This window comes from Aquarana catesbeiana, linkage group LG04 (assembly GCF_042186555.1).
Source record: "Aquarana catesbeiana isolate 2022-GZ linkage group LG04, ASM4218655v1, whole genome shotgun sequence".
Lineage (NCBI taxonomy): Eukaryota > Metazoa > Chordata > Amphibia > Anura > Ranidae > Aquarana > Aquarana catesbeiana.
In genome coordinates this window covers 621,823,269-621,967,447 of record NC_133327.1, presented here as the reverse complement: position 1 = coordinate 621,967,447, position 144,179 = coordinate 621,823,269, and the positions used below count along the sequence as shown (strand labels likewise).

The window sequence follows — 144,179 nt, the reverse complement described above, 5'->3', positions numbered from 1 at the left end:
CTATGTGCACTCCCTGTACATATTGCTACTTCAGTCTCCTCCAGCACTTTCCTTGCTTGCAGGCTAATCCTCCTCCAGCACTTCACTTGCTGCAGACTGTTCCTCCTTCAGCACTTCACTTGCTGCAGACTGTTAGGCCCCTTTCACACTGGGGCGGTTTGCAGGCGTTATTGCGCTAAAAATACCGCCTGCAAACCGCCCCAAAACAGCCTCTGCTGTTTGTTCAGTGTGAAAGCCCGAGGGCTGGCAGGAGAAGAAAAAATCTCCCGTCAGCCGCATCTTTGGAGTGGTGAAGGAGCCGTGTATTCACCGCTCCTAAACCACTCCTGCCCATTGAAATCAATGGGACAGCGCGGCTATACCGCGGCTATAGCCACGCTATACGAGTGGTTTTAACCCTTTTTCGGCCGCCAGCGGGGGGTTAAAACCGCACCGCTAGCGGCCGAATGCCGCGGTAAAACAGCACTAAAAATAGCGCTGTTTTACCGCCGACGCCCCCTACCGCCCCAGTGTGAAAGGGGCCTAAGTCCTCCAGGCTAGCTAGCACCGCATGGGTAGGCCTGACACTGCTTCAGCCAGGCCTCAATGAACTGCATACATTTCAAGTCTCTGCGGTGGCTCCCGCACACCCGCAAGTGCCTCGGGAACTCCCGGGAATGATCGGTGCGGCGGGGAACAGCTGTGAACACCGCTCTCCTTTGTATCGATTTTTAGCTGACAGCCACTTCTCCTAAAAAAACCTTCTGTGTGCAGCAGACCCCCAGCCCCCCTAATACTTACCCATCTCAATCCAGCAATGTCAACAGTCAACTACAGCCAGTGAGCCAATGAGGAGAGAGTGGGGGCAAGGCTGAGCCATGCTCTGTGTAAAAATTGGCACACAGGGCAGCAGCTTAGGAGTGAGCCTGCTCAGGTGCCCCCATAGCTGAAGGAGGGGCCAAGAGCGCTGGCGGGAGACCAGAGAAGAGGAGGATCAGGGCTGCTCTGTGCAAAACCACTGCACAAAGCAGGTTCATATGAAATGTTTGTCATTTTAAAAAATCTGCCTTTAATATCACTTTAAACTATAAGAGCATAGGAATACTTGCTAAATAGTCTCTGCTTCTGATCTGGGTGAAACTACAGCAGCAATAGCAGCTCAGTTGTCTATTTCTCTCTTCACTTCCTCCTTCTGGAAAGGAAGTGTTAATACATAATGATAAATAACACTGTAAAATTAGAAGCTAACAGTAGATGGTAGCAGATCCCTACACTGGTTCATAAGATTTAATTGTATAACGTATTATGTTTATTTATTCATCACACCAATGTATTACATAACACTTTACAGAGTGCATAGAACCATGTACAGCCATGGCCAAATGTTTTGAGAAAGACAAAGTCTGCTGCTTTAGTGTTTTTAGAACTTTTGTCAGATGTTACTATGGTATACTGAACTATAACTACAAGCATTTCATAAGTGTCAAAGGCTTTTATTGAGAATGATATTACGTTTATGCAAAGAGTCAATATTTGCAGTGTTAACCCTTCTTTGTCAAGACCTCTGCAATTTGCCCTGACATGCTGTCAATCAACTTCACGGCCACATCCTGATTGATGGTAGCCCATTCTTGCATAATCAATGCAAGGTGCACCATCATGCTGGAAAAGACATTGTTTGTCACCAAATTGTTCTTAGATTGGCTTTGATAGTACTCCTATTAAAGCCCCGAAAAGACCCACTTACCTGTGAATCTTATCGTCCAATTTCTCTCATAAATGTGGACGTTAAGATTCTGGCCAAAATATTAGCAAATCGACTAAATACTGTGGTCACATCCTTGGTTAATAGTGACCAGGGTGGTTTTATCGCTGGTAGGTCTACTAGAATGAACATTCGCAGATTGTTTCACAACCTGCAATATCCACATGACTGCCCTCCTACACGCGCCATTGTGTCCTTAGACACCTGTAAAGCATTTGACAGTGTGGAATGGCCGTACCTTTTTCAGGTGTTACAGAAATATGGCTTTGGCCCCCGTGTGGTAGCATGGATAAAACTTCTGTACACTTCCCCAACAGCTCGGATACGGGTCAACTCATCTATCACTGATCCCTTCCCGATCACCAGGGGCACTCGACAGGGGTGCCCATTGTCCCCCTGTTGTTTGCCCTGGCAATGGAGCCGCTTGCAGTTCGCATTCGCTCCTCCCCCACAATTAAAGGTCTCCCAATTGCAAATATAGAGGAGCGCATTTCCCTTTACGCAGATGACACACTGGTGTACCTGGCAGATGAAAATGAGTCTCTGCAGGCTTTGCTGGAGGAGATCACTACCTTTGGGGACTACTCTGGATTCCGGGTTAATTGGGACAAATCCAGCCTTTTCCCCTTAGATGTGAATAACCCTCCTCAGATACACCCGGCCTCCAAGCTCCAGGTGGTGTCCTCCTTTAGATACCTTGGAGTATTGGTTCAGGCTCCCTTATCTCTATATGCCACTAATAATCTAGATCCTTTGCTGGCCCGCCTCCAGGAACAAACTAAACAGTGGATGGATTTACCTTTAGACCTCATGGGGAGGGACAGTATTCTTAAAATTATTTATTTACCTAGATTGCTTTATATCCTTACTAATTCCCCATGTAAAATACCAAAAGCTACCTTCAAACGCATAGATATGATATGTACTACTTTCCTGTGGAAGGGTGGATCCCCCAAAGTGGCACTTGAGACACTGAGACTGCCAGCTCATCTGGCGGGTCTAGCGTTCCCTAACTTCTTCCTTTACTATATGGCATCCCAACTGGTGCACATACATGACTGGATGAATCCAGATCCAGCCAATGCCTGTACAACCATGGAGGGGGCTATCTCATCTTACCTTGAAACTCTGCTTAAAGCGGGGTTCCACTCAAATTTTTAACTTAATCTTACCCCCTTCAGTTAATTGCATAGATGTTCAAATGCCGCACGAAAATTTTTTTTATTGCTGTAATTAACGAACAAATTAATGGGGTGGGCGACTACATGGCAAATGAGGTTCAATGTAGAAAAATGTAAAATAATGCATTTGGGTGTCAAAAATATGAATGCAATCTATACACTGGGGGGAGAACCTCTGGGGGAATCTAGGATGGAAAAGGACTTGGGGGTCCTAGTGGATGATAGGCTCAGCAACGGCATGCAATGCCAAGCTGCTGCTAATAAAGCAAACAGAATATTGGCATGCATTAAAAGGGGGATCAACTGCAGAGATAAAACGATAATTCTCCCGCTCTACAAGACTCTGGTCCGCCCGCACCTGGAGTATGCTGTCCAGTTCTGGGCACCAGTCCTCAGGAGGGACGTACTGGAAATGGAGCGAGTACAAAGAAGGGCAACAAAGCTAATAAAGGGTCTGGAGGATCTTAGTTATGAGGAAAGGTTGCGAGCACTGAACTTATTCTCTCTGGAGAAGAGACGCTTGAGAGGGGATATGATTTCAATTTACAAATACTGTACTGGTGACCCCACAATAGGGATAAAACTTTTTCGCAGAAGAGAGTTTAATAAGACTCGTGGCCACTCATTGCAATTAGAGGAAAAGAGGTTTAACCTTAAACTACGTAGAGGGTTCTTTACTGTAAGAGCGGCAAGGATGTGGAATTCCCTTCCACAGGCGGTGGTCTCAGCGGGGAGCATTGATAGCTTCAAGAAACTATTAGATAATCACCTGAATGACCGCAATATACAGGGATATGTAATGTAATACTGACACATAATCACACACATAGGTTGGACTTGATGGACTTGTGTCTTTTTTCAACCTCACCTACTATGTAACTATGTAACTATATAATTACCTTTATATTGTACTTTATTGTGGCACTTCCTGTCTCTCCTCACATGGGAGTAAGCGTGTTTATTGCCTTTCCCCGGCGCCGCACTGTCTCCTGGGAGCTTAGTGTCAGGCTTCCCAAGATTCAGTGCGGGAACAATGATCATGCCTGTGAACAAGCTGTGAATGAACAGCATTCACCGCATCCAGGAAATCAATGCTTGTGGGCTTCACATGCAAGATGGAAACAGCCAGCATCACATTTTTAAAGTTATTCTTCAGTACGAAAACAGACAGAGGCGTAAATATTACACCCAAACTGTAAGTATTATTTTGGGATTAGCAAAGTGCCTCAATGACCTAAAAAAAAAATTAAAAAAAAAGATTGGTCGCCGGACTCCCACTTTAACATAATATATAAAGGCCGGGTCCCTGACCGCCCTGGAACCTCTCTACTCTCCGCCTCCCTTTCATTGTTTAAATATATTACCATGAAAATATCAAAACATTCTTGGCTGAAATCCCCTAACAACCCCTTGTGGTTTAATCCCAATCTGCAAGAATTGTACTCTCTTCCAGATGCCAACCGATGGTATTCCAAGGGGGTTAAATATCTATGTCATTTATATACTACACAGGGCTTTAAAACTTTCTCTCAGTTACGCAGGGACTTTGACTTACCAAGATCACACTTATTTTATTATTATCAGCTCAGACATGCCATACATGCCCAATTTGGTACCTTAGATGATATCACTGATCTGCCCCCGCTGGAAAGACTACTCAGGCAACCAGAACCCTCTGAATTAGTATCCACTTACTATGCAGCCTTAATGACTGACTTTAACCTGAGGTTTCACAAAGCGCAAGAGAAGTTGGATTCAATGGATATCTCCATGGTAAATGAGGATTGGTCAGAATTTAGTGACACATATAAAACTTCTGTCATTTCCTCCCGAGACCGCATCATACAAGTCAAAATCTTTCATCAGACCCACCTGACCCCAGCCAGACTGCATAAAATGGGTCTTTTACCATCGGCTGTCTGTTTCTGAGGCTGCGGCCAAGAGGCAGACTTCTTACATTGCTTTTGGTCATGCCCGATAGTTAGTGACTTCTGGGAGGAAGTGGGTGCCTTTATATCGACTGTGCTGGGCCTTCCTAACATAATTCACCCTAAGAATTGCCTGTTGGGAGTATTTGGTGACTTACACATATCATCACATGCCAAGAGACTGCTCCGTATACTTTATTTTTATGTTAAAAAATTTATTCTACTGTCCTGGAAAGGTGCACAGACCTTTTTGAAATCCCTCTATTCCATTATATAAATTAACCTTTGAAATTCGAAAAAGGAATAAAACCTTTCACAAAATTTGGGGTAAATGGTTGGCTAGTCCGTTAACTCTCTCTTAACATTGATCATTGATGGGCCGTGCCACAGAGACCTTCAATACAAGGTCCTTTAATATGGTTATGTCATACAAATGTGCCTATATCTGATATTCTTATTATTACCAATATCTCAGACCTTTTGCAATGATTTTTGTCTACAATGACTTGTGTGATCTAATTGCATGTTGGATACTACTTCTGTATGATTAGTGGATCAGATACTCTTGTGTGTTTTTTTTTTTCTTTTTTCTCTTTATTTGTGATTGTTTTGTGTTTGTTGGTTTGTGCTGAACCTAAAACCAATAAAAATATCTTAAAAAAAAAATTGTTCTTAGATTGTTGGGAGAAGTTGCTCTCAGAGGATGTTTTTGTAGCATTTTTTATTCATGGCTGTGTTCTGAGGCAAACCCACACATGAATGGTCTCAGGATGCTTTACTGTTGGCATGACACAGGACTGGCAGTAGCACTCACCTTTTTCTTTTCTGGACAAGGTTTTTTCAGATGCCCCAAACAATTGGAAAGGGGATTCATCAGAGAAAATGACTTTACCCCAGTCCTCAGCAGTCCAATCCCTGTACATTTTGCAGAATATCAGTCTCTCTGATATTTTTCCTGGAGAGAATTGGCTTCTTTGCTTGCCCTTGTTAACACCAGGCCATCCTCTAAAAGTCTTTGCCTAACTGTGCATGTAGATGCACTCACACCTGCCTGCTGGCATTCCTGAGCAAGCTTTGCATTGGTGGTGCCACCGATCTCGCAGCTGAATCAATTGTAGGAGATGGTCCTAGGGCCTGCTGGACTTTCTTTATCGCCTTGAAGCCTTCTTCATAAATGCAGTGTAAATGTTTTTATGGGATTAAGTTAATTTTCATGGCAAAGGGGGACTTTGCAATTCATCTGATCATTCTTCATAACATTCTGGAGTGCCATCATAAAAACTGAAGCAGCAGACTTTGTGAAAATCAATATTTGTGTCATTCTCAAAACTTTTGACAACAGTTGTACATCAGTCCTGCCCCTGCGGAGCTTTTAAGCTCTGCATTTGCTGTTTGTATTTCATCCAGTTCTTGATGAACCAGAAGCAATTTTCTTAGTGGGTGGCCTTGTCAACCCCATCCCACCTCCTCCTGCCTGACAATCTTTGATTTAAAAAGGAAAGGAGCAGGGCAAAAATTAATTGTCCAAACAGCAGCTGCATTATATCAGATGCAATTGTTTAGGTATTTTAACATCATTTAACATCTGCTGGCTGATTGAAAAAAGTCTATTAGTGTATGGACAGCTTTACAATCCAAAGGTGGCCATGCACTTTACAATCTGATTTAAACTTTCTGTACAATCTCCATTAGATTTACCAAAATTATGTAATATGAGGACAAACCTAAACAATTCTAGATATAAGAACATCAAATATTTGTATGACATATGACATATTTTATATTTCCCTGGAAAGAAGTATTTTTTAATATTTTTGAATTCTTGACATGAATAAATAAAGAAAAAAAGTACAAAAACCAACATACATTCCTTTTAAATACACGTTAAACACAGCTGGCATAAGCACCCGACTCTGTACTTTTATCATCTTTCTGTAATCACCTGCACAGCAGGACACAGAGAAGGAAGGGAAGCTTCTCTGCTTTTAACCTAATACTAAAAGTTTGCTGACAATAGGATATTATAAAGTGCACAGAGTGATGAGATTATCAGTGTGATGCTGCTCCTACACTGTCCAATCAGCAGGCTAGAAAGGGGGCAGCTTGGTGACCAAGCTGTATAGTTCCACTTCCCTAAGTATAAGTGAGGCCATCCACCTGACTGTGCTGTCTGGCAGGCTAAAAGAACCACAAAATTCAATCAACATATTTACAAATCTTTTGGAAGGTAACAGACCTCCATGTCTTTCAGCTGTTAGTTATATACAGTGAGGAGAAAAACGTATTTGATCCCCTGCTGATTTTGTACGTTTGCCCACTGACAAAGAAGTGATCAATCTATAATTTTTAATGGTAGGTTTATTTTAACAGTTAGAGACAGAATAAGAACAACAAAAATCCAGAAAAACGCATTTCAAAGAAGTTAGAAATTGATTTGCATTTTAATGAGTGAAATAAGTATTTGATCCCTTTGCAAAACATGACTCAGTACATACATGATGGCAAAACCCTTGTTGGCAATCACAGAGGTTAGACATTTCTTGAAGTTGGCCACCAGGTTTGCACACATCTCAAGAGGAATTTTGTCTGACCCCTCTTTGCAGATCCTCTCCAAGTCATTAAGGTTTTGAGGCTGATATTTGGTAACTCGAACCTTCAGCTCTCTCCACATACTTTCTATGGGATTAAGGTCTGGAGACCAGCTAGGCCACTCCAGGACTTTTAATGTGCTTCTTCTTGAGCCATTCCTTTGTTGCCCTGGCCATGTATTTTGGGTTATTGTCATGCTTGAATACCCATCCACGACCTAATTTCAATGCCCTGGCTGAGGGAAGGAGATTCTCACCCACGATTTGACGGTACATGGCCCCGTCCATCCTCTCTTTGATGCGGTAAGTTGTTCTGTCCCCTTAGCAGAAAAACACCCCCAAAGCATAATGTTTCCACCTCCATGTTTGGTGGTGGGGATGGTGTTCTTGAGGTCATAGGCAGCATTCCTCCTCCTCCAAACAGTGAGTTGAGTTGATGCCAAAGAGCTTGAATTTGGTCTCATCTGACCACAACACTTTCACCCAGTTCTCCTCTGAATCATTTAGATGTTTATTAGTATAAAAACAAGATTTAATTCCTTCACCGCGTAGTATCTTACCAATTGTTTTCTTGGTGGCTATGGTCTTAGCTGACTTGAGATCATTGACAAGATTCCCCCGTGTAGTTCTGGGCTGATTCCTCACCATTCTCATGATCATTGAGATCATGCATGGAGCCCCAGACTGAGGGAGATTGAGAGTTATTTTGTGTTTCTTCCATTTGCGAATAATCGCAGCAACTGTTGTCACCCTCTCATCAAGCTGCTTGGCGATGGTCTTGTAGCTCATTCCAGCCTTTTGTAGGTCTACAATCTTGTCCCTGACATCCATGGACAGCTCTTTGGTCTTGGCCATGGTGGAGAGATTGGAATTTGATTGATTGCTTCTGTGGACAGGTGTCTTTTATACAGGTAACGAGCTGAAATTAGGAGCACCCCCTTTAAGAGAGTGCTCCTAATCTCAGCTCATTACCTGTATATAGACACCTGGGAGCCAGAAATCTTGCTGACTGATAGGGTATCGAATATTTATTTCACTCATTAAAATGTAAATACATTTAAACCTTTTTTGAAATGCGTTTTTCTGGATTTTTTTGTTGTTATTCTGTCTGTCGCTGTAAAAATAAACCTACCATTAAAATTATAGACTGATCATTTCTTTGTCAGTGGGCAAACCTACAAAATCAGCAGGGCATCAAATACTTTTTCTCACTGTATTTGCTTGACGTTCAGCTTTAAATAGAGTGCAAATTACTTTTAGTATTATAAGGCAGCTACTGTATAGCTGTGTTCAATAAAGCAAATTTAAGAGAAACCCCAGAAATGCATTGACTGGAAAAAAAACACAAAAAAAAATCTTTTAAGTTGTGAAACATTCCCTCGGCAGCCAGCGTTAGCCTCCAATTAGCAACAATTAATCCAGAGAGATTCATTGACTTTACTTTACACAGACTTCAACGTGGGAGGTGATGTTTTCCCTGCAACATGAAAACATTAAATCATTATTTTCCAAGAGAGGTGCCCAAACATTTAGCTAACATGTTTTTCCTCACGCCTGTTCCTGACTCCTAACAGCTCTCAGACATTAAACAAAGCACTTTAATCCAGAGCAGCCAATGTCAACAGATACTGCAGTGGTGTTTGAAATAAGGTTTAGAAAAAAACTGAAGAAGGCTCTCTGGATAAAATATTTTACATAAAAGCCCCAAGCAATTCTGATCTTACTGGTAATAACCTATAATCTTTCTTGATGTTCTATTGACTCTTGTGTGATGACAGTGAGGTCTGAAAAAATCTCAAACTGTGTGGAAAGAATTGCACCATGCCACCCTAAATTTCCCCAAAATTTGCAAGTCACTAAGTAAAAACTCAATCCAATTGAACAAAAAAAAGGGAAAAATAATTGGTGGGACTTTATATGAAGCACATAACTAAGTCAGACAAGCCAATCCATATAAATATAAAACATAATAATTTATTGCAAAAGGTATACATACACATAAAGGATAATAAAAGATATACAATCATATAATATAATATTGAATCTCATTGAATAAATGACATTACTAGATAATTCATGATAAAACAAATGTCTCAACATAATGTGCATGGTAATATAGTATTAGGTCTCAATATAAAAAACCCGAACAGTACATAATATAAGGCACTTGTCTCGACATCTTAATACATGATAATAAACTTATGGTATGTAAACTGCAATTGTAATGGTAGCATGTAGGTATAGTAGCAAAGAAGAATTGGTTCGTACTAATAGACTTCAATATAGTAGAAATGGGGCCTAAAAACTGTGACGTAGCATCGTAAAAAAGCTCTACGCGTTTCGTGGCTACATTACCACTCGTCAGGAGCAGATGCATGATGTTAGAGGTATCTATAATAAAAAATGCCAAAGGAAAAATATAAGAGATAATAATAAAAAATAGGGCAAAAAAGAAAGAAAGAGGGGGAACAAAAATGTCCCAAACACTCTCACCTATCTTTAACATATGGGTACGACTGGTGATGATATTAATGGTAGATGGCACTGCACAATCATATTATATGATTGTATATCTTTTATTATCCTTTATGTGTATGTATACCTTTTGCAATAAATTATTATGTTTTATATTTATATGGATTGGCTCGTCTGACTTAGTTATGTGCTTCATATAAAGTCCCACCAATTATTTTTCCCTTTTTTTGTTCAAATGTATTGGGGATGGAGGTAAATGTTAGTATTGCCTCATTTAAAGTCCCACTCAGGCCTTAGGTCTTATCTTTCTTAAAAGTTCCGGGGATGGAAGCACATAACTAAACCATTAACTATCTTTCTTATTATTTGTGACTTGTACATGCCAAGACGTTTCTTTTTCTCTCATTGGGAACAGCTCTGTTAGATGGGGTTGGGCTTTGCATTGTTGTTCCCGGGAGCTGCGACTCGCACCGGGGCTCCCTCTCCACCCCCCATTAGGGGGCGGGGTGATGCGCTCGCTGCGAGTCGACACCACGCCCACATGTTCAGCGGGTGACGTCATTCGTGACGCTGCGCTGCTGACATGCGTCTCCATCTGCGTGTTCCACGAGGGAATTTTTGGCGCCAAACGCCGGGCCGGTTCATAAGCTCGGGTGTTGGCGCTACCCCTCCCTCTTCACGCTGCGTGACGTTGCCGGTTCTCATTGGTCTGCGGCTGACATTTAGTACCTTACACGCCCTCTGTTACACTCCAGTCTGCACCATCAGCTAACACATTTTTGCACCTCTGGACTTTCTATGTTGGTTTCCCAAAATCTTCCAAGGTAAATAGGTACTCTTTTTTTCACTAACTAGTCTATTTTATACACAACTTCATTCTCACGACATATCTTTGGTCACTTGAAACCTCTCTTTTTTTTTTTTTTTTTCCCATTTATTCTTTTTCTTTCTCACACCTATGGACTTTTCCCTTACATACACACACTAGGTCGCATTTTATCCAATACATTAGCTGTGGTCTCAGTCCACCTTACCCTAATAATCTATTTTTACAGATAAGCTTTGGCAAGCACTCACATTGTGAACCGGTCACACTATCAACCATTTATACCCCGATTGAATCCTGGTATCTTTTCTATTTTGGTGGTTAGTTTCAAAGCCGTGTTTCCAGTGGTACCGTCTCAGCTCCCGGGAACAGCATCTCCTGCAGTGCCATCTACCATTAATATCATCACCAGTCGTACCCATATGTTAAAGATAGGTGAGAGTGTTTGGGACATTTTTGTTCCCCCTCTTTCTTTCTTTTTTGCCCTATTTTTTATTATTATCTCTTATATTTTTCCTTTGGCATTTTTTATTATAGATACCTCTAACATCATGCATCTGCTCCTGACGAGTGGTAATGTAGCCACGAAACGCGTAGAGCTTTTTTACGATGCTACGTCACAGTTTTTAGGCCCCATTTCTACTATATTGAAGTCTATTAGTACGAACCAATTCTTCTTTGCTACTATACCTACATGCTACCATTACAATTGCAGTTTACATACCATAAGTTTATTATCATGTATTAAGATGTCGAGACAAGTGCCTTATATTATGTACTGTTCGGGTTTTTTATATTGAGACCTAATACTATATTACCATGCACATTATGTTGAGACATTTGTTTTATCATGAATTATCTAGTAATGTCATTTATTCAATGAGATTCAATATTATATTATATGATTGTATATCTTTTATTATCCTTTATGTGTATGTATACCTTTTGCAATAAATTATTATGTTTTATATTTATATGGATTGGCTCGTCTGACTTAGTTATGTGCTTCATATAAAGTCCCACCAATTATTTTTCCCTTTTTTTGTTCAAATGTATTGAGGATGGAGGTAAATGTTAGTATTGCCTCATTTAAAGTCCCACTCAGGCCTTAGGTCTTATCTTTCTTAAAAGTTCCGGGGATGGAAGCACATAACTAAACCATTAACTATCTTTCTTATTATTTGTGACTTGTACATGCCAAGACGTTTCTTTTTCTCTCATTGGGAACAGCTCTGTTAGATGGGGTTGGGCTTTGCATTGTTGTTCCCGGGAGCTGCGACTCGCACCGGGGCTCCCTCTCCACCCCCCATTAGGGGGCGGGGTGATGCGCTCGCTGCGAGTCGACGCCACGCCCACATGTTCAGCGGGTGACGTCATTCGTGACGCTGCGCCGCTGACATGCGTCTCCATCTGCGTGTTCCACGAGGGAATTTTTGGCGCCAAACGCCGGGCCGGTTCATAAGCTCGGGTGTTGGCGCTACCCCTCCCTCTTCACGCTGCGTGACGTTGCCGGTTCTCATTGGTCTGCGGCTGACATTTAGTACCTTACACGCCCTCTGTTACACTCCAGTCTGCACCATCAGCTAACACATTTTTGCACCTCTGGACTTTCTATGTTGGTTTCCCAAAATCTTCCAAGGTAAATAGGTACTCTTTTTTTCACTAACTAGTCTATTTTATACACAACTTCATTCTCACGACATATCTTTGGTCACTTGAAACCTCTCTTTTTTTTTTTTTTTTTCCCATTTATTCTTTTTCTTTCTCACACCTATGGACTTTTCCCTTACATACACACACTAGGTCGCATTTTATCCAATACATTAGCTGTGGTCTCAGTCCACCTTACCCTAATAATCTATTTTTACAGATAAGCTTTGGCAAGCACTCACATTGTGAACCGGTCACACTATCAACCATTTATACCCCGATTGAATTCTGGTATCTTTTCTATTTTGGTGGTTAGTTTCAAAGCCGTATTTCCAGTGGTACCGTCTCAGCTCCCGGGAACAGCATCTCCTGCAGTGCCATCTACCATTAATATCATCACCAGTCGTACCCATATGTTAAAGATAGGTGAGAGTGTTTGGGACATTTTTGTTCCCCCTCTTTCTTTCTTTTTTGCCCTATTTTTTATTATTATCTCTTATATTTTTCCTTTGGCATTTTTTATTATAGATACCTCTAACATCATGCATCTGCTCCTGACGAGTGGTAATGTAGCCACGAAACGCGTAGAGCTTTTTTACGATGCTACGCCACAGTTTTTAGGCCCCATTTCTACTATATTGAAGTCTATTAGTACGAACCAATTCTTCTTTGCTACTATACCTACATGCTACCATTACAATTGCAGTTTACATACCATAAGTTTATTATCATGTATTAAGATGTCGAGACAAGTGCCTTATATTATGTACTGTTCGGGTTTTTTATATTGAGACCTAATACTATATTACCATGCACATTATGTTGAGACATTTGTTTTATCATGAATTATCTAGTAATGTCATTTATTCAATGAGATTCAATATTATATTATATGATTGTATATCTTTTATTATCCTTTATGTGTATGTATACCTTTTGCAATAAATTATTATGTTTTATATTTATATGGATTGGCTCGTCTGACTTAGTTATGTGCTTCATATAAAGTCCCACCAATTATTTTTCCCTTTTTTTGTTCAAATGTATTGGGGATGGAGGTAAATGTTAGTATTGCCTCATTTAAAGTCCCACTCAGGCCTTAGGTCTTATCTTTCTTAAAAACTCAATCCAAGTTTAAGCAGCCACTGCTTAACCACTTCATCTCCGGAAGATTTTACCCCCTTCATGACCAGGCAAGATTTTGCTATTTAGCACTGCATTATTTTAACTGGTAATTGCGATGTCATGCAGCGTTGTACCCAAAAGAAATTTATATCTTTTTTTTTTCACACAAATAGCGATTTGTTTTAGTGGTATTTGATCACCACTGGGATTTTTAATATATATGTTTTAATATAGAAACAAAAAAAGACCAAAAATTTTTAAAAGAAAAAAATATTTTAATTTTAATTTTTTATACTTTCTGCTATAAAACATATCCGAAAAAGCCCTTTGGTTTTTTTTTTTTTTTTTCATTATTACTTCCCCCAGTAAATCATATCTGTGTATAACTGAGATGTGAAGGGGAAAAATATACATGAACAGTAGAATGGATATATTATAGAGAGGGGGAAACACCCCTTTTTCCGAGTTTTTTTTTCACCTTTATTTCCTTGTTTAAATAACAGTCATATATATATTCGTTGAAAACAGAATCAATTTGTGTTAATATACATTCGCTGATACCCATGCAACTAAATTTGTTTTGTTTATATGTAAAAAAATTGTTGAAATAAAACATAGAATTAAAAAAAAAACATATCCAATAAAAAAATTAAAATTTCTTCATATATTTAGGCCAAAATGTATTGTGCTACATGTCTATGTAAGTGTATATATAGATTGATTTGTGTGAAAGTTATAGCATCTACAAACTATGGTATATATACAGGATTTTGTTTTTTATACTAGTAATGGTGGTGATCAGATACTTATAGTGGGATTGCAGTGGGTAATCTGACACTAACTGACACTGGGTGGGAGGTAGACAAACTGGCTGACACTGACATCACCAGTGACACTAATACAGGGGTTAACATCTCAGGGTAATCAAGTGGTTAAGTCTGTGCCTAACAAGTGTTAATGTGTGTAGTATGTGCTGCTTTTTACTAAAAATCTCTTTGTTCCCTCTGTACAGAGCCCTGGCTGGGACCTGCTGACAAAATCAGCGTGGGGGGGTGGGGGGTTGCGCAAGCGCCCTGTATCCAGAGGAGGCCAGTACCATGTGGGCAGGCGTTCCTAAGGAGATTAAACCAGTTTAAGTCACAGTTAACAGAAAGCAGATAAGTTAGATGGACTTAAACACCAAAACAGCCCTTTTCCCAGGGTCTTCGAAATGCTTCTAATGAGGCCCTGAAATAAATGTCCAAGTCTGGAGAATAGTTTACTGAACACACATCTGTCAGGCTGGTATAGTGATCTATTTTGACCTAAAACTGAATTCCCAGAGCCATGCCTTTTTCACATTCCATAATGCCTATGGTGATGAAGTTACTGCTGCGTTTGATATAAAATATGATTTTTATTTTATTATAACACTGGAAAGCATTCAGAGACAGAACTTCTCAAACAAATGCTGTTGGATACAATGGGAACGTAGATACCATTGTTGTATAGGCTATTGTCTCTATAGCTACAGTAAACAGGTAAGAGAGGGTCTCTCAAACTGAAAGAATGACATAGGTGTTTTTTCTGTTAGTCGGTTGTTAAGGTAAATGAGTTTGTAACCATTGTCAACAAACTGGGAGATATAAAAGGGATTGTCAGGTATAAGCTGGAGGCCACTCAACACGGATTAACACCAAAAGACTCTCATCTGTAATAAGCGAACAAGAGGGTGCCCGATCTCCATAAGCTTCATTGTCGATGGAGATCACGAACACAGTAACTGTGTATAATGTGAAAGTGTATTTCTACTGTTACAGACAATAGGCTATTTATTTGCTAGGCATTTTGCTTGTTATAGATATCTGTCAGTCTTGTGCTGTATTCCTAATATTGTAATAGTTTTGTATGTACAGCATTGTACTGAACAACTGAAGCAGACCTGTTTTTTCTGTGGTGTGTTGTGTAGCTTGTGCTAGGTAAAAATGCTGCATAAGCTGTTTAGGAAAAGCAAGGCTGCAGAGGGTTCTGGTGTCCAGAAGGAAGTGTGCAGCTTACCTATCTGGTCCAGAAGCAATGAGTGGGAGCCTCTTGCTAAAGAATTTGTAAAGTATGCTTCTCCCTTGAATATGACTTGGGGTGATAAAATCTCAGAACATTTTGTAGATTTTAACTTTAAGGGGTTGGATTTAAGTAAAAAAGAGAAGAGGACAGTGTCCACAGTGAGTTGGTACTTCCTTCATGCTATTTATACTGAGTCACATAGAAGGGAGAAAGCAGAGGGAGAAGTTAAGGTATCAACCACTTAACAACCGGCCCATAGCCAAATGACGGCTACAGGGCAGTTGTTTAACTCTGGGAGGACGTCCAGGGACGTCCTCCCAGAATTCTGCTCTCGCGCGCCCCCTAGGGCGCGCACTCGAGAGCATCCGTGACCGCCGGGTCCAGAGGACCCAGCGCATCACAGATCCCGGTAAATGGCCGCTGATCGCGGCCGTTTACCATGTGATCGCGCCGTCAAATGACGGCGCGATCACTTGTAAACAAACCGGCGTCATCTGATGACGCCGGTTCCTGTCCTCCCCTCTGTGTACCGATCGGTACGCTGTGAGCGGAGAGGGGGATGGATGGATGGCTGCAGCATTGTGGGCTGCATGTGTAGTGCCCACAGCGCTGCACAGAGACATCCAGCCATCCATCCATCCATGCTCAGCCATCCCCACTACTCTGCATGCCCTGCAATGCTCTGCAATGCCCTCTGCAATGCCCCACAGTACTCTGGTATGCCCCACAATACCCCTGCAATACTCTGCCATACCCTGCAATACCCCTGCAATACTCTGCCATACCCTGCAATACCCCTGCAATACTCTGCCATACCCTGCAATACCCCGCAATACTCTGCCATACCCTGCAATACCCCGCAATACTCTGCCATACCCTGCAATACCCCGCCATACTCCGCCATACTCCGCAATACTCTGCCATACCCTGCAATACCCCTGCAATACTCTGCCATACCCTGCAATACCCCGCAATACTCTGCCATACCCTGCAATACTCTGCCATACCCTGCAATACTCTGCCATACCCTGCAATACCCCGCAATACTCTGCCATACCCTGCAATACCCCGCCATACTCCGCAATACCCCGCCATACCCCGCAATACTCTGCCATACCCTGCAATACCCTGCTGGGTATCACTGAGTATTGCAGAGTATGGCTGGGTATCACTGAGTATTGCAGAGTATGGCTGGGTATCACCCTGGAATACCCCGCAATACTCTGCCATACCCTGGAATACCCCGCAATACTCTGCCATACTCTGCCATACTCTGCCATACCCTGGAATACCCCGCAATACTCTGCCATACCCTGGAATAACCCGCAATACTCTGCCATACCCCGCAATACCCCGCAATACTCTGCCATACCCTTGCAATACCCTGAAATACCCCGCAATACTCTGCCATACTCCGCAATACCCAGCCATACTCAGTGATACCCAGCCATACTCTGCAATACTCAGTGATACCCAGCCATACTCTGCAATACTCAGTGATACCCAGCCATACTCTGCAATACTCAGTGATACCCAGCCATACTCTGCCATACTCTGCCATACCCTGCCATACCCAGCCATGCTCTGCAATACCCCACAAAAATCTGCAATACTCTGCCACAACCCGCAATACTCTGCAATACCCCGCAATACCCAGCCATACTCTGCAATACTCGGTGATACCCAGTCATACTCTTCCATACCCAGTCATACTCGGCGATACCCAGTCATACTCTGCCATACCCAGTCATACTCGGCGATACCCAGTCATACTCGGCGATACTCTGAAATACCCAGCCATGCTCAGCCATACTCGGCCATGCTCAGCCATACCCGGCCATGCTCAGCCATACCCAGCCTCTGTATGTGGCCAGGCTGTGGAAGTCTCACACATGTGGTATCGCCGTACTCAGGAGGAGTAGGAGAATCTATTTTGGGGTGTCATTTTTGATATGTACATGCTATGTGTTAGAAATATTGTATAAATGAACAACTTTGTGTTAAAAAAAAAAAAAAAAGCGTTTTAACCACTTCTGGCCTTCCGTCATACGACGTCCTTGACTTTGTGCGGGGATATCTGAATGATGGGTGCAGCTACAGGCATCATTCAGATATCATCTTTTTCAGCCGGCGATTCCCTACACCATAAGAACGATCATAGCGGCTGTTACACTGAGAAGAGGACAGTGTCCACAGTGAGTTGGTACTTCCTTCATGCTATTTATACTGAGTCACATAGAAGGGAGAAAGCAGAGGGAGAAGTTAAGGTATTAACCACTTAACAACCGGCCCATAGCCAAATGACGGCTACAGGGCGGTTGTTTAACTCTGGGAGGACGTCCAGGGACGTCCTCCCAGAATTCTGCTCTCGCGCGCCCCCTAGGGCGCGCACTCGAGAGCATCCGTGACCGCCGGGTCCAGAGGACCCAGTGCATCACAGATCCCGGTAAATGGCCGCTGATCGCGGCCGTTTACCATGTGATCGCCCCGTCAAATGACGGCGCGATCACTTGTAAACAAACCGGCGTCATCTGATGACGCCGGTTCCTGTCCTCCCCTCTGTGTACCGATCGGTACGCTGTGAGCGGAGAGGGGGATGGATGGATGGCTGCAGCATTGTGGGCTGCATGTGTAGTGCCCACAGCGCTGCACAGAGACATCCAGCCATCCATCCATCCATGCTCAGCCATCCCCACTACTCTGCATGCCCTGCAATGCTCTGCAATGCCCTCTGCAATGCCCCACAGTACTCTGGTATGCCCCACAATACCCCTGCAATACTCTGCCATACCCTGCAATACCCCTGCAATACTCTGCCATACCCTGCAATACCCCTGCAATACTCTGCCATACCCTGGAATACCCCGCAATACTCTGCCATACCCTGGAATACCCCGCAATACTCTGCCATACCCCGCAATACCCCGCAATACTCTGCCATACCCTTGCAATACCCTGAAATACCCCGCAATACTCTGCCATACTCCGCAATACCCAGCCATACTCAGTGATACCCAGCCATACTCTGCAATACTCAGTGATACCCAGCCATACTCTGCAATACTCAGTGATACCCAGCCATACTCTGCAATACTCAGTGATACCCAGCCATACTCTGCCATACTCTGCCATACCCTGCCATACCCAGCCATGCTCTGCAATACCCCACAAAAATCTGCAATACTCTGCCACAACCCGCAATACTCTGCAATACCCCGCAATACCCAGCCATACTCTGCAATACTCGGTGATACCCAGTCATACTCTTCCATACCCAGTCATACTCGGCGATACCCAGTCATACTCTGCCATACCCAGTCATACTCGGCGATACCCAGTCATACTCGGCGATACTCTGAAATACCCAGCCATGCTCAGCCATACTCGGCCATGCTCAGCCATACCCGGCCATGCTCAGCCATACCCAGCCTCTGTATGTGGCCAGGCTGTGGAAGTCTCACACATGTGGTATCGCCGTACTCAGGAGGAGTAGGAGAATCTATTTTGGGGTGTCATTTTTGATATGTACATGCTATGTGTTAGAAATATTGTATAAATGAACAACTTTGTGTTAAAAAAAAAAAAAAAAGCGTTTTAACCACTTCCGGCCTTCCGTCATACGACGTCCTTGACTTTGTGCGGGGATATCTGAATGATGGGTGCAGCTACAGGCATCATTCAGATATCATCTTTTTCAGCCGGCGATTCCCTACACCATAAGAATGATCATAGCGGCTGTTACACTGCTTGATCGTTCTTACGGGAGGCGAGAGGGGACATCCCCCCTCCCGCCGCCCTCCGGTGCTTCTACCGACTCACCGCTACGATCGAAGCCAGGATCTTTTTTTTTTTTTTTTTTTTTAATTTCAGGCACAGCCTAGAGGTGAGATTTGTCTTATTGACCCCATATCTCACTGTAAAGAGGACCTGTCATGCCATATTCCTATTACAAGGGATGTTTACATTCCTTGTAATAGGAATAAAAGTGATCAAAAAATTTTTTTTTTTGGAAAAAAGTGTCAAACTAAAATAAATAAAGTAAAATGAACAATAAAAAAAAATAAAAATTTTTTTAAAACGCCCCTGTCCGTGTGCTCGCATGCAGAAGCGAACGCATACGTAAGTCCCGCCCACATATGAAAACGGTGTTCAAACCACACATGTGAGGTATCGCTGCGATCGGTAGAGCGAGAGAAATAATTTTGGCCCTAGACCTCCTCTGTAACTCAAAATTTGTAACCAGTAAAAAATTTTAAAGCGTCGCCTATGGGGATTTTTAAGTGGCGAAGTTTGGCGCCATTCCACAAGCGTGTGCAATTTTGAAAGGTGACATGTTAGGTATCTATTTACTCGGCGTAACTTCATCTTTCATATTATGCAAAAACATTGGGCTAACCTTACTGTTTTGTTGTTTTTTAAAGCAAAAAACATTTTTTTTTCCAAAAAAAACACGTTCGAAAAATTGCTGCGCAAATATCGTGCGAGATAAAAAGTTGCAATGACCGCTATTGTATTCTCTAGGGTCTTTGCTAAAAAAAACATATATATAATGTTTTGGGGTTCTATGTAATTTTCTAGCAAATAAATGATGATTTTTACATGTAGGAGAGAAATGTCAGAATTGGCATGGGTGCTCCAGAATGCCTGAAGGTGCTCCCCTGCATGTTGGACCTCTGTATGTGGCCACGCTGTGTAAAAGTCTCACACATGTGGTATCGCCATACTCAGGAGTAATAGCAGAATGTGTTTTGGGGTGTAATTTGTGGTATGCATATGCTGTGTGTGAGAAATAACCTGCTAATATGACAATTTTGTGAAAAAAAAAAAGAAAAAAAAAAACTTGATTTTGCAAAGAATTGTGGGAAAAAATGACAACTTCAAAAAACTCACCATGCGTCTTTCTAAATACATTGGAATGTCTTCTTTCCAAAAAGGGGTCATTTGGGGGGTATTTGTACTTTTCTGGCATGTTAGGATCTCAAGAAATGAGATCGGCCGTCAGTACTTCAGGTGTGATCAATTTTCAGATATTGGCACCATAGCTTGTGGACGCTATAACTTTCACAAAGACCAAATAATATACATTAATTTGGGTTATTTTTACCAAAGATATGTAGCGGTATAAAATTTGGCCAAAATATATGAAGAAAAATTACTAATTTTCAAAATTTTATAACAGAAACGAAGAAAAATTTATTTTTTTACAGATTTTTCGGTCTTTTTTCTTTTATAGCGCAAAAAATAAAGAACCCAGCGGTGATTAAATACCACCAAAAGAAAGCTCTATTTGTGTGAAAAAAAGGACAAAAAATTCATATAGATACAGTGTTGCATGACTGAGTAATTGTCATTCAAAATGTGAGAGCACCAAAAGCTGAAAATTGGTCTGGTTATTAAGGGGGTTTAAGTGCCCAGTGGTCAAGTGGTTAAAAGACCAGCTAGCAGTTGCTTCAGAGTGTGTCAAAGCTGTCAAAACAATACAAACAAGGGTCAGGGGAGCCCCTATTGAGTTGGCTGCTACGTTTGTGGGATGCAGGGGTGGATAGTGTTGTTTTGTCAGGTAAGGAAGCAGTGGCTATGGGAGTGTTAACCCATTATCCACAATTGCATCAGGCAATGCGAAAAGCCCGAGAGTTTAGAGTGAATTGTTCACTGTTAGACCTCGTGAGAGATGTAATATTCTGAGTATATGCTAGTCCTACAGACCTGGAAAATACCTACTTCTGGAGATCAATAGTAGAGAGTATTTCCAGGTTATGAGAGATGGGTTGTATAACCGGATTAAATACGTTTCCAGAATGGATGGGTCCAGATATGGAACCCTTTACGTCTGCTCTGCGCTCTAAGCTGATGAAGTCTGCTCCATTTAATCTCAGGGCTCCTTTATTGTCCTTGCTGGGAGGCCTGGGATTAAACAGCAAGATTCATGAAGCCATTACCCTCTTAAGCCAGTTGGGGGAGCTAGAGGAGACCAAAACAAAACCTGTCAGGGCAGTAGATAAGGTCAACGCCAGACAGGAAAAATACAAGCAGAAAAGAACAGAGAAGAAAGGGAATAGGGTAGAGAGGACAGGCGGTGAAGAGAAAAACAGGCTAGTTATTTCTAGGAAAGAAATGTGGGTGGACCTATTAAAGGCAGGAGTACCTAAAGAAGAGATAGATGGGATTTCAACTGCAGAAATGTTGAAGAGGTGGAAACATTTAGTGGGGAGAACTGTCAGGGTTATAAACACTACTCCGAGTGAAGATAACATCAGCCTAGATTTAGAGAAAACAGAACAGACCCCTCCTGTTAGCCCCAAACCAATTCCCAACACTGCACATGAACCCAAACCCAAGTCCCTTTATCCTGGGGAGGAGTTAGAGAGACTCAGAAAAGGAGATTGGGAGGTTCCTTGTCCTTTATGAAGGGAAGGTGTAATAGCAGTGGGGGCAGTGACAGCAGGAGACCGATGCCCGTATGCACCTGTCACTGTATGGTGGGGGTAGTCATCTTCTCCTACATATGTAATGGCTTTAATCGATACTGGAGCTGATTGATTTATGTAGAAGGGTTTGGGAGGGCAGACCATACCATCAGTTAGGATACGGATGAAATTGGCTTTTGACAAGGGATCAGGATTTATGACAAATATTTTGGTATCAGAGTTACCGCAAATATTCTTGGGATGGGTGTACTTCAAGCTCAGTCATTTCAGACTGAAAGAGGTACATTCACGTATCCTGATAAAGCGTATCTGGTTAGGGCAGTGAAGGCTGTGGTCAGAGGTCATGCAAAATGAACCCCTGTCTACATTCCTCCACCAGAGAAGCCAATCTGTCTCAAGCAATACAGACTTCCTGGAGGCCACAAAGAAATTGGGGAGACTATTCAAGTACTTTTGAGTAGGGATCCTTAGACCTGCTGTAAGTCCTTTCTTGTCTCCGGTGTTCCCAGTAAAGAAACCTGATGGGACATCTAGAATGACTGTGGACTACAGAGGTCTAAACAAAGTGGCACCTCCATTGAAGAGGCAGGAAAATATCATGCTGTGATACACCTGGCTAATGCTTTCTTTTCAATTTTGATAGACCCAGAGTGTCAAGACCAGTCTGCTATGGTGTGGGACGGCCGCCAGTACACATTCACTGTCCTTCTGCAAGGCTATCTTCATTCTCCAACAATTTGTCATGGACTGATTGCCCGAGATTTAAGTACCCTAAATTTGAAAGTCACTGTGTTTCACTACATTGATGACATCATGATCTCTGGAATGAAAGAAGATGTAACTGAAGCACTGCACCTGCTGATACAGCACATGGAGAAAAGGGGGTGGGCTATCAACAGAGACAAAGTCCAAGGACCTGCCACAGAGGTGAAATTCCTAGGAATGATGTGGACCGGGCAAACTATGTGCAAACTATCCAGCCACTGTCACCCCCTACTACCAAAAAGGAGGCACAGAAGTTCATTGGATTTGTGGGATTCTGGAGATCGTTCATCCCACATCTTGGATGGATTCTGAGGCCTATATACAATGTCACAAGGAAAAAGACTGAATTCTATTGGGGTTCAGTGCAGCGGGCCGCATTGCTGGCTACTAAAGAAGCTATTTTTCAGGATTAGGACCCGTGAGACAAGGAGTACCATTTCAGCTGGATGTAATGGAGCAGGATGGTACCAAATCTTGGAGTCTGTGGCAGCCAGATGAAAAGAAAGGACTGAGAGCAATAGATTTTGGTCCAAGCAATTTACAGGGGCACAGAAGAGATACACGCCCCTAAAGAAGTACCTGTTTGGAGCCTACACAGCACTTCAACATGTAGAGACCATTACAGGAAAGGACACAGTCACCATCCATACTGCATTGCCAATAGCAGGATGGGTGAGAGATAATGGACTGACCACTAGGGTAGCTGTAGCCCAGAACCAGACACTGATGAAATGGAAGTGGTATCTTCAAGAAATCAGAAATATTGCAGCTGGGGATGTCAGAGACATTTCAAAACAGTTAGCAGGGCTTGTTACTTTTCCCAGCACCCAGCCAGAAGAAGAAATTCCTGTGCTGCAGTTATCCCCGTTCAAGAGGCTCCACCCTTTGAGTCTCTGTCGGAAGACATGAAAGAGTCAGCGTGGTTCACTGATGGTTCCGCCATAGTTACCTCGTCTGGGCGCCAATGGACAGCAGCATCCTAAAACCCAAGTACAGACAGAGTTTTGCAGGTGACCGGAATTGGAGGGTCCAGTCAGTATGCGGAGTTGAAAGCTGTAGTGATGACTCTTCAGGAGGATCCTTCTTCCCATGTTACTTTTTACACTGACAACTGGACGGTCTTTAAAGGACTGACAACTTGGATGCCCATGTGGAAGTCCAATGAGTGGTAGATTCATGGAAAGGTGGTGTGGGAAGGTAAGGAAGTCTGGGATTACATCTGGAAGGAAGCTCACTCCTGCACCATAAAAGTGAAGCATGTGGACGCACCTATGCTCCTGGTCCCCAGACTTTGAGAACTATAACAGAGTGGCAGATGAAATTCCCAAAGTGAAAGCAGTTGTGCCAATTGATCCTGTCTTGATGAACTTGGCCAACTGGCCTCGCAAGCAATCTGGGCATTTGGGGCAGAAAGCGACATATGATTGGGCACAGCAAAGAGGATTGCCTATATCCATGGACTTGGTAAAGACTGTAATAGGGAACTGTACAGTGTGTGGAGAAGTGCGACAATGGCCATTGCAAAAGTACTCCACTGGGTCGATTAAGAGGGGAGAGTGGCCTGCAGAGATCTGGCAGATTGACTTCATTGGTCCCCTGCCCCGGGGAAACAATGGACTGAGATATTGTTGTACTACAGTGGACACCTATTCAGAACTTTTGCTTGTTCATCCTTGCAAATGTGCAGATACAGCCGCAATGCTTCAACTGCTCCAGAAACTTGTCGTTGCTTATGGTTGTCCCAAACAAGTCCAAAGTAATAACGGCTCACACTTCACCGGATCAACAGTACAGCAGTGGGCCAAAGATTCTGGAGTGTACTGGTTGTGCCACATCCCATACCATCCACAGGCAGCTGGTTTGATTGAAAGATATAATGGGCTATTGAAGGACAAGGGTGTGGGATCGGGTCCTCACACAGGCAGTCACGTTGTTAAATTCTAGGCCAAGAGTCAAGAGCACACCATATGAAAGGATGGTTGGGGCTGAGGTGCAGATTCCACAGCTAGAGTGCAGAGTTCATTATTTATGTAAGGTTCCTGAAAGAACAGGGCTTAACAGAGGCCATGTTGCTGCTTCCCATGACATAGAAACCAAGAGTGATATATTTGAAGCTGAAGCCTATCTAGGAATGAGAGGGAATCTAGCAGGAAGGTTTGAAGTTGTATTTGCATTGGCAGATGAGCTTCAGGATAGTGGCTGGGACTCTGATTGGTTAGTGGATACCTCTCAGCAAGAGTGGAAAGTGAGGCTGTATAACATCAAACTTTCCAAAATAAACAACAATGATCTTCTGGGAAATATCAGTATATTTCCTCTCCTCCCTGTTGATGTTCTTTGGGAGGGTCAGAAGTGTATATAGGCAGGTGGCAAAGTCTCCAATTTGATCCACAGGAAGACCAGAGAAAAGTGGTTACATGATGGAAAGAATGATGGAAGACTGCAAGAGCTGTGGAGAGCAAGGCCTTTGATGTATTGTAAGCCTGGACTTGTTTCTAAAGAACTTAACAATGGACTTTCTAATGAACTTTTAGCCAAAGACTGAAACACCTTCTCAATGACAGAAATATGGGAGGAGTTACATTCAAGGAAAATTAATGTTTAGAATTTTTGTTTAGAATTTTTAGAGTTTTTCTAGCAAAGTAAAGTGATTTTCTGTATGGAATCTGAAAAAAAAAATCAAGGGCGGAATGTGTTGTGTTTGATATAAAATATGATTTTTATTTTATTATAACACTTGAACAGCATTCAGACACAGAACTTCTTAAACAAATGCTGTTGGATACAATGGGAACGTAGATACCATTGTTGTATTAATTTGACAGTTTGAATAGGCTATTGCCTCTATAGCTACAGTTCTGTGAGTCGGTAAGTAAATGAGTTTGTAACTATTGTCAACAAACTGGGACATATAAAAGGGATTGTCAGGTATAAGCTGGAGGCCACTCAACATGGATTAACACCAAAAGACTCTCATCTGTAATAAGCAAACAAGAAGGTGCCTGATCTCCAGAAGGAATGTAAACCAAGCAAGTCTTTAACAGGAACACAGGAGAGCGTCTCTAGAGATGTGACCAAGGCGAAGGCAGAGATCATCTGGGCTGGATGGTTTAAGCAGGCAGAACTGACGAACAGGTTATCATCAACAGGTGAGTCACTGTGGAGAGATAGGATCTGGCATTTAGCCGACAGCTGAGCGGCCAGCTCGGAGAAGGCAGGGCTGAGCCCAGCCCTGACAATCTATCAGTCTTGTACTGTATTCCTAATATTGTAATAGTTTTGTATGTACAGCATTTTGTATAGTATAAGCACATTTACACACTGCAGAGGACTGAGTTTCCTTGCTTATACCGCAAAGTAACCTTGCTAGATAGACGCAAGCAAAACCCCTTCCCTAAAAAGTTGTTACACTAATGTATAGGAAGATACCAATCAGTTAGAAACCATACACACTTATATTACAAGGTCCGGAAGGCTAATAATACTTGTTGGAACTGTTAAGAGAAATATACATAAAATCTACATCACATTTGGTAATTAGCAAATCGTAATTTCATTCTGCTATGTTAGACTTTGGATTTTGAAACCTTACATATGGGAATATAGACGGACCAAGGAAAGATAAAGCGTTCTCTAATTGGACAAGGTGAAGGGGCATGGTGGTGAGGTTATGCTCTCTACCTCGTCCAATCAGAGAACGCTTTGCATTTGTTCAGAAGTTGCAAAGGATGGCTCCCGTGCTGAGCATCTGGTCTCCTGTGTTCACAATGCATTAGGCTGGCCACTCAGCATGGGACCCAGAAGCAAGTGGAGATCGTTGAAGTAACTGTGTCTAATTCAGTATTTTCCAGATTCCATGGGGATCGGCCAGGTATGCTATGTATATAATTACATTGGTCCAAGATCAACTACGTAAAAATTTGCCACGATTGAAATTAATCTTTAAAATAGGAAAAAAACTCAACTGATGCAATGTGTTGTAGCAATACATGGCAGCGTGCATGCACAACAGACACCAGCACACGCAAAATGCGCATCATAATCATTTACTAGTGTAAAGGAGCCTTTGCAGTGACTCTTGCTTTTGACCTTTTCTATCCCATCTAACAATACCTGCCACCTGTTATCGCTTGATTTTTGGTTGTCAAAAAAGCTCTCATGTTCACTGATCATGCTCCTTCAGGTGTCCCAAAAGAAGGACACTTTAGTTACAAGAACTTTTAGAGTAACCTCTTGACACATTCCCTGTTTATTGGTTGCGGGTACAGAGGGCAAAAGCCTGCATCTCATAAAAGACAGACTCCTCATTATAAAGTATTTCAAACATTTTATGATGCTTTTTATGTTTTATTTATTAGTTTCTTATTCTTGGCAAAATGCTAATCTCTGCTGGGATTCATGCAGTCATTTGAATAACACAGGATGAAATGCATGTTCTCTACAAAACACAAACCAGATCCATGTGTTTCACTAAAGCCAGACTTACAAATAGGTCATCATCTTTCTTTGAAGCTGTGTTCTTTTGAAAGGTTATGTATCCCGAAAACATGTGGTTTTTACATTCCTACAGAAAACAGGTATTTATACATCTTCAAAGATGTTTGATAAAGCCAGGTAAATATAAAGGTTTGTTTAACTCAACTTCCAGTCTGGTCACTATTTTAATAACTGTTTCTGGCTACAGAGCCAATCCATCACCTTGAGCTGTCATCAGCTATTTAAAAGGAAGGGGTGGGAATAATGGTAATATCATTGCCCAAATATGGTCATTGCTACCCCTGCCCCTTGGCTTACGTGTCTGAGGAATCCCGGCCATGTAAGGCAAAGTGCCGTCACCATGACGGCAGCGGTTCCTAGGGGTGTGGCGAGTGCAAGAACCTGCTGTTTCCTTAAGAACCAGTGATAGCAGGAAGCTGTCGTATACAGTTATGGACAATATTGGCACCCCTGCATTTCTGTCAGATAATGCACCATTTCGCCCAGAAAATTGTTGCAATTACAAATGTTTAGGCATTCTCATGTTTATTTCTTTTGTTTGCATTGGTATGACAGAAAAAAGTGGAGAAACAAAAAGCCAAATCTCACACATTCCAGGCAAAACTCCAAAAGTGGACTGGACAAAATTATTGGCACCCTCAATTTATTATTTGGTAGCACACGCCTTGGAAAAAAATAACTGAAATCAATGGCTTCCTGTACTCATCAGTGAGTTTCTTACACCTCTCTACTGGAATTTTTGATCACTCTTCTTTCACCAACTGCTCCAGGTCTCTCACCTTGGAAGGGTTCCTTTTCCCATATGCTGTTTTGAGATCTCTTCACAGGTGCTCAATTGGATTTAGATCTGGATTAATTGCTGGACAGTTCAGTACTCTCCAGCACTTTGTCTTTGTCAGGGCTGGGCTCAGCCCTTCCTTCTCTGAGTTGGCCATTCAGCTGTCGACTAATTGCCAGCTCTTATCTCTCCACAGTTACTCATCTGTTGATGATATCCTGCTCGTCAGTCCTGCCTACTTAAGCCGTCCAGTCCAGAGGATCTCTGCCTTTACCTTGGTCAACATCACAGAAACTATCTTCTGCGATCCTGTTCAAGACTTGCTTTGCTGACATCCCTTCTGGCTCCAGATCCTGTTTGCTGTTCCACTACATTGATCCCTGACTTCTGGCTTGGCTGACTCTTCCGGTTACTGAACTTTGGCTATGTTTTGACTACGTTTGTTCTTTTTACTTTTATTATTAAACAAGTATGATTTAACTGTACTTCTGTCTCAGCCTGACAGTCTTAAACCATTTCTGGGTGCTTTTTGACATGTGCTCTGGGTCATTGTCCTGCTATAAGACCCGTGACTTCTGACAAAGTCCAAACTTTCTGACATTGGGCCCGACATTGCACCCGAGAAATCCTTTGGTAGTCTTCAGATTTCATAATGCCATGCACACAGTCATCCACTGCCTCAAGCAGCAAAGCAACCCCAAAACATCAGATGAACCTCCACCATGTTTGACTGTAGGGACTGTATTGTTTTCTTTAAAGGCCTCATTTCTTTTTCTGAAAACAGTAGAATGATGGGCTTTACTAAAAAGCTGTAATTTTGTTTTGTCTGTCCACAGCACATTCTCCCAAAAGGATTTTGGCTGCTTCATGTAAGTTTTGACAAACTCCAATCTGGCTTTTTTATGTTTGTGTGTCAGCAGTGGGGTCCTCCTGGGTCTCCTACCAGGTGTCCCTTTTCATTCAGATGCCTGAAGGTCAGCTCAAATTTGTCTGGAGGTTCTATATCCACCATTCCAACAATCCTTTGTTGCACTCTTTAATCAATTTTTCTCTTTCGTCCAGGGAGATTAGCTACAATGCCATGAGCTGTAAACTTCTTGACAATGTTGCGCACAGTGGACAAAGGAACATTAAAATCTCTGGAGATGGATTGTAACCTTGAGATTGTCCACAATTATTGTTCTCAAATCCTCAGACAATTCTTTGCTGCTCTCTTTTCCATGCTCCGTGTGGCACACAGAGACACATAACTGAAAGGTTGAGTCAAATTTTCCCCATTTCACCTTTTTGCCAGTGTGATTTCTATATTGTCAGCACCTGTTAATTGATACAGGTGAGTTTAATCACAAATTACAGGAGTATCACAAACTTGGAATGCAATTATTTATTACAACTTTGAGAAGGTGCAAAGAATTTTGTCCAGTCTATTTTTGGAGTTTTGAATGGAATGTGTCAGATTTGGCTTTTTGTTTCGCCACTTTTTTGTGTCATACCAATTTTGGCCATGAGTGTATAGAAGTGGTAGAAATACTGCTTCTCTATATGATGCTCAGCTCCCACCGAACAGGAAACTGGATGGGCTGACCCATCAGCTTATTCCTTGCCCCCATGTGTACTGTACATGCCCAGACCATTACCAAAAGCATCAATAGCGCTATGGCTTCAGGGTCAGACTGAGGGGTAGGCAGAAGAGGCAACTGCCTTGGATGCTTCAGCAGGAATGGGGTGCAAAAAGTACAGAATCTCCCACCTATGCTGCTGAAGTAGTTTACAGCTTTTTGGGTGGGGGACACACTTAGACCTTTTGGCCTTGGGTGCGAAAGGACCTCATCCCACCACTGTGTGGTTTACAAAATAAGCTACCTTTTATATGGACAATGAGAACACATGAATGAAATACAAACAAGGACAAAGAAGCAACAGCTTGGTTGGACTAGGAAAGAAATCTCCATTAATATAAAACAAGTGTGGGCTTACTTCCAATCCTCCCAGGCAAATTTTAAATTATTATGCAATCACGAATTTTAACATTTGAAGTCCATTAGTGATAGATATTTGAAAGCGTTCCAGCACTGTTTTTTAGTTAATGTTCCTTTTTGCTTAAGAAATGAGCCATGCAATCACAGAGATCCGACCAAATCAATCCCAACAAAACACAGTGGAATTATTTATCAAAAAGTGTATTTCGTAAGAACTGTCCTTATTGCCACAGAACTAGCAATCGCATCCAGATTAGCACTGGAAATGAAAAGTAAAACTTGAAGTGAAACTCCAGAGGAAAAAAAATTAAATAGAGTAAAAAGAAAAAAGCAAGGATGGCCATTCTCCCCTCTTAATTTCGTAAATATGCTAGAACTGTATTTGCGCATGGGATTTTTCAGTTTTTTGTGCAAGTCTGCCGATGGAATGGAACTCAAAGCGAGGCTTGGTCAGGCTCTTAGTACTATAAGGGGAGGTGACGAGACGCGCCGCCCGTGCCCCTGGATGATGTGACTCTATCACGAAACGCTGCGTAGGGCAGAGCGACGTGTTCTCGTCACCTCCCATTGCTGCTGTTGTTTCCAGTAGGACGGGCTGTCTGTGAGCTTCCGGCCGGCGCTCCAGACTATACTACATGCCTACTATTGTCTACTAACATGTGAGTTTAACTTTTTACTTATCCAATAAAGTCAATGATTTTACACTATATGGAGCCTTTTTTTTTCTATGACCGTATCTGCAATGCTGTGGGCTGATGTCTGAGTACCTGTCAGTGTGAACATCTTTAGCCTGACCCTGCAGTCTTTGATGTCCCATCTCGGTATAAGGTCTCTGATCCATTGGTCGTGGTTCGAAGCAGTATTAACAAACAGCTTTCTCTGATCCTCTGTAACGGGGGATCATGAGTTTCTGGTAAGCGGCCAGTCTGATTTCACGGTGGTGGAGCAAGCACACTTTTTTCTTCTCACAGCAAGAATTTATGTTTTTTGGACCTTTTTTAAGATACTTTCATATCACTTGGGTGATTTATTTTTTTATACATGGACTTTTTATTATCACTTTGAACATTTTATTTTTGGATTGATTATTCATTTGACATGTGTTTTGTATATTATGTATACACCAAAGGGGAACTCTTCACTTAGTTCTAAATATTTGGTTTGGTGATGATGTGTATGATCACCAATCTGTTTTAGTGCGATTCAACCCCCCTTTGTTTTCTTATTTAATTTCACTGCGTTTGTGTTACATAGATGAATCGCGGCTATAATTGTTATTGTTTATGTATTTCACTGTAGCACAGTTATTCCCCTCATTTTTCTTATCATGTATTTGCGCATGGTAAGATCCAGCCCTGACATAAGTGACAAAGCCTTAGCCTGCATCACCCCCCAAGGTAGGTTGCAGCCTAATATTCTTAAAACCTTATTTCTGCTTATAGTTTGTAATTGTATATGTACATAGGGACAGCCATGTTTTGCTGATTACGAAGACAGACTGGACTTTCTGCTTTGCATTGCTGTGCAGTTTTTATATACTGTTCTTCCCACAGTAAAAGCATATGAATCACTATGGGTAGATAAAGATAATGATAATGAAAATAATAAAGTGGATGTAAACCAGATTCATGAAATTTGAATTTAACCTGTCTTTCTGGTGTATCGTTCCTCTGTTATCAGCATGATAACTTCTGACAAGTTAAATCCAGCCTGAAATTTGTGTCGGGGGTGGGTGCTATAAATAGATTAGCAGAGAGCTTGTCTTGTCACAGCACAGCTCTGAAAGTATCTCTGTTCTTCTGCCTATGTGGAGTGGGGGTGTGTGCCTTTCCTCCAATCAGCTGTCACACAGTGTAAGCCAAGAATACAATCTTACAGCTGAATAAGGAAGTGAAAATTCTAACCTGATGTAAGAATTCTAAAGAATATAGAAAGGGAAAGAGAGCAGATATGCATGTAAAACTTAGGTAGGGAGATTTGTTTCATCCCTGTGTATCATCTGAGGCTGTTCACTTCCCTAGGTATATGTGAAGATTTACATCCACTTTAAATATTTAATATTTAAGTATTTTTAAATTGTATATTTTTTTTACATGAATACATACATTATGTACATAACTTTGATACATTCTTTAAAATATATTTCTACATACATCTCATGTAAGTACCTGAATCTGTCTTGATATCAGCCTCCCCTGTGTAGCTGCACTAAAATTAGGAGAGGGAGTGGCAGCATTAGGAGCCAGTCAGGCTCTGCCGCATATACCGGAGCTGACAGGAGGAGAGAGCAAAGTGTTGACTGAGAAAGTTGATTTCTTATCAGAACGTGACTTCGTAATGCCTAATCAGCAGGCTACATGTAAGAAAGTGATCATTAAAGTGTTTGTTACCCCAACATTTCATAATCCTTATATGTGTCTGCTGTACCATTTAGGCTTAATGTAGACAGGACATTTCAAAACCTCTCTCGAATGGTGGAACTTGAAAGCTAGTAACTGACGTTTAAAAATTACCGTCTTGGAACTTTTACATCACGCGTTTATGCGCATTTTGCGGTATTCATGAGCGTTTGCGTTTAGAAGTGTTTTTGACAGATAACAGATTTTACACATTAGTAAACCCTACCAAATGCCTTTAATGCAGGAAAAAGTATCTCTGTCTCTCTCAATGCCTATAGACGAAAACACTTATAAACATAAGTTACCACGTTTAGATGCGTTTTGAAAGCATTTAGCATTTCAAATTACCCTGAACTAACGTCCTGAACGCATTTTTTTGCTTTAAAAAAATGCTTCTAACCTCAACTGCCTGGAAGGGAATATAAATGAGCACATGTGTACATGTATTGATAAGATAACAGAGGAGAGTTCAGGGGCTGCTGAAAAAAACGCCCTACTGCTCTTAAACGTCCGTTTATCAGCTGGAGTGTACATGAGGCCTTACTTGTATGAAAAAGTATCCTGTTCTCTTTGTATTGTTTCCTTTATGTGAAATCCCTGGTGTTCCTCCCAGTCCCTCTGCTTTCCTATTAAAAACTGACCACACTAAGCATGAAAGCACAGTGTGGTCAGTTCCCTAGCTATGCTGGGAACTCAGCCTGCTCTCCTCCAATAATCAGACTTGTCCTGACATGCCTCCCCCATGCACAGCCATTCACTTGGAAGATCAGTGTGCTGTTGCTTCTCCCCCCCCCCTCATGTCGCATGCAGTTGAGAACAGAGGGAATGTGATCACTTATAAAAAAAAAGATATTTTTATATATATATATATATATATATATATATATATATATATATATATATATTTTATATCTATACACAAATGTTTTGCCTTTCATTTCTATTTTAAACTGAATGGGTTGTTTTACAAGGTGATCATTTACAATTACTTTAAAAGCAGGGTAATGTGGTGATGCCTTCTTAGGGTGGGTTCATGACTTCCTGCACTCACAGTATGGCCTCAGTCTTCTGGGTTGAATGACATAGGGCATTACTCAACCTGTAGAACTGAGGGCATCTAGAGGTGGAATTTAAGTAGTGCAGGAGTCAGTACTGAAGAGGAGGCGAGTTATAGTTTTTTGTTTTACAACACTTTGGGCGTCTTAAAAGAAAACAGCCCAGAGTTGGGCTTTGAGGAAAACTCAATGAAAATTACTTTGTTTAGCAGATCATTAATTTTCTTTTCTTGTTGCTCCCTCATGTTATATGAAATTGTCTGGAGTCTGAACCTTTGTTTGTTACACGTGTGCACGAAAGCCACCAAACTGCTGCAAGTCATTTCTTTGCTATGGCAATCACTTGATAAATGGAATCCATAACAAATGCAGCACATGAACGAGATACAGATGATTCTAATAAAAAATAATATTATTAACTTAAAATGTTGCAGGGCTGTATGGAGGAGAAAGGAGTGGCGGGGCTGGTGAAGTACAAGGCATTCGAGGACAGGCACCAGTCCTGTGTTTTATTCCTTGAGAATTTGGTAGAATTGAGCCTAAGGATTTATACCTTAGACTTATGGAGTTTTCAGAGAAAATGAAAGTTTTGTCTGATAGGAGACTGAAATATTGAATGTCTGCTGACAGATAGGGCCCATTCACACTGGTCGGCTCCATTGCAGTGCAGCAAACATGCTTTGCGTTAAGACAGCTCATTGATTTGAATAGCTGTCTTATGCACCGCAAAGGACCTAGACTCATACCTGCACATTTTTTGTATTGCAACAAGTGGTAGCGCATTATCATGCTTTACATTACAACATAATTGGATTGTGAAGGTGCGTTGGGGTGCCATTTGTTACAGTGCAATGATGTAATTAAAGTGACAGAAAATCCAATATCTTGCTTGGGCTTCAACACACATTAACGGCTAGTTTACACTTACTTCTAAACGTGGCTTCGGACAGGCTTTGTTAAAGCTCTCTAAACACTAGTCAAAGCCCCTGTCACTAAATTAAATGGTTAGCTCATAGTTATGTTTACACCTTGCTTTGCTTTGCTTGGGCTTTGTTTCAAAAATTATAACCCATTTAGCTTTAGTGGTGCTTCAAAATGTCTTCAAAGCCTCCATAGAAGTCTATGGGGAAGCTTGCTTGAAGCCCCACCGAAGCCACATCGAAGTCTCATCAAAGCCCCACCAAAGGCCCATCGAAGCTCCACCAAAGCCTCATCGAAGCTCCACCAAAGCCTCATCGAAGCCTCATCGAACCACCAAGCAAATGCAAGGTGTAAACAGGACTGTAAGCTATCCATTTTATTTAGTGACAGGAGCTTTGACTGGCATTCAAAGAGCTTTAAAAAAGTGTGTCCGAAACCATGTTTTGAAGCAAGTGTAAACTAGGTTCATTTACACTTGCTTCGGCTTCAACGCACATTAACGGCTAGTTTACACTTGCTTCAAAACAAGGCTTCTGACAGGCTTTGTTAAAGCTCTCTGAACACTGTCACTAATTAAAATGGTTAGCTTACAGTCCTGTTTACACCTGCTTTAGCTTTGCTTTTCTTCGGCTTCACTTCAAAAACTATACGCCATGTAGCTTTAGTGGTGCTTCAAAGCGTCTTCAAAGCCTCCATAGAAGTCTATGGCAAAGCTTTCTTGAAGCCCCACTGAAGCACCACCGGAGCCCCACCGAAGCCTCATCGATGCACCAAGCAAAAGCAGGTGTAAACAGGACTGTAAGCTAACCATCTTATTTAGAGACAGGGCCTTTGACTGGCGTTCAGAAAGCTTTAACAAAGCGTATCCGAAGCCATGTTTGGAAGCAAGTGTAAATTAGCCCTAAGAGTGGAGAAATGTTTCAATGGGCACACAAATCAATTGACCCCGACGTAATGCAAATATGCAGCCTCCGCCTTCAAGGGGTTGTACCGGGGTGAAGCCTGCAGCTGCACACATCACTCAGGTACTGTTTTTTAGAGTCGACGGTCAGCTTCCTTGTAATAACAACCCTCCCGCCGCTGTCCGTGGCTTGCCTGGGCTCTCTCCCGCCGTCCGTGGCTCGCCTGGGCTCTCTCCCGCCCCATCGGGAGGCCCGAGCGACCAGCCGGCACGTCCGCTGGCTGGCCGGAGACCCGAACAATGGCGGTGTTCTGTCAAAAGAGCCAACTCGTCAAAATCGCCAGTTACGTTACTTCTTTAACCACTTTAGCCCCCTTCCTGACCCCCCATTTTTGCTGTATGGCACTGGGTCGTTTTAACTGACAAATGCTTGGTCGTGTGACGTTGTACCCAAACAAAATTTATGTCCTTTTTTCCCCACAAATAGAGCTTTCTTTTGGTGGTATTTTATCACCTCTGCGGTTTTTATTTTTTGCGCTCTAAACAAAAAAATAGCGCCAATTTTGAAAAAAAAAAAAAAAAAACAATATTTTGTACTTTTTTTCTATAATAAATATCCAAAAAAAAATTTCTTCATCAGTTTAGGCCGATATATATTCTTCTACATATTTTTGGTCAAAAAAATAAATAAATTAGGAAAATCGCAATAAGCGTATATTGATTGGTTTGCGCAAAAGTATTAGCGTCTACAAAATAGGGGATAGATTTATGGCATTTTTATTATTATTTTTTTTTACTAGTAATGGCGGCAATCTGCGATTTTTATCAGGACTGCGACATTGTGGCGGACAGGTCAGACACTTTTGGCACTTTTTTGGGACCATTGACATTTATACAGCGATCAGAGCTAAAAATAGCCACTGATTACTGTATTAATGTCACTGTCAGGAAAGGGGTTAACACTAGGGGGCGATCAAGGTATTAACTGTGCTCCCTAGGTGTGTTCTAACTGTGGGGGGGGGGACACTGACTAGGGGAGGAGACCGATCGGTGTTCCTATATACTAGGAACACACTATCTGTCTCTACTCCCCTGACAGGACATGGATCTGTGTGATTACACACACAGATCCACATTGCTGCTCTGTCACGAGCAATCGCGGGTGCCCGGCAGACATCGCGCGCCTGCTAGATCTTTTTAAAGGAGTGATGTATACCTACGGCGATTTGCGCAGCCATGCCAACCTGTCGCCGTATAACTGCGGCGGCTGGTTGGCTAGCGGTTAAAGAATTTTATTAATTTGAAACTAATAATACTTTTTATTTACAGTAAAACTAGTAAACTTCCCTTAAATTACAAACCTTGCTAGAGGATATTAATAGGGATAAATTCTTAGGAACAGAGAACACGGAGGAGAGATGGGTTTGCTTTAAGAGCATATTAAATAAGGGCATTAGCCAGTGCATCCTATTGGGAAATAAATTTAAAAGAGCGAATAAAAGTCCTGGGTGGCTTAACTCCAATGTAAAAATGCATATAAAAGCAAAGGAGAAGGCCTTCAAAAAATACAAGGCTGAGGGATCATCAGCATTCAAACTTTACAAAGAATGCAACAAGAAATGTAAGGGTTAAATTAGGGCGGCTAAGACAGAATACGAAAGACACATAGCAGAGAAGAGCAAAAAAAAATCCCAAGAAATTCTTTAAGTATATAAACAGTAAAAGAGGGAGGACAGACCATATTGGCCCCATAAAGAATGAGGAAGGGAATCTGGTTACAAAGGATGGGGAGATGGCAAAGGTATTGAATTTATTCTTCTCCTCAGTTTTCACCAGGGAATCAGGGGGCTTCAGTAACCAAAACTGCAGTGTTTATCCTTATGACACGTCACAGGAAGCACCCTTATGGCTAACAGAGGACAGAATTAGAAATAGACTTGAAAAACTTAACATTAAAAAGTCACCGGACCCAGATGGCTTGCACCCGAGAGTCCTTAGGGAACTCAGTCAAGTAATTGCTAGACCGTTGTTCCTAATTTTTACTGACAGTCTACTGACTGTAATGGTACCAGCTGATTGGAGAAAAGCCAATGTAGCACCAATATTTAAAAAAGGGCCAAAATACATCCCTGAGAATTACAGACCAGTTAGACTAGCATCAATATTATGCAAGCTCTTGGAGGGGATGATAAGGGACTATATATAAGATTTTAGTGAAAACGGTATCATTAGCAGTAACCAGCATGGATACATGAAGTATCGTTCTTGCCAAACCAATCTATTAACCTTCTATGAGGAGGTGAGCTGCCATCTAGATAAAGGGAAGACCGTAGACGTGTCGTATCTGGATTTTGCAAAAGCATTTGATACAGTTCCCCATAAACGTTTACTGTACAAAGTAAGGTCCGTTGGCATGGACCATAGGGTGAGTACATGGATTGAAAACTGGCTACAAGGGCAAGTTCAGAGGGTAGTGATGAATGGGGAGTACTCGGAATTGTCAGGGGTGGAAAGTGAGGTCCCCCAGGATTCTGTCCTGGGACCAATCCTATTTAACTTATTCATAAACGACCTGGAGGATGGGATAAACAGTTCAATCTCTGTATTTGCGGACGGTACTAAGCTAAGCAGGGCAATAACTTCTACGCAGGATGTGGAAACCTTGCAAGAAGATCTGAACAAATTAAATCGAGCAAGTACAGAGAAGGGCAACAAAACTAATAAAAGGGACTGGAGGATATTAGTTATAAAGAAAGGTTACGAGCACTGAACTTATTCTCTCTGGAGAAGAGACGCTTGAGAGGGGATATGACTTAAATTTACAAATACCGTACTGGTGACCCCACAATATGGATAAAACTTTTCCACAAAAGGCAGTTTATTAAGACACGTGGCCACTCATTAAAATGATAAGAAAAGAGGTTTAACCTTAAACTACTGTACCTAGAGGGTTCTTTACTGTAAGAGCAGTAAGGATATGGTATTCCCTTCCACAGACAGTGGTTTCAGCAGGGAGCTTAAAAAAACTATTAGATAAGCACCTGAAGGATCGCAACATACAGGGATATACAATGTAATACTGACATATAATCACACATATAGATTGGACTTGTGTATTTTTTCAACCTCACCTACTATGTAACTACAGTGCCTTGCAAAAGTATTCACCCCCTTGGCTTTTTACCTATTTTGTTACATTACAGCCTTTAGTTCAATGTTTTTTAATCTGAATTATATGTGATGGATCAGAACACGATAATCGAAGTTGGTGAAGTAAAATTAGAAAAATATATACATAAAACTATTTTTCAGAAATAACAAACTGCTAATTGGCATGTGCATATGTATTCACCCCCTTTGTTATGAAGCCCACAAAAAGCTCTGGTGCAACCAATTACCTTCAGAAGTCACATAATTAGTGAAATGATGTCCATCTGTGTGCAATCTAAGTGTCACATGATCTGTCATTGCATATACACAACTTTTTGAAAGGCCCCAAAGGCTGCAACACCTAAGCAAGAGGCATCACTAACGAAACACTGCCATGAAGACCAAGGAACTCTCCAAACAAGTAAGGGACAATGTTGTTGAGAAGTACAAGCCACGGTTAGGTATAAAAAATATCCAAATCTTTGATGATCCCTAGGAGCACCATCAAATCTATCATAACCAAATGGAAAAAACATGGCACAACAGCAAATCTGCCAATGGTGGACGCACACCAAAACTCACTGACCGGGCAAGGAGGGCATTAATCAGAGAGGCAGCACAGAGACCTAAGGTAACCCTGGAGGAGCTGCAGAGTTTCACAGCAGAGACTGGAGTATCTGTACATAGGACGACAATAAGCCATATGCTCCATAGAGTTGGGCTTTATGGCCAGAAGAAAGCCATTACTTTCAGCAAAAAAATCACAATGGCACGTTTTGAGTTTGCGAAAAGGCATGTGGGAGACTCCCAAAATGTATGGAGGAAGGTGCTCTGGTCTGATGAGACTAAAATTGAACTTTTTGGCGATCAAAGAAAAACGCTATGTCTGGCGCAAACCCAACACATCACATCACCCAAAGAACACCATTTCAGCAGTCGGGACTGGGAAACTGGTCAGAGTTGAGAGAAAGATGGATGGTGCTAAATACAGGGATATTCTTGAACAAAACCTGTACCACTCTGTGTGTGATTTGAGGCTAGGACGGAGGTTCACCTTCCAGCAGGACAATGAGCCCAAACACACTGCTAAAGCAACACTTGAGTTGTTTAAGGGGAAACATGTAAATGTGTTGGAATGGCCTAGTCAAAGCCCAGACCTCAATCCAATAGAAAATCTGTGGTCAGACTTAAAGATTGCTGTTCACAAGCGCAAACCATCCAACTTGAAGGAGCTGGAGCAGTTTTGCAAGGAGGAATGGGCAAAAATCCCAGTGGTAAGATGTGGCAAGCTCATAGAGACTTATCCAAAGCGACTTGGAGCTGTGATAGCCGCAAAAGGTGGCGCTACAAAGTATTGACTTTAGTGGGATGAATAGTTATGCACATTGACTTTTTCTGTTATTTTGTCCTATTTGTCGTTTGCTTCATAATAAAAAAAAACCATCTTCAAAGTTGTGGTTTATGTTCTCTAAATTAAGTGATGCAAATCCTCAAACATTCCATGTTAATTTCAGGTTGTGAGGCAACCAAGCACGAAAAATGCCAAGGGGGGGGGGGTTTGAATACTTTTGCAAGGCACTGTATGTAACTAACACTGATCAAAACAGAAAAAAAAATCTTTTTTTTTTTTTCATTTTTTTAAACCTGATTTTTTAATAAACAGGCCCATAGCTGAAATATAAAAGTTGCTTTGGTTCATGAGGTGTGTGCAATTACTAGAGCTGAAGTGCTTAAAGTGATTATAAAGGTTTGTTTAAAAAATAAATAAATAATAAACATGTCATACTTACCTGCTCTGTGCAAGGGTTTTATAGAGAAAAATGCATATAAAAGCAAAGGAGAAGGCCTTCATAAAATCATCATAGAGATTTTCCCTCAGTTATTCATTCCAACTAATCCTTAATGTAGAAGGGCTATAACCCTTGTCATGTTTTTTTTTTTTGCCATCTGTTTTCCCAATCGGGAGATTTCCCTTTAATTCCTTTCCCATAAGCAAAAGAGGAAGTGAGAGGAAATGCCTCCAAAATGAAGGAATCCCTGGTTGTCACCAGAACTAGTGTCTCCATTGGAAGACTTCTCTCTATTACTATTCTGGTGACAATCCAAAATTTGGTATTTTCTTATACTTTTAATGATAATGGTAAACAGGACAAATAGAGAAGTTGAATCTTCCTAATGTGGTCAAAGACAGAGCTAAAAACTAACAGGGATTCTAATCTGCTAAATACGGCTTCGCCGATGACGACAGATGTCCAAACACGAAAGGCGGAGCCAATGAGTGACTTCATCCCGCACAATCATGCCCCGCTCACGGCTGGAGCTTGGGTGTTGCATAATTACTTGAGAGTTTGATCCCAGTGTCAGGAATGACACAACAGATTGTAAGTGTATATTCACTGTTTTCATAATAAATCATTTATGGTTTGATGCGATGTGGCCTCCTTCCTCTCTTCCTTTATGATGAATGCCATGGAATATCGGTGTGACTGATCTGAATTGGTGTCAAGTGGAGTCCCACATTTACTATGTGAATGCAGATTGGAAACGATTTAATCAGATTTGAACTGTGAATGCTACCACAAGTTTCTTATACCTTTGTTTAGGTGAGTACCCGGTTCCCTGCAAGGGTGGAGGACGACACTGGTGCATAATCTTTCTTTTTTTATTTGCACAAATCTACTGCACTATATGATTCAAGCACTTTTTGCATTTTGTTTTACCTTTTTTCCATATTGTAATTATAAGAGGATATTTTTTGCACATTTTTTACACTTTTATGGAACTGTCTTGATTGATGAACTTTCTTTATTGAAGATTTTTTTCTTTATTGAGGAACTTTTCTCTATTGATGAATTTGGATTGTTATCATTTCATTGCTGAATTTGGACTATACACATATTTCATTGTTTTAGCACTTGCACTCTATAAGGTCAATATAATTTTTTTATTATTGCACTTTATGTGAACATTTATTTTTATTTGCACTCACACATTAGTTGATATCATTGGGTGAGCTGTTTTGTTTAGATTTTTATATATTTTTATTTAGTTGAGTAACATACAATTTAGGTCTAAATTAGTTGAGCGCAGTTGCTGAGTTGTTTATCATTCTAATCTCTCTGCCTTATATCTGACACTAATAATAAAACTGTTTCTCCCTGTGGTTATGAACTCTCTATGCAGAGACTGTGGTCCCTTTCATTGCTGACTTCTCCTTCCGAAAATGCTAGCAGCCTGGCTGGTGTGCTACTTCCATACTTTCAGGTGCACAAAGATCAAGATTGGGATAACTGGCTTCATTCTGTCTTTCTAATCCACGTTTGTTCCAGGTCAAAATCTTAGAAACTATTGGAACTAGAGACAGCCAGGCAACTAGCATTTGCAGAAATAGGTCAGCTATGGCACCTCCTGTATTTCTTTTGGGTTCCAATAAAAACATTGTGCTAATTTGCTTTACCATCCTGCCATCTAGTGGCCACAGTTAGGTTTGCATAAATTGCGTTTGTGTGCCCTAAAATTAACGTAAGTGTATTTTTTACTAAAATATTGCATTATATCAACCATTGCATTCACATCATGTAACATAAAATCTTGGAAATACCACCATTTTATTCTCTACGATGTCTGCTTTCAGAGATACATAACGTTTTGGGAGTTTAGGCAATCTTCAGGCTTAAAATGATTTTTTAAGCAAGTGAGCAAAAAAACACAAAAGCGGCTCTGGCAACAAAAGGGTTAAAGCGGTATTAAATGCCAAAAAAAAAAAATAAATAAATAATAAGAACGGCTCCACCATTTAAGTTTATCTACCCTGTCCTTTCACCCTTGTGGACTACAGAACACCTTCCCCCATGTTACAGTGATGGGAAGAGAGTTTTTTTTTTTCTGTTTTTCTTATTTACAATAAATACAATTATATTTATATTTTTAAATATGTGTACATAAAAGAAAACCATATTATAGAAATAAATTCAACTTTTTACTCTGTCACCCTGTAGGTAGGCATTTCATTGGTATAGATTAAAGCTCAATTAGAGGGTGCAATCACACAAAGAAAGAGTACACAGAGAAGAAATTCTCATCGGATCCTACAGATACAATGGTAAATCTGTAATCTTAGCTGTAGGCTTATAGAAGAGCTGGAAGCGGAAGGGGAAGCAGCTGACGAGGTGGCCGAGTGGTTAAGGCGATGGACTGCTAATCCATTGTGCTCTGCACGCATGGGTTCGAATCCCATCCTCGTCGTCTTTTCCTACATCTCTTGACACTGACATTTTCTCACACCATTTAGTTGTTCAGGAGCATTTATTTATTATATAGTTAAAACTACTCATGATTAGTATTAGGCAAGAATCTATGTTACATTGGGACTGATTTATAAAGCTTCACTATTTCACTTTGGCTGCTCTTATAAAATGACTCAATGTTGCAAATTGCAATTACAAAAACAAACAAATATAATGTAACATTATTTGCTTCATTTGCTGCATTGCCATCTCTGAGCCTTTTGTCAGTCAGCCTGTGCACTGAATGAGATGCTGTATGCAGAGCAGAGCGTTTTGTGCATGTGGATTTTAATTGTGAGCTCTTTGGTCCAGTTATATGGGCAGGAAAGGGTCTCTGTCACTCTGCATCAGAGTACACACTGCAATCTTTTTGAAAGAAATAGTGAAAGCTTTCAGTGCTCTCACACTTTAAGGCCCCTTTCACACGAGGCGGACTCCGCTTCCACGGAGTCCGCCTCGGTCCGCTGGCTCAGCGGGAGATCTCTCCGTTGATCATTGATCTCTGCTGAGCTGGCGGATGACAGGTCCCTCTCTGCTCACTGAGCGGGGAGGGGCTTGTCAGGCTCCGCTGCCGCCTATGGAGGGATCGGATGAAAACGGACAGCATGTCCGTTTTCATCAGATCTCACCCGATCCGATCCGCCAGCGACGGACCTGGACGTAGGGCCATCCATCTGCTTTTAGCGGATCGGACCGGGTCGGATGTCAGCAGGCATGTCTTCACTGACATCCGTCGCTCCATAGGGTAACATGGAGCGCCCGTTCAGGTCTGCCGTCAAAACTGACAGGCGGACCTGAACGGTCTGATCGTGTGAAAGGGGCCTTAATGACAATTGCGCGGTCATGCAACGCTGTACCCATATGACATTTTTTTTTTTTTTACACGAATAGAGCTTTCTTTCAGTGGTATTTAATCACAACTGATTTTTATTTTATTTATTTATTTATTTGTTTGCAAAATAACAAAAAAGGAGTGCAAATGAAAAAAAAGCATTTTTCTTTGTTTCTGTTATAAAATTTAGCAAACAAATAAAATTTCTTCATAAATTTAGGCCAAAATGTATTCTGTTACATTTCTTTGGTGAAAACAATCTAAATCAGTGGATATTATTTAGGGACGTACTAAACTGCATATTGGGATGATGGGATGATTGGATTATTGGCTGCAATACTGAGAACTCTCACTAGATGTCAGTGTACCATATACACATATATATGGTAATGACTCTGTTGTTTCTCAAAATATGTTATTCTTTACTGCAGTGCTTGATACAATGTTGCAAGAAGCAGTTGCTAATGTTTAACTCTTCACTTGCTGATATATATGCAGCTGTACAGCAGTTGCTGATATATATGCAGCTGTACAACAGGATACAGAAGTAATATAAAAATTACATTTTACCTGTTTTTGATGGGAATATGGGAAGAATTATTATTGCTCATGGGGATTATTGGAGGGATATCATGTTAACACCCGACAATGAACATATTTAATTAACAATAATAATATGCATATACTTTTTCTACATAGGGATTATGGGTGGAATATTGTAGTTACACATACATAGGAATATATTAAACCTATTTCTGATATAAATATGTATATAATTATTTTTCTACATGGGGATTATTGGTGGAATATTGTTTATAAATATACATAGCAGCATATTAAACCCATTTCTGATGAGAATATGCATATAATTATTTTTCTACATGGGAATTATTGGTGGAATATTGTGTAAAAATATATATAGCAACATATTAAACCCATTTCTAATGAGAATATGCATATAATTATATTTCTACATGTGGAATATTGTTTATATATATATATACATAGCAAAATATTAAACCCATTTCTGATGAGAAAATGCATATAATTATTTTTCTACATGGGGATTATTCGTGGAATATTGTTTAAAAATATACATAGCAACATATTAAACCCATTTCTAATGAGAATATGCATATAATTATATTTCTACATGTGGATTATTGGTGGAATATTGTTTATAAATATACATAGCAACATATTAAACCCATTTCTGATGGGAATATGCATATAATTATTTTTCTACATGGGGATTATTGGTGGAATATTGTTTAAAAATATACATAGCAACATATTAAACCCATTTCTAATGAGAATATGCATATAATTATATTTCTACATGTGGATTATTGGTGGAATATTGTTTAAAAATATACATAGCAACATATTAAACCCATTTCCAAAGAGAATATGCATATAATTATTTTTCTACATGGGAATTATTGGTGGAATATTGTGTAAAAATATATATAGCAACATATTAAACCCATTTCTAATGAGAATATGCATATAATTATATTTCTACATGTGGAATATTGTTTATATATATATACATAGCAAAATATTAAACCCATTTCTGATGAGAAAATGCATATAATTATTTTTCTACATGGGGATTATTGGTGGAATATTGTTTATAAATATACATAGCAACATATTAAACCCATTTCTGATGAGAATATGCATATAATTATTTTTCTACATGGGGATTATTGGTGGAATATTGTTTAAAAATATACATAGCAACATATTAAACCCATTTATGATATGAAGATGCATGTAATTATTTTTCTACATGGGGATTATTGGTGGAATATTTTTTATAAATATACATAGCAACATATTAAACCCATTTCTGATGAGAATATGCATATAATTATAATTCTACATGGGGATTATTGGTGGAATATTGCTTATAAATATACATAGCAACATATTAAACCCATTTCTGATGAGAATATGCATATAGTTATAATTCTACATGGGGATTATTGGTGGAATATTGTTTAAAATATACATAGCAACATATTAAACCCATTTCTAATGAGAATATGCATATAATTATATTTCTACATGTGGATTATTGGTGGAATATTGTTTATAAATATACATAGCAACATATTAAACCCATTTCTAAAGAGAATATGCATATAATTATTTTTCTACATGGGGATTATTGGTGGAATATTGTTTAAAAATATACATAGCAACATATTAAGCCCATTTCCAAAGAGAATATGCATATAATTATTTTTCTACGTGGGGATTATTGGTGGAATATTGCTTATAAATATACATAGCAACATATTTAACCCATTTCTGATGAGAAAATGCATATAATTATTTTTCTACATGGGGATTATTGGTGGAATATTGTTTATAAATATACATAGCAACATATTAAACCCATTTCTGATGAGAATATGCATATAATTATTTTTCTACATGGGGATTATTGGTGGAATATTGTTTAAAAATATACATAGCAACATATTAAACTCATTTCTGATGAGAATATGCATATAATAATATTTCTACATGGGGATTATTGGTGGAATATTGTTTATAAATATACATAGCAACATATTAAACTCATTTCTGATGAGAATATGCATATATGTTGCTATGTATATTTATAAAAAATATTCCACCAATAATCCCCATGTAGAAATGTAATTATATGCATAGTCTCATCAGAAATGGGTTTAATATGTTGTTATGTATATTTATAAACAATATTCCACCAATATTCTACATGTAGAAAAATAATTACATGCATTTTCATATCAGAAATAGGTTTAATATGTTGCTATGTATATTTATAAACAATATTCTACCAATAATCCCCATGTAGAAATATAATTATATGCATTTTCTCATCAGAAATGGGTTTAATATGTTGCTATGTATATTTATAAACAATATTCCACCAATAATCCCCATGTAGAAATATAATTATATGCATATTCTCATTAGAAATGGGTTTAATGTGTTGCTATGTATATTTATAAACGATATTCCACCAATAATCCCCATGTAGAAAAATAATTACATGCATATTCATATCATAAATGTGTTTAATATGTTGCTATGTATATTTATAAACAATATTCCACCAATAATCCCCATGTAGAAATATAATTATATGCATATTCTCATTAGAAATGGGTTTAATGTGTTGCTATGTATATTTATAAACAATATTCCACCAATAATCCCCATGTAGAAAAATAATTACATGCATCTTCATATCATAAATGGGTTTAATATGTTGCTATGTATATTTATAAACAATATTCCACCAATAATCTCCATGTAGAAAAATAATTATATGCATTTTCTCATCAGAAATGGTATTAATATGTTGCTATGTATATTTATAAGCAATATTCCACCAATAATCCCCATGTAGAATTATAATTATATGCATATTCTCATCAGAAATGGGTTTAATATGTTGCTATGTATATTTATAAGCAATATTCCACCAATAATCCCCATGTAGAAATATAATTATTTGCATATTCTTATCAGAAATGGGTTTACTATGTTGCTATGTATATTTATAAACAATATTCCACCAATAATCCCCATGTAGAAAAATAATTACATGCATATTCATATCATAAATGGGTTAAATATGTTGCTATGTATATTTATAAACAATATTCCACCAATAATCCCCATGTAGAAAAATAATTATATGCATATTCTCATCAGAAATGGTATTAATATGTTGCTATGTATATTTATAAGCAATATTCCACCAATAAACCCCATGTAGAATTATAATTATATGCATATTCTCATCAGAAATGGGTTTAATATGTTGCTATGTATATTTATAAACAATATTCCACCAATAATCCCCATGTAGAAAAATCATTATATGTATATTCTCTTTAGAAATGGGTTTAATATGTTGCTATGTATATTTATAAACAATATTCCACCAATAATCCCCATGTAGAAATATAATTATATGCATATTCTCATTGGAAATGGGTTTAATATGTTGCTATGTATATTTTTAAACAATATTCCACCAATAATCCCCATGTAGAAAAATAATTATATGCATATTCTCATCAGAAATGGGTTTAATATGTTGCAATGTATATTTATAAACAATATTCCACCAATAATCCCCATGTAGAAAAATAATTACATGCATCTTCATATCATAAATGGGTTACATATGTTACTATGTATATTTATAAGCAATATTCCACCAATAATCCCCATGTAGACTTATAATTATATGCATATTCTCATTAGAAATGGGTTTAATATGTTGCTATGTATATTTTTAAACAATATTCCACCAATAATCTCCATGTAGAAAAATAATTATATGCATTTTCTCATCAGAAATGGGTTTAATATGTTGCTATGTAAATTTATGAACAATATTCCACCAATAATCCCCATGTAGAAAAATAATTATATGCATATTCTCATCAGAAATGGTATTAATATGTTGCTATGTATATTTATAAGCAATATTCCACCAATAAACCCCATGTAGAATTATAATTATATGCATATTCTCATCAGAAATGGGTTTAATATGTTGCTATGTATATTTATAAACAATATTCCACCAATAATCCCCATGTAGAAAAATCATTATATGCATATTCTCTTTAGAAATGGGTTTAATATGTTGCTATGTATATTTATAAACAATATTCCACCAATAATCCCCATGTAGAAATATAATTATATGCATATTCTCATTGGAAATGGGTTTAATATGTTGCTATGTATATTTTTAAACAATATTCCACCAATAATCCCCATGTAGAAAAATAATTATATGCATATTCTCATCAGAAATGGGTTTAATATGTTGCTATGTATATTTATAAACAATATTCCACCAATAATCCCCATGTAGAAAAATAATTACATGCATCTTCATATCATAAATGGGTTAAATATGTTACTATGTATATTTATAAGCAATATTCCACCAATAATCCCCATGTAGACTTATAATTATATGCATATTCTCATTAGAAATGGGTTTAATATGTTGCTATGTATATTTTTAAACAATATTCCACCAATAATCCCCATGTAGAAAAATAATGATATGCATATTCTCTTTAGAAATTGGTTTAATATGTTGCTATGTATATTTATAAACAATATTCCCCCAATAATCCACATGTAGAAAAATAATTATATGCATATTCTCATCAGAAATGGGTTTAATATGTTGCTATGTATATTTATAAACAATATTCCACCAATAATCCCCATGTAGAAAAATAATTACATGCATATTCATATCATAAATGGGTTTAATATGTTGCTATTTATATTTATAAACAATATTCCACCAATAATCCCCATGTAGAAATATAATTATATGCATATTCTCATTAGAAATGGGTTTAATATGTTGCTATGTATATTTTTAACCACTTCCCTACCCGCCCATAGTCATATGACGTCCCCAGATGGGATCTCCCATCCTGGGTGGACGTCATATGACGTCCTGGGATTCCCGGGCGTCTAGGGGGCGCGCGCGCCCACCGCATTCCTCGGGACCCGGTGCGTGTGCCTGGCGGCCGCGATGTCCGCCGGGCACCCGCGATTGCCCGTTAACCGGGCCGGCATGTGAATCTGTGTGTGTAAACACACAGATCCACAGCCTGTCAGCTCTGAGGAGAGCGATCTGTGTTCCCAGAACGGAGGAACACAGATCGGTCTCCTCCCCTAGTGCGTCCCCTCCCCCTTCAGTTAGTAATCACTCCCTAGGAAACACATTAACCCCTCCCCGCCCCCTAGTGGTTAACCCCTTCACTGCCTGTCACATTTACACAGTAATCAATGCAATTTTATAGCATTGATCGCTGTATAAATGTGATTGGTCCCAAAAATGTGTCAAAAGTGTCCGATGTGTCCGCCATAATGTCGCAGTCACCAAAAAAAATAACAAGCGCCGCTAAAAAAATAAAAAAATTTTTTTTTTTTAAAAATGCCATAAATCTATCCCATATTTTGTAGACGCTATAACTTTTGCGCAAACCAATCAATATACGCTTATTGCGATTTTTTTAAACAAAAATATGTAGAAGAATACGTATCGGCCAAAACTGAGGAAGAAATGTGTTTTTAAAAAAAAAAATTGGGATATTTATTATAGCAAAAAGTAAAAAATATTGTGTTTTTTTCAAAATTGTCGCTCTTCTTTTGTTTATAGCGCAAAAAATAAAAACCGCAGAGGCGATCAAATACCACCAAAAAAAAGCTCTATTTGTGATGAAGAAAGGACGTCAATTTTTTTTGGGTACAACGTCACACGACCGCGCAATTGACGTTTAAAGTGCGACAGCGCTGAAAACTAAAAATTGGCCTGGGAAGGAAGGGGGTGAAATTGCCCTGTATTGAACCGGTTAAACAATATTCCACCAATAATCCCCATGTAGAAAAATAATTACATGCGTATTCATATCATAAATGTGTTTAATATGTTGCTATGTATATTTATAAACAATATTCCACCAATAATCCCCATGTAGAAATATAATTATATGCATATTCTCATTAGAAATGGGTTTAATATGTTGCTATGTATATTTATAAACAATATTCCACCAATAATCCCCATGTAGAAAAATAATTACATGCATCTTCATATCATAAATGGGTTTAATATGTTGCTATGTATATTTTTAAACAATATTCCACCAATAATCCCCATGTAGAAAAATAATTATATGCATATTCTCTTTAGAAATGGGTTTAATATGTTGCTATGTATATTTATAAACAATATTCCACCAATAATCCACATGTAGAAATATAATTACATGCATATTCTCAATGGAAATGGGTTTAATATGTTGCTATGTATATTTATAAACAATATTCCACCAATAATCCCCATATAGAAAAATCATTATATGCATATTCCCTTTAGAAATGGGTTTAATATGTTGCTATGTATATTTATAAACTATATACCACCAATAATCCACATGTAGAAATATAATTATATGCATATTCTCATTGGAAACTGGTTTAATATGTTGCTATGTATATTTTTAAACAATATTCCACCAATAATCCCCATGTAGAAAAATAATTGTATGCATATTCTCATCAGAAATGGGTTTAATATGTTGCTATGTATATTTATAAACTATATTCCACCAATAATCCCCATGTAGAAAAATAATTACATGCATATTCATATCATAAATGTGTTTAATATGTAGCTATGTATATTTATAAACAATATTCCACCAATAATCCCCATGTAGAAATATAATTATATGCATATTCTCATTAGAAATGGGTTTAATATGTTGCTATGTATATTTATAAACAATATTCCACCAATAATCTCCATGTTGAAAAATAATTATATGCATTTTCTCATCAGAAATGGGTTTAATATGTTGCTATGTAAATTTATGAACAATATTCCACCAATAATCCCCATGTAGAAAAATAATGATATGCATATTCTCTTTAGAAATGGGTTTAATATGTTGCTATGTATATTTATAATCAATATTCCACCAATAATCCCCATGTAGAAATATAATTATATGCATATTCTCATTGGAAATGGGTTTAATATGTTGCTATGTATATTTTTAAACAATATTCCACCAATAATCCCCATGTAGAAAAATAATTATATGCATATTCTCATCAGAAATGGGTTTAATATGTTGCTATGTATATTTATAAACAATATTCCACCAATAATCCCCATGTAGAAAAATCATTATATGCATATTCTCTTTAGAAATGGGTTTAATATGTTGCTATGTATATTTATAAACAATATTCCACCAACAATCCCCATGTAGGAATATAATTTTATGCATATTCTCATTGGAAACTGGTTTAATATGTTGCTATGTATATTTTTAAACAATATTCCACCAATAATCCCCATGTAGAAAAATAATTGTATGCATATTCTCATCAGAAATGGTTTTAATATGTTGCTATGTATATTTATAAACAATATTCCACCAATAATCCCCATGTAGAAAAATAATTACATGCATATTCATATCATAAATGTGTTTAATATGTAGCTATGTATATTTATAAACAATATTCCACCAATAATCCCCATGTTGAAAAATAATTATATGCATTTTCTCATCAGAAATGGGTTTAATATGTTGCTATGTAAATTTATGAACAATATTCCACCAATAATCCCCATGTAGAAAAATAATTATATGCATATTCTCATCAGAAATGGTATTAATATGTTGCTATGTATATTTATAAGCAATATTCCACCAATAATCCCTATGTAGAATTATAATTATATGCATATTCTCATCAGAAATGGGTTTAATATGTTGCTATGTATATTTATAAACAATATTCCACCAATAATCCCCATGTAGAAAAATAATTATATGCATATTCTCTTTAGAAATGGGTTTAATATGTTGCTATGTATATTTATAAACAATATTCCACCAATAATCCACATGTAGAAATATAATTATATGCATATTCTCAATGGAAATGGGTTTAATATGTTGCTATGTATATTTATAAACAATATTCCACCAATAATCCCCATGTAGAAAAATCATTATATGCATATTCCCTTTAGAAATGGGTTTAATATGTTGCTATGTATATTTATAAACTATATACCACCAATAATCCACATGTAGAAATATAATTATATGCATATTCTCATTGGAAACTAGTTTAATATGTTGCTATGTATATTTTTAAACAATATTCCACCAATAATCCCCATGTAGAAAAATAATTGTATGCATATTCTCATCAGAAATGGGTTTAATATGTTGCTATGTATATTTATAAACTATATTCCACCAATAATCCCCATGTAGAAAAATAATTACATGCATATTCATATCATAAATGTGTTTAATATGTAGCTATGTATATTTATAAACAATATTCCACCAATAATCCCCATGTAGAAATATAATTATATGCATATTCTCATTAGAAATGGGTTTAATATGTTGCTATGTATATTTATAAACAATATTCCACCAATAATCCCCATGTAGAAAAATAATTACATGCATCTTCATATCATAAATGGGTTTAATATGTTGCTATGTATATTTATAAACAATATTCCACCAATAATCTCCATGTTGAAAAATAATTATATGCATTTTCTCATCAGAAATGGGTTTAATATGTTGCTATGTAAATTTATGAACAATATTCCACCAATAATCCCCATGTAGAAAAATAATTATATGCATATTCTCATCAGAAATGGTATTAATATGTTGCTATGTATATTTATAAGCAATATTCCACCAATAATCCCCATGTAGAAAAATAATTATATGCATATTATCATCAGAAATGGTATTAATATGTTGCTATGTATATTTATAAGCAATATTCCACCAATAATCCCCATGTAGAATTATAATTATATGCATATTCTCATCAGAAATGGGTTTAATATGTTGCTATGTATATTTATAAACAATATTCCACCAATAATCCCCATGTAGAAAAATCATTATATGCATATTCTCTTTAGAAATGGGTTTAATATGTTGCTATGTATATTTATAAACAATATTCCACCAATAATCCCCATGTAGAAATATAATTATATGCATATTCTCATTGGAAATGGGTTTAATATGTTGCTATGTATATTTTTAAACAATATTCCACCAATAATCCCCATGTAGATATATAATTATATGCATATTCTCATCAGAAATGGGTTTAATATGTTGCTATGTATATTTATAAACAATATTCCACCAATAATCCCCATGTAGAAAAATAATTACATGCATCTTCATATTATAAATGGATTAAAAATGTTGCTATGTATATTTATAAGCAATATTCCACCAATAATCCCCATGTAGAATTATAATTATATGCATATTCTCATTAGAAATGGGTTTAATATGTTGCTATGTATATTTTTAAACAATATTCCACCAATAATCCCCATGTAGAAAAATAATGATATGCATATTCTCTTTAGAAATAATAATAATAATAATAATAATAATGCATATTCCCTTTAGAAATGGGTTTAATATGTTGCTATGTATATTTATAAACTATATACCACCAATAATCCACATGTAGAAATATAATTATATGCATATTCTCATTGGAAACTGGTTTAATATGTTGCTATGTATATTTTTAAACAATATTCCACCAATAATCCCCATGTAGAAAAATAATTGTATGCATATTCTCATCAGAAATGGGTTTAATATGTTGCTATGTATATTTATAAACTATATTCCACCAATAATCCCCATGTAGAAAAATAATTACATGCATATTCATATCATAAATGTGTTTAATATGTAGCTATGTATATTTATAAACAATATTCCACCAATAATCCCCATGTAGAAATATAATTATATGCATATTCTCATTAGAAATGGGTTTAATATGTTGCTATGTATATTTATAAACAATATTCCACCAATAATCTCCATGTTGAAAAATAATTATATGCATTTTCTCATCAGAAATGGGTTTAATATGTTGCTATGTAAATTTATGAACAATATTCCACCAATAATCCCCATGTAGAAAAATAATTATATGCATATTCTCATCAGAAATGGTATTAATATGTTGCTATGTATATTTATAAGCAATATTCCACCAATAATCCCCATGTAGAATTATAATTATATGCATATTCTCATTAGAAATGGGTTTAATATGTTGCTATGTATATTTTTAAACAATATTCCACCAATAATCCCCATGTAGAAAAATAATGATATGCATATTCTCTTTAGAAATGGGTTTAATATGTTGCTATGTATATTTATAATCAATATTCCACCAATAATCCCCATGTAGAAATATAATTATATGCATATTCTCATTGGAAATGGGTTTAATATGTTGCTATGTATATTTTTAAACAATATTCCACCAATAATCCCCATGTAGAAAAATAATTATATGCATATTCTCATCAGAAATGGGTTTAATATGTTGCTATGTATATTTATAAACAATATTCCACCAATAATCCCCATGTAGAAAAATAATTACATGCATCTTCATATCATAAATGGGTTAAAAATGTTGCTATGTATATTTATAAGCAATATTCCACCAATAATCCCCATGTAGAATTATAATTATATGCATATTCTCATTAGAAATGGGTTTAATATGTTGCTATGTATATTTTTAAACAATATTCCACCAATAATCCCCATGTAGAAAAATAATGATATGCATATTCTCTTTAGAAATGGGTTTAATATGTTGCTATGTATATTTATAAACAATATTCCACCAATAATCCCCATGTAGAAAAATCGTTATATGCATATTCTCTTTAGAAATTGGTTTAATATGTTGCTATGTATATTTATAAACAATATTCCCCCAATAATCCACATGTAGAAATATAATTATATGCATATTCTCATTGGAAATGTGTTTAATATGTTGCTATGTATATTTATAAACAATATTCCACCAATAATCTCCATGTTGAAAAATAATTATATGCATTTTCTCATCAGAAATGGGTTTAATATGTTGCTATGTAAATTTATGAACAATATTCCACCAATAATCCCCATGTAGAAAAATAATTATATGCATATTCTCATCAGAAATGGTATTAATATGTTGCTATGTATATTTATAAGCAATATTCCACCAATAATCCCCATGTAGAATTATAATTATATGCATATTCTCATCAGAAATGGGTTTAATATGTTGCTATGTATATTTATAAACAATATTCCACCAATAATCCCCATGTAGAAAAATCATTATATGCATATTCTCTTTAGAAATGGGTTTAATATGTTGCTATGTATATTTATAAACAATATTCCACCAACAATCCCCATGTAGGAATATAATTTTATGCATATTCTCATTGGAAACTGGTTTAATATGTTGCTATGTATATTTTTAAACAATATTCCACCAATAATCCCCATGTAGAAAAATAATTGTATGCATATTCTCATCAGAAATGGTTTTAATATGTTGCTATGTATATTTATAAACAATATTCCACCAATAATCCCCATGTAGAAAAATAATTACATGCATATTCATATCATAAATGTGTTTAATATGTAGCTATGTATATTTATAAACAATATTTCACCAATAATCCCCATGTTGAAAAATAATTATATGCATTTTCTCATCAGAAATGGGTTTAATATGTTGCTATGTAAATTTATGAACAATATTCCACCAATAATCCCCATGTAGAAAAATAATTATATGCATATTCTCATCAGAAATGGTATTAATATGTTGCTATGTATATTTATAAGCAATATTCCACCAATAATCCCTATGTAGAATTATAATTATATGCATATTCTCATCAGAAATGGGTTTAATATGTTGCTATGTATATTTATAAACAATATTCCACCAATAATCCCCATGTAGAAAAATAATTATATGCATATTCTCTTTAGAAATGGGTTTAATATGTTGCTATGTATATTTATAAACAATATTCCACCAATAATCCACATGTAGAAATATAATTATATGCATATTCTCAATGGAAATGGGTTTAATATGTTGCTATGTATATTTATAAACAATATTCCACCAATAATCCCCATGTAGAAAAATCATTATATGCATATTCCCTTTAGAAATGGGTTTAATATGTTGCTATGTATATTTATAAACTATATACCACCAATAATCCACATGTAGAAATATAATTATATGCATATTCTCATTGGAAACTAGTTTAATATGTTGCTATGTATATTTTTAAACAATATTCCACCAATAATCCCCATGTAGAAAAATAATTGTATGCATATTCTCATCAGAAATGGGTTTAATATGTTGCTATGTATATTTATAAACTATATTCCACCAATAATCCCCATGTAGAAAAATAATTACATGCATATTCATATCATAAATGTGTTTAATATGTAGCTATGTATATTTATAAACAATATTCCACCAATAATCCCCATGTAGAAATATAATTATATGCATATTCTCATTAGAAATGGGTTTAATATGTTGCTATGTATATTTATAAACAATATTCCACCAATAATCCCCATGTAGAAAAATAATTACATGCATCTTCATATCATAAATGGGTTTAATATGTTGCTATGTATATTTATAAACAATATTCCACCAATAATCTCCATGTTGAAAAATAATTATATGCATTTTCTCATCAGAAATGGGTTTAATATGTTGCTATGTAAATTTATGAACAATATTCCACCAATAATCCCCATGTAGAAAAATAATTATATGCATATTCTCATCAGAAATGGTATTAATATGTTGCTATGTATATTTATAAGCAATATTCCACCAATAATCCCCATGTAGAAAAATAATTATATGCATATTATCATCAGAAATGGTATTAATATGTTGCTATGTATATTTATAAGCAATATTCCACCAATAATCCCCATGTAGAATTATAATTATATGCATATTCTCATCAGAAATGGGTTTAATATGTTGCTATGTATATTTATAAACAATATTCCACCAATAATCCCCATGTAGAAAAATCATTATATGCATATTCTCTTTAGAAATGGGTTTAATATGTTGCTATGTATATTTATAAACAATATTCCACCAATAATCCCCATGTAGAAATATAATTATATGCATATTCTCATTGGAAATGGGTTTAATATGTTGCTATGTATATTTTTAAACAATATTCCACCAATAATCCCCATGTAGATATATAATTATATGCATATTCTCATCAGAAATGGGTTTAATATGTTGCTATGTATATTTATAAACAATATTCCACCAATAATCCCCATGTAGAAAAATAATTACATGCATCTTCATATCATAAATGGATTAAAAATGTTGCTATGTATATTTATAAGCAATATTCCACCAATAATCCCCATGTAGAATTATAATTATATGCATATTCTCATCAGAAATGGGTTTAATATGTTGCTATGTATATTTTTAAACAATATTCCACCAATAATCCCCATGTAGAAAAATAATGATATGCATATTCTCTTTAGAAATTGGTTTAATATGTTGCTATGTATATTTATAAACAATATTCCACCAATAATCCCCATGTAGAAAAATCGTTATATGCATATTCTCTTTAGAAATTGGTTTAATATGTTGCTATGTATATTTATAAACAATATTCCCCCAATAATCCACATGTAGAAATATAATTATATGCATATTCTCATTGGAAATGGGTTTAATATGTTGCTATGTATATTTTTAAACAATATTCCACCAATAATCCCCATGTAGAAAAATAATTACATGCATATTCATATCATAAATGTGTTTAATATGTTGCTATGTATATTTATAAACAATATTCCACCAATAATCCCCATGTAGAAATATAACTATATGCATATTCTTATCCGAAATGGGTTAAATATGTTGCTATTTATATTTATAAACAATATTCCACCAATAATCCTCATGTAGAAAAATAATTACATGCATCTTCATATCATAAATGGGTTTAATATGTTGCTATGTATATTTATAAACAATATTCCACCAATAATCCCCATGCAGAAAAATAATTATATGCATATTTTCTTTAGAAATGGGTTTAATATGTTGCTATGTATATTTATAAACAATATTCCACCAATAACCCCCAGGTAGAATTATAATTCTATGCATATTCTCATCAGAAATGGGTTTAATATGTTGCTATGTATATTTATAAACAATATTCCACCAATAATCCACATGTAGAAAAATCATTATATGCATATTCTCTTTAGAAATGGGTTAATATGTTGCTATGTATATTTATAAACAATATTCCACCAATAATCCCCATGTAGAAATATAATATGCATATTCTCATTGGAAATGGGTTTAATATGAACCCTCAGCTCTGTAACTCCCATGTATGTGTCAGCTCATCCACATCTTCCACCGTTAACTGAAACTGGGATCTGCCTGCTGTCTCTGTGTGTGTGTCTCTGGTATGTGTCAGCTCATCCACATCTTCCACCGTTAACTGAAACTGGGATCTGCCTGCTGTCTCTGTGTGTGTGTCTCTGGTATGTGTCAGCTCATCCACATCTTCCACCGTTAACTGAAACTGGGATCTGCCTGCTGTCTCTGTGTGTGTGCGTGTCTCTGGTATGTGTCAGCTCATCCACATCTTCCACCGTTAACTGAAACTGGGATCTGCCTGCTGTCTCTGTGTGTGTGTGTGTGTCTCTGGTATGTGTCCTTCTCTATCTGTTGCCCTGTGCGAGCAACCATGACATTATTTGTTTTTCTGGTCTGTCTTACCTAAGTTTTATGAGTTGATCTTGTCTTGGCCTCTTGCTATTCTGACTTTTGAAGCAAAAAGTTCACTTTGATTGCTAGGCATTCTTATATTCACTCATGATTAATTAACGAACTTCAACCCCACCCTTATAACAGTATAAATTTGAGCATCCTTAAGGGGTCAGCACATTGCTGGGGGAGCACATTGCAGTGGCTTCTATCATTAAGGCTTCTATCTCTAAGTGATTCTTTCTACAAGTGATATGCACTTCAATCTCTGCACTTCAGCGATTGCACGAAGCAAATAAATACAGCAATCTGCACTGGAAAGCAGCTAACAGACTGCAGGTGACCCTGTCTCTATTAAGCTCTCCTTCCACTCTGTAACATGCACTCTCTACCACTGCTTCTGACACTCCTCTCCTCTCTCCTCAAACTCTCTTACCTTCACCCCCCCTCTCCACCCGCCTGCTTATACATATCACCCTGCCTTCTGTCTTCCCCCTACTACTGCTCCTACCAACTCTCGCTCATTCTACATCCATACACTGATAAAACCTCCAGTACTCTGAGACATGCCCCTTCACATAAATCACAGTCGCACATTACCTCCCTCACCCTCCTGCTTCTCCTAATCTCTGGTGACATATCCCCAAACCCTGGGCCACCATCATCTGTCTTTGCCCAACGCTCCCATCCCCCTACACCCTCTGGCAGGAGCCGCAACCCACAGAACTTGGTCTCTATTCCTCTTTCCAAAACCAGCCCCCCCTTTTCCTGCGCCCTGTGGAATGCACGTTCTGTCTGCAACAAACTCACCGCCCTCCACGACCTCTTCATCACAAATTCCTTTAACCTACTTGCCATTACTGAAACCTGGCTTCATGAATCGGATACTATTTCTCCTGCTTCCCTCTCCCATGGGGGCCTTCTCTGGACTCACTCCCCCAGACCAAGTGGACGGAAGGGAGGTGGAGTGGGAATCCTTCTAGCCCCATGCAGCACCTATCAGGTTCTTCACCCACCGCCCTCTCTGACACTCTCCTCTTTTGAGGCACACTGCATTTGTCTTTTCTCTCCCATTTCTCTAAGAATTGCTGTCATCTACCGGCCCCCTGGGCCGGTATCAGCCTTTCTTGATGACTTCTCTGCCTGGCTACCCTACTTTCTCTCTTCTGAAATCCCCACAATTATTCTTGGGGACTTCAACATCCCTGTCAACACTAACACTACTATTACTTCTAAACTTCTCAGTCTAACCTCATCGCTTGACCTGAAGCAATGGATACAGGCTCCTACCCACTCCAATGGCAACACCCTTGACCTTGCCTTCTCCTATCTGTGCACTCCGTGCAACCTTTCCAGCAATCCACTCCCACTCTCTGATCACCACCTTATTACTTTTGCTCTCTCCTTGTCTTCCACCTCTTCTCCCTCCAACCGCCTAACAGTTACACGCAGAAACCTTCGCCACCTCAACCCTTCTCTTCTCTACTCTGCTACTGATCACCTCTATGACAAAATCTCCCCCCTGTCCTGCCCCAACCTAGCTACTTTCATCTACAACAGCTCACTGTCTTCCTCCCTAGACAAGCTGGCCCCCCTCACTACACGCAGAATTAGGCCCCGACTGCTACAACCCTGGCAAACAGATGACACCAGAAGTCTCAGAAAACGTAGCCGCGCTCTTGAGCGCCTGTGGCATAAGACTAAGAGCCAGGAAGACTTCACACAATATAAATCTGCCCTCCTAAAATACTACTCCTGCCTTCACACTGCCAAACAGACCTACTTTATCACACTCATCAACACCTTCTCATCCAGTCCACGTCAACTCTTCTCTACCTTCAACACTCTACTCTGTCCTCCACTGCCTCCACCCACCAACTCACTCACTGCCCAGGAGATTGCCAATCACTTCAAAACTAAGATTGATACAATTCACGAGGAGATCGCCAATGCGCAAAAACCTCCCCCATGCAACACCCCATGTCCACAGATACAATCATTACTTCCCTCATTCAACCCTGCTACTACTACTGAGGTTGCTAAACTTTTATCTAGCACTCATCTAACCACTTATCCCCTGGATCCTGTTCCCTCGCAAATGCTACGCTCACCCTCTGACTCGATTCACATTTTCAACCTCCCCCTCTCTTGTGGCATCTTCCCAAACTCTCTAAAACATGCGCTAGTCACCCCCATACTAAAAAAGCCCTCACTGGATCCCACCAGTCTCAACAACTTACGTCCCATCTCCTTACTCTCCTTCTCCTCCAAACTTCTTGAAAGACTGGTCTACAACCGACTAAGCGACCATCTGACCATGAATAAACTTCTTGATCCCCTTCAGTCCGGTTTTCGCCCTCAACACTCCACGGAAACTGCTCTCCTTAAACTCTCAAATGACCTACTAATGGCTAAAGCCAATGGACACTATTCTGTACTACTTCTCCTGGATCTCTCTGCTGCCTTTGACACAGTGGACCACCCCCTCCTCCTCAAAAAACTCCACTCCTTTGGTCTCCGTGACTGTACTCTTCGCTGGTTCTCATCCTACCTATCCCACCGCTCCTTCAGTGTCACTTACAACTCTACTTCCTCCTCTCCTCTTCCTTTTTCCGTTGGGGTCCCCCAAGGTTCTGTTCTCGGACCTCTCCTTTTCTCAATCTACACCACCTCCTTGGGTCAGTTGATTGCCTCCCACGGCTTTAAATATCATCTCTACGCTGATGACACCCAAATCTATCTCTCCACCCCAGCTCTCTCCATCTGTCTCCTCACGCATTACCAACTTACTAGCAGACATATCAGCCTGGATGTCACATCACTTTCTCAAACTCAACCTATCCAAAACCGAGCTCATGATATTTCCTCCCTCAGGTGCCACTTCCCCTGATCTCCCTGTCAAGATCAACGGCTCAACTATCAACCCATCTCCCCACGCCAAGGTCCTAGGTGTAATCCTGGACTCTGAACTAACCTTTCGACCCCACATTCTATCACTATCCAAAGCTTGCCGCCTCTGTCTTCGCAACATCTCCAAGATACGCCCCTTCCTAACCAATGACACCACAAAGCTTCTAATCCACTCCCTGGTCATCTCCCGCCTTGACTACTGCAACTCCCTCCTCATTGGTTTACCTCTAAATAGGCTATCCCCACTTCAGTCCATCATGAACGCTGCGGCCAGGCTCATCCACCACACAAACCGCTCAGCGTCTGCTACACCCCTCTGCCAATCCCTCCATTGGCTGCCACTCAGTCACCGAATTAAATTCAAGATACTAACTATAACTTACAAAGCCATCCACAACCTGGCCCCTAGCTACATCTCTAACCTAGTCACAAAATACCAACCTAATCATTCTCTTCGCTCCTCCCAAGACCTCCTGCTCTCAAACTCCCTTGTCACCTCATCCCATGCTCGCCTCCAGGACTTCTCCAGAGCCTCCCCCATCCTCTGGAATGCTCTACCCCAATCCGTCCGATTTTCTCCTACTTTATCCACTTTCAGACGATCCCTGAAAACTCATCTCTTCAGAGAAGCCTATCTGGCCCCCACCTAACAACTGTACATTTATCTTCTCAATCAGCACATAACCCACATGTTTTTACCTCTTGTATCTCTTGACCTTCCCTCTTAGATTGTAAGCTCTAAGGAGCAGGGCCCTCTGATTCCTACTGTATCAAATTGTATTGTATTTGTACTGTCTACCCTCAAGTTGTAAAGCGCTACGTAAACTGTTGGCGCTATATAAATATTGTATAATAATAATAATAATAATAATATGTTGCTATGTATATTTTTAAACAATATTCCACCAATAATCTCCATGTAGAAAAATAATTATATGCATATTCTCATCAGAAATGGGTTTAATATGTTGCTATGTATATTTATAAACAATATTCCACCAATAATCCCCATGTAGAAAAATCATTATATGCATATTCTCTTTAGAAATGGGTTTAATATTTTGCTATGTATATTTATAAACAATATTCCACCAATAATCCACATGTAGAAATATAATTATATGCATATTCTCATTGGAAATGGGTTTAATATGTTGCTATGTATATTTTTAAACAATATTCCACCAATAATCCCCATGTAGAAAAATAATGATATGCATTTTCTCATCAGAAATGGGTTTAATATGTTGCTATGTATATTTATAAACAATATTCCACCAATAATCCCCATGTAGAAAAATAATGATATGCATATTCTCATCAGAAATGGGTTTAATATGCTGCTATGTATATTTATAAACAATATTCCACCAATAATCCCCATGTAGAAAAATAATTATATACATATTTATATCAGAAATAGGTTTAATATATTCCTATGTATGTGTAACTACAATATTCCACCCATAATCCCTATGTAGAAAAAGTATATGCATATTATTATTGTTAATTAAATATGTTCATTGTCGGGTGTTAACATGATATTCCTCCAATAATCCCCATGAGCAATAATAATTCTACCCATATTCCCATTAAAAATAGGTCAAATGTAATTTTTAAATTACTTCTGTATCCTTTTGTACAGCTGCATATATATCAGCAACTGTTGTACAGCTGCATATATATCAGCAAGTGAAGAGTTAAACATTAGCAACTGCTTCTTGCAACATTGTATCAAGCACTGCAGTAAAGAATAACATATTTTGAGAAACAACAGAGTCATTACCATATATATGTGTATATGGTACACTGACATCTAGTGAGAGTTCTCAGTATTGCAGCCAATAATCCAATCATCCCATCATCCCAATATGCAGTTTAGTACGTCCCTATTATTTAGTCTATAGGAACGTTATAGAGTCCACAAACTATGGTATATACACAGTATCTCACAAAAGTGAGTACACCCCTCACATTTTTGTAAATATTTTATTATATCTTTTCATGTGACAACACTGAAGAAATGACACTTTGCTACAATGTAAAGTAGTGAGTGTACAGCTTGTATAACAGTGTAAACTTGCTGTCCCCTCAAAAAACTCACACAGTCATAATGTCTAAACTGATGCCAACAAAAGTGAGTACACCCCTAAGTGAAAATGTCCAATTTGGGCCCAATTAGCCATTTTCCCTCCCCGATGTAATGTGACTCGTTAGTGTTACAAGGTCTCAGGTGTGAATGGGGAGCAGGTGTGTTTAATTTGGTGTTATCGCTCTCACTTTCTCATACTGGAAGTTCAACATGGCACCACATGGAACAGAACTCTCTGAGGATCTGAAAAAAAGAATTGTTGTTCTACATAAAGATGGCCTAGGCTATAAGAAGATTGCAAGACCCTGAAACTGAGCTGCAGCACGGTGGCCAAGACCATACAGCAGTTTAACAGGACAGGTTCCACTCAGAACAGGCCTCGCTATGGTCGACCAAAGAAGTTGAGCGTATGTGGTCCACGTCATATCCAGAGGTTGTCTTTGGGAAATAGACGTATGAGTGCTGCCAACATTGCTGCAGAGGTTGAAGGGGTGGGGGGGGTTCAGCCTGTCAGTGCTCAGACCATATATGGCACACTGCATCAAATTGGTCTGCATGGCTGTCATCCCAGAAGGAAGCCTCTTCTAAAGATGATGCACAAGGAAGCCCGCAAACAGTTTGCTGAAGACAAGCAGACTAAGGACATGGATTACTGGAACCATGTCCTGTGGTTTCATGAGACCAAGATAAACTTATTTGGTTCAGATGGTGTCAAGCGTGTGTGGCAGCATCCAGCTGAGGAGTACAAAGACAAGTGTGTCTTGCCTACAGTCAAACATGGTGGTGGGAGTGTCATGGTCTGGGGCTGCATGAGTGCTGCCGGCACTGGGGAGCTACAGTTCATTGAGGGAACCATTGAATGCCAACATGTACTGTGGCATACTGAAGCAGAGCATGATCCCCTTCCCTTGGGAGACTGGGCCACAGGGCAATATTCCAACATGATAATGACCCCAAACACACCTCCAAGACGACCACTGTTTTGTAGGGATGAGCTTCGTGTTCGAGTCGAACCCATGTTCGACTCGAACATCGTGTGTTTGGTCGTTCGCCGAATTACGAACAATATGGGCCGTTTGCGCCAAATTCGAATATGGCGCGTCACGGCCCATAATTCACTGCAGCATCGCAGTGCATTGCTGGCTGATGATTGGCCAAGCATGCACTATGACCCCCATGCTTGGCCAATCACAGTGCTGTGTGTACAGAGAGCCATAATTGGCCAAAGCCAAGGAGGTTTTGGCCAATTATGGCTCAGGGGGTTTAGTACATGCCCCACACTATATAAGGCCGCCTGCACGTCGGCCCGGTGTAGTGTGTTCCGGCGTTGAGACAGAGATAGAGAGACAGTGTCATTTGATTTAAGTTAGATAGAGTAGGCAGGTTGAGTCAGTTAGCTGCAGTTACAGTGTATTGTGTATATATATGCATCCCAGGTGTTGTGTATATATATATATATATATATATATATATATACTGTACTGTGTATCCTGCACAGTCTCACCTACAGTATAGCTACCTGCAGCCAGGTGCTTGTGTAGGCTCTTTGAGGCATTTCCAGTTACTGTACTGTGTACCCCACACAGTCTTACCTACAGTATAGCTACCTACAGCCAGGTGCTTGTGTAGGCTCTTTGAAGTATTTCCAGTTACTGTACTGTGTACCCTGCACAGTCTCACCTACAGTATAGCTACCTGCATCCAGGTGCTTGTGTAGGCTCTTGAAGTATTTCCAGTTACTGTACTGTGTACCCTGCACAGTTGCACCTACAGTATATCTACCTGAAGACAAGTGCAGGTGTTATCATACTAATAATACTACAGGCAGTTGATTCTGCTAGCTGCAGTATAATCGGTATATATATATATATATATATATATATATATATATATATATATATATGCTATCGGTACACCAACGTCAGATTGTACCAGGCAAATTTCCCTGTCCCAGCTGCTGCACTGCAGAAAGAAGTTCGCTCCCAGCCATCCACATGCCCAGCCGCTGAATGCTAGCTTGGCAAAATTGCTAGCAGTTCAACTGCTACCTTTTCAGTTGGTAGACTCTGCCCCCTTCCGTGAGTTTGTGGAATGTGCGGTTCCTCAGTGGCATGTTCCCAAACGCCACTTTTTCTCACGGAAGGCGATTCCGGCTCTCTACCGGCATGTGGAAGGTCTTGGCCTCGCTGGACAGGGCGGTCAGCGGTAAGGTGCATATTATCGCTGACTCATGGTCCAGCAGGCATGGACAGGGACGCTACCTAAGTTTCATGGCGCATTGGGTGACTCTGCTGGCAGCTGGGAAGGATGCAGGACAAGGTGCAGTAGTGTTGGAGGTTGTTCGGCCACCACGCCTCCAAAATGCCAGTACTGGTGATTCTGACACACCTCTCTCCTCCACCCCCTCCTCTTCTTCTTCCTCCATGGCCTCTTCCTGTGCTTTGTCCTCGGAACCAGAAGTGCTCCGTAGGCGTTCAAGGGGCTACGCAAGTACGTAGGCCAAAAGATGCCATGCGGTGCTTGAGCTGGTGTGCTTGGGGGACAGGAGCCACACTGGGGCAGAGATTCTGTCAGCTCTGCAGGAGCAGGTTCAGAGGTGGTTGATGCCACGCCAACTTAAGACAGGAATGGTGGTTTGCAACAATGGCACCAACCTCACCTCCGCCCTCTGACAGGGACAACTGACCCATGTGCCCTGTTTGGCTCACGTCCTTAACTTGGTGGTGCAGCGGTTCTTGGGCAGGTACCCGGCTTACAGGATGTCCTGAGGCAGGCCAGGAAAGTCTGTGTGCATTTCCGCCGGTCATATAATGCCAGTGCTCAGCTGGCAGACCTCCAAAAGGAATTTAACCTGCCCAAGAACCGCCTAATCTGTGACATGCCCACCAGGTGGAACTCAACATTGGCCATGCTGCAGCGGCTGCACACGCAGCAGAGGGCCATCAATGAGTACCTGTGCGACTATGGCACCAGGACAGGGTCAGAGGAGCTTGTTTTTTTTTCCCCACACCAGTGGGCCATGATCGGGGATGCATGCACTGTCCTGTCGCCATTTGAGGAGGCCACGAGGATGGTGAGCAGTGACAGTGCATGCATCAGTGACACTGCCCCCCTTGTCCCCCCTTGTGTTGGAGCACACGCTGTGTGGAATAATGGACAGGGCACTTGAGGCAGAACAGAGGCAGAAAGAGGAGGACTTCTTTAGCTCTCAAGGCCCCCTTTATCCAGACAGTGTTCCTGCGTGCCCGCCGATCACACAGGAAGAGGACGAGGAGGAGGATTGTGTCAGCATGGAGGTGGAGCCTGGCACTCAGCATCAGCAGCAGTCTTTAAGGGATCATTTACAGTCCCAAGAAACCCATGGACTTGTACGTGGCTGGGAGGAGGTGGCTGCGGATCATGTCGTCCTTAGTGACCCAGAGGACTCCAGACCGAATGCCTCAAACCTACGCTGTATGGCCTCCCTGATCCTGCAAAGCCTGCGGAAGGATCCTCGTATTCATGGTATCAAGGAGAGGGATCAATACTGGCTGGCAACCCTCCTTGATCCACGTTATAAGGGTAAGGTTGCGGACCTTATCTTGCCGTCGCAGAGGGAGCAGAGGATGAAACATCTTCAGGAGGCCTTGCAGAAAGGTCTGTGCAACGCGTTCCCAGAGACTGGGAGGTTACAAACTCCTGTTCCTGGACAACCTGTTGCTGAGGCTTCAGTCGGTCAAAGAAGGAGCGGTGGAGAAGGTGGCCGTCTGACCGATGCGTTCAGACAATTTTTTAGTCCGCAGCCCCAAGGTATGATTGGTTCCAGCAACCATCGCCAGCGTCTGTTTTACATGGTACAGGAATACCTAGGGGCAAGATCTGACTTGGACACCTTTCCCACCGAAAATCTTGTGGGTTACTGGGTCTTGAGGATGGATCACTGGCCAGAGCTTGCACAGTATGCAATTGAGCTACTGGCCTGTCCTGCATCCAGCGTTCTTTGGGAACGCACATTCAGTGCTGCTGGAGGCTTTGGACAGACGCACCCTTTGATCGGTTACACCGACTCGGTCGATCGACTGACCTTCATAAAAATGAATCAGTCTTGGATCACCACCAGGTACCAAGCACCTGATGCTGATGTAACCGAATAATTTTTTTTGAAATGTCAGATCCCTTCAAGACCGCCTATGCTGATGCTGAGTGACTATCCTGTTATGCTGAGTGATTATCCTCTTCCTCCTCAATGATCATGCTGATAGCTTGTAAGAACATTTTTGGTTCTGGGTGCCGCCACCAGTGGCTAAGGCTCAATTTTTCAGCCCCTGTTTAACAGGGGCGTGTAATTACAATTTTTGATGCAATACTTTGCAGCAGGGCTCGTTCCTGCGCTCCAACTAGAGTATCTGTGAGGGGTTGCAGTGTTGTGGCACCAGCACCAGTGCCTAAGCCCCAATTTTTCTGCCCCTGTTCAACAGGGACATGTAATTACAATTCTTGATCTAATATTTCACAGCAGGGCCCGTTCCAGCGCCCACCAAGAGTAACTGTGAGCAGGGGCTGATTAATGCACAGGCTGGTCTAGGCTGCAGCCTAGGGCCCCACGTGTGCAAGGGCCCCCGATTGGCCATTATATTTTTATTAATTTATATATATTTATGTATATGTAGAATAAAAACCATGCCTGCGTGTTATACGAATACGTCGATAAATGTTTTTTTACTAACAGGGGGCGGTTCGCCACGGGTGCCACCCATTGGGGGTGGGTGTCAGGTCAGCTGTACCGCCTCTCCTGGCCCTGGGACAGCGCTGCGAGCATACTTTAAAGTTGAGAAAACATTACTGCCAGCCCTTTCTCATGCACAGCTCCTCGTGTGTCACTCTCAATGTAAATGGAAGTCTCTTAATACCTCAATTAAAGCTGCTCTGTCTGGCCGCTCTCCTCCTCCCACTCCACCTCCTTCCCGAGTGTAGCCTTTGATTGCAGGAGGAGAGCGGTCATGTGACCGTCAATGAAGCAGCAGAGGAGAGCAGTCACATGACCAGGTCACAAAGAACGGCTTTAATTGAGGTATTTAGAAGCTTTGATTTACAATGAGTGACACAGGAGGAGCGGTGTATGAGAAAGGGCTGGCAGTGATGTTTTCTCAACTTTAGAATATTCCCAGGACACTGGGGGTCTCCTGGGAGTGCAGGGGGGCTTTATAATGAAAGAGGCCTGTGTGATATGCAGGCAAAGGAGTCTGTGTACTATGCATATGTCTGTGTACTGTGCAGGGAAAGGGGTCTGTGTACTGTGCAGGGAAAGGGGGCTGTGTACTGTGCAGGGAAAGGGGGCTGTGTTATGTGCAGGGGGTCTGTGTACTGTGCAGGGAAAGGGGTCTGTGTACTGTGCAGGGAAAGGGGTCTGTGTTATGTGCAGGGGGTCTGTGTACTGTGCAGGGAAAGGGGTCTGTGTACTGTGCAGGGAAAGGGGTCTGTGTACTGTGCAGGGAAAGGGGTCTGTGTACTGTGCAGGGGGCTGTGGGAAGTTCTTTTCCCTGAAACTTCCCTGTTAATGTTAGGGTGCGTGTTATATGCACTCTGAAAATGAAACAAAGGCGCCACTATAAGTGCAGTAAAAAAACATGGAGTTTAATAAAACTGTAAAAAGGTACTCACAAAGGTACATAGTGAACAAGCATGTTGACAAAAGCTGCCGGATATCCTGGGAGTGAGCCTGGTCCATTTCCTGGATTGCAGTGGTGTCCGATGGACAGGCTGCGCCGATGGATGCTGGCACTTCCTGCCGTTGGAACGTATGATTGTTCTGCTGTTGATTATTGCTTGCTTTTATGTGCTGCTGCTGCTGTTTATGGTATTTGTATGGCTTTTATTTTATTGGAATATTACACAGCGTTTCGATTGGTCTCTGCCAGGATGTTGTGATTTTGCCTCAGTTAAACAGGAGCTGCTGCAGACGTTTTTGGCCTAACTGTTGGTTTAGAAAGGTAAAATCTGTTACAAGCTTGCAGGTGTATTTTGAATGTTTTTTTTCTGTGGCATTGCTGTTTATAGTAGGCTCATGTCTGAATGTGTTTGGGCTGTAGACCTGAGAGTTGCACTTGAGGCGTGTAATATAGGTCTACCCTTTTACACATGGCACTAAATAATTTATTTTCTAGTAAAGCATGCTTAGGAGGGGGCCACACAAAAAGTAGCCTAGGGGCCAATGACCACCTTACTCCTCCACTGACTGTGAGGACTTAAAGTGTTGTGGCACCAGCACCACCACCATCACCAAAGGCCCAATTTTTTTGCCCCTGTTCAACAGGGGCATGTAATTACAATTCTTGATCTAATATTTCACAGTAGGGCCCTGTGAGGGCTTACAGTGTTGTGGCAACACCAACACCTAAGGCCCAAATTTCTGCAGAGTATATAGGGCAGGACCCCACTTTCAAACATCCAACTTACAAACAACTCCTACTTGCAAACGGAAGGAGACAACAGGAAGTGAGATAAAATCTACCCCTAGGAAGGGAAATTCTCTCCTGTAAGAGTTAATATGGGAAAAACGTTTCTCCTTTCCACTGATGCTTTATCACCAATCCTTGTTTCACTAAAAACCCCAAATTTTCAAAAAACATTTGTCATTGGCACAAAAAGTGAGGTGAAATCTTCTGAAGAGGAGCACAGACAGCAAAACAAATATCACAGGGGTGATAACCCTTCCCTATGTTTTCCCAAAAAGCTTAAAATAGATTTTTTGGCTGGAGCTAAACACGTTAAAATGTACCAGTTCAAAATTACAAACAGATTCTACTTAACAACAAACCTTCAGTCCCTGTCTTGTTTGCAGTGCCTGTATACTGCTGCTCAGAGTATATAGGGCCTGGTGGCCCCACGCCTTTCCTTTTTTTAATCTGGGTGCGGGGTTCCCCTTAATATCCATACAAGACCCAAAGGGCCTGGTAATGGACTGGGGGGTACCCATGCCGTTTGTCTCACTGATTTTCATTCATATTGCCAGGACCCGACATTAAATTAAAGCCACAAGCAGTTTTAAATGACTTTTATTCCTTTAAAAATGTCATTTTGTGCAGGGACTGTTCTAAGCACGGGAAACGCGCGCCACTTTACAGGCATACTATAGACACCCCCCAGGTATGATATTTAAAGGAATATTTCACTTTTTTTTTTTTTTTACTTTAAGCATCCTTAAAATCACTGCTCCTGAAAAAACGGCCGTTTTTAAAACTTTTGTTTGCATTGATATATGACCCCAGGGGCAGGACCCGGGTCCCCAAACCCTTTTTAGGACAATACCATGCAAATTAGCCTTTAAAATTAGCACTTTTGATCTTGAACGTTCGAGTCCCATAGACGTCAATAGGGTTCTAACGTTCGTGCAAATTTTCGGTCCGTTCGCAGGTTCTGGTGCGAACCGAACCAGGGGGTGTTCGGCTCATCCCTACTGCCTTGCTAAAAAAGTTGAGGGTAAAGGTGATGGACTGGCCAAGTATGTCTCCAGACCTAAACCCTATTGAGCATCTGTGGGGCATCCTCAAAGCAAAGTGGGAGGAGCACAAGGTCTCTAACATCCACCAGCTCTGTGATGTCATCATGGAGGAGTGGAAGAGGACTCCAGTGGCAGCTTGTGAAGTGTAAGGGCTTACCTTGGTTAGAGTCCATAGTGCAGAGATGTATGCTCACCCTTGCAAATACACACAGCCCACAGTAAAAAAAGCTACCTGGGCTGTGATTCTGTGCACGGGGGCTTGACAGGAATTTTCCAAAGGATTGTTGAAGTGAAGCTGTAGTCAGGGATTCCGGAAGTCAGAGTTAACAATGAACAGAGCCAGGGTCAGAAGCCAGGGTCAGTCTTGGAACACCACAACCTGAACACAGGAACCTTTGGCAGTACAAGAGACAATGAACTGCACAGCCCTCAGAGTAAGGCAGTGTTTTATAGCCAGCTGATTAGATAAACTGCCTCAGCTAAACCAGGCTGAATAATGAACTGAGGTGTGGCTCAGAGGCAATACAACAGGAGCAGTACACAGAAAGTTGATCGGTTCAATACCTCCTTGAGCCACTTGGGGCATGACCACACCTGGCTGTTTGCATGGCACGGTAGGAACCATGACATGAAGCTCTGGTGAACTCCATACCCAAGAGGGTTAAGGCAGTGCTGGAAAATATTGGTGGCCACACAAAATATTGACATTTTCACTTAGGGGTGTACTCACTTTTGTTGTCAGTGGTTTAGACAATAATGGCTGTGTGTTGAGTTATTTTGAGGGGACAGCAAATTTACACTGTTATACAAGCTGTACACTCACTACTTTACATTGTAGCAAAGTGTCATTTCTTCAGTGTTGTCACATGAAAAGATATAATAAAATATTTACAAAAATGTGAGGGGTGTACTCACTTTTGTTAGATACTGTTGTACCGCTGGTAGATTTTCAATCTACTGCTTGTAGGTAAATTTAGTGGGTTATCTGTTCATACATAGTCAGATTTGCCTCTGTTCCAGCTTGGCTGAGTTGCATGTAGTTTCACACTGTGCCTGTGGGTGTCGTTGTTGCCATGGGCCGGTGTTGGAAAGGCAACACGCTGAAGCGTATGAGTGCTCCTCTGTCCCGGAGATAACTCGGTGGAGGTGGTCCTCCGAGTTGCATTCTGAGGAAGGGTATTTATGGGACAGATGCCATGTTTTAGGGTTCGTTTCGTTCCACCTGCTGGCCCTCCTGGCCGACAGGTATGTGCTAGGAGTACTACCTCATGGTCCTCCGATCGGGAGGCCCACGTAGCTGCAGCGTGTGGCTGGGCCCAGAAGCCTGTCTGGGGCCTACCACAGTGGCGGAGGAATGTCCTGGGCTGTCTGTCCTACGGGAAGAAGCTGGACAACTGAGTAGATCCCAGGGGAGGACCCGTCGTGGAAGGATCATGCAGAGTGCTGGTCTGGAGAGGGGCCTGGTGACTCAGTTGGAGGACGCATCCTAAAGTAACCCTACCGCATAGTACTGCCGGGTCGGCTTAACCACTTGACAACTGGGCACTTAAACCCCCTTCCTAACCAGACCAATTTTCAGCTTTCGGTGCTCTCACATTTTGAATGACAATTACTCAGTCATGCAACACTGTACCTATATGAAATTTTTGTCCTTTTTTTTCCACACAAATAGAGCTTTCTTTTGGTGGTATTTAATCACCGTTGGGTTTTTTTATTTTTTGCGCTATAAAAGAAAAAAGACTGAAAATTCGGTAAAAAAATAAAATTTTCTTTGTTTCTGTTATAAAATTTAGCAAATTTAGTAATTTTTCTTCGTAAATTTTGGCCACAATTTATACTGCTACATATCTTTGGTAAAAATAAGTACAAATCGGTGTAAATTATTTGGTCTTTGTGAAAGTTATAGAGTCCAAAAGCTATGGTGCCAATATCTGAAAATTGATCACACCTGAATTACTGACGGCCTATCTATATTCTTGACATGCCAGAAAAGTACAAATACCCCCCAAATGACCCCTTTTTGGAAAGAAGACATTCCAAGGTATTTAGTAAGAGGCATGGTGAGTTTTTTGAAGTTGTAATTTTTTCCCACGATTCTTTGCAAAATCAAGATTTTTTTTTTCTTTTTTTTTTTCCACAAAAATGTCATATTAGCAGGTTATTTCTCACACACCGCATATGCATACCACAAATTACACCCCAAAACACATTCTGCTATTACTCCCGAGTACGGCGATACCACATGTGTGAGACTTTTACACAGCGTGGCCACATACAGAGGTCCAACATGCAGGGGAGCACCTTCAGGTGTTCTGGAGTGCCCAGGCAAATTCTGACATTTTTCTCCTACATGTAAAAATCATCATTTATTTGCTAGCAAATTACATAGAACCCCAAAACATTATATATGTTTTTTTAGCAAAGACCCTAGAGAATACAATGGCGGTTGTTGCAACTTTTTATCTTGCACGGTATTTGCGCAGCAATTTTTTGAACGCTTTTTTTTGGGAAAAAAAAAACAGTTTGTGCTTTAAAAAAAAAAAAAAAAAAAACAGTAAAGTTGGCCCAATGTTTTTACATAATGTGAAAGATGAAGTTACACCGAGTAAATAGATACCTAACATGTCACCCTTCAAAATCGCACGCGCTCGTGGAATGGCGCCAAACTTCGCTACTTAAAAATCCCCATAGGCGACGCTTTAAAATTTTTTACTGGTTACATGTTTTGAGTTACAGAGGAGGTCTAGAGCCAAAATTTCTCTCGCTCTAACGTTCGCACCGATACCTCACATGTGTGGTTTGAACACCGTTTTCATATGTGGGCAGGACTTATATGTGCATTCGCTTCTGCATGCGAGCACACGGACAGGAGCGCTTTAAAAATTTTTTATTTTTTTTTTTTATTGTTCATTTTACTTTATTTATTTTAGTTTGACACTTTTTTCCCCCAAAAAATTTTTTTGATCACTTTTATTTCTATTACAAGGAATGTAAACATCCCTTGTAATAGGAATATGGCATGACAGGTCCTCTTTACAGTGAGATATGGGGTCAATAAGACCCCACATCTCCCTCTAGGCTGGGAAACCTGAAATAAAAAAAATTAAAAAACGATCCTGGCTTCGATCGTAGTGATGAGACGGTAGAAGCACCAGAGGGCGGCAGGAAGGGGGAGAGGTCCCCTCTCGCCTCCCATAAGAACGATCAAGCAGTGGAACAGCCGCTATGATCATTCCTATGGTGTAGGGAATCGCCGGCTGAAAAAGCTGATATCTGAATGATGCCTGTAGCTGCACCCATCAATCAGATATCCCCGCACAAAGTCAAGGACGTCGTATGACGGCCGGAGGGCCGGTGGTTAAAACACATTTTTTTTTTAACACAAAGTTGTCCATTTATACAATATTTCTAACACATAACATGTACATACCAAAAATGACATCCCAAAATAGATTCTCCTACTCCTCCTGAGTACGGCGATACCACATGTGTGAGACTTCCACAGCCTAGCCACATACAGAGGCCGAGTACAGCTGAATATGGCCGAGCATGGCTGAGCATGGCTGCGCATGGCTGGGTATGGCTGCGCATGGCAGGGTATGGCTGGACATGGCTGGGTATGGCTGCGCATGGCTGGGTATGGCAGAGTATCGCCGAATATGACTGGGTATGGCTGGGTATTGCAGAGTATGGCTGGGTATTGCAGAGTATGACTGGGTATGACTGGGTATTACGGAGTATTGCAGAGTATTGCGGGGTGTTGCAGAGTATTGCGGGGTGTTGCAGAGTATTGCAGGGTGTTGCGGAGTAGTACAGAGTATTGCAGAGTATTGCGGGGTGTTGCGGAGTAGTGCAGAGTATTGCGGGGTGTTGCGGAGTAGTGCGGAGTATTGCAGGGTATTGCAGGGTATTGAAGGGTATTGCAGGGTATTGCAGGGTATTGTGGGGGTATTGCAGAATATTGTGGGGTGTTGCGGAAGAATTGTGGGGTATTGCAGAGTAGTGCAGAGTATTGTGGAGTGTTGTGGAGTAGTGCAGAGTATTGCAGAGCATTGTGGGTTTTGCAGAGTATTGTGGGGTATTGTGGGGTGTTGCAGGGTATTGCAGAGTATTGTGGGGTATTGCGGGGTATTGTGGGGTATGGCAGAGTATTGTGGGGTATGGCAGAGTATTGTGGGGTATGGCAGAGTATTGTGGGGTATGGCAGAGTATTGTGGGGTATTGCAGGGTATTGTGGGGTTTGGCAGAGTATTGTGGGGTATTGCGGGGTATTGTGGGGTATGGCAGAGTACTGTGGGGTATTGCGGGGTATGGCAGAGTATTGTGGGGTATTGTGGGGTATGGCAGAGTATTGTGAGGTATTGTGGGGTAACGCTGCTACCATCCGATCCCTCCCCCGCTCCTCCCCCTCTGTACCGATCGGTACAGAGAGGGGAGGGAGGAACATTTGACGGAGCGATCACATGGTAAACGGCCGCGATTAGCGGCCGTTCACAGTAATCCGTGATGCGCCGGGTCCTCTGGACCCGGCAGTCACGGAAGTTCTCGGGTGCACGCCCCAGGGGGCGCGTGAGAGCAGTATTCTGGGAGGACGTCCCAGGGACGTCCACCCAGGATAACCCGATCGTGCTGTGGCCGTCTTTCGGCTATGGCCCGGTCGGCATGTGGTTAAAGGTTCTAGTGCTGTGTTTGCTGTTCATCTTAAACCATTACATCCTGTGGCAGAGGATCGTACGGGTATTGTTCCAATCAAGTCTGTGGCAGAGACTTTTGTTCGTGCTGCATACTGGCTGCTAGGTTAGTGAGAGAAACCTATCCAGGCGGGAAAAGATTCAATTCTAAAGAGATAGTACATTCATCTACAAGTTCTAAATTCCTAGTGCTACACCAAGAAAAGGTATTTGAACTTCCCTGCAACTCTCCTTCTACCTCTTTCCTGCTACTTCCTTTGGTTTATGTTTATTAAAGCATTGGAAAAGATACTCAAGTGTCCGGTGCCTACATCGCATGTTGATAAACGCAACGGGACCCTAGACCCGGTTCTGGTGAAATAGAGGTAGCGAAGGTGACGGTAACAGCCCGCAATAAACCAGCAGCTCCACCGAGAGTTAGTGCTACACTGTATATATCTGAAAATTGACCAATCCCGATGTACGGACAGCCTCATTTTTTGAGGCCTGAAAATGCCAGGACAGTACAAATATCTCCCAAATGACCCCTTTTTGAAAGTAGATACTCCAAGGTATTTATAAGAGGCATGGTAAGTTCTTTGAGGCTATAATTATTTGTCCCAATTTTTGAAAAATTAAGAAATTCACAATTTTTAACAATTTTTTAGATACTGTCACCAGTGCAGTACAGCATCATCATTTAACTGGTGTGGCTGTGATCAGGGACACTGACTGGTGACAGTATGTAAAAAAATAAATCCATTTTTTTTTCAAATTTTAAAATACTTTTTAACCACTTCAGCCCCGGAAGATTTTCCTGCTTAATGACCGGCCATTTTTTGCGATACGGCAATGCGACGCTGTACCCAAACAAAATTGACATCCTTGTTTTCCCACAAATAGAGTTTTCTTTTGGTGATATTTGATCACCTCTGCGGTTTTTATTTGTTGTGCTATAAAACAAAAAACCGCGTCAATTTTGAAAAAAAAAAAAAACACAATATTTTTTACTTTTGCTATAAAAAACATCGCAATTTTTAAAAAACAAAAACAAATTCCTTCCTCAGTTTAGGCCGATATATATTCTTCTCCATGTTTTTGGTAGAAAAAAAAATTTGCAATAAGCGTATATTGATTGGTTTGCGCATTTTTTTTTTTTTTTACTAGTAATGGCAGTGAGCTGCAATTTTTATCGGGACTGCAACATTGCAACGGACACATCGGACGCTTTTTACACTTTTTTGGGACCACTGACATTTATACAGCGTTCAGTACTAAAAAAAAAATGCACTGATCTCTGTATAAATGTCACTGGCAGGGAAGGGGTTAACACTATGGGGTGATCAAGGGGTTAACTGTGTTCCCTAGGTGTGTTCTAACTGTGAGGGGGAATGTGGCTGACTAGAGGAGGAGAGAGATCGTTGTTCCTACTTAATAGGAACACACGATCTGTCTCCTCTCCCCTGACGGAATGGGTGCCCGGCGGTCATCGTGCCTGCCGGGCACTCGGCTCCAGCGACCATAGTCGTGGAAGTGGCATACTGTATTGAAATGACATACTGTATAGTAAAAAGTACAGCTGCTCATTCACTTGCTTCATTTCAACCACAGGTTCACTTAACCCCCTTCACACCTTAGCATTAATTTACCGCAAACTGGCACACATTGCAATGTGAGTTAACTTGTGTTCCAGTAAGGCAGGCCATCAATTATTCAGCAGTTACCATACCTGAAGCTAATTATTAATGCAACATATGTGCATTGCGCAATGTAGAGTGGTTTGTGATGGTAAAGAAAGAATCTATTGGGAATGGGACTTTAAAGGTACCTCATATATGTACAGAAAGACAATTACTTAAATAAGAGTATACATCGTTTATTCAAAAACGGACACATTAAACAACATAACAAAAATATGCAACTGCAGTTACAATCATGGTCCTGGGTGTGCACGCCTATCTAAACCCTGACCTAATGTGAAAAACTGGAGTTGCATGTACATAGTTCCTGCATCCTAAAGTTTCGACATGTTTCGCCGGATCGGCTTCATCAGGAAAAGGACAAAGGTGTTCAGGTACTACATATCAAAACCAATGATTTGTGTAGAGCCTTAGGTGTATAGACAAAAAACTAAAATAGTAAGCACAGCCGGGGGGTGGGGGGAGTCACACGCCCCTACCGCCTAGACCCCAAACTGGTTTGGGGTCCAGGCGGTAGGGGCGTGTGACTCCCCCCCCCCCGGCTGTGTTTACTCCGGGATCCACCAAGATATGGGGTCGGGGCTCCGGGGTGTGTGTGGTATTTATGGGTGGGGATTTGGTGCCCTTCCCCTTTTTTTTTTTTTTCTCTTTTTCTCAAAGTGAGCCATGCATTTACAATACCATATTGAGTCCATTAAAAATAAAAAATGAATTTTGTCTGTGTATGGTTATAAATTAATTAATTTTAATTTTGTTTTTTGTCTATACACCTAAGGCTCTATAAAAATCATTGGTTTTAATATGTAGTACCTGAACACCTTCGTCCTTTTCCTGATGAAGCTGATCCGGCAAAACATGTCGAAACTTTAGGACGCAGGAACTATGTACATGCAACTCCAGTTTTTCACATTAGGTCAGGGTTTAGATAGGTGTGCATAGGTGTCTATTTGTTTTTGAATAAACGATTTATACTCTTATTTAAGTAATTGTCTTTCTGTACATATGAGGTACCTTAAAAGTCCCTTTCCCAATAGATTCTTTCTTTACCATTTTTTAGGGATGTTGGTACATTTGTATTATATGTTTTTTGTTTGGTGCTGGCCTCTTTCCACATATATCTGGTGTGTGATGGGTTAATGCAAGATAAAACATGCTTTTTACCATGCGTTTAGGGCAATGTATAAGTGTGAAAGAAGCCTCAAGGAAACCTGTATTGAGGATGCATGGATGATATACCGTAACTGCTCAACCCTCCTGAAAATACCACAACCCTGGCTTTCACACTGATCCAATGGTTTCAGTATTTTCTCAGTCATTGACCTGGAACTAATAAGTAGAGTAGGCATTCTGTATGTTTGTTCTGGATCAGTTACAAGTACAACGTACTAAAGCCAAAAGCGGCCAGGCAAATTGTATTTTTAGAAAGTCATCAGCAATGCTAGCATCCATATTTCTCCTGGTACAGGTTTGTGGACCTACCATCGAAAAAATAGGATTTGTGTACTCAGCATAGGTCCTTTCCTTGGACCTCATTGAAGGACACAAGAAGCCTTGTACTGTCATGTTATACTGTTGCCTACAGGAGGATTGGACAATGGCTAACAAAAACTGTAGGCCCACCCAGGGTAACTCCTCCTGCTCCCACAATGCCACAGTTTTGTAGCAAAGTATTACCAAGAGCATGATTATAAATACAGAATGGTGCGACTTGTATCCCCACAATATTTACTACTTTCTGGGTGCCTAGGCACTAAATTAGAGCACAGTCACTACAATGCTCAGCTGTACTAACCTAAAATACTGCCATGTCTCAGCGATAATGTGAACCACTGATTCTCCAGAAGACCCTTGCAGCTACACCATACAATAGCAGTACAAAATTGTTAGCCATACCTAATGTATATGTTGGTAAAAAATAGGGCTGAAGCAGGTAACCATTGTGCTTACTACTATATACCTAATATGGGTTCACCTCCCCATACACCTGGCATTTGTTTGTTTGGCATGTTAGACAAACAATACTGGCCCCATTACACTGGAAGATTTTTGAGAAACACGTTTTTGGCCCATAAAGCCCATATTCAAATGCCCACTCCAGCCGGTATAACGGCGTCTCAGAACATTCTCATTGGTCAGCATGGTCCCGTGGCTAGCACTGATTAATAAGCACTCACCACTGAAAGAAATATGCTGCTATGCAGCCTCCAGTGCTGTTTTCTGAAGTTCTAAAGAGCTGGACTGTTACACCTGCTGGAGAGAGTGATGAAAGCTTTTGATCATATAAGATACATGTACGGAGGACCTGAGGGGTGGGGAGGGTGTTTATTCACCTTTTTATTTTTTGTGAATTAAACCTTTAATAAACAGATCATATCCTATGAAGAGTCTTACGTATGAAAACAGGAACTGTCCCCATAAAATTTGGAACCTGTGGTATAATTCAACTCTTACCCTAAACTCAGAATGACCTACCCTGGTCCAAAATTCATAACTATTGCAATCAGTGTACATTTGCCTCTCTGTACTATGTCAGATACTGCATGAGCGCAAGAAAAACAAAAAAAACATAAATCCAGATGATTTTGCATATTCATATAATTTTATACTTACAAACAACTGTTTTCGTTTAAAAAATTTTTTTTTTTAACAAGCTGTAATGAGGAAATACTGCATGAATTACACACCAACAACCAATCTGCATTACTATCAGTAGCTATTTAGCCATTCCACCTCTTACAATGGGACTGTTCCCAGCTGGAAGTTATGCACAAACACCTGCAATTCTGATGTACTGCTTATGTGTGAAAGATAATATAGTGAGCAGGTAAGTAGTCATGCAGATAAACTCTCAGGAAGGAAGGCAGAGTGGATGATGCTACTTCTGACCAGACCTCCCGAAAACAGGCAGGATAAATTAAAGATGAGATGTTCCAGGGCTAATTGCATAAATCTTCAGTTAAATAATAACAGCTTATTTAATTAAAGAAACTCTTCCACCTTCTCCATTGTTACTAGCCCTCTCCCTCATCCACTTATACTCACCTTTGCCATACCTCCCTGCCAATCTGTCAAATATATGGTGGTTCTGGTCCTCTCAGAATGCAATGCTTGTCCCTGAACAGCCAAACAGGCCTGAACACCGTCAACTGAAAAGTGGGACTGTGTTGTCAACCTTGCATAAGTTCTGACACTATCTGTATCTTACACAAGGTTTAACTGTAGTTCAGATTTAGAGAGCAGAGAAGGTGAATATGTGTGGGTCACGCAGTGAGCTAGTAAGAGCCTGGATGGACAAAATAGCGTTTTTTTAAGCTACACTGTTTTATAAAACTTAATGTAGCACTAATCGTTCAGCAGAAATGAATGGATACTCCTGTTTCAAGACTGGTAGTGACTCCAGTACATTGAGTTCCTTGCCTATTAACCACGACTTAGTCAACCTGCAGCTTTTCAGTTGTGGACCTGAGGAACCAAACATGGCTCCCAACATTTTTTTTATTGGATTTTCCCTACCACTGTTCTCATCTATGCAGTGGACAGGAAGTCAGGACAGTAAGTAAAAAAAATGTTTTACCTTTGCTGGAAGAAGAGGTGACTAGAAAGATATAAGCACAATCTGTCTACTCTCACACCATTAATGTAATAGTGGGGTGGTAGGGAAATTGTTGACTGCCACACTGTGCTGCCATCTTGCCTCATTGCAAGCATTCCTCTTGTTCCATTATACTTTGTTCATTCTTGTATATCTTTAGATAAATGCTACAGCCTTTAAAATATACAGTATCCTTGATAGTTGGTACACTCAGGTTGGCTTCCAGGCTTCATGAAGGTCCACCTCCAGCTTTCGTAGTTACCAACTTGAAGACCATCATCCCTTTCACATAAATTAATTTGTGACTGTAACTAGTCTTGAGTTTGTGTGTGGGTTAAGATCATCTGACTATTTCTCATTCAAACTAGCGTTGGACTTGTGAGTCTCCGAGTCTAGATGATATTTGTCTTCTGCATCCAGTGACATCTCCTGGCTTGAAATGGTTCCATATTCCATGCTCTGCATCTGTAAATGATCCTTCTCTCTCAGGGCATTTTTATCTCCCATTTCTTCAACATAAGTACCATCATCCTCTTCATCACTGTCCTAAATAATGAAAAGTATATTTAGAGAAAAAGTGGACAATCATGCTTCTGAAAAATTACCAGCTTGTATTGGAAGTTTAAGCCTCTAATTAGCTTTTTTAGGGATGACAAAAGTTGGCCATACATGGGGAGATGGAGCTAAAATAATTCATCCCTTGAGCCAACTGAATGCCTAATCTGCCATATCTGATGATCAGATTGATTAGAGATTGTTAGAAAGACTAGGAGCCCAGCTTTAAGCAGCAATGTGACCTTAGAGCAGCCATAATGCTGCTTTAAAAAAAATAAGATATATATATATATATATATATATATATATATATATATATATATATATATATATATATATATATATATATATATATGCACAGGAATGTACTTTACAAATGTGCAATATCCTCTGTTTGCTTGGGTCTCCAAGGCAAGTGGAATGCAATTCAAACAATTCAAGTTAAAAAAACAAAACGGATGGAGAAGAACCAAGTCAAGCGACCTGTCAAAGGTCTAGCATTTTGTAGTTTTAAGTAAACTATGATAGTTTTAAATCAATTCTATTTTACATTTTTTTTTTAAAGCGGAGTTCCACCCACTTTCTCAACTTGTTCTTAAAAGGAATGACTACCCCTTACACCACTCATTTTTAGATAACAATTTTTATTTATTTTTTTCCTTTCTTGCCTTAAATTAAGTACCTTGTGTACTTCCGTCCCAGATTCGCCGCGGCCCAGGGCATCATATCCTGCTGCTCCTCCGCTGCCTTCTGAAAGTGCCGCATGACTCGTGCATGCACACCAGGAAACTGGCGGTGAAGCCTGAAGGCTCCACTGCCAGTTTCCTTTAGTTAGAATGGTGGCTCCTGCATACGATCCGATGGACGGATCGGCCTCGGGGGGGCGACATTGCGGGCTCCCTGGACAGGTAAGTGTCCTTATTAAAAAAGTCAGCAGCTACAGTGTTTGTAGCTGCTGACTTAAAAAAAAAAAATTGTGGCTGGTAAACCGCTTTTAGATGTATTTAAAGTGATGTTTTATATCTGTTTTTAATTATTTATATGCTTTTTTTTTCTTTGACAAATAAACATTTAATATAGGGTTCAATGGCAGGATTTCCCAAAATATTTAATCTTTTTAACTAAAACTGCAAACAGAGCTTTTCCTAATAGGTAGGCAGGAAGGGAGATGAAGGAAGAAGGAATATTTGCTCAAAATTATTTATAAGAATGTCAATTTTTTAAGCTCTAAAGGCTATATTCAGCCATGCAGTTAAGGATAGACAGGTAAACAATTGAAAAATAATCTATAGCCCCCCCCACCAGCTAGCTAGAAATAAAAATACAAAAATATTTTTACACAACAATTCATATTTACACTACTTTTAAAAAAAGGTTCTTAAAATTAATATTCTAGCCCTGACCATAATGCATCATATAAAAGGAAATATATACAAAACCACTAAACATGATCTTTAAAAGAACACATGTATATTTTGCATGTTTATGAAAACAAAGTTTTCACTAAGAAAAATACAGCATAAGAATGTCTGTGATTGGGCAGTACAGCAAAAACCTAACACAATCTACATTGCCGACCCTTTGAACATTTTTGTTAATCCTGTGTCCCCTGAGCTTTGCTATTGGCTTTCAATGTGATGGGTAGCTGAACTGGCCAATGAGACAAAGGAAGTGTAAATGAAGAGCCAATCTTCCTAATGCAGAGATTGGTCAAAATTTGCCTAGATGAATTACCTAATGTAACAGGTTGTTCATTAGGACAACTAGAATTGTGTGCAGGTAGTCATAGTAGCCTGCATTGCAAACCATGGGTACTTTTCCTTAGCTTGGCACTCCAGATACATTTCAAGCTTCACCCCTGCTAACCAGCTCGGTCCCTGGCTTGACACACAAGGCTGCTTTGCAAGCATTACCTCCACTGGCTGGGTCCCTGCCTTGATCACTGCCTGAAGATTCCCGATTCTCCACTGTGCCCGTTCGGTGAGAATACTGCTCTGGTACTTGCTTCAGTTACTCACTGTGGTCCCTGGTAAAGGTGGTTGGTCCTTTAGTGGCGACAGTTTCCCTTCTACCTCCGACCAGGACCGGTTCTCCGACCGATAGAACCATCACTAATGGTTGGACTGCAAGCCCCAGTTCCAACCCTGCGCTGCCCTCCTACTTCTGTATAGGCCTTCACATAGCTTAGCATCCAAACTCCCCCGGGATAGGCCCAATCTCCGGCCTAGCAGCCCCAGGCATATCGAGGAGGAGGTCAGTCTGGAGATCATAGAGAGGAGTCTGGAGTCAGAGATGAGGAGAGGGCCGGTTTGGAGATCATAGAGAGGAGTCTGGAGTCAGAGACGAGGAGGAAATAAAAAAAAAAAAAAAATGGGCCCTTTAAGACTGGAAGGCGGAAGTGACATGTGACGTCGCTCCGGTCCTCCAAGGGCATAGAGTCGGGTGGGGACATCTTACCCTCACTTCCTGCCCATCACTCATTGGATCGGATTGATTCCGCCGCTGCTGATCTCTCCGACATACGGATACGCTCTGGTGGACTATTTTAAAGGAGCAGTGACAACCCAGAACAGGAAGGGGATTGCGGATCCGTAAAATGGGACACTGATCGAATTCCATCAGTGGATTTATTTTCACTTGCCCATTACCCCTGCAGGGGTTGGGTCTTCCGGTGAGTGGGGACATAAGTAGGGGTTCCAGAAGAAGAGTTTTACACCACGATCACAACAAATGTTCATGGGATTTTTTTGGATTGCTGAGACACTTTTTCACAGTTTTTTTCCTTTTTCATGTAGAATTATATTTTTGGACACTTACACGATTTGGACTTGATTTATGATCATTTTGGTGCACTATTATACTTATTATTTATTACACCGTTGTTGCTATTTGTGCACCTTTTAGACATTTTTGTGTGTTTTTTTCTTGCATTTTTGTTTACTCACGCCACCATTACGCACATTTACACGTTGGTATAATTTACTTTTTTGAGTGCATGTATCTCTTATATGATTATTTACAACGCATTTGCACTTCTGTTTTTTACACTATGTAACGTTTGATATTTATGGTATACACATGACATGTTTTGTTTAACACCCGTTCATAGTCTCTCTCACAATATTATCACTACACACTCCCTATTAATACACACTTTTGAACAGCGCCACATTCCCCACTAGAGTTTTTTAAGATTTTTTTTGGATTTCACCTCGGTGTTTTTCCATTTTTTGGGGGGGCTGCAGTTCTCTTTCACATACTGTCCTAAGCGCGGAATATGTTAGTTTATATAGCCCCAGGCATATGACACACGTCCAGCCAGACAGCGGTCCGGGTGGCACAGAACAGAGATCACCCGATCTCACCTGAGTATATAGGTTCTCCCAGCAGGCCAAGGGATTCAAGAAAACCCCTGTCCATTGGCTGAGATACCCCATATACCCATAACCTGACCTTGGGTTGCCCTTCTCGTATCTAGTACCAAGTTCCCGGCCACCTAGTGGTAAAAGAGAAAAGTGCAACAAGGCCAAACTTAGGGAGAAATCAATAGATCTCTATCAATTAACTGTAGCCAGGGCTGGAGCAAGGGTTTTTGACACTCTAGGCAAGACCTCATTTTGCCGCCCCCCTGGCTCCACCCGACTCCACCCCCTTTGCCCTGCCCATGTATACCCAACCTTTTTAATGAAGTCCCCATCAAATGCAGCCTCACCAGTGCCCATCAAATGCAGCCTCACCAGCGTCCATCAAATGCAGCCTTACCAGTGCCCATCAAATGCAGCCTGCCAGTGCCCATAAATGAATGTTTGCTTGCTTCCATTCATTCGGGAGTCGTGACACAGAAACAGTTCTCCGCCACCGCTGTGCCTCTGACACTATGTGTGAATGAAGCGGCAGCTGCCTGCTGATGCTGAGACTTAGTTGCTTGCTGCAGAGAGAAGAGAGTAGGAACACCAGTGGCCGGACGCCCTAGGCAGCAGTGCGCCCTAGGCGGCTGCCTAGTTTGCCTAATGGTAGCACCAGCCCTGACTGTATCAAGCTATCCTGCCTCAGTAAGACACCAACTTGTACAGTAAACGACTAGTCGACAGTTTACACCGTTTGAGATATGATTTCCGCATATGTATCTGAAAACATAAAAGGCAAACCAACAGGACCATACCTTCTTGGATAGTTCGGATTATAATATCTTCCATATGGTATATGTGATCTACCTCCATTAGCCATTGGCGTAATGTAGGGATGGTCTGTTGTTTCCAAAGTCTGGGTATAAGCACCTTGGCTGCATTCAAGAGGTGGGGTGTTATGGATTTTTTATACGGTCCTATTGATTTGCCTGTACAATTAAACAGGATCACCCATGGATCATTTGGGATTGCATAGCCCTGAATCTCTTTGATCCAATACATTATAGTAGCCCAATATGGGCGGATGCGTGGGCAGAACCCCTCTGCAGTTTGAGGATATTGAAGAGATGTGGGTTAGTTGAAGGATCGTCGAATGTTGCGTTTCTGAGAGAGGACTTTGTAGGTCTTGTTCCCATTTAGATAGGAATGTGGGCTGCACCGATGGGTTTAAGGCCAATCATGCCTGGTAGAAGTAGGAGGTTTCTCAGGTGGTTGATCATCCACAAATAATCTCTCCACCAGAGTTAGATCCGAAAGGGAGTGTATTGGTTGTGGTAGAGATTTGACGAATGAGATTCTGAGAGATGGTAAAAGTGTGAATATAGATAAGATACCATTGGTCGTTGTCACTTGGTGGAGTAAGACTGGGGATGTGGAGATCCGGTCGCTGAATTTAGGGTCAAGGTTTCCTAGGTTTACTAGGTATCCAGATCAGAGGGAACAAGTCCACACCGCTTAGGTCGAGTTCCAGTTGCACCCATAGTTTAGATTCCTTCTGGTATTTCCAGTCTGATATCCTTTTCAAAATTATTGCTAAGAACTAACTCTTAAAATCCGGTAAAGCTAGGCCCCCTTCTCTTTTAATGAGCAGTTGTCTGGCAATTCGGGGTGCTTGCGGTTCCATACATATTTGCATATTATAGATTGTAACACTGAGAAGAACCCCAGGGGGACCTTGTAAGGGATCATCTGGAATAAGAAAAGCAGCCTGGGCAAGATGTTCATCTTCACAATGCTAATTCTCCCCAGCCAAGATTGAGCTAGTTGGGTCCACTTATGGAGGTCCGCTCTAATGGAATTCAGTAAAGGGATAACATTTACACAGAATCGAGAGGCTGGGTTAGGTGTAAGGAATATTCCCAAGTAATTCAGTAAGTGAGGTTGCCAACTAAAGGGAAAGGATGGTTTCAAATGTTCTGCTGTTTTATGCGAGAGCGAGATGTTTAGTATTTCCGACTTGGATAGGTTAATTTTAAAATTAGAGATGACTCAAAACTTTTTGAAGGCTGACATCAGGTTGGGAAGGGAGGTAAGGGGTTTCTGGACATAAAATAGTATGTCATCCACATACGCCGAGTACTTGTGCTCCGTGGAGCCCATTTTGATTCCGTGAATGTCTGGGTTGTTTCGTATTGTCGAAAGGAATGGTTCCAGGGAAAGGGTGAAAAGGATCAGGGAAAGGGGGCAGCCTTGATGATTGCCGTTGTGCAAGGTGAAGGGATCACTTAGCGCGCCATTAATTCGTAGTTGAGCTGTGGGGGAGCTGTAAAGTGCTGAGATTCTCATTAACATGGATGGGCCAACGCCTAGGTGGGATAACGTCGACATCAGATACTCCCAGTCCACCCTATCCAACGCTTTCTCAGCATCTGTAGATAGGAGAAGGGTGGGCTGGGAGAACCTACGCACGCAAGAAATCAGGGACAATGTTCTCACAGAATTGTCCTGGGCCTCTCTACCTGGGATGAATCCAATTTGGTCCCTTGATATCCATTGAGGAACCAGGAGCATGAGTCAGAGCGCAATGGCTTTAGCGTATAATTTGCCGTCCAAATTTAATAAGGAGTCTAGTCCATAACTGCCACAAAGGCTGGGGTCTTTGCCTGGTTTAGGGAGTACAGTGATGTGAGCGTGGAGAGTCTCTGGTTAGATGCCACTGCCTGTAGAGACCGAGTTGGCATAAGATGTTAGTCGGGGAAGTAATATGTCCGCGAATGTGCGGTAATAGGCTATCGTTAGACTATCATGGCCCGGTGCTTTACCATGGACCATGGTCTTAAGTACCACTCGTAATTCCAAGGCAGTGAATTCCCCTTCTAGAGCAGGAGCAGGGAGTTTTTTTGGAAGGTTAGCTTGTGTAAGATACTCTTGAATGAGGGATTCCCTATTCTCCCTATCCGCTGTATCATTGCGAACGTGGTAGAGCTGCTGGCGGAAGGTTCGGAATTCTTTTGCTATTTCCGCAGTTTCATGCAGCAGGGTATCTGAGGTTGTCTTGATTTTAGCTATAAAGGATGCTGATTTTTTCTACTGTATTGAGCGAGCTAGAAGCTGACTGGGCTTATTACTCCATTTGTAGAAGTGCTGGGCAACTATGCAGAGTTGGGATTTACGTTTGGAGTGGAAAAGGGCTTTTAATTCTTCTCTCTTCAAAGTCAGAGAGTGGTAGAGCGACAGTGAGTGCAAAGTTTTATGGTTCTTTTTTAGGGCTCCTATGTCCTTGATTAACTGTGATTGTAGATATGTTCCCTCTCTCTTTTTCCTAAAACCTAGTTCTATGAGCTTCCCATGTACATGCGCCTTATGAGCTTCCCAGAGTACACCAGGTGACACATCTGGAGTCATATTGTCCATAAAATTGAGAGAGAGTTCATCTCCAATCTGCGTTTTGTCAATGTCATCAGAGATAAGGGAATCATTCAACTTCCAACTTACATTTTGTGGATTTTAAGAGTAGGGGTGGGATTTTCAATTTGAGACTAATCAGGGCATGGTCAGAGATTGTCGAGGTTTCAATGTGGGAGTGTAGTGGCAAAGCTAAGTAGTGAGGGTATATAAAGAAATAATCTATCCTTGAATAGGGGCAATGGAGGTGTGAGTAGTGAGTGTAGTCTCTCGGGGATGCATCACCCTACAGATATCCATGAGTTGAGCATCATGGAACCTTTTGCGGATAAAAGCTAGGCGTTTGTGAGGGATGCTAGATCTACCCGGAGAAGTGTCCACGATGGGTTCCATGGGGGTATTAAAGTCCCCGGCCAAGAGAATGCATCTGCGAGTAAAGTCTTTCAATTTGGTCAGAGTGGTGGCTTTCAAGAATAGGTATCTTCCAGAGGGATCACTCAAAGTGGTCTCTAATGTAAAGGAGGTTCCCCTCCGGAATCCAATGGCCACCCCCGTTGCCTTATTAACATCTGAAAGGCTGTAGAGTCACGTAGGGTACTGTTGTGAATATAGCTTGACTGAGGTAGTGTGAGTAAGGTGAGTTTCTTGCAAGAAAACAATGTCTCCCTGCAAGCGATTAAGTTCTCTATAAAAGGTTATGACTCACTGGGGGCATAAAGTCCCCTCACATTGTGATAAATCAGGTTTGTCGTGGTCATTGGAACCATCAGGGAGACTTGTGGTAAATATACAACCGAGGTGTCTGAGGTAGAGGCAGGGAAGGGAAGAGGGTCGGGAAAGCGGGAAGAAGAAAAGGGCAGAAAAAGGAAACGAGAGAGCATAGAACAAGAGCAGAGAAGGTCAGTTGAGAAACATTAACGGGCATACATACATGTCCATTGTATGCACACAAAGCATTTCACCCTAGTGAGGGCAACCACACAGGGGAATAGGGCCAAACGGTGCCCCGTAAGGGAGGGTAATGCAGCCCCAGGTCTCAGACCACGCATGCCAATCTAGTGCGTGCACCATCCAAGTGCTCCAGCGCTGGCACTGAACATAAGACAATTCTGCAATATTAAACGTTAGTTGCAGGTAAAGACACGAAAATCTTACAATTAGCAGTAAAAAGGCACAACCAGGTCACTGGCAAGCAGTGAGTAAATTGTTCAACTGAACAGAAATGACAGCAGGAGTAAACACAACAAACAGGGTGATACTTGCTTGCGGTATTCAGGAGATGGAAACCCCGCTCGGGGGTATCACATCTACGGTACAGAGAGTTAGCCCATTTGTGGTGTAGAGCATGGTGTGGCAGAGTGGCGTTTCCATGCCACTTTCTGCCAATGCACTTCAGATGTATTAGGAAGTATAGGGATGGCATCTTGCCAGCCAGGGAGTTCTGGAGGCTCGATGCTGAGATTCATGTAGAATTTGTCTAAGTCCTCAGGGAAGCAAAGAATAGCAATTTCTGCGTAACTTTTTACGCCGACGCGCACGGACTCTGGGCAGCTCACGCCCACTTACTGAGTTGGAATGAATATGTCACTGCAGGGAACCCATACGCCACTCTCTATCCTTAATTTATTCCTCCTTGATTTCTCCAGCAGAGGGGTTTATCCCCCCTTTCCTCACTAAATGGGAGGACGATTTAGGAGTTCGCTTTGATGAACCACAGAGGGAAAAGATTTTACATTTTGCCCAAAAATCTTCTTTGGCCACCAGGGTCCAGGAGACATGTTACAAAATTGTGACTAGATGGTACAGAGTGCCATCCACTCTGCATCCTTTTTTTCCGCAGGTCCCAAGTCTGTGCTGGCATTGTGGGACGGGGGAAGGAACAATGTTCCACATTTTTTGGGACTGTTCCAAGATCAAACCCTACTGGCGGGAGGTGACACGCACGATCGAACATCTGACGAGTGCCACTTTGGAGGGGGATCCTGGGGCATGTCTGCTGCACCTCTCTAGACGGCCAATCAAGAAATATAAAGCCTCCCTTACTATACAGCTACTGAATGCTGCTAAGGCCTGTATTCCCTTATCTTGGAGATCGGAGACCCCACCAACGAAAATTCAGTGGTATGCCAAGGTCAATGAGCTGCGTGATATGGAAGATCTTACTGCCACCTTGTACGGCAGGGAGGAGGCCTTTCGGGAGACATGGCGTCCTTGGCAGCACTTTATTTACTCCGAGGCATACCTCCGCGAGGTGGCATAGATTGAATGAACCCTGGTTTGGGGACCCCGCCTGGCGGGGGGGCCTCACCGCCGCTTTTGGTCCTTACCTTTTTCTCTCTTCCTCATTATCCTTCCTCTTCTACCCTCGCTTTCCTCCCATATGCTCCTCTTCTGTTTCTTACCCCTGCTTTCCTCACACCTCTCCTTTCCTTTTCTTTTTGTTTTATCCCCCCCTTATATTCTTCCAGCTTTGGGAAGGTTTAGTCAGATATGTTATATATCATAGTCTACATCGCACTCTGGTAGTATCCCATAGTTGGACTCTGCTGGCTTTCTAGGGAATTTTTATCCCTGGTCAGTGGAGAGTATTTTATTTTATTTACTGTTTGGTCATGATAGTTATACGATCTAATTGATTAAAAAGGGTCACTCTCAGGAAACCTCCCCGGTTGGGCAACTAGACAGTTATTTTACAAGACTCTTTTTTTTATGTTCCATACTTGTCCCACAGATCGTGTAACCAAGGGAAATGTTATTATACACTCTTGTATTGGCATCTGACTTTGTCAAAGTCTTATCTCTATCTTTGTTTCATTATATACATATAAGCTGCATGATGTTTCTTTGTTGTGTATACTGAACTGTAACACTTATTTTTGGAAAATAAAGGAATTACAAAAAAAAAAGAATAGCAATTTCTGTTAGCTATGAGGGCGGCCGGGAACCCCCATCAGTAGTTGATAGACTGCAGCATATCCGTTAGGGGTTTTAGTGCCCTCCAGCGTTCCAGTGCTTTCCTAGCCAGGACAGGGAAGAAAGACAGGGTGACTCCATCAAACTCAAGGGTGGCAGCTTCCCTCGCCTTTCTCATGATGAGCACCTTTTCTTCGAAATAATGGACCCTGCAGATGACATCCCTTGGGGTGTCCGAAGACAAGTTGCGGGGTCAGAGAGTCCAGTGAACTCTGTCCAGCTTCAAATGGTGATCTGCCGGATTTCCCAGTAAGCTGTTAAAGATGCTGCGGATCAGGCAGGGAGGTCTTCATCCCTTGTCGCCTCTGGCAGGCCTCTGATCCGTATGTTGTTCCGCCTGTTGCGGTTCTCCTGGTTTTCGATTTTGTAGAGAGCCATTCGGTGGGCTCTGGCGAGATTGCGGGTAGTAGCCTGCGGGTCTCTAATGGCCGCCGCATGTCTATCATGGCGTTGTTCCGATTCCTTCACTTGTTCCAGCACTTGTGCTAGATCGGATCAGACCGCTAAGACTTCCTTTTTGATGGCTCTCTCAAGGCCGAGAAGCATGGAGGCCAGGTCTGACTTGATGGGGAGACCGCTCACTAGCTCTGCAACTCCCGAGTGTGTGGAGGGGCTCCTATCCCCATCTGAGCCGAAAGAGGATACTAGGGACCAGTGCCATGAATCAGGCCTATGACGGGAGGCGGAGCCAACGCCTGAACCACGTGGCAAGCGGCCTAGGTTGTCCGTCTCAGTGAAGTCCTTCGGTTCTGTAGCTATGAAATGCTTGATGGAGCCCGTGGAGGGTTTTTTTTTTTAGGCGGGTCTTACCCGTTCTCTTTCCCATACTGGCCATACAAGGTAGGTTGCGATTTATTGCGATAAAGGCTGTTATAACAAGTGGCAGCGCTGGAGCTCAGAGGAGAAGCGCCCTTACTGCTTCATATCGAAACCACGCCCCTGATGATTGGGGGATTTGTGTTAGGTGAAATTGGGGGGGGGGGGGAATACGTGCTAGGACAGGGGATTTGTGCTGGCAGGGGGGAGGATTTATGCTCAGAAGGAAAATTTGTGGGGGGAAGGTAGAGGATCTGTGCTAAGAAGGGGGGGGGGTTTGGGGAGGGAGAGGATTTGAGCTGGGAGGGGGAATTTGCACTGGAACAGGGGCATTTGGGGATTTGTTTGGGGGAGAATTTTGGCTTGCAAAGGGAATTTTTGCTTAGGGGCGAAGTGTGAAGATTAATTGCTTACATTCATTTAGTGCTTACATTCTTTTGGAGGGAAGGGAGGCGATTTTTGATGATACATAAAGCTCATACATTTTGAGGGGGGGCACCATTTGGAAACTTCGCCCTTGGCACTAGATGACCTTGTCCCAGCACTGCTTTGTAGCCATATAACACAGCAGGGACGTAGAGTATGACAATTCATTTACACAACTTTGTCATTGAAAACAGTTTGGCTGAAGAAGACTATCATTTTACCTCTTCCTGTGCTCTGTTGTATTCATCAATAGCATACTGATATTTGGGAGAATTCAGACCAAACAGGTTTGCCAGTTTTCCTCCAAGGAAATCACATGCTGCAAGACATAAGACAGAACGTAGCTATTAGCCACATACAAGCTTTTTTGCAGTTACAAACTCCATGTTGCTCAGGGTTAAAAAAGGCAACCAAGCGGTGATCTACTGCTAGAGTGTGATCAATGGATGATCAGCTGTTAATATAAACACCCTAACTCTCCCCAATTTCAATGTTGCAATGTTGTCACCACCACCAGTAGACCTATTCTTATACAACATCTAATCCTCCATAGGCTTATATCACACTTCTGATCCTATAGCTTATGAGAACTAAAATATGGAAGAACATCATTCACCTGCTTTTTATACATATACATCGCTTGTTGCAAAAAAATACTGCAGAATGTAAGTCGCCAACAAGGAGGATGATACCTCACTTATCCAGCTGGTTTGGGACAGAGGCTTTTGGAGGGGACTGCAGGCTAGCTTCTTGCCTACTGACTATGGACCCTGGCTTTTAAAAGGGAACACTACTCTTTATGAGGTGTATGCCTGGGGGATCCGTGGAGTGGTCATGTTACTTTGGATTCAAATCCATGTATCCCCAAGACACACAGACTCTGGGACTCTAGGCCCGGGGGCCCTGTATAGGGCCTAGCTGTCTCATTCCCGATAGTGATTGCTTCACACTGTGAGACTCAAAACAGATGTTGATGTTATCAACTCAAGCCACCTGTCTGCGGTCGCCTGCTATAGTGTGTTTATTGTAAGTAGGTCTAGTGTGCTTCCTAAGGGTCTTTCACCCATTGTTAATTGTGCTAATTAACACACCTATTGTCTGCTAGCAAACTACTGTAGGGGATGTGTTCATATTTGTAATAATGTGTATTGTACTTTGTGAGCTTGATGACGGCAAGTCTGACCTGGAATGAGACCTCTGAGTGTCCAGGTGGCTAATTGTTTAATTAGTTTAATGTTTATAATACATTTTGTTTGTCATCTAGCTATGGTAATTATATTCCTGTGTGCAGTTTGTATTGTTAGGATAATATGATCAGGAGGGGGGATGTCCTCCTGTGGGTTATATATTCTGTGTAAGTTTGTTTAATAAGAGTTCCAGTTTTGCAGCTAAACTAGTCCTGACCAGTTCTTGGTTGCAATGGGTGGCTATAATGTCTGATATCTATCTTCAGACTTGAGGAAGCGGTATACGGACAGAAGCACTCAAGCGGAGTGTGGAATGGTTCCGTCACAGATGAAACCTCACTTATCCAGCTGTTCTGGGAGAAAGAGATCAGTATTTCATCCCCGTGCTGTGTCTTCTATGGAGTTCCTGTGGGTAGCATCCCAATTGGATGGCAACCTTATTGGGATCTGGTCCTCATGTAGAGCCATTTATGATATTCCCAAAGTATGTGCAGCGTATACTGTTGTACAGGATGCCAGACTTTGGGATCATGGTGGAGAAACTACTAAAAACAGAATGACCTGGGCTATACTGCTGTTGAGGTTACCAATGGCCAAGTTCCTTGGCTGGGCTAGCCATGGACATAGCAACATAATTAGTCAGATTAAACAAAAGACACAAGTCCATCAAGTTCAGCCAAAGAAAAAATAAATACATTAAAACCCTGCATTTTTTAGGCCCATTTACACCTGTGTGTTGAAGTAATACACAATCCATATGTTATTCTGTCGTGCTGCAATTAATTTTCATGGGCACCCCAACACACTAATGACGTGTACACACGATCGGAATTCTCGTGGGAAAAAGCCGTGATGGTTTTTCCGACGGAATTCCGCTCAAACTTGTCTTGCCTACTAAAGGTCACACCAAATTCCGACCGCCAAGAACGCAGTGACGTACAACACGTACGACGGGAGTATACAAGGGACGTTCAATACCAAGTGTGCCACCCTTTGGGCTCCTTCTGCTAATCTCATGCCTATCCCGTGTTAGTAGAAGTTTGGTTAGAGACGATTCCGCTTTTCAGACTCGTGCTTTTCAGACTCGTGCTTTTCAGATCGTTTTACTGCTGTTCAGTTTGTGCTTGTGGGTTTGTATTTGGTTTTCAGTGCGTGCAGTCATTTCGTATCTGTTATTCAGTGCGTTCTTGTTCGCTCCTTGCCGATTTTCAGCTCGCTCTTCACAGGCCTTGCTGTTCTTCAGAACAAACTAACAGAATGCACTGACCAGCCGATCGTTTTGAAGCCATGTTTCGGGTACGTGCTCTTTAGTAGAGTTCGTGCTGTGCGGGGGCTTGATCTTGGGCTTCTAGCTTTGACACAAGCCCAGTCCATGAACAGGGCAAGGAGGAGTTCATGGACCAAGAATTGGTTGCTCCAGTGTGACCAATTCTCTCACATGCCTTTGCTGCGGGAGATCCAGGAGAATAATCCTGATGATTTCAGGAACTTTCTCAGGATGACGGACCCCGTTTTTCACCGTCTGTTGGCTTTGCTGGGGATCATTATCCCAGAGACCTGTTCTGCCATCATCCAGGTCCTGCAGAAGGACTATATTGAGGTAAGATTTCTCCTTTAACATCACATTCTATGTATTTAATGTTTGCTAATGTATTGTATTTCTTTCATCATTCCCTAATTACCATGATTGTAGTATGCTGTGAATTTCCCCTTTGTCCTCATGCATGCTGTAAGCTTTTAATGCTCTTTTTTGTCCTTCATGCACGTTTGTCTTCACTAACCTCCCCAGCATGCTATCCTGGGCCCATATACACCTAGCCTAGTCACTTAATGTATTTTGTCAGCTCCATTGTAGTGCTTTACTCTAAACACCCCCTAAAATGTGTCCAAATGTTATTTGTGTCCTTAAATTCATGCATAGTGCCAGAGGCTTTTTTGGGGGGGCCCAAACTCATTTGGAACCCTCCCTCCCACCAACTGCTAAGGTAGCTGATAACAATCCTCTATCTGCTGACTTTGCCAAACCCATACACACTATACCTACCTCTTTTGTGGTCTGATTTATGGATACATTCACCAAAGCATGTAGTGAAACAGCCTGCCTGAATACTTTCAAATGGTATAGTTTAAACTTTTTTTCTCCTATTATTATCTTAATAGGTAGTTGCAGAATGTAAAAATGTGCTTCCATTTGTATAGTGTGTATTTATATTTTTGTATTATGACACTTCTTACCTGTCCAGTGGGCTGCCAATAGTGTAAGTAAGGAGGGGCTGGCCAAAGTAACACACATTATTTATGCATTTAGCTCTCAATGAACTGGAGAGGGTTACCTGTCCAAAACACCTCCCCCCCTAAAAGCGGTCATCAGAGGGGGTGAGGAATCTGATAAGTGTATCTTATATTTTTGCCTTTATATACTCCTTAAAATAAATGTTATACTGATGTTGGCCAAGAATGTTTGTGTCTAATAATCTGCTTGCAGTGTTTATGTGCAAAATTACTAATTTTTTTTTCTTGACTCCACAGTTTCCTTCAACGCCAGAGGAATGGCAGACTGTGGCCTCCCACTTTGCCACCCGTTGGGACTTTCCCAACTGTGGAGGGGCAATTGATGGGAAGCACGTCCACATCGTCCCACCACCCCATTTGGGGTCATACTATTATAATTACAAGGGGTTCAATAGTATTGTGTTGATTGAGGTGGTGTCGGCGACATACGAGTTTCTGTATGTGGACGTGGGGAGGAATGGCTGTCGGATGGTGGAGTATTTGTCCGGACCGAGTTCTACCGACGTCTCAAGAGTGGTGGCTTGGGATTGCCACCTCCAGAGGAGAACGTGGAAGGACTGCCATTTGTGTTCGTCGCAGATGAGGCATTCGGTCTGGGTGACCACGTGATGAGGCCATTCCCCCAGAGGACCCTCAGCCCAGAGAAGAGGGTTTTTAATTACTGGCTGGCCAGAGCCAGAAGAGTGGTGGAGAATGCGTTTGGGATCCTGACCAGCCGGTTACGCCTGTTTAAACAAACAGCCATAAATATGGCGGAATACAAATGGAACCATATAATTTTGAGTTGCTGCATCCTGCACAATTTTCTTAAAAAACATAATGCAAGTCATGTTGCCTCTATTGGACCTGAGGCCGGACTTTCAGAAGTTCCAATGATGGCCCTGGAAGTGAGTCGTCCTGGCTTGCCCCCTCAAAGTGCCCGTGAAGTGAGATAAAAATATGTACAATATTTTACGGGTGGGGGGGGGGGCATTGCTTTGCCACCAAATTTGGAATACATTTTCTTTTTTATCAGATAAAATCTTGATTTTCATTTACTGCTTGTGTTTCTTTTTGCTGTCTCCTAGGTTCTCATACGAAATGGTTTTTCCATTATTAAATAACACCCATTGTCACTGTAAACACCAACTTAATACAAAAACTGGTATTGATCATTGAAAGAAGAAGCCACACATAAAACCTTTTTATTCTGTGCACATGTACATGTGCATGGTAAAACATATTTTTGGTAAAACCCCCAATTCTTGGTTTCATATTTTTTATGGTACATAAGCAGACATGTTTCAAAACATAACATACACAACTCTGGAACTTAAAGTGTTCAACATTGAAACACGGAAGGCAATATCAGACATTATAGTCTGTCTTGACATAGCCATCAGATGGGGTGATGTCACCCCTGTAAAAGCCAAATTTTGAAGACGCAGACAAATTGGGAGTCAAACTGGGGATTTCCCTTCTGATCTCATGCCTAATGTCAACATGTGCTATCTCTCATAATGGGGGATAAATGGACGTGTTTTGGGGGTGCAACCACTTCCTCTCACCTACTTGAGTTTCGAGGAAGGGGTTGCAGCCACAAAACGCATACATTGATATCTCCTGATGGGAGATAGCACATGTTGACACACTGTGTGCATCTTCAAAATTTGGCTTTTAAAATGTGTAAAAAAAAAATGGTGGCATTTTTTGGGTATTTAGATTCTTCCTAGTACATCAATCACGTTTTTCAGTTTTTGTTCAATCTCAATTGTTTTTTGCTTTATATAGTCTAAATCCCGACTACAAAACATGATGTCCTGGATTAGCCTTTGGGCACTGTCACTGGTGAAATGATGTGATTGTTCTTCCACAACCTGCACATCACCTAAAAAATAAAATACACACAACGTATTATAAATATGCAGGCATACATCTATTACCTGGATCTCTGGTGTCAGACACTGACCTGTCGTGGTGTCAATTTCAACCACCTCTCCTTCCTCCACATCCTCAGATTGTGGTGTCCTCTGCTCCCCTTCTTCAGGAGTTGGGGGGTTCCTGGTGTCCTCATATTTCCTGAATCTTTGCTCCGCTATGAGAATGAAACAAAAGGTATACTTAGCACACAGATATTTGAGGCCAGAAATAAGATTATGAAACATTGCTTGGAAGTGGGGTACAATTGTCTGTTTGGGCAGAGTTCCAAGCTGAAGACATGATTTATTCCCTTACCAAAGCTGTAATACTTACCTTTTTTGGACAAGTTTCACACATGTAGAGACCCCAAGTATCCACTGGAGTACCTGTGTGGGACACCCTAAAAAGTTTGTTCTTGTGTCCCACACTAGTGCTCCTGAGTCCAGATGTGTAAACAGCTGCTGAGTGTCCTCTCCTTACATTACACTGAAAGAAGTTTGTAATTCCTTCTAGTTTCAAACACATCTAGACAACAATGTCCTAAACTTCTTTTAATACAAATTATCATGACCAAATGTAGTTAACCCTGTATCTGGCAAAAACATTGTATTTAGTTGGCAAGCGAACAGTGTTTACTACGACCAATTACTGTGCCCACGAACATGAAAGTAGCCATTTTAAAATGTCCAACAGTAAAGAAAAGCACATGGAGCAGCATGCAAGTAATAATAATAATAGGAACACACGACAACTACTTACTTTTTAGAAGCTCTCTCTTGATCCTTCTGTACTGATCCTGCTCCCTCAATTTCAGGTCTGACCAGCGTTTCCTCAATTAGTCCTTGGATCGTCGTACCCCAAAATTCCTGTGCAGACTCTTCACAATTTTAGTCATGATCTTGGCCTTTCTCATATTTCGACCATCTCCAAAATCTCTACAAAGGACATATTTGAGGCCTTAAATCTCCTCGTGGATCGTGACATTTCTGGCTCCGGGCTTTCCGCCTCGTTACTGCTATTATGCACTTGCTGTGTCTCCTCCATGTTCCTCTACCACTGCGACGAAAAAGACGGGGCGGGGAATATTCTAGAAAGAATGTCAGGGGCGGGCGAAGTTTCACGCATGCGCAGTGTATATAAAGCTAACACGTGTGTCTTACCTACGTTCTATGTGCGGAGGAAGGAGGAACAGAAGCGACAAACGTAATAACGAAGGTAAAACATTTTAACTTGGGACATGAGTGGCCTATACTGATTCTAGATTGAGGCCTATATTGGGATAAGATTAGGAAAGTTTAGCCTGATATTTTGTGTTTTTGTCTTGTGTTTGGTCTTTCAGAAAAAAAATTAAACAATTTAAAGATATGAGAAATTTATGGGAGGTGAAAAACACTTATATAATAATAAACCAGCAAGGAAGGCATCGCTGCAGAAAATGCTGGAATTCGTGAAGACGCAGGTCCCCAACGCAGACATCCCATTTGTTGAAAATAAAATTGGTAGCTTGAGAAGCACATATAGGAAGGAGCATCAGAAGGTCCAGAAGTCCCTGAGTTTAGGAGCAGCAGCAGAAAACGTGTATGTACCCAGTCTGTGGTACTACAACAAGATGTGTTTTCTGGATGACCAGATTGAAGCCAGGGAATCACTTTCGACTCTTCCGGCCCCCCTTCCATCCACCCTTCCCTCCAGGCTTCCATCCACCCCAGCTGATGCTTCCGAGGACCAACCTGGGCTTTCCATCCTGGAAGAAATTGAGGAGCCCAGTTGGAGCCAACTAAACATATTTCTTGTGGGAAAATGATTGTTGTTAACTAGATGTTATTATTGCTAACAAATGAATGATTTAACAAAAAGTGTTTGACATATCAATAGACCGTAGGGGCCAAAAATGTTTGGGACAAGAATGAAAAATGCTGGGCTCAGAATGATAGTCTTTTCTATTTATTAACATTAAATTTGCAACAGTCATGAGCTGAAAATTGTGTGTGATTGATGAACCAAAACCTAAAACTATGTCCCTTTTTCATACACAGGAAGACCTCGGCCAGGAGGAGGCTCTGAATGAATGATTTGTAAAGCGCTGCAACTGCGAACTGAATCGCCTCAAAAGGTGCTGGAATGTGGCAGCCAGGAGGAGACGGGGGTTAGTGTCAGCCAGGAGGTGGCGGGGCCCAGTCACACCCAATCCCAGGTGCCAACCCTTCTGCCTTCCACATAAAAGGCCCAGGAAGGGGAGGAACATGGATGAGGCAGCACTGGCCCTCATCAAGAAGGCTAATGCAGCCCTGAAAGCCCCCACCGACGCTGTAGAGGCCTATGGCATCTACATAGCCTCAAATTTGCAGCAAATAGAGGAGGGCCAATGCCGCAAATGTGAAAAAATTATTTTTGAGGCCATCCATAAGGGGTTGAGTGGCCAAATGACGGATGACGTCCACTTATGTGTGCTCGCCCATCCTCCTCCTGCCACAAGTCCACCTCCAGAGCCACAGCCTCCAGAGAAGGCTGCAGGGTAGCATGGAGGGAAGGTTGCAGCGAAGAGAAGAAAGTGATTGCCTGGCTTCAGTCTGGTCTGACAGAACACGCAGCCTGTTTTAGTACCACAGCCTGGGGACATATATGTCATCTGCTGCTGTTTCTGATCTCTGGGAGTCCTGGACCAGATTGTGCTCCCTTCTATATGGACTTCTCAAGCTACCAATTTTTTAAGCCACAGAGTTGATGTCTGCCCTGGGGGCCAAAGGCTTCGCAAATTCCAGCAGTTTCTCCAGCATTGCCTTCCCTCTTTATTTTGTTATTAGGAGCCAGAATAAATGGAGATTTTTTAATATGAAAATACTTGCATATGTGTTTTTATTAAAATAGGACAGTTTGTTTGTGAGTAGGCAGGTACATTTAAAAAATACAATGTCAAATTAACAAGGGACACCAACACCAAGCAACCTCCTTGAGGTTTACAAATACAAGATAATAATGGTGTTGTGGAAACGTGACATCCAAAATAAAAAAAAAATATGGAGATCACTCTAATTACAAAAAAAAAAAAAAAAAAAAAAAAAACAGGAGATCTTGATAAAAAAAAAAAAAAAAAAAAATAATGACTATATAAAAAAAACAAAAAACTAAACATTATTATGGAGATCTGGCTTTAAAAACAAAAAAGATTATTCATGAGATCACGAGAAATAATAAAGAAATAAGTTTGTGAGAACTCTGCGTGAATATGAGCAGCAAAACAACTTCATTCTTCTAGCATTTTAAAGAAGAAGAGAGTGCGCTGCATTGAAAGATTTAAAAATTATCTGTGTGACGAATGTGCCATCTCCATTACAAACAGTAGTTTTACCAGACCGAGCGGCTCCGTCTCAAACTTGATTCTGAGCATGCATGGTTTTTGCACGTCGGAATTGCATACACACGAATGGAATTTCCGATAGAAACTTTTTCCATCGGAAAAATTGAGAACATGCTCTCAAACTTTTGCTGGCGGAAATTCGGCCAGCAAAAGTCCGATGGAGCATACACACGGTTGCATTTTCCGACGAAGAGCTCTCATCGGTCTTTTGCTGGACGAATTTCCGATCGTGTGTACGGGGCATAAGGCAGCACACACCACAATGCACTACTGTACAATGCTCTAGAATGGAAAGATATGAAAGGGTCCAAAAGGCAATTATAAACCTTTAAAAAAAAAATCTTATTGTAGATTACCAATCCTTAAATGTCCTTAAAACGTTCTTTCTTAGGCTTGTACGTGGGGTGCAGCATGGTGTGGCAGCAATATTTCACACAGTCAGGTGCAATAGAAAACTTGTATTGAAGTAATGTAGCAACAGTTCACAACAAACCCAGTGGAAAGCTGCCCAACCGGGTGCACTCACGGTTTCAAGCAAAACAGAGCAGTTTCCAGCCAGACTGACAGAGAGAAGGTCAGAATATGGCCTGGCTGTCTTGTGCCCAATCAGGAAGATGTCGAGAAGAGTTGCATCCCTACGCTTTCCCTCCTCCTCAGGAACTTTTCCCTACCACTAGTGCTGTCCCTAACAAACGGGGTACCTTGCCCTACATTACCCACTGGAATAAAGCATGCCAAACCCAGGGGACAGGGTCTTAAATAGACTCTGGCACACCTAAGAAACCAGAGTGAGTCAGGTTGAAAAAAGAAGCCCATCTAGTTAAAAAAAAACAAAAAAACACACACACATACATATACAATCCGATATACACAATCCTATACCCACAATTGATCCAGAGGAAGGCGAAAAACCACAGCACAGCATGATCCAATTTGCTACAGCAGGAAACAAAACTCCTTCCTTATCCCCCAAGAGGCAATTGGATATTCCCTGGATCAACTTTACTTATAAATGTTAATACCCAGCTATATTATGTACATTTAGGAAAGAATTTAGGCCTTTCTTAAAGCAATCTACTGAGCTGGACAAAACCACCTCTGGAAGGAGTCTCTTCCATGTTTTCACAGCTCTTACTGTGAAGAAACCTTTCTGTATTTGGAGATTAAATCTCTTTTCCTCTAGGTATAAAGAGTGCCCCCTTGTCCTCTGTGATGACCTTAAAGTGAATAACTTAACACCAAGTTTATTATATGTTGATCATATCCCCCCTTAACCTCCTCTTCTCAAAAGAGAATACATTCAGTTCCTCTTATCTTTCCTCATAGCTGAGTTCCTCCATCCCTTTCATCAGTTTGTTTGCCTTTCTCTGCACTTTCTCCAGTTCCCCAAAATTCGTTTTGTGAATTGGTGCCCAAAACTGAACTGCATATTCCAGATGAGGTCTTACTAATGATTAGTACAGGGGCATAATGACATCTCTCTCTTTGGAGTCCATACCTCTCTTAATACAAGAAAAAATTTTGCTCACTTTGGAAACCGCAGCTTGGCATTGCATGCCATTATTAAGCTTATGATCTACCAAAACCCCCAGATCCTTCTCCGTTCTGGATTCCCCCAGTTGTACTCCCCTAGTATGTATGATGCATGCAGATTCTTAGTCCCCAAGTGCATAACTTTACATTTATCCACATTAAACCTCATCTGCCACATAGTCGCCCAATTAAACAGTGCATCGATGTCGGCTTGTAAGTTGGAGACATTCTGTAAGGACGTTATTCCACTGCATAGCTTGGTGTCATCTGCAAAGACTGAATATAAATATATTAAAAAGTAAGGGTCCCAACACTGAACCTTGGGGTACACCACTGATAACCTTAGACCATTCAGAGTATGAATCATTAACCACTGCTCTCTGAATTTGGTCTTTTAGCCAGCTTTCTATCCATTTACAAACTGATCTTTCCAAACCTGTAGACTTTACCCTATACATTAGCTGTGTGTGGGAAACTGTGTCAAACGCTTTTGCAAAATCCAAGTATACCACGTTCACAACCACCCCTCTGTCCAAAGTTTTACTTACCTCCTCATAGAAAGAAATCAGATTTGTTTGACAACTTCTGCCTTTCATGAATCCATGCTGTCTGTTGCATAAAATATTTTTTCCAGCAAGAACTAATCTATGTCGTGTTTTATAAAATTCTCCAGTATCTTCCCAACTATAGAAGGTAAACTAACAGGTCTATAGTTATTTGGTAAAGACTTTGATCCCTTTTTAAATATGGGCACCACATTGGCCCTATGCCAATCCAGTGGTACTATTCCAGTCATTAACGAGTCCCTAAAAATTAGATACAATGGCTTTGAAATGACAAAGCTCGATTCTTTTAGGATCGGTGGGTGGATGCCATCTGGTCCAGGTGCTTTATCCACCTTTATTCTGTCTAAATATTTCTGGACCATATCACATTTGAGCCATTGTGGGTTATTTGGGGGTGTGTCAATACCATCCCTATTATGGACTTGAGCTACTCCATGCTCCTTTGTATACACAGAGCTGAAGAAAGTATTTAATAAATTTGCCTTCTCTTTGTCCCCATTAACACACTCTGGATTATTTTGTAAAGGGCCTACATGCTCAGACCTGACTTATTTACTATTAATATATTTTAAGAAATTTTTGAGGTTTGTCCTACTATCTTTTGCAATCTGTCGTTTGTTTTGAATTTTTGCATCCTTGATTTCCTTGTTACATATTCGGTTATATTGTTTGTAACATTTAAACGATGATAGTGTTCCTAAATTTTTATATTTTTTTAAAGCCCTTTTCTTATTATTTATAGCTTTTTTAACTTTGGTTTGGTTCTATTTGTAACCTTTCAAACTTATTGCCCATGGGAATATACTTTGCAGTGTGTTCACATACAGTCGCTTTGAAGAATTCCCATTTCAGTTCTGTGTTCATCGATGCCAATATTCCCTCCCAGTCTAAGTCTTGGAGAGCAGCCCTCATCCTTGGAAAATTTACTCTCTTAAAGTTACCTTATTTTATATTTCCTGTATGTGTTTGTTGCTTACAGCTAACATTAAATGAAATCACGTTGTGGTCACTGCTACCCAGATGTTACTTTATATGAACGTTAGTAATAAGCTCTGCATGGTTTGAGATTACCAGGTACAACAGAGCATCATTCCTGGTTGGGCCCTCTATGAATTGTACCATAAAAAAATGTCCTGTAATAGGTTTATAAATGTTTTCCCTTTAACTTGCCGTTTGTTCCAGCAGTGTCATTACTCCAGTCAGTTTCCGGGTGGTTAAAATCCCCCATTATTATCACTGTCCCAGCCCTTGCAGCCCTTTCCATTTGTGCAAGGAGCCGAGTCTCCACCTCCTCATTAACAATGGGTGGCCTATAACAAACTCCAATAAATTAACTTTGAACTATGCACATGTACACGCAGTTCCACCCATAATGCTTCATCCACATCACACTCTCCATCAACTAGGTCCTCTTTCACACTCGCTTTGAGATCACTTCTTACATAGAGACAGACTCCACCACCTTTCCTTTTTACCCTGTCTCTCCGAAAGAGTGCATAGCCAGGAATATTAATAGCCAAACTGATCGCTGCCACAGTGACTCAGGAAAACATGTATTCCTCTCCCTCTGCATTGCCCCTGCAGTTTAGCGCCACCTGCAGTGGAGACAGCAGACTTGAACCTGCCTAAAGGCTTATATTTCTTTATTTTAACCTGGAGATCCTGCCAGTTTGTCTGTTGTTTTTCAACTTTCTATAATAGAACCAGCTGCCAAGCAAAAGTGGCAGTTAGAGAGATGAGACAAACCATTTATCACAGACAGGAATGCTTTCAATGGTCAACTTTTATTCATTTATGTAAACCCTCTCTCAAAAGCAAAACAACTATGTCTGTAACTGCTTAAAAAGTGTTAGCTGGAGTTTGGCTTTAATTTGTTAATAAAGTCCATCTAAATCTGCTAGTGCATTGATCACTACCCTCTCCACAAGTTAATAATGCTGCTATCCCCCCAAAAAAAAAAAAAAAAAAAGCGCTGACTAGGCTATGAGAAATATTGCTGGTCCGGATTTAACATTACGGATATGAAGATGGTTACTTATGACATGTGTAATACGTAACTATTATTATTTATTTTTGTTAGGAGGTGAATATTGCTTCCTTCGTATATTTGTACTTCTACATAGTTATGTATTGGATTGATATTGTATGTAACTTTTGACGTCTAATAATAATAGAAAATTATTTTAAAAAACAAAAAACAAAACAAAAAAAAAAAAAAAAAACACACAATGCTGCTGTCCAAGGTGTCTCCTCTATCCAGAATGACGAAACCTGAAGGCTCCATTCACACTTTTGCAACTTCTTATGCAAAGCCAAGTCGTATCCAAGTTGCACCCATCGAAAGTTGCGTCAAAGTTGCACACCAAAGTTGGTGCAATTTTGGAGTCGTACAAGTGTGAATGGAGCCTAATACAAGAAATGTATTGCTGGTCAGATCACCAAGTGAAAAAAAAACAAAAATAAATGCAGCCACCACTTTTAAGGATTGGAAGCTATAATATGTCACATTTTTGTTTTTTAGGTTAGATATACTGTGAACCCATAGATGACCCAGGTGGCTAAATACATAAGAGTGCCAAGTCCATAGGTCCATTGTTTTAAATATTTGTGACACCATCGCTCTTCTTAAAAATAAAAAGATGTCCATACACAAGGCAACCACTTTCCATCCACCAAGAATCTCAAATACAATCGCCAACAATTGCCAGAAACAATGAAATCTACACCCCACAGGTTTGATCAATAAGCAGAAAACAGAAAAGCCTAGTACACACTAGTAGTTTTCTTTCGTTCAACCCAGCGGGCTTGAGCTATTGTGTTCTGGCAGGGGGACACCTTCCCCCACCAGAATTCTCCGGTCAGCGGGCTGATCGGGAGCCTATCGGCAGACCTTTTTCGGTCATACCCCTTCAGACTGGCTGCCGTATACACAGGTTATTGAACTAGCCGATGCCGTCCCATATTTGGTCTGTGTGTACTAGGCTTTACTGTGAAGCTGAAATTGGAAATAAACTAACAGCTTCAATATAGTTTATTGAATGGGCAAACTCACTACATAAAAAAAAAAAAAACCCTATGTCAGCATTTTAAAAAGCAATTAGATTTTTTTGATGGGTTCGATTGTGGCAATTTAAATCCTCTCCTTTTACAGTCAATCAAAAAATTATTTTACATCTTTAATTTGACCAGAAATGGGTCCTTCAAGGGACAGAAACAGGAACCCAGGCAAGTAAGCCTATCGTATGCTGCCAGTACCATTCCTCTTAGATCACAGTGAACTAATCACTTCAATAAGCGCCTTGTTTTTATTGAGATATGTGGTTCAGTATGCTGGCCTCTGGATTTATAGGCCGTTTTTGGTAATTACACCACATGCTGCTTTTGAGGTCTGCGTGGAGTTGGCCTTACAGTCAACAGCAAGAAGAGCTTGCCATATCCATTTCATAGCCGGAAATATAAAGTACACCAAACATTAGGAATAACCATTTTGACATTCTACCAAATAGAAGGAGCAAAGTTCAGCAAGAGTTCCTCACTATAACAGGCAGCAGTTGAAAAAGTCAAATTACCTATTAGTGGAATGGGTCACGTGGGCACTATGTAATTGCCAATTATAGTGAGTTTATGTGATCTCCTAAAGCTGAACTGCTAAATGCTCAGAAGAAACGCCTATACAAGATCTGTTTTTCCAAAGTATTTGTGTTTTAGTCAACCCAGTACTGAGATTTACACAGCTATGCCACACAGCACACCCTCGTCTGGCAAAGCAGGAGACCTGTTTTTTTCTTGCTGCAGTTCGTAAAAATTTACAGGTCTTGTTTCATCCCCCATCCTGTGATTGGAAAGTAAAAAGAGAAGCAGAAGACTGTTTAACTCATCTTTCTGTCCTTTTACTCTCTCCTGTCAGCATGTTGCTTTTTATCACATGACCACTGCAGTGCGCCCGACTTGACTTATTCTCCCTCTTCCAGTCTGATACAAAGTCAAAATCAGGTACTTACGCTACATGAATTGAAAAAAAAATACATTTACACATGTTTTATTTAATATAGAGCTGCATTAATGGAAGTCTTGCCTATCTGTCTGGAGTTCAGCTTTAATTTACATTTAAAAACTTGTGAAATGGTTCCAAAGGTGGCAAAACTTTACCAATTTAATTACTCACTATAAAAGGCGGTGGTGGCAACCCGAATTATCCAGAACTGTATGTATGTGATCCAGCTCATCTGCGTCTGCCGAAAAACATAACAAGAAAATTGTTACTACCTGAAATAAGAGTTCCCAGAATTCCACGCAGGTGGAGCGTTGTCCATCTGTACTGCTGGGTCTAACCAGACGCCGGTGTAAACATTAGGCAGAGAAACTATAGTACATTTTAAGGGAGGACACACATTAAAAGTTTGGTCCATGTGATATTTGGTAGATGCTGGAAATCAAAGTGTATCTAAACCTAAACATACAAATGTAATATATTGCAATTTACTAATCTTTAGATGTGGTGGCTGCATTTCCTTTTTTTTTTCCCACCTGGTGATCCGGCCATTAACACACTTCCCGTCATAGGGAATCTACACTCACTCCTTCACTATATCTCTGGAGGACGGTGTAGCAACCTTTGGACAGTAGCATTGTCAACCTGTGTAGAGGATGGTGTTAGATGGACTATTTCTTTTTTTTTTTTTTTTTTACATTTTAACTATATAAACAAAAGCCGACAATTGTAAGCACTCCTGTCGGTGGTAAATGGTTTGTTTCAACCTTCTAACCACCACTTTTGCTGGACAGCTTGGTCTGTAAAGAAATTTGAAAAATAAAAGACTAACTGGCCGATCACCAGGTAATACAACTGTTACGGGGGGGGGGCAGAAAAACAAAAACTGCTGTAGTAAAATAGAAGTATGGCCAAAGCTTTTTTGGCCTTACTTCTCTTGTGGGCTACAGGAGTACACTTACTTTTTTCTGCTGTGACCAAGAGTCAGCTTATAGCGGATGTTCCTCACTATTAGCAGAGCCGTACCAGATTCAGGAAGGATCCTGACAATATCGTTGGGGTCCACCCTGCTGCCTAATTGACAGCTGGCTCCACCTTTCAGCACATGACTAAGAGCGAAAGCCAGCTGTACCAACCTCCCCTCCTGAGCTGGTGCTGCAGTGTGCTCTGGAGGAGCAGAATGGAGAGCGGTGACTGACAGTCACCACTCTCCACTTGGAGCAGGCTGAGAGCTGAGTGATCAGCGGTCATGTGATCGCTCAGTTCTCAATATTAGAGTCAGCGTGGGACAGATTCAGCAACACACAGATCCATGATTCATTGTAGCTTGGTCAGTTTGCGTCTTCTGTCCATCAGACTTACAGGACAGCACTAAGCAGGCTGAGTCAGAATGATATCCATACCGTGTCCACATTCCGAAAGTCGATCCTCTGATCTTCCTCCTCCTCCTCTTCTTCCTCTGTGCTGTACTCTTCTATCACTTCTCCACTGGCAAAATGGATTATCCTTCTGGGGAGTCTCTTCTTTTCCATGTCTGCCAGCTCAACTTCCTTCTGTCAGATAAATGCACACTGACAATGACATTGGAGGCCAATATATTTTAATATTATAGGTCACCAAGTTTGAAAAGCAAAAATACCTTTATCTAAAGCTCCTTTAGATCTATAATTAATTATGTAGTGCAAGGGACTGCCCAATATGATACAAACTGAATAGATTGATTCGTTTTGACCGCATACTATATAGTTTAGGTAAATTTAAAAGAAATTGTGCAGATTGTCCAATTAAATTGTATAGTGTATGCCCAGCTCAGGGGGTTACCATACGCATCACAACCTGATTGTACAATCATATAGTGATCTGTGATCAATCGACAAGTGAGCACTTGCAAACAATCGATTAATCACTGAATAAAATATCAAATGCATCAACACACATGGTATTCTTCTGGACTGTGAGATGGACTGAAAATATTATCTATCAGTCATAGATCTTATGATGGACATACATAGATCATTCAATGCAGCTAAACTGAACACATTTAATTCAAATTATAAACCAAATAAGCATTATTAAGACATTTCCTGATTGCTTCTGGACAGGCAAAAAAAAATCTGCATGCAGGTAAAGAACCAATCAGAATACAGATTTATATGATCGATTGTACAGATCTCTGATAGCTCGCATTTTCAGTTGATATTTTCAGTCAATCACAAAGTGCAGAACAATACAGTCTGTGCTTTGATGAACCGCTTGTTTCGTGATTGCTGGCACCTAAATCGATCACCAATTGCTACATGTATGGCTGACGTACAGCTTTACCAAAACTATATAATATGAGGATGGAAGGAAACAATCCATCCAATTTGAATCTAGGCCCTAATTCAGCAATACACCACACAATGTTTTGAACCAATCCAGCTCCTTCTTCAGAATTGAGAGCATTGATGGCAAACTTACTAGATATAGGGGGTCTCAGCTGTGGCCCCTGACATCCCCAGGGGGCCACACATAATATTCACTATAGGTAGTGCTACAGAGGATTGTCGGAGACTGCTGACACCATGCTGGCAGTGTTCCTTTCGATTTTCTAATTGTTAGTAGGATCAAAGTCACATTTTTTTGGCCACAGGGATGACAAAATTGAAGGAGCAGGATGGAAAAGGTTTCTCGGAAAAATTTCTAATGCCGCGTACACACGACCGGACTTTACGGCATACTTTGCCTGGCGGACTTTACGACGGACTTTCCAAATGAACGGACTTGCCTACACATGATCAACCAAAGTCCGACGGATTCGTACGTGATGACGTATGACCGGACTAAAACTAGGAAGTTCATAGCCAGTAGCCAATAGCTGCCCTAGCGTCGGTTATTGTCCGGACGACTAGCATACAGACGAGCAGACATGTTTCAAATCTAAGTCCGTCAAACTTTTGAGAAAACAAAGTCCGCTGGAGCCCACAGACGATCCAATTGTCCGACGAAATCCGGTACGCCGGACCAAGTATTCCGTAAAGTCCGATCGTGTGTACGCGGCATAAGTGTATGGCTTTCATTTGGCAACATCCATTTGTTCAAAATCAAAATGATATTTTGCAGTACTTTCCAAAGACATTCATCAACCTGTCGACTGTACTGACAATTTTCATTCAAAAATCTATTAGTGTATGGCTAGCTTTTGTAAATTGTGTGTTTTGTTTGCAGTTCCCTTACACTGTATAAGTATGCCTGATGCTATTGGTTGCCTTGGCTCTGTTGCACAGGAAGGTTCATATAACAGCCTCCAGTCTACAACACACCTGAAATTCATTGAAGATCTTAGAAATTAAGACCCATTGATATTGAAAGCATTTCTTGGGCAATCATGATTCAATTAATTTATTTCCTGTTTATAGAATAGGACAATTACAGGATGATGAAAATGGTAATGGCCAAATTTGACATTATGAAGATACATGACTGCTGAGGCGCAATGGGCCTAGGTCCCAATTAACGTAACACCATGGGATCAAATCCCCCACCACCCTTGCCCTTTAACCCATTAAATAAGACACTTACAACCATTAGGTTGGAAAGGGCAAGGCCACAGCTTTATTAACTCCAACACATAACATGTAAACATATTTAACTAGTGCCAGTCACAGTCGTACTGTGAGCACTAAACCAAAAGAGGGAAGTAGAGGCCTGTCCTTACCATAAGTGCTGGACAGACAGCCTACTTCCAATTATCCATCAAGGGCATAGCCCATTACAGCAACATTAACTTCTGGCAAGGTCAAGAAATCCGCAGCAAGCTGTGACATACCATAAAGCCCCATACACACTATCAGATTTTCTGCTGATTTTTGTCTTCAGATTTACCAAAACCATGTAATGCAAGGGCCTGTCTGATTGCATACAGCATACAGATTGAAACTCTTAGCCCTGTTTCACACTTGTGCGGTGCGAATTGAAGCTCAGGTTTCACTGGGGAGATAACAATCTCCTGTTCAACGGATTAATTGCGTTTTTGCTCAGTATCAGAGAGCAGGGAGAGGGGGAGGTGTAGTGAGGAGAAAGAGAAAATCCTTGTTCAGAACGCAATGCATCTGCGAATCAGATGCGTTCCCATAGGAGATAATAGGCTTGTAGTTCGCACCGCAATGCCCAAAAAACGCACGCGTTTTTTGTGCAATGCGCAGCGCGAATGCAACGCACATATGTGAACCAGATACATTCATATGAATGTATTTTAAAATGTCCTGCGAATTAGATGCGGTGTAAGCCGCATCTAATTCGCATAGGTGTGAACCCGGGCTTAAGGTTTGACCTCATATTATATGGTTTTGGTAAATCTTAAGGAAAAAAAATCAGCAGAAAATCTGATAGTGTGTATGGGGTTTAACAAAGGAAACGTGGGGGGGGAGGGTGGGCAGCTCTTCCAATAACTTCTCCGAAAGACCCAGAATTCCCTGGGGGCACACGTTCCCTGAGCTCAGGCCCATCCTATCCCCCATATTTTAACCAATTGTTCACCTTGTCCAGGCACCTAGCCATGCCCCCCATCAGTCAATGCTCTCTTTCCCTAGGGAGGTGGCTCAAGAGGCCTTCATTAGCACAGGGACTTTGTACGAACAGTCAAATAAAGTCATATAAAGATATGTGGGATTTGGCCTCTCCTTTTAGCCCAGGTTCAGCTGAACTTGCACGATTTCATTCCCGCATGTCAGTCTAGACTACAGGGGGCAATTTCAGAGACATCTGTGTGGGTTTCTGCACAGATGTCAATGGAAATCGCACCCCAAAATTGCCAAAAGTAGTACAGAAACTACTTTTGGGAACCTGTGCGATGCCGCAAATGTGGCGTCGCACTGATTTGGACGCTACCATTGCCGGCAATTGCTGCTGTGAACCAATTTCTGTGAACCAAGGCTTAGTCCCCGTTCACATCAGAGCAATTAGGCATGCCAAATTGCAGTCTGTTGCCGGCAAAGGCACTGTCCAAATCAGTGCAGCGCAGACTTTGCAGCGTCGCACCGATTTCCAAAAGTAGTTCCTGCACTATTTTTGGTGACTTTGGGGGCGATTTAAATAGACATCTATGCATGAGAACCTGCACAGATGTTTTTCAAATCGCCTCCGCACTCGCACTGAAAGGAAGGTTTGAAAATGTGCGAGTTCAGCTGAACTCGTACGATTTTAAACCCGCCTTCAGTGTGAACGAGGGCTGAAAGCTGATCTCCAGGTATGATCTTAAAGCAGAGTTCCACCCAAAAGTGTAAGCTCCGCTTATCTACTCCCTCCCCCGGTGCCTTTTGGCGAGGGGGGGGGGCAGGTAACTGCTCCCACTTCCATGTAAGGGCACCGCTGTGACCTTCGTCAATTGCAGCCCCCCTTATTTCCCTTGCTGCCTTCTGGGAGACACACACAGGTCCTATAAGACAACTGGACCATTCAGAAACGCGCATGCGCAGTTCGAAACAAGCTGTGAAGCCGCAAGGCTTCACCTCCTGTTTCACTTAGTAAGGATGCAGTCGCCTGCACCCGGAGCCGATGGACTTCTCAGCTTCGGGTGCAAACATTGCAGGCTCCCTGGACAGGTAAGTGACCTTATATTAAAAGTCAGCAGCTACAGAATTTGTAGCTGCTGACTTTAATTTTTTTTTTCCCCAGGCGGGAACTCCGCTTTAAGGCCTTGTTCACACATGGCATACTACAGTGTACACCTGTGTGAGGGCTGTGTGTACCAGCATGGGAATGCACAGGTGTTCCTTGCATCCCTGTGCAGGCAGTCCCATTGAGGTCAATTGAGAAGCAGTGACTACACGGACACAGCCGATGCTCCCAATCTGCATGTCTGTCCATATAGGTGTGTGTCCCTGATTGCATACAATACGAGAATGGAGACCCGCACCCACAAAGATTTGGGAGCATCGGCTGTATCCGTGCGGTCACTGTGTCCCGATTGACATTGACCGTGGTCAGCTGGAGATGGGGAATACACGTTTGCAAACTGTTAACTTTCAAATAACTGTCTCTGCGCAGATAAATGTACATCTAACACCTTGCTGGGCCTACTGTCCAATGGGGTTCTTAGCTTGACTGCAAAAAAAAGAAGCAAAGAGCAATTCATAGAAGGTAAACCTGCGACTAATGGACGACTGTAACTCACCATTATGGCATTCCCGTCAGACATGTCTGCAGTCTAGTATTTCTTTTTTCTTCCTAAAGTCAGGTGGAAAAACAAGAAAATCAAGATGTGGGAGGATAAGTGGTAACAAAGTTCCTGGGGGAGGAGAGAGGACAATGTGTGGTTGACATACAATTGTTACAATATGATTATGCATACCAACAACTGAGACTGAACATGCAAAGTGTGACATGTTTGGCTGGCTTAAAGCTGAACTCCAGACACAAAAACTTTCAATATATTCCTCATCAACACAAATGATATAAGTCAACAACCTTGTGTGCACCAAATCCAGATATTACCTGGTAAAAGTAGTAGTGACATCATCACTGTGCTGTACATAGCCTGTTGTAGAGAGCAGAGCTGTGAGAGACCCCAGCAGTTCCATCAACTACAGGCTGCTTGCAAAAACTACAGGAGGGGGAGGAGACAAGACCAGCCACCCTGCACAAGGAAAGAGAGCAGCAGTGACTGGTCTTTATTACAGGAAGATCCTGCACAGAGGGAAAGTTTCACACCGGATTACTGCACAAATCTGGAGGAAATACACAAACACACCAAGAATCAAGTAAGAATAAACGTCATTGACTTGACAAGTATAATTTTTATGTGAAATTCTGTTTCAATATACTAGGTTTAAAAAAAAAAGTGAGAATACATGTCTCTGGTATTTAGACAATGGGCTCTATTCACGAAGCACTATCTACTGCTTTAAGATCAGCGGTAAAATACCTCATAGCGTTTTTCTAAATTTTTTTTGTAACTGATTAAAAATTGCTACTAAAATAGTAGTGGAAACTTGCAGTATTTTAACGCTGGTAGCTACCGTATCCTTAACAACTACAACTCATCTGCTGTCAGCGGGATTCCCCTCTGACAGCAGAATGTAAACAAAGGAAGAGCCGTAATAAATAAATTAAAAACAAAACAGCATGGGGGTCCCACCCAATCCATACCAGGCCATTTGGGTCTGGTATGAATTTGTACGGGAACCCCATGCCAAAATGAAAAAAATAAAAAAATGGTACGGGTTCACCCCAAAATCCATACCAGACCCTTATGCGAGCATGCAGCCCGGTAGGCCAGGAAAGAAGGGGGGGAGCGAATGCCCACCATACCAGGCCACATGTCCTCAACAAGGGGGGGGTGGGTGCTTTGAGGGGTATTACCCCCCCTCAAGGCACCTTGTCCCCATATTTATGAAGACAAGGGCCTCTTCGCCATAGCCCCACAACCCTGGCCCAGTGGTTGTGGGGATGCGGGAGTGACTTATCAGTATCTGTAAGCCCCTTTACCAAGGGGGGCCCCCAGATTCCGACCCCCCCATGTGAATGAGTATGGGGTATGAGTATATACCCCATATTATATGAGGTATATACTCATTTACCAGAAAAATGGGCAAAGTAAACAAAAATAAAGAGACAAGTCCTTTAATAAATAAAAAAGCTGTTTTCCATGAAACAGAGAAGCCGCACACCAATGACATAACATCTTTCTGCCAAATGTTATTGAATGGACACTACTTGTTGCCAGTCCCTGCCTGGAAACCGCCCTTCTCTGACACATTTCAAACTTACAGGTTTAGTCATAGAGATGAAGGTGGTCCGGGGAAAAGATATTTAAATACCAACTTTAACCACTTATCTATGAGCCCTGGTTCACACTGGAGCGTTTTCACATGTGATTTGACATGTCAAATCGGTGGCAATTGCCGTCAATGGCACTTTCCTAATCGGTGCGACGCTACACCAATTTCAAAAAGTAGTTTCTGTACTACTTTTTGTGATTTCGGCTGCAATTTACATTGACATCTGTGCAGAAACCTGCACAGATGTCTCTGAAATTGCAGCCGAAATCGGGACTGACATGAGGGAGTGAAATCGTGCTAGTTCAGCTGAACTTATATGGCTTCATTCCCGCAGCTCAGTGTGAACCTGGGCTGAAGGTACATTTATAAATGGCACGTGATTAAAGCAAACTCTCGGCTGCTGCCGCATCCATGAGCTTGGCACGAGCTTTAACAGCCGGCGAAGGGCTTTCAGATAAATTGATCCAGGTAGCTCTAGAGCGTTTTATGGGGCTCTCAAAGTGCCCCCCTCTTTCCTGTTGGCAGGTTCACACTATATTTGATGCAAATTCACAGAGAATTCAGTGCGGATTCGGCACCGCATCTAAATCACATGGGTGAAATTTTAGCCATACAAATCCATGGCTCAAATCGCACCCCAGAGACACCGCATGTATTTTGCACAGGAATGTTACATGCGGTGTCTCGCACCGCAGCAGTGTGAACCCAGGTCTAGTGTATTTTTCCTGAAAATATGCAGTTTGATAGCTAGCTGCTCAAATATTGTGCAGCATTAAAAATTGCAATTACCACCATTTTATTCTCCAGGGTCTCTACTTTCAGAAAACTTTTTGGGGAGGTTAATCAGTCAGTGGTTAATCAACACACATGACTTTTCTTAAGGGGATAAATACCAAATATATGCATGACTGTAAGTACATAATTATTCTTGCTCTACAGCTATGGATTCCATGTAGGCATCATTATTTGTTTTCCATATTGATGTGGTCCTTACATGGAATCCATAGCCTCAGAGCAAGAATAATTATGTACTTACAGTCATTCATACATATATTTGCTATGTGTCCCTTTAGGAAAAAAGTCATGTTTGTTGAAGGCTGCTTTTAAAGGCATTATAAACATTCCTACCTGCACCTTGTGTTTTTCACCTGCGTAACACGTGCATTTGTATGTAGTTTCATGGTGTTATTTGTTGCTCTGTACACACATCCTAAGGTAGAGTAAATTTCGGTGTCAGAAGTTTCTGCTCGTGTTCAAACATGAGGCGTTTGGCATATCACTGCACAAGTTAATGCATGACCCCTGTCTGTAGTCTAAGAATTGACACTTCCTGTGAAGAAACTTCATATCCCACAATTCCTGGGCAGGGCCTTCTTATCATATGGGCGCCCCTGAGCTAGTGGTGTATTTTGTTTTTTTTTTGTTGCCCTAGGCAAGACTAAAAACAGGCACCCCCCCCATCTAAATCTGTCCCATCCCAGCCACTTTAAATTTGTGCACGCCCGTGCAAGGGCGACAAACGACGTCGATTTTACTATCCATAGGTGCCACTTTAAAAGCCTTTACAGGTCACCACTTTAGATTTACAGAGGAGGGCTAGTGCTAGAATTACTGCCCATGATCTGACGTTTGCGGTGATATCTCACATGTGTGGAATAACTGCTGTTTGCATGCGTGCGGTACCGACACGCGCCTTTGCGTGGGAGGATGGGGGCACTTTAAATTTTATGATTAATTCATTTGAATTTTTTTTTACACTGTTGGTTTAATTTTTTTCTGTCATCACTTTTATTGCTGTCATAAGGAATGTAAACATCCTTGTGACAGCAATAGGCAGTGAAAGGTCCTCTTTATGCAGAGATCTGGGGTCTTTAAAACACCATATCCCTCCCCTGCACTTAAAAGCATTCAAAAACACCAAGAATCTTTTAAAACCGGCGCCGGTGGTTCCCGAGTAAACCGAAAGTGATGTCATGTTATTGCTTCCGGTCTACTGTTACGAACAGCCAAGCAAAGCTGATCCTGGCTTTGCTTGGCTGTCTGGCCAGCCGGTGGCTCGGGTCTCCTGGTGGGATGGGAGAACCTAGGAAGGCAGTGGGGGGGGGGGGGTGCGGAGGATGATATGTCGCCTCCTCATCATCTGTTTTAGCCCCCTGCATTGCACATGGTTGTGGGGAAGTTGCAGCACGGACCCTATTATTTGAATGGGTTGTGTTCTGTGAGCAGTAGTGCTTGCCAAATGCATCTGGGAGTATAATTCTTGCTGCAGTCACAAAGCAAAGCATCCCGGCTGCACCATGTGTACACCCCCTGCCAGTGCCTTGTCATCCAAGGGTCCTTTCTCCCCAGCTGCTGCGTTACAACATACTGTGCGGTATCAGCGCAGTTTAGATTGTTCCCTTTTTTTTTTTTCCAAAACAAACTTTATTGAAATGTCACACAGACATTTCATAAAGCTCAACTGGCTGCCCTGCAGTACGAGGCTGTGGATTGCCTCGCACTGTGCTGAAAAAAAAATTACTACATGCAGTACTTTTTTTCCGCACACACCACTGATATGCAGTGCTGTGAACTGGGCAAACCAGAGACAAGGCATTTCCCTTGTCATCAGGGTTGGCGCTCCTGCTGTGCGAACTAGGCAGCTGCCTAGGGGCACACTGCTGCCTAGCCTAGTAGGGAGCGTGCAGGCCGGAATTGATGAATGGATCATCATGTAGTTCGCCAGGCCTGGCGGCAGCTGTGGCTCCGCCGGAACAGTGCTGTGCTGACTGCGTGTCACTCACTGTGCATTGCTGTGCAGTATGCAGGCCTTACACACGAACACAGTCATCTCTGCAGTCAGCGTTGTCTGTGCATGAATTGGATTGGCTGACGCAACCGCCCGCCAGACCGTGCCGACCGTGCCAACCAATGAGGTGCTGAGCGCGAGTGCGACATGCCGCCCGCCTCAACATGACGTCATTCCCTCCTCCAGTCCCACCCACAGCAGAGGAGCCAGCGAAGTCCCTGGCTGTCCTACATGGTGTGGAGGCTGGAGGTGAGAAGTAGGGTTGCCACCCCATCCCTTTAAACCCGAACACATATAAATTACACAGGGTCTGTGGCTGATTAAGGTGGTAATTAAACTCACTTGGTGCCTTATCTGCATTATTCAGCCTCAGAACCTGTGTAATTCATATGTGTTCACTTTTAAAGGGATGAGGTGGCAACCCTAGTGAGAAGGTACAGTATAGCGTGTAAAAAGCATTGCTGCCTGTAGACAGACAGTTTACAGTGTGCAGTCATATTCAGAATTCCCTTTAGTCAGTATTATGGCATGTATGTAGCTATTTATATAAATAAGAAGTGCAATGCTAAAATATACTTGCAATATATAACACAATGCAAAACAGGTGCAAAGATGACTAAAGTGCAATCAATAGTGTATGAACAATATAGGGAATCAATAGCAAAATATTACATAAAAAAATAAATATGCAAAAAATAAAACAAAACATGTACTAATTAAAGTGCAATAAGTGCCATTAATTGTGCAAAACCTAAAATTCAGCTAGAGATGAATTTCAAATATAAATACAGTGCAATATATAAAAAGGGTACAGATCTCTGCAAAAAATCATATGGGACTAAAGTCCATGTGTAAAGTCCATTTAATGATGATCAAACACCCATTACCAAAGTAAAAATGTAGGCTTACCAGAAAGCCTGCGGCCCCCTTACTCAGGGAGGTCATACGGCGCTTAACTGGATCTCTGATCCACTGAAGCAAAGCCCAGGTGCTCTCTCAGGTGTCCTTAATTGGTAAACCAAAAGGCTCTCAACAGACCAGGAAGTAGTGGCAAAAACCATCAGTAGATCAGCTAGCTAAAGTATATATGGAACAACTTAGTGTGATTCTGTATCAGCTTCGAATTTAATAAAAAGTAATGCGCTTACATCAGATTAGTAGAATGCAGGAAGATAGATACATAAATCCAAATGAATCCCTTGTAAATGCTCAGATAGCGATTGCGCATGCACAGTAGCGTGTGTATGTATCAGTCCCAACGATCGTTTAGTCGTTAATGATGTTATCAGGGATGTAGATATTTATAATATGGACAAATATTGGATACTGGATTGTGGGGAAACATTGGCATTGGCAAACCCAAGGCATACTGCAAGCAGGTACCAGCAACTAAATAGATAACATTCACCCTCCAGCCCTCCACAATAGTTCCACTGTTACGAGCTAAAACTAGGACATTGGGCAGTGGCAGACATACATAGTTACTAAAGTCCCCTTGGTTGGCAAAATTTATAATCCAGCCTTTGTGGGTATGTAGCACCCTGAAGTTTAGGCAGGGTTGCTATCAAATTTAGTTGCCAAGCGATAGCTGCCTTGGCCAAATGTTAGGGATCAATTGATTTCCCCCTAATTCTTCAATTGCTGCACTTCTCTCTTCTGTCACTAAGTGGCATGGTAACTGGTGACATTGGATAAGACAAGGGCATAGCAAGGACAGATTATGAATGGATGGGCAATCTCAGCCAATTGGCAGGGATTTCTTTAAGTCCCTTGGCCTGCTGGGAGAGCCTGTGTATTTGGGTGGAGTCAGGTCATCAGGGTTCTGTGCCACCTGGGACGGCTGTCTGGGTGGATGTGTGTTATGCTGCCCTGGGCTGCTAGGCTGGAAGCCTGAGGCCTATCCTGGGGGCATATGGCTGCTAGGCTATCTGAGGGCCTATGCAGAAGCAGGAGAGTAGCGCAGGGTTGGGACTGCGGGCTTGTAGTCCAACCAGAAGTAGCGGTTCAGCTGGACGGGGAACTAGCTGTGGTCAGAGGTAGAGGGGAAGCTGTCATCACTAAGGGACCTACCACCTTGTTATTGGAGACCACTGTAAGTAAGCTGAGGACAGTATCAGAGCAGACTTTTCATCAGCCAGGGACGGTGAAGAAGTGGGAAAAACCTCAGCAAGTGCCAAGTCATTGACCCAGCGGGACAGCAGAGGTGACGCTTGCGGAGCATCAGTGAGTGCCGAAGCCAGGGACCTAATGTGTCAGAAGGGGTGATGCTTGAAGTGTATCTATGAGTGCCAAACCAGGGACAAAGCAGGGAAGCGGGGGTGACGCTTGAGGAAGATACTGAGTGCTATCAGTGAAAGAGCTCAGGGGATCCAGTGGCTATTGGATCCGAAGTCTAGTGAAAGACTGGGGGTTCACTGAGTGAAGACCCACAGTGAGTGATTGTGGAGTAAGCAGAGAACTATTCATGTTGAAAATAGTTGAATACAATTGCCGTTAGTTACTACTGCAATAGGAGGCAGCGGTCCTGCCTATACAGAAGTGGTGTCTGGCTAGAGGCCTTCACCTGTATAGCTGTCTTTCTATAGAAGTCTCGGAGTCTGCTAATTATCATTTCATCTGCTTAAGGGTGTCCTGGCCCTAACCCTCTCTCCCCCCAGTTCTGTTCAAGAGGCAGTAAATCTCTTTTTGCATTCTAAAAGTGTCTGGCGCCCACCATTTCATCTCGTATCACACTCACCATGCCTTGTCACCCACTCTACACAGAAGGATGTCAGCTCTCCCTGACTCTGGAGGTCACCATTAGGCCTCAGGGGCCCCGGGACTTTGATACAGGTACTTAAAGTGGTTGTAAACCCACACAAAAAAAAAACAAACCTGCAAGACAAAGGCATAATGAGCTAGTATGCACAGCATAATGACCGCCCAATTGTAGCTTTACTGCACTGTTTGTCTGCCACAATATCACAGTCCCGCCTACTAGTTACTAGAAAAAAATAAATAAAAAAAAAATTCCATAAAAATATCCTATAGTTTGTAGATGGTATAACTTTTGCGCAAACCAATCAATACACGCTTATTGAGATTTTTTTTTACCAAAAATATGTAGCAGAATACATATTGGCCTAAATTTATGAAGAAATTTGATTTTTTTAATGCATATGTTTTATAGCAGAAAGTAAAAAATATTGTTTTTTTTTTCAAAATTGTCGGTCTTTTTTTGTACAGCATACTAGCTCATTATGAATCACTTACCTTAGATTGAAGCCCCCGCAGCGTTCCTCATACCCCGCTCCGGCCGGCGACAATGTTCCCGGAGTTACTTCTGGGTATCACTCTTGTGCATGCGCGTGGGACCTGCCGGTAACAGCACACTAACTGAAGCAACAGCACGTACGTGCGCATGTGCCGATGACTTTGGCACATGCAGATATAGGGGATATCTCCTAAACCATGCAGGTTTAGGAGATATCCGGGGTAGCTACAGGTAAGTCTTATTATAGGCTTACCTGTAACAAAAAGGGTTTACAACCACTTTAACCCACCTAAGCACAGAGAGTAGAAAAAATAATGATTCTTAGGTAAGATGAGAGAAGAGATGAGGACGGACCAGTGTGTGATATCAGCAGTAGATTATATGAGCAGCAGTCTTGTGTGCCATTCCCCAACAATATATCAGCAGTAAATATAATATATACAAAAGCAGCAGTCTTGTGTGATTCCCAATATTATATATCAGCAGTAAATATAATATTATATTATTATTATTATAATAAAAGACTGCTGCTTTTGTATATATCTGCTTCGGGACCGCCCCACACACATATACTGCAGCAGGGCGACCCTTTAGTGTGAAATCACGCACCTGTATGTCTTTTTCCGGGTCTGGGGTGTGCATGCGTGCGCTGGCGATCCCACTCCTGCTGGGGTGGGGGGTGCAAGTAGCTGGTCTTGCCTAGGGCGCAAAATAGTCTAGCACTGGCCCTGCTTGTCATGTGGTGGGACTAAACTGGAATAGCCGCCCAACACATGTCATATGAATGTCCAACTCCAATTCCAAAGAAGTTGGGAAGTTCTGTAAAATCTACATGAAAACAGAATGCAATAATTTGCAAATCTCAAAAAAGTTTTTTTTTTTTAATGCCCCACTAGAAGTCCTAGTAGGACGAAACGCGTAGGGATTTGGTTTCTCGCTCTCCACATTGCCTTTTTTTATCTGTGATCACAATTTTAATGTATGTTGGTTTTTATGAAAATAAATACCCAATCTGTTTTTGATCTGGAGCCTTCTTCTTTTTTACATATTTTCACCATGAGCCCGCTCGATCCATCCGGCCATCATTGGCCCAAGGGCCGGCTCTCCTGTGGTAAGCGCATTTGGGAAGGACTGACCCCTGAGGACCTCGGTGCTCGTTCCAGTCTTTTTGCTGACTACTTCAGGACACTTCGAATCGTTCCTGCCTACATCGAGATTTCTGCTATTCATGCTCGTTTGATCTGGTGTCACTGACATCCAGGTCCACTGGTTCCAGTAAGAGTACCCATTTACTTTCTTCTGTGATATCTGCTGTTAACATTATACCTGGTGTTCCTGACTCCCTATATTAAGAAATTTTCAGTCTGATGTGCTCCTGGCCCCTATATAAACCATTCTTCACTTGTGGTTTATTTATCACCCTTTGGGACTGACTCACTTGAGATTTATCACTCATTGGGACTTATTTATTTGTTGATTGCATTTTTTATTCATATGTTTTTCACATTTTAACACAGTTGTTTGCAGTTTTTTGCACTGGTTTCACTAGCGCTACATTTTTACTCACTTCCTGTTCATGAATTTTTGTCACATTTGTACGTAGCTGCTTCGTCTTTAGATTTTTTCAAGATAGCGCAATAATTTTTTGTGATTATACATGTATTGGACTCTGCGTGACCCAGAACAAAAAGTTGTCTATTACTTTGGTAAATAGGGACAACCTAGGTGAATGAATACATGACATAGAGGGATCGATCCGCTATAACCCTAGAAACTGCAGCCACAACATGAGTTACCGTAGTTAAAACAACAACTTTTTTTTTAAGTGTACAGCGTCTTTAAATATCTCTCCCCAGGACCACTTCATCTCTATGACTAAGCTTTTCAGGGTAAAATGCATCAGTGAGGGGTGGTTTGCAAACCGGAACTGGCAGTAAGCAGTGTCCTTTCAATAAAGTATGAAGGAAGGAGGTGATTTCATTGGTGGATGGTTTTTCTGTTTCCTGATTGGTTTGCGCAAAAGTTATAACGTTTACAAAATAGGGGATAGTTTTATGGCATTTTTATTATTAATTTTTTTTTTACTAGTAATGGCGGCGATCAGCGATTTTTATCGTGACTGCGACATTGTGACGGACACATCGGACATTTTTGACACATTTTTGGGACCATTGTCATTTATACAGCAATCAGTGCTATACAAATGTACTGATTCCTGTGCAAATGACACTGGCAGTGAAGGGGTTAACCACTAGCGGGCTAGGGAGGGGTTAAGTGTGTCCTAGGGATGTGTTACTAACTGTGGGGGGGAGTGGCTACATGTGACACGTCACTGATCTCTGCTCCCAATAACAGGGAGCAGAGATCAGTGACACTGTTACTAGGCAGAATGGGGAGATGCTTGTTTACATTAGCATCTCCCCGTTCGTCCTCTCCGTGAGGTGATCGCGGGTATCCCCGCGGCGATCGAGTCCGCAGGACCTGCGACCCGACTCACGGAGCTCCCGGCCAGCGGCGCACACGCAATGGCATGGCGGCAAATACAAAGGGACGTACGGGTACGCCCATTTGCCCAGCCGTGCCATTCTGCCGACGTACATCAGTGTGCGCCAGTCGGGAACCGGTTAAGGCAACCCATTTAAAATGAATGTGCTGCCTAGGCACCCTAATGTACTAATAGTCATTCTTGACTCGTGTTTTTATTGTTGTCCCTGCTGGGGAAATTCACCCTCTCTAATTGTTCTAGTGAGGTGACCATTGTCCCAGAGACAGTAAGTGAGGAGAAATCCAAAAATGTTGACTTGCAATTAGAACAAGTTCTGGTGACAACTATCTAAGATGGGAGTTTCCCCTCACTTTCGGGAGATTTTCTCTCCTGGTACACCTCCGGGACAGGAATTGAAGGGAAATGTCCCCAATAGGTCACAGAAATCATAAACCCTGACAGGGGATTTGTCCAAAACGTAAGAAAATGTTTTGGTTATACGTTCATTTAACCCATCAAAACCTGAAATATGAGTTTTGGCGGACTGTCCCTCAAAGACGTGTAAAGAAGACAAGAAGACAAATTACCTGTATAGTCTCTGGTCTGATCTCAGCAGCTTATGCTCCGAGTTATTACACATAGATGGTGTATAAGTATGTTAGCAGTGTTGTCCTCTCCTGACGGTGCTCAGTGCAGTATGATCCTGGGCTGGACTCTTGTTTAGTTTTAGGGCAGATCTGCATTTCCTGTACATACTCCTTATTAGAACCTAGTCCTGGCACACGGGGAAAGGGAGTTACATGTAAACTGTTTGCAGAGCTTAAATAATGTGATTAGAGAGATTGTGTCAGAGCTGGACTGGGCTTAAAGGGAAACTTATTCATTTTTGAAGTATGACAATATGTTTTATTATTTTAAAAGCCTTCTTTTAAAGTATAGCATATATATATATATATATATATATATATATATATATATATATAAAATGTGTGTGTGTGTGTGTATGTATGTGTATATATATATATATATATATATATATATATATATATATGTATGTATGTGTGTATATATATATATATATATGTATATATGTATATATATATATGTATATATATATATATGTATATATATATATATGTATATATGTGTATGTGTATATATATATATATATATATATATATATATATATATATATATATATATATATACATACACACTCACCAGCCACTTTATTAGGTACACCTGTTCAACAGGTTGTTGGTGCCAGGCGGTCTGGTCTGAGTATTTCAAAAACTGCTGATCTACTGGGATTTCATGCGCAACCATCTCTAGGGTTTACAGAGAATGGTCCGAAAAAGAGAAAATATCCAGTGAGTGGCAGTTTTGTGGACAAAAATTCCTTGTTGATGTCAGAGGTCAGAGGAGAATGTGCAAACTGGTTCAAGATGATAGAAAGGCAACAGTAACTCAAATAACCACTTGTTACAACCAAGGTATGCAGAATACCATCTCTGAACGCACAACACATCAAACTTTGAAGCAGATGGGCTACAGCAGCAGAAGACCACACCGGGTGTCACTCCTGTCAGCTAAGAACAGGAAACTGAGGCTACAATTCGCACAGGTTCAACAAAACTGCACAATAGAAAATTGGAAAGACATTGCCTGATCTTATGAGTCTCAATTTCAGCTGCGATATTCAGATGGTAGGGTCAGAATTTGGCGTAAACAACATGAAAGCATGGATCCATCCTGCCTTGTGTCACTGGTTCAGGCTGCTGGTGGTGGTGGATTAATGGTGTGGGGGATACTTTCTTGGCACACTTTGGGCCCCTTAGTACCAATTGAGCATTGTTTAAACACCACGACCTACCTGAGTATTGTTGCTGACCATGTCCATCCCTTTATGACTACAGTGTCCCCATCTTCTGATGGCTCCTTCCAGCAGGATAATGCACCATGTCACAAAAATCAAATCATCTCACCACTGGTTTCTTGAACATGACAGTGAGGTCACTGTACTCCAATGGCCTCCACAGTCACCAGATCTCAATCCAAATAGAGCACCTTTGGGATGTGGTGGAATGGAAGATTCACATCATGGATGTGAAGATGACAAATCTTCAGTAACTGTCAGGAACGGTGTCATTACTGGTTTCACCTGCTGGTGGCACTGTTACGCTCAGCAATAAAGGGTGTAATTCTGGTGGCCACCAGCGGGTGTCTCCCTGCCTGGACTACAGACCAGCTATCAAGCACACCTGTTATGGGCCTGCTGGTCTATATAAACCCGCCCTGAACCAAAGCGCAAATGCTTCAGAATTCCCTCTGCTAGCCTTGTCCCTGCCTGTACCTGCATTTGTTCCTGCTTGTCCTGGACCCCGTTCCATGTATCCTGTCCTTGAGACCTGCTCCCTTTACGGTCTGCTTCCTTATATCTGGCTTCTGTTCCCCTGTTGCTTTTGTCCCTGCCTTGTTTATTCCTTGTTTGTTTGCTTTGTGTGTGTATATATATATAAAGTTAGTTAGGTGGTTTTGGGGTTTGCTGTGTCTTGCACTTATTTACTTGTTTGTGGTTTGCACGTGTGTCCTTATCCTAAATAAATATATTTTTTCACTTACTCATTTGTCCCTGATTCCTTGCTGCAGCCCGATCTGATAACCTGTATTGGATGTTTGTGTATAGCATCCCTGACAGAATTCTGAAGCCATACAATCAGATCGGCTCCACCTGGGAATTGGGTTTGAGCACTTGCTAATTACTAAAGATGGATTTTGAAGATATTCTGTAGTTATCGCTCCTGGCAACAGATGACAGAGATTTTTGTTATCAGACATGAAGTGAACACACTAAGAAACAGTTGTTAGAATACATCTGTCTAGCTCATATTTGTATTGATCAGCGCAGTTTTTTGTTTGAAGATGTGCAACCAGATCTGTGCTGAGTTGGCCCTGTCTGATGCCTCTAGGGGAGGTGATGACTATACACCCCCATTTAGTGCAGCTCAGGTAGAATCTTTGGTTTGGGTATTGGAGGATAACGCAGCCTTTTTCTTTGAACATTATTCAGCTTGTCCTCAACAGGTGGTTGCAGAATGTATTGATTCAGTGCAGTCTCTGGTCAGACGAGTAACGTGCAAACCTGATTTTGTGCAATCACTATTACAGGCCTAGTCAAGTTTGTTGCACTCAGCCTCTGTCAGCTCCCAACCACCCATTTCTGTGGCTAGATACCAGCTTGCTGGGATGTCTTCCTCTCCTTTACCTTCAACAACCACAATTGCCGCCAAATACACCCTTCTGCCAATGAAGTACCAGTACCCTGTTTCCTCCTGCTGCACCTACCCTGCCTTTAACCCTCTTGCTTCTTCTCGGCTGCCTCCATCAGCTCCACTAAATCTCCCTTCAAAATCTGCTCCCTCTGTTTTACCATCCTTCCACTTTTCGCTTCTACCAGCTGCATCCACTACCTACAGCCCTGTACCCACATACAAATCTTCAGTGGCTAAAACCAAAAAGAAGTGGAAGTTTTTCCCAACCTTTACCATCATGCCAGTATCCAATCCTACCAGCTGATCCACTCCAGCCTGAAGTTCCGGTGCCCATGTTCCAGCCTGAAGTTCCGGTGCCCATGTTCCAGCCTGAAGTTCCGGTGCCCGTATCCCAGCCTGCTGGGCCGGTGCCCGTATCCCAGCCTGCTGGGCCGGTGCCCGTATCCCAGCCTGCTGGGCCGGTGCCCGTATCCCAGCCTGCTGGGCCGGTGCCCGTATCCCAGCCTGCGGAGCCTGTGTCCGTTATCCAGCCTGCGGAGCCGATGTGCCTGTGCCCGCTGCCCAGCTTGATGTGCCTCTGTCTGCTGCCCAGCTTGAAGTGCCTCTGTCTGCTGCCCAGCTTGATGTGCCTCTGTCTGCTGCCCAGCTTGATGTGCCTCTGTCTGCTGCCCAGCTTGACGTGCCTCTGTCTGCTGCCCAGCTTGACGTGCCTCTGTCTGCTGCCCAGCTTGATGTGCCTCTGTCTGCTGCCCAGCTTGATGTGCCTCTGTCTGCTGCCCAGCTTGATGTGCCTCTGTCTGCTGCCCAGCTTGATGTGCCTCTGTCTGCTGCCCAGCTTGATGTGCCTCTGTCTGCTGCCCAGCTTGATGTGCCTCTGTCTGCTGCCCAGCTTGATGTGCCTCTGTCTGCTGCCCAGCTTGATGTGCCTCTGTCTGCTGCCCAAATTGATGTGCCTATGCTTGTTGCCCAGCCTGATGACCCGGGGTCTGCTGCCCAGTTTGATGACCTGGAGCCCTTTGCCCAGCCAGATGATCCTGAGCCCTTTGCTCAGCCAGATGATCCTGAGCCCTTTGCCCAGCCAGATGATCCTCAGCCCTTTGCCCAGCCAGATGATCCTGAGCCCTTTGCCCAGCCAGATGATCCTGAGCCCTTTGCCCAGCCAGATGATCCTGAGCCCTTTGCCCAGCCAGATGATCCTGAGCCCTTTGCCCAGCCAGATGATCCTGAGCCCTTTGCCCAGCCAGATGATCCTGAGCCCTTTGCCCAGCCAGATGATCCTGAGCCCTTTGCCCAGCCAGATGATCCTGAGCTCTTTGCCCAGCCAGATGATCCTGAGCTCTTTGCCCAGCCAGATGACCCGGAGCTCTTTGCCCAGCCAGATGACCAGGAGCCCTTTGCCCAGCCTGATGACATGGTGCCTGCTAAAGCTGTTCTTGATGCCCAAGCTTGCCGCTGATGTCTCCCTGACTGATGCCCAGCTTGCCGCTGTTTCAATCCTGCTTGTTGCCCAGCCTGAATGTATAATGCCCCTGTGTGGTCTGCCTCCGATGGGTTTTTGCCTGTTGCCCTGCTAATTTTCATTTCCAGATCCAAACTTCCTGACCCTAGTGGTAAGGTGCGTGTCCTAGTTTCAGACTCTGGTGGCATGTCCCCAGTGAACTAAAGGACTCTGGCCTTGGAAGTGCTAAGAAGTCTGCAGACTCAGTAGGGAAACTTTTTAGGGTGTTTCTGCACCCACTTGGACTGTGGAACCTAGGGCTGAATGGAGCGTCTGGAGGCCACTCCTTAAGGAGGGAGAACTGTCATTAACGGTGTCATTACTGGTTTCACCTGCTGGTGGCACTGTTACGCTCAGCAATAAAGGGTGTAATTCTGGTGGCCACCAGCGGGTGTCTCCCTGCCTGGACTACAGACCAGCTATCAAACACACCTGTTATGGGCCTGCTGGTCTATATAAACCCGCCCTGAACCAACGCTGAAACACTTCAGAATTCCCTCTGCTAGCTTTGTCCCTGCCTGTACCTGCTTTTGTTCCTACTTGTTCTGGACCCCGTTCCGTTTATCCTGTCCTTGAGACCTGCTCCCTTTACAGTCTGCTTCCTTATACCTGGCTTCTGTTCCCCTGTTGCGTGTGTGTGTGTGTGTGTGTGTGTGTGTGTATGTATGTATATATGTATATATGTGTATGTGTGTGTATATATATATATATACACATATGTATGTATATATATAATGTTAGTTAGGTGGTTTTGGGGTTTGTTGAGTCTTGCACTTATTTACTATATATATATATATATATATATATATATATATACTTTTTCATTTACTCATTTTTCCCTGATTCCTTGGTGCAGCCCAACGATCTGATCACTCGTATTGGATGTTTGTGTATAGCATCCCTGACAAACTGTGTAATGCTCTCATGTCAGTATGGACCAAAATCTCTGAGGAATGTTTCAACACATTGTTGAATCTATGCCACAAAGAGTTAAGGCAGTTCTGAATGCAAAAGGGGGTCCAACCTGATACTAGCAAGGTGTAATAAAGTGGCCGGTGAGAGTGTATGTATGTGTGTGTAAATCCGACCAAGGAAAACCATGCTAACTACAAAGCACTCACTGTGAAATACCACAAGGCAATCTTCAAAGCCAAAAAAGAACATTTCTCAGAAACCATCTCATCCGCCTTAAACCGTCCGCGGGAACTTTTCAAAATAGTTGCTCAGTCAATGAACCCGACCTGCTTAGAGCCCCCAGGAAACGATACTCAAGAATTCTGCAATGAGTTATCAGATTTCTTCATCTACAAAATCGACAACATTCGGAAATCAATCCATCAGGAAACAACAACCAACCTCACTCAACCAAAGCAAAAAGAGGATAGCGACACGAACATCACTCAACCACCGAATTTCTTTTTGTCCCCAATCACCATAGACACGACTAAAAACATCATCAGAAGCCTTCGAGACAGCACATCACATAACGACATCATCCCCACTAAACTGCTTAAAGAATGTTCCGACATCTTGGCCCCTACCCTAACACATCTCATAAATCAATCATTCAAAGAAGGGACTGTGCCAACCTCCCTCAAGCAAGGCATCGTCAAACCCCTGCTAAAGAAAGCCAATCTCGACCCTAAGGACCCTAACTGCCGCAGACCAATAACTAGCCTCAACGCCATCTCCAAGATTATGGAGAAAGCAGTAGTACAGCAGCTACAACACCACCTGGACACACACCAACTCCTGGACCCTCTGCAATCAGGCTTCCGCCCAGGCCATGGCACAGAAACAGCACTTCTCAAAATATGGGACGACGCCCTTGAAGCAGCAGACGATGGAGAACAGAGTCTCCTGGTACTGTTAGACCTCAGCGCAGCATTCGATACAGTGGACCACAATACTTTACTTGTCCGCCTCGCTGAAGTTGCAGGAGCTACAGGTTCTGCTCTAAGATGGTTTACATCCTTCTTAGAGAATGGCTCCCAGACAGTGAAACTAGGAACATTCACCTCGGAAACCCGGGCAGTCTCCTGTGGAGTCCCTCAAGGCTCACCCTTGTCACCAGTACTATTCAACATATACATCCGCCCACTTCTCAATATCATCAGGAAAACCGATCTTTGCTTCCATTCATACGCTGACGACACCCAACTCTACCTTCGCATCAAAGGACAAAAAGACCTTCATCAGCAATTACAGAAATGCCTCACCTTAATAGATGACTGGATGACCACTAGCTCCCTCAAACTCAACGGATCAAAAACAGAACTTCTTCTCCTACAAGCTAACAAAAATTCCAAAATAAAGACTCCATGGACACCTCCCACCATCCTTGGACAGACCATCTCTCCAAGCACCAAAGCCAAAAGTCTCGGAGTCATTTTTGACTCAGGAATGACAATGGATGCACAAATAGGATCAGTGGTGAGCGGATCCCACCATCTCCTCCGCCAGCTACGTAGACTCATCCCCTTCATCCCAGAAGAGGACAAAGCAGCAGTCGTGGGAATAATCATCAATTCCCAAATCGACTACGCAAATTCGCTCTACGTAGGACTACCCCAATATCAGCTTGCGCACTTACAACTCATCCAAAATACGGCGGCAAGACTGTTAACAGGAAAAAAACCCTGGGAATCCATCTCCCCCTCCCTAAAGAGCCTACACTGGCTAACCGTGAAGAATCGGATCACATTCAAGACCCTCTGCCTCACCCACAAATGCATACAAGGAAACGCCCCACTATATCTCTGCGAGAAAATAAAACACTACACACCGAATCGCAGTCTTGGATCAGCTAACCAAAACCTCCTTACCATTCCCAAATACCGCTACAAAGCAAAGGGAGAACGAAGATTCGCAGTCCAAGGACCTCGACTATGGAATGCTCTTTCAACCAACATCCACATGGTAGTAAACCACCAGGCCTACAGGAAAAAATTAAAGACCTTCCTTTTCTGAGAAGCTGACAACAGAGAATGCATCCAGCGCCTTGAGGCGATTCAGTTCGCATTGTTCAGTTCGCATCGTGTGTGTGTATATATGTATATATATATATATATATATATATATATATATATATATATATATATATATATATATATATATATATATATATATATATACCGTATTTTTCGCAACATAAGACACACTTTTTTTCCCCACAAAAAATGGGGGGAAATGTCCCCGTGTCTTATGGAGCGAATACTACCTCTCTACCAACCCCCCCACCACCACCGTCGCGGCCGCCGCGTTACATTCCGGGTCAGCCGTAGAAGGCATACATCCGGCGTCATCTGCTGTTACTCACAGAGGTCACTAATCCGCGGCTGCAGCGATCATATTGTTTGGGCCCGGCATGGTGATCATCAAAAGGCTAAGGAAGGGGGGCGGTCCGGGTAGAAGAAGTTCCCAGGATGCTTTGCATCAGATGACCAGTCCCAGTGTGCGGAGGCACGCCCACGCAATGTCGTTGGCGTCATTACGTTTTGCCTGGAAACCTACAGTGTTATCGGGGCATGCGCAATACAACCTATGACGCAGTTGGAGTGTTAAACAGGGAGATTTTGACAGAACACTAGAAGTCCCTTCTAGTCCCTCAGAAATCAGTGCCCACCCTGCATTCTTTTTTAGTGAACAAATGAACAAAACAAATGTACCGTACTAAGCACTGTCTTCATAAATAACGGTAATACTGACCAGGTGATCAGCCACGCCACCCACTGCAGGGACAAGGTGATCAGCCACGCCACCCACTGCAGGGACCAGGTGCTCAGCCACGCCACCCACTGCCATGCCACCCACTGCAGGAACCAGGTGCCAGCTCAGCTACCCACTGCAGGAACCAGGTCAGCCACTCACTGCAGGAACCAGGTGCCAGCTCAGTCACCCACTGCAAGGCCCAGGTGCCAGCTCAGCCACCCACAGCAGGGCCAGGGTCCAGATGCTAAAGCAGAAAGGATGAATAAGCAGAAAGACTAGCACATAAAATTCCTTTTAAACTGCAGGTAGTAAAATATTCTAAGGAACATGGAAACAGAGCAGCGGAGAGACATTCTGGGCCACCTCCAACTGAAAAAATTATAAGAGAGTGGAGGAAACCGGGGGATCAGCTGCAAAAAGCAAATAAAAGTAAGCACACTTTTCGTGGGCATGCTGAAAGAATGGATCACATGTCACCAAAATAATGGCTTCTCAGTCTCTAAAAAAAAAGATCATATATGAAGCTAAACGCGTTGCTGTAGAGAAAGGCATTCAGGATTTTACTGGATCACCCTTGTGGTGCTACAGATTTATGAGGCGATGTGACTTGCGCACCAAAACTAGAATTGCGCAAAAAATGCCAAAAATGCCAAAAGAATAGGAATCTAAGATTTTGTCTTTTCATAAATTTGTAATTGATGCTAGGAAGAAAAACGGTTTTGAAATTGGCCAGATTGGGAATATGGATGAAGTCCCGCTAATCTTAGATGTGCCATCTAATAGGCCCGTTGATCTGAAAGGTGCCAGAACCATAACCATGAAAACCTCAGGACATGAGAAAACACATTACACAGTTGTGTTGTCCTGCTGTGCAGACACCACCCATGTTAATTTTCAAAAGCAAAACATTTCCGAAAGAAGGGATTCCACGAGGAGTTGTCGTACATATTCATAACAAAGGATGGATGGACGAAAATGGAATGAGAGTATGGGTTGAAATAGTTTGGTCCAAACGTCCTGGAGGGCTTCTGAAAAAACCTGCCTTATTAGTGCTTGATCAGTTTAGAGCACATATTAGCGAAACAACAAAAAAGTGCTTTAACCAGTTGCCAACCGGCCCATAGCCAAATGACGGCTGCAGGGCGGTTGGATAACTCTGGGATCACGTCATATGACGTGATTCCAGAAAACTGCTCCCCCGCGCCCCCTGGGGACCCTCCAGAGGACCCGGCGCATCACAGATCACGGTAAACGGCCGCTGATCGCGGCCGTTTACCATGTGATCGCTTCGTCAAATGACGGAGCGATCACATGTAAACAAACCGGCGTCATGTCATGACGCCGGTTCCTCCCTCCCCTCTCTGTACCGGTGGGTACAGAGGGGGAGAGATCAGATGGGATCCGCGCTGTGGGCTGCATGTGTAGTGCCCACAGCGCTGTTCAGTGACATGTGCAGTCACATCCATCCATCCCTCCATGCTCAGCCATCCCCCCCCCCCCCATGCTCTGCAATTCCCTGTGCAATACTCTGCAATTCCCTGTGCAATACTCTGCAATACCCCACAATACTCTGCAATTCCCTGTGCAATACTCTGCAATACCCCACAATACTCTGCAATACTCTGTAATACCCTGTGCAATACTCTGTAATACCCTGTGCAATACTCTGCAATGCCCCGCAATACTCTGCAATGCCCCGCAATACTCTGCAATGCCCTGCAATACTCTGCAATGCCCCGCAATACTCTGCAATGCCCTGCAATACTCTGCAATGCCCCGCAATACTCTGCAATACCCTGCCATACTCTGCAACACTCGGTGATACCCAGCCATACTCTGCCATGCTCAGCCATGCTCAGCCATGCTCGGCTATACTCAGCCATACTCTGCTGTAGTCGGCCTCTGTATGTGGCCAGGCTGTGGAAGTCTCACACATGTGGTATCGCCTTACCAGGAGTAGGAGAATCTATTTTGGGGTGTCATTTTTGGTATGTACATGCTATGTGTTAGAAATATTGTATAAATGGACAATTTTGTGTTAAAAAAATGTGTTTTAACCACTTCCCGCCCGCCGGCCATCATACGACGTCCTTGACTTTGTGCGGGGATATCTGAATGATGGGTGCAGCTACAGGCATCATTCAGATATCAGCTTTTTCAGCCGGCGATTCCCTACACCATAGGAATGATCATAGCGGCTGTTCCACTGCTTGATCATTCTTACGGGAGGCGAGAGTGGACGTCCCCGCCTTCCGCTGCCCTCAGGTGCTTCTACCGACTCACCGCTACGATCGAAGCCAGGATCTTTTTTTTTTTTTTTTTTAATTTCAGGCTTCCCAGCCTAGAGGTGAGATGTGGGGTCTTATTGACCCCATATCTCACTGTAAAGAGGACCTGTCATGCCATATTCCTATTACAGGGGATGTTTACATTCCTTGTAATAGAAATAAAAGTGATCAAAAAATTTATAAAAAGCCTCAAACTAAAATAAATAAAGTAAAAAGAACAATAAAAAAAAAAAAAAAAATTTCCCCATGTCCCCGTGTGCTTGAATGCAGAAGCGAACGCATACGTAAGTCCCACTCACATATGAAAATGGTGTTCAAACCACACATGTGAGGTATCGCTGTGATCGGTAGAGCGAGAACAATAATTTTGGCCCTAGAGCTCCTCTGTAACTCACAAAATGTAACCAGTAAAAAATTTTAAAGCGTGGATTGGGGATTTTTAAGTAGCGAAGTTTGGCGCCATTCCACGAGCGTGTGCAATATTGAAGGGTGACATGTTAGGTATCTATTTACTCGGCATAACCTCATCTTTCACATTATGCAAAAATATTGGGCTAACTTTACTATTTTGTTTTTTTTTAAAGCACAAAACTGTTTTTTTTTTTAAAAAAAAAAGCGTTCGAAAAATTGCGCAAATACCGTGCGAGATAAAAAGTTGCAATGACCACCATTGTATTCTCTAGGGTCTTTGCTAAAAAAATATATATAATGTTTTGGGGCTCTATGTAATTTTCTAGCAAATAAATTATGATTTTTACATGTAGGAGAGAAATGTCAGAATTGGCCTGGGTGCTCCTAGAATGCCTGATGTTGCTCCCCTGCATGTTGGGCCTCTGTGGCCACGCTGTGCAAAAGTCTCACATATGTGGTATCGCTGTACTCGGGAGTAATAGCAAAATGTGTTTTGGGGTGTAATTTGTGGTGTGCACATGCTGTGTGTGAGAAATAACCTGCTAATATGACAATTTTGTGAAGAATAAAAAAAAAAAGAAAAAAAAATCTTGATTTTGCAAAGAATTGTGGGGAAAAAATGACAACTTCAAAAAACTCATCATGCATCTTTCTAAATACCTTGGAATGTCTTCTTTCCAAAAAGGGGTCATTTGGGGGGTATTTGTACTTTTCTGGCATGTTAGGGTCTCAAGAAATGAGATAGGCCGTCAGTAATTCAGGTGTGATGAATTTTCAGAGATTGACACCATAGCTTGTGGATTCTATAACTTTCACAAAGACCAAATAATATACACCGATTTGGGTTATTTTTACCAATGATATGTAGCGGTATAAATTTTGGCCAAAATATATGAAGAAAAAATGACTAATTTGCAAAATTTTATAACAGAAACGAAGAAAAATGCATTTTTTTACAGAATTTTCGGTCTTTTTTCTTTTATAGCGCAAAAAATAAAGAACCCAGCAGTGATTAAATACCACCAAAAGAAAGCTCTATTTGTGTGGAAAAAAAGAACAAAAATTTCATTTGGGTACAGTGTTGCATGACTGAGTAATTGTCATTCAAATTGTGAGAGCACTGAAAGCTGAAAATTGGTCTGGTTATTAAGGGGGTTTAAGTGCCCAGTGGTCAAGTGGTTAAAGAAGTGGAGACCCATCTAGCTGTAATTCCTGGGGGTCTTACCAGCCAGTTGCAACCTCTCGACGTTTCTATCAACAAACCATCTAAAGTATTTATGCGAGAAGAGTGGAACAAATGGATGGCTGCTGGGAATCATGATCTGACACCTACTGGACGAATGAAGAGGCCCACTATCACTCAAGTTTGTGAATGGGTGAAAACATCGTTGCACTCAGTGAAGGAGGAAATCGTTGTACAGTCATTCAAAAAATGCGACATTAGCAATGCCTTAGATGGAACTGAAGATGGCATCGTGTATGAAGATGGCGAAGAAAGTGATGTCAGTGATTGTGAGCAACTGAGCTTCATAAATTCTGACACTAGCGATGATGAGTTCTTGGGGTTCCCAGAAAACTAGAAGAGTACTCGAACCTTAAAGTCTCTTCTTATTTGTTAATGAAAGTGATGATGGTTCTTAATGTCATTATTGACTGCTGTTCACTTTACATGGTTGAAATATTATTCTGTTATATTTTATTAAACATTTTTGGTTCAAAATCTTTTTTTTCTTCTTTTCCTCCTCAAAAACGTAGGTGCGTCTTATGGAGCGAAAAATACGGTGTATGTGTATATATATATATATATAAAATAATGTACAGCAATATTTGCATATTACATATGTAGGTTGTGCTTTCTGCTTAAAGTTTAAGTTCACCTTTTCATTAAAAATTAAAAGGTGAACTAACTCCAAATATCCATGCCCACCCTAGATTGATGTGTTCTTTTCTAAGAACCTCTTGTAAGTATAAGAATTTGATAAAAGCTATTGCTCAAGGTACTTTCTTTTTGTTATTATAGCATTGTAGGTTGGAGGATGCTTGGGTGGAGCCCAAATTCAACAGTACAAGCTCAGGGGAGAGAATAAATATATTTATATTATATATATAAACTTTTTATGTTCCTATTTATTCTGTTCATGCCAGCAACAAAGCTATCCTTATCTGTATCCATTGCAAAGTACATTATTAAAACATTTGTCAATGTTTTTCAGTTACATAATATGACCTGTAGGCGTCAGTGTTGCTTTACTAAAAAGCTGTTTAGCCATTGCCTGCTGTAGAAGCTTGGTGGGGAGGAGACATCTGGTGGCTAGAAGATGCATTTCATTTATGGGATATACATTTTTATTAATAGACTTTTCAGATCCTGGGAAGCTGTAACATGTGGAACAACCATTAAAACCTTTCATGGCTACACAGGGAGATATCAGAATAGTAACAAGAAACATCAACTGACTTCTTCAAGATTATCCAGCAGATTCTGAAAGAAAAATTGCTGCATTGTTCCTTCAACAGTGTCACATCTAAATCCTGGAATTTTATTAAAATTTGGAAAGTTGATTCAAGGACAAATTATAAAGAAATATAGAAGATGCCTTCTCCCAAAGTGGGTACATCTTTCTTAAAGCTGGCTATAGATGGGTAGAAATTTTAACGAAAATTCTTAGGAAAAGAAGGTTTTAAGAAAGTTTGTTTTTGTAAACATTAGTGGGTCAAATCAACGTTCATTTTAGTGCCAGGATGGAAAATTTTACATGAACAAACACATTTCTAACATTATATGTGATTTTTATTTGGTCCATTCATTCCAGAATCGAATGTTAAAAGCAATCAAAATCTTTCATACGACAAACAAATGTTCCGAGAATGTTCATACAAATTTTTCTAAGCCTTTTCCTAAGAATTTTCATATGAAATTCTATCAATCTATGACATGCTTTAGTTTTGCTGCCCCCTTTACCCCTTTAAATACATAGTTACCTCTTCGCACATCCCCCCTCGCTATCGTTCTTTCTCTCTCCTGCTTCCCCTTCTCTACAGCTACCACCCTTTAATGCTTCCCCCACCCCCCCACCCCCCAAAAAAAAAAGAAAAAATGTATTCTATACTAACACCTTGGCAGGAGAGGAGGATTTTTATATTTTAAAGATAATATTCTTATTGAGTTTATAAAGTTTCAAAAAAAAAAAAAACAACAACAAAACACTGTAGATTTGTGCAGAAAAAAGTGTACAAAAACCAAATAATAACATTGCTTAAATCAACTCACATGTCTCATAGTGTTATTAACTGGAACTAGGTCACACATGAAGCGCTTACCCCTGAAGGAGTGACTGATTAATTGTTATATCCGTAATTCACGTTTACCACCTAACCCATCGCAGCCCATAAATTCAGAAACACAGTCCATATTGAATTTTTCTCTTGCTTTATTAAGTAACATGAACTGGGATAGGAGAAGGGTTTCTTTTGAGATGCTCTTTTGTTGCTTTATCATCTTTTCACTGTCTCTCATGCAAGGACCTAGAATCATTGCGGATAATAAGAAATCACTTTATGTGATTACTTCAATCAGGGAAGATGGAAGTAGATTTGATAGAGAATAATCGATAAAGAGTCACTCCGAATAACTTCTTCATCTGAAGAACTTTGCAAGAACAGTCTGTATCTCTATATGTGTGCTTGCAGCTTTACCGCTACCTTTTTACCACTACTTCCCATCTGCATGGTACTTCCAAGTTGAGCTAAAGAAAAGTCACTATGAATAACTCCTCCCGCTTGACTGATTGGAATCCCGGGGCACTGCTGAACCCAAAGTCACAGGCCATCACCGCCTGTCTCACTGACTTGCGTACCAACATCCCTCAGCCTCTGGTAGTACCCTTCCCTTGGGCTTTCACTCACATGATCAATAGTCCATGTTCCACTCATAAACGTTCTCTTTCCTTCTTTATGGCACGCTCCCTTCCCCGCAAGGGCATCCACTCCTCCACGGATGCCGGTTCCCCACCCTCCTCGCAAGGGGGGGCTCCGTGGGTTCCCCGGAGGGGGAGCCTCTCCCCTCCAGGAACCAGGCTGGGCTTCTCCAAGCTCGAACAGGAAACTAAAACCCCGACTGACCATGTGACCAGGCTTTTATATGAGAGTCCCGGGGCATTACCAAACAAATTAATGATTGGCCGGGACTCGCATACAAACTACCTGCCACTCAAATCCCAAATGAACAAACAGGCCTGCTATAATGGTACCAGCCTGCCTAAGTTTACCTGAAACTGCAAGCTAATGAAAAAGGTCACCTACACAAAAGTAGGTGCCCGCTACACACATATGATACAATATAAGCAGACGTACCATTTGTCGGAACAAAGTGCATAGCAATCGGGAATATACAGTATATATATATATATATATATATATATATATATATATATATATATATATTTGGACACAGGCACAATTTTAGTTTTTTCAGGTATTTACCAAAACTTATTCAAGCTATAGTTATATAATGGATATGGACTGAAAGTGCACACTCTCAGGTTTAATTTGAGGGTATGTACATCCAAATCAGAGGAGGGGTTTAGGAATTACAGCTCTTAAATATAGCCACCCTCCCTTTTTTTTCAAGGGTCCAAAAGTAATTGGACAATTGAATCAAAAGCTTTTTCAGGTGTGGGCTACTCCTTTGTTATTTCTTTATCAATTAAGCAGGTAAAATTTCTGGAGTTGATTCTAAGTGTGGTATTTGCATTTGGAATCTATTGCTGTGAACCTACATCATGCGTTCAAAGGAGCTGCCCATAGAAGTGAAACAGACCATTGTAAGGCTTCAAAAATGAAAGGAATCCATCAGAGAGATAGCAGCATTAGCAGTGGCCAAATAAGCAGTTTGGTACATTCTGAGGAAAGAAGAACACACTGTGAGCTCAGCAACATAAAAAGGCCTGGCCATCCACGGAAGACAACAGTGGTGGATGATCGCAGGATCCTCTCTATGGTAAAGAAAAACCCATTCACAACATCCAGACAAGTGAAGGACACTCTCCAGGAGGTGGGCGTATCATTGTTAAAGTCTACAATCAAGAGAAGACTTCACAAGAGCAAATACAGAGGGTTCACCACAAGGTACAAACCATTCATAAGCATGAAGAATAGAAAAGCCAGATTAGACTTTGCCAAAAAACATCTAAAAAAGCCAGACCAGTTCTGGAAAATCATTCTTTGGATAGATGAAACTAAGATTAATCTGTACCAGAATGACGGGAAGAAAAAAGTATAGAGCAGGCTTGGAACAGCTCATGATCCAAAGCACACAACGTCATCTGTAAAACATGGTGGAGGCAGTGTGATGGCATGGGCATGCATAGCTTCCAGTGGCACTGAGTCATTTGGTGTTTATTGATGATGTGACAGAAGACAGAAGCAGCCGGATGAATTCTGCAGTGCTTAGAGATACAGTATACTGTCAGCCCAGATTCAGCCAAGCGCAGCAAAGTTGATTGGATGGCGCTTCACAGTACAGATGGCTAATGATCCAAAAAACATTGTAAAAGCAACCCAGGAACTTTTGAAGGTAAGAAGTAGAATTTTCTGCAATGGCCGAGTCAATCACCTTATCTCAACCCAATTGAGCATGCATTTCACTTGCTGAAAGCAAAACTAAAGGCAGAAAGACCCACAAACAAAGAACAACTGAAGACAGCTGGAAGGAAAGCCAGTCTTTGGCAACATCTATGGGGTCCATACAGGAGGAAACCCAGTCTTTGGGAATGTCCATGGGTTCCATGCTTCAGGCAGTCATTACATTAAAGGATTCTCAACAAAATATTAAAAATCAACATTTTATTTATGATTATATTAATTTGTCCAATTACATTTGAGCCCCTTAAAATGGGGGACTGTGTATAAAAATGGTTGCAGTTCCTAAAATTTGTACTTGTTATTTATGTTCAACCCCTTTTTATTGAACTAAAGCTGAAAATATGTACTTTAAATGAATTTGGATTGTTTTGTTTTAATTTTATTCTGGTGGCATACAGAGCCAAAAGTATGAAAATTGTGTATGTGTCCAAATATATATGGACATAAGTGTAGATGGATAGTAATTGAATTATTACGATACTGAGGCCAAAGTCAAGGGGCTCACAAGCCCCAAACTTAATAAAACACTTTCGGTCTCTTCCTAAGCTCAAAGGTGAGTTTATATAGAGGCAGAGAATCATTAACCAATTTCAACCAATGTGGTAGTGTGAGTGATACCGACTCCTTTCAAGATTTTTTAGCATAAATGTACAGTATACGCAACAATGTCTTGGCATTTGAAGGGAGTGTCAGATCCACAAATATACCCAGGAGGCAATTCTTAGGATCCGAAATAATTGTTAGGCCCAATGCAGAGGAGATAAAAGAGCCTACGTTTGACCAGAATCCCTGGACTACCAGACAGGACCAGAAGCAGTGTAAAAAGTCAGCTAACTGGCCACAACCCCTAAAACACTCTGCTGAGGAAGTAAGCCCATTTTATGTAATCTAGCAGGAGTAAGATGGGAGTGATGGAAAATTTTAAGTTCTATAATTCTGTCTCTAGATGAGATTTTATAGGTGTCACTAAACTCTGTTAGAGGTATATCCAGGGAAGTCCATTTCACCTGTGCAGCATTAAATTTAGGGTTGGAATCCATTATAAGGGCAGAATAGTAAGTTGAGATAAGTTTAGTAGGGTGTGGCCGTCTCAACATTTTCTCCAAGGGCGGCACTTGGATGTGAGTATCTAGGGATCCAAATTGTGCCCGTACAGCATGGCGAGGTTGGTAGTAATACAATAAGTAATTGATGGGTAAATCAAAGTCCATTCGCAATTGGTAGAAGTACTTAAGCTGGGTGCACACTATGAGGGTTATTTACGAAAGGCAAATCCACTTTGCACTGGAAGTGCACTTGGAAGTGTAGTCGCTATAAATCTGAGGGGGACATGCAAGGAAAATAAAAAAACAGCATTTTTGCTTGTAAATGATTGGATGATAAAATCATCAGAGCTTCCCCTCATTTCAGAGCTTCCCCTCAGATGTACAGCGACTGCACTTCTAAGTGTACTTGCAGTGCACTTGTTGTGCAAAGTGGATTTGCCTTTAGTAAATTAACCCCATTTAGTTATTTTTTGTTCAACCCCCATGGGTTGGACAAAAAAACCTGACAGCTCCAGTTAGAGCCGTTGTACTAATACTAACCATCCAAGGTTAGTTCAGCAATCTCCTCCACTGAGATGTTGTGTTCTGACACAGAACACTCCGATCAGCGCTCTCTGCCAGTGGCTGACTCATTTTCCAGCATGCAAGTCCAACAGAAGACGGCCAAACAGCAGGCTTTTGTCTGCAGACCGACATACTGTACACACAGGCTGAACGCTGGCTGCTTTTTTTTGTTTGGAACCGGCTGTTGTCTTCTGACATTCGGCTCGTGTGTACGGGGCTTTAAAGCCTTCTTGGGTGTATAGGTGACATACAGTAAGAATTAAACCCCTTTAGAGTACCACCTTTGTGGGTTGGGCAGGGAATACAGCTCGTTAAGGGTAGGGTTAAACCACAGAGGGTTATTAGGGGAAAATGATGAAGATTCTGTGAATATTCGGGACAGGAGATGTACCTTCATATGTGAAAGCAATACTGTTGTATGAATATTTAGTTGCTGAAAAAGAACATATACCAGAACATGCTTTTTTTTATAGTGGCAAATGCATATTACATATAGTCAGCCTTGATGTTCTTTTTTTTTAAGATACAATTTTATACAGTACAATATTAACAACAGACACAATTAACCTTATGCAAAACCCCTCTCTGTGTCTGTGATGGCTGTGGGTTCAAATAAACAGGTTAATGCCATTGTATGTACGAAGGGAAAATCGTACATATAGCAAACACAATAAATGTAAGTATTTACTAAAGGTTTATATTACACCAGATTTATGTGAAGAGTGTGTGTGAGTGGAATAAATCCAGAATCCCAAAATGTTCTCATATTTTGGAGCCTATTCCAATGCTCATAAGTATATACAGCAGCAGCGGCCCGTCCATTTGGGCCACAGGGGCGCCTCCCCCCTAATCCTTCTCCCCGGCCCCTAATTTACATGCAGGGCGCCAAGCATATGGATTCCAATGGGAGTTTTTTTTTTTTCTAGAAGCACGTGATTAGTTCTGGAGGCGCCCCAAGCCCACCCACTTGTGTGACAATAGCAAATTAATATTCGCTATTGTCTTCCTGCTTCTCCTCCTGGCAAATCCCGGCTCAGGAAGCGGGTCCTGAGACCCGATTGGCTGAGAGGAGAAGCAGTCTTATTGGCAGCCGAGGAGCAGGAGGGAGGAGACGCAGGGGAAGCTGCGCCGCCGTGAAGCAGAGGAAGGAGGAGACGCAGAGGCCCGTTGCCCGGAGGAAGCCTGCAACCTAGATGGGGTAAGTGCAGAGACCGATCGACTGACCGGGGGGTTGGAGGCGGACAGATTGCCACCCCCCCCAAAAAAAATATATCACCAGCCATCACTGATGTACAGTGGAAAATGAGTTGCTTTTATTCAGCTAAAGAAGAAGAATGTGGTATGTTAATAGTATGACCCTGTTAGCATTAAAATATAAGATGCATATGTAATACTACCCCCGAAGGAGCCGCTCAGTAGATTGCCCAGAAAGCACTCCCCAATAGTTGTTCTGCAGCCAGGCACACGGTCACAGTCACTCTTTGGCTCAAAGAACAGTCCAGGGGTTTCATTTTGGTGTTTTTATTAATTTTTTGGGTAACTTGAATAGGAATTCAGTGGGATACTACAAAACTATTGTATGTACAGGAGGACACTTCTCATCTTCTATTGAACTATTAGCCAGTAGCAAACCAGAGGAAAGTAATTTTCCTCTGGTAGAAAGTCCAAGCAAAGTTCTTTCACTGGCAATTAAATAGACTAAGCTCTTCAGGACACTGGACACTATGTGCTCTTTACACACACAGATGACAACACATGAGGGATGGCCTCAGCCCACAGTCTCTAGGATCTCTCTCTCTGTAAATGCCCTTGGAAAG

The 144,179-nt window shown here is 41.3% G+C and overlaps 1 protein-coding gene and 1 non-coding gene across 2 annotated transcripts; one reads left to right on the top strand and one right to left on the bottom strand.

Moving 5' to 3' along the window:
- Positions 1-42,596: 42,596 nt before the first annotated feature.
- TRNAS-GCU (transfer RNA serine (anticodon GCU)) lies at positions 42,597-42,678 on the top strand. Its single transcript has one exon. It is a non-coding gene; the product is annotated as a tRNA-Ser (tRNA).
- A 37,602-nt stretch (positions 42,679-80,280) lies between these two features.
- Positions 80,281-124,719, bottom strand: LOC141140811 (protein FAM177B-like). The gene is made up of 6 exons (XM_073628315.1): positions 124,517-124,719; positions 113,798-113,850; positions 109,047-109,196; positions 107,818-107,884; positions 93,039-93,136; positions 80,281-81,841 (listed from the first exon to the last, which is right to left on the bottom strand). Exons 2-6 carry the CDS (start codon positions 113,819-113,821, stop codon positions 81,644-81,646), a joined length of 537 nt encoding a protein of 178 aa, XP_073484416.1. The 5' UTR covers positions 113,822-113,850; positions 124,517-124,719; the 3' UTR covers positions 80,281-81,643.
- Between the last annotated feature and the right edge of the window lie 19,460 nt (positions 124,720-144,179).

Bases quoted from the DNA above. Each gene is read 5' to 3' on its own strand.
- LOC141140811 (XM_073628315.1), bottom strand. From the start codon at position 113,821: ATGTCTGACGGGAATGCCATAATG. The intron at 107,885-109,046 runs GTATGGATATCA...GTTTTTCGGCAG, and splicing joins ACTTTCGGAATGTGGACACG to ACGCAGATGAGCTGGATCAC. The intron at 81,842-93,038 runs GTAAAATGATAG...TTCATTATTTAG, and splicing joins ACAACAGAGCACAGGAAGAG to GACAGTGATGAAGAGGATGA.